The sequence below is a fragment of the Arachis hypogaea genome, chromosome 6, assembly GCF_003086295.3.
Source record: "Arachis hypogaea cultivar Tifrunner chromosome 6, arahy.Tifrunner.gnm2.J5K5, whole genome shotgun sequence".
In the NCBI taxonomy this organism is placed as follows: domain Eukaryota; kingdom Viridiplantae; phylum Streptophyta; class Magnoliopsida; order Fabales; family Fabaceae; genus Arachis; species Arachis hypogaea.
Window position 1 is genome coordinate 13022315 of NC_092041.1, and position 142307 is coordinate 13164621.

The 142307-nt window shown below is 31.9% G+C and overlaps 17 protein-coding genes, 1 long non-coding RNA gene, 2 other non-coding genes and 1 pseudogene across 26 annotated transcripts; 13 read left to right on the plus strand and 8 right to left on the minus strand.

The window, feature by feature from the left end:
* Positions 1 to 4136: 4136 nt before the first annotated feature.
* On the plus strand, positions 4137 to 9861 carry LOC112696114 (omega-6 fatty acid desaturase, endoplasmic reticulum isozyme 2). The gene is made up of 2 exons (XM_025748718.3): positions 4137 to 4396; positions 8224 to 9861. The coding sequence occupies exon 2, from the start codon at positions 8235 to 8237 to the stop codon at positions 9384 to 9386; it is 1152 nt and encodes a 383-aa protein (XP_025604503.1). The 5' UTR covers positions 4137 to 4396; positions 8224 to 8234; the 3' UTR covers positions 9387 to 9861.
* A 10886-nt stretch (positions 9862 to 20747) lies between these two features.
* On the minus strand, positions 20748 to 22126 carry LOC140173608 (uncharacterized). The gene is made up of 2 exons (XM_072198094.1): positions 21920 to 22126; positions 20748 to 21170 (listed from the first exon to the last, which is right to left on the minus strand). Exons 1-2 carry the CDS (start codon positions 22124 to 22126, stop codon positions 20748 to 20750), a joined length of 630 nt encoding a protein of 209 aa, XP_072054195.1.
* Positions 22127 to 24876: 2750 nt separating this feature from the next.
* Positions 24877 to 25580, plus strand: LOC112698095 (uncharacterized). The gene is made up of 2 exons (XR_003151374.3): positions 24877 to 25061; positions 25166 to 25580. It is a non-coding gene; the product is annotated as an uncharacterized lncRNA (long non-coding RNA).
* Positions 25581 to 27563: 1983 nt separating this feature from the next.
* Positions 27564 to 27636, minus strand: TRNAA-UGC (transfer RNA alanine (anticodon UGC)). The gene has a single exon. It is a non-coding gene; the product is annotated as a tRNA-Ala (tRNA).
* Positions 27637 to 27692: 56 nt separating this feature from the next.
* On the plus strand, positions 27693 to 32302 carry LOC112696115 (DNA polymerase delta small subunit). Of its 2 annotated transcripts, none has more exons than XM_025748719.3 (15): positions 27693 to 27847; positions 27937 to 28066; positions 28167 to 28273; positions 28409 to 28535; positions 28774 to 28881; positions 29465 to 29580; positions 29665 to 29748; positions 30139 to 30207; positions 30295 to 30366; positions 30457 to 30548; positions 30640 to 30767; positions 30922 to 31023; positions 31125 to 31195; positions 31563 to 31643; positions 32046 to 32302. In XM_025748719.3, the coding sequence occupies exons 1-14, from the start codon at positions 27788 to 27790 to the stop codon at positions 31620 to 31622; spliced, it is 1326 nt and encodes a 441-aa protein (XP_025604504.1). In that variant the 5' UTR covers positions 27693 to 27787; the 3' UTR covers positions 31623 to 31643; positions 32046 to 32302. The 2 variants fall into 2 exon arrangements, with proteins under 2 accessions (XP_025604504.1, XP_025604505.1); XM_025748720.3 differs by having other exon boundaries at positions 31128 to 31195.
* Positions 32303 to 32425: 123 nt separating this feature from the next.
* On the plus strand, positions 32426 to 33609 carry LOC112696117 (uncharacterized). The gene is made up of 2 exons (XM_025748721.3): positions 32426 to 33310; positions 33391 to 33609. Exons 1-2 carry the CDS (start codon positions 32993 to 32995, stop codon positions 33478 to 33480), a joined length of 408 nt encoding a protein of 135 aa, XP_025604506.1. The 5' UTR covers positions 32426 to 32992; the 3' UTR covers positions 33481 to 33609.
* A 1600-nt stretch (positions 33610 to 35209) lies between these two features.
* LOC112696118 (actin-3) lies at positions 35210 to 37975 on the minus strand. Its single transcript, XM_025748722.3, has 5 exons — positions 37666 to 37975; positions 37388 to 37463; positions 36752 to 37145; positions 35796 to 36409; positions 35210 to 35579 (listed from the first exon to the last, which is right to left on the minus strand). The coding sequence occupies exons 2-5, from the start codon at positions 37445 to 37447 to the stop codon at positions 35514 to 35516; spliced, it is 1134 nt and encodes a 377-aa protein (XP_025604507.1). The 5' UTR covers positions 37448 to 37463; positions 37666 to 37975; the 3' UTR covers positions 35210 to 35513.
* Positions 37976 to 39251: 1276 nt separating this feature from the next.
* On the plus strand, positions 39252 to 41675 carry LOC112696119 (uncharacterized). Its single transcript, XM_072198095.1, has 5 exons — positions 39252 to 39441; positions 39821 to 40008; positions 40093 to 40205; positions 40326 to 40813; positions 41605 to 41675. Exons 1-5 carry the CDS (start codon positions 39252 to 39254, stop codon positions 41673 to 41675), a joined length of 1050 nt encoding a protein of 349 aa, XP_072054196.1.
* Positions 41676 to 41819: 144 nt separating this feature from the next.
* Positions 41820 to 44145, minus strand: LOC112805334 (protein MAIN-LIKE 1-like). Its single transcript, XM_029287454.2, has 4 exons — positions 43428 to 44145; positions 43263 to 43353; positions 42139 to 43141; positions 41820 to 41977 (listed from the first exon to the last, which is right to left on the minus strand). Exons 1-4 carry the CDS (start codon positions 44135 to 44137, stop codon positions 41820 to 41822), a joined length of 1962 nt encoding a protein of 653 aa, XP_029143287.2. The 5' UTR covers positions 44138 to 44145.
* Positions 44146 to 48472: 4327 nt separating this feature from the next.
* On the plus strand, positions 48473 to 49231 carry LOC112698096 (cytochrome P450 77A3-like; annotated as a pseudogene).
* Positions 49232 to 52642: 3411 nt separating this feature from the next.
* Positions 52643 to 55742, plus strand: LOC112696123 (uncharacterized). Of its 2 annotated transcripts, none has more exons than XM_025748727.2 (7): positions 52643 to 52917; positions 53234 to 53326; positions 54204 to 54336; positions 54664 to 54952; positions 55086 to 55140; positions 55254 to 55341; positions 55441 to 55742. In XM_025748727.2, the coding sequence occupies exons 1-6, from the start codon at positions 52789 to 52791 to the stop codon at positions 55326 to 55328; spliced, it is 774 nt and encodes a 257-aa protein (XP_025604512.1). In that variant the 5' UTR covers positions 52643 to 52788; the 3' UTR covers positions 55329 to 55341; positions 55441 to 55742. The 2 variants fall into 2 exon arrangements, with proteins under 2 accessions (XP_025604512.1, XP_072052845.1); XM_072196744.1 differs by having other exon boundaries at positions 55446 to 55742.
* Positions 55743 to 56020: 278 nt separating this feature from the next.
* On the plus strand, positions 56021 to 59150 carry LOC112696122 (nudix hydrolase 23, chloroplastic). 2 transcript variants are annotated; one of them, XM_025748726.3, is made up of 8 exons: positions 56021 to 56572; positions 56826 to 56954; positions 57223 to 57299; positions 57481 to 57616; positions 57713 to 57853; positions 57966 to 58024; positions 58424 to 58488; positions 58689 to 59150. In XM_025748726.3, the coding sequence occupies exons 1-7, from the start codon at positions 56342 to 56344 to the stop codon at positions 58482 to 58484; spliced, it is 834 nt and encodes a 277-aa protein (XP_025604511.1). In that variant the 5' UTR covers positions 56021 to 56341; the 3' UTR covers positions 58485 to 58488; positions 58689 to 59150. The 2 variants fall into 2 exon arrangements, 1 of the variants encoding a protein (XP_025604511.1); XR_003150663.3 differs by having other exon boundaries at positions 56129 to 56572; positions 58339 to 58488.
* Positions 59151 to 59315: 165 nt separating this feature from the next.
* Positions 59316 to 59405, minus strand: LOC112700628 (small nucleolar RNA Z161/Z228). The gene has a single exon (XR_003153534.1). It is a non-coding gene; the product is annotated as a small nucleolar RNA Z161/Z228 (small nucleolar RNA).
* Positions 59406 to 59514: 109 nt separating this feature from the next.
* On the plus strand, positions 59515 to 63072 carry LOC112696121 (metal tolerance protein C2). Its single transcript, XM_025748725.2, has 10 exons — positions 59515 to 60273; positions 60378 to 60486; positions 61100 to 61139; positions 61372 to 61448; positions 61548 to 61636; positions 61764 to 61833; positions 61938 to 61976; positions 62109 to 62259; positions 62518 to 62607; positions 62696 to 63072. The coding sequence occupies exons 1-10, from the start codon at positions 59898 to 59900 to the stop codon at positions 62795 to 62797; spliced, it is 1143 nt and encodes a 380-aa protein (XP_025604510.1). The 5' UTR covers positions 59515 to 59897; the 3' UTR covers positions 62798 to 63072.
* A 49-nt stretch (positions 63073 to 63121) lies between these two features.
* On the minus strand, positions 63122 to 65006 carry LOC112696120 (uncharacterized). The gene is made up of 2 exons (XM_072196743.1): positions 64841 to 65006; positions 63122 to 64708 (listed from the first exon to the last, which is right to left on the minus strand). Exons 1-2 carry the CDS (start codon positions 64959 to 64961, stop codon positions 63228 to 63230), a joined length of 1602 nt encoding a protein of 533 aa, XP_072052844.1. The 5' UTR covers positions 64962 to 65006; the 3' UTR covers positions 63122 to 63227.
* Positions 65007 to 65839: 833 nt separating this feature from the next.
* On the plus strand, positions 65840 to 67304 carry LOC112696124 (uncharacterized). Its single transcript, XM_025748729.3, has 2 exons — positions 65840 to 67075; positions 67159 to 67304. The coding sequence occupies exons 1-2, from the start codon at positions 66059 to 66061 to the stop codon at positions 67210 to 67212; spliced, it is 1071 nt and encodes a 356-aa protein (XP_025604514.1). The 5' UTR covers positions 65840 to 66058; the 3' UTR covers positions 67213 to 67304.
* An 8353-nt stretch (positions 67305 to 75657) lies between these two features.
* Positions 75658 to 77702, minus strand: LOC112696125 (uncharacterized). 3 transcript variants are annotated; one of them, XM_072196745.1, is made up of 5 exons: positions 77547 to 77702; positions 77030 to 77386; positions 76694 to 76776; positions 76455 to 76516; positions 75658 to 76377 (listed from the first exon to the last, which is right to left on the minus strand). In XM_072196745.1, exons 2-5 carry the CDS (start codon positions 77267 to 77269, stop codon positions 75803 to 75805), a joined length of 960 nt encoding a protein of 319 aa, XP_072052846.1. In that variant the 5' UTR covers positions 77270 to 77386; positions 77547 to 77702; the 3' UTR covers positions 75658 to 75802. The 3 variants fall into 3 exon arrangements, with proteins under 3 accessions (XP_072052846.1, XP_025604515.1, XP_029143289.1); XM_025748730.3 differs by having other exon boundaries at positions 75658 to 76389; XM_029287456.2 differs by lacking the exon at positions 77547 to 77702 and having other exon boundaries at positions 75658 to 76389; positions 77030 to 77448.
* Positions 77703 to 101417: 23715 nt separating this feature from the next.
* LOC112696127 (peroxidase 15) lies at positions 101418 to 103111 on the plus strand. Its single transcript, XM_025748732.3, has 4 exons — positions 101418 to 101678; positions 101760 to 101954; positions 102032 to 102197; positions 102539 to 103111. Exons 1-4 carry the CDS (start codon positions 101478 to 101480, stop codon positions 102952 to 102954), a joined length of 978 nt encoding a protein of 325 aa, XP_025604517.1. The 5' UTR covers positions 101418 to 101477; the 3' UTR covers positions 102955 to 103111.
* A 737-nt stretch (positions 103112 to 103848) lies between these two features.
* Positions 103849 to 107145, plus strand: LOC112696128 (uncharacterized). 2 transcript variants are annotated; one of them, XR_011862180.1, is made up of 3 exons: positions 103867 to 104165; positions 104685 to 106098; positions 106793 to 107145. XR_011862180.1 is itself a non-coding variant. In XM_025748733.3 (2 exons), exon 2 carries the CDS (start codon positions 104696 to 104698, stop codon positions 106025 to 106027), a length of 1332 nt encoding a protein of 443 aa, XP_025604518.1. In that variant the 5' UTR covers positions 103849 to 104165; positions 104685 to 104695; the 3' UTR covers positions 106028 to 106155. The 2 variants fall into 2 exon arrangements, 1 of the variants encoding a protein (XP_025604518.1); XM_025748733.3 differs by lacking the exon at positions 106793 to 107145 and having other exon boundaries at positions 103849 to 104165; positions 104685 to 106155.
* A 17873-nt stretch (positions 107146 to 125018) lies between these two features.
* LOC112696129 (homeobox-leucine zipper protein HAT14) lies at positions 125019 to 126980 on the plus strand. Its single transcript, XM_025748735.3, has 4 exons — positions 125019 to 125691; positions 125784 to 126142; positions 126230 to 126309; positions 126390 to 126980. The coding sequence occupies exons 1-4, from the start codon at positions 125430 to 125432 to the stop codon at positions 126706 to 126708; spliced, it is 1020 nt and encodes a 339-aa protein (XP_025604520.1). The 5' UTR covers positions 125019 to 125429; the 3' UTR covers positions 126709 to 126980.
* Positions 126981 to 132800: 5820 nt separating this feature from the next.
* Positions 132801 to 136018, minus strand: LOC112696130 (protein trichome birefringence). Its single transcript, XM_025748736.3, has 5 exons — positions 134631 to 136018; positions 134221 to 134413; positions 133926 to 134119; positions 133657 to 133815; positions 132801 to 133554 (listed from the first exon to the last, which is right to left on the minus strand). Exons 1-5 carry the CDS (start codon positions 135602 to 135604, stop codon positions 133200 to 133202), a joined length of 1875 nt encoding a protein of 624 aa, XP_025604521.1. The 5' UTR covers positions 135605 to 136018; the 3' UTR covers positions 132801 to 133199.
* Between the last annotated feature and the right edge of the window lie 6289 nt (positions 136019 to 142307).

Sequence of the window (142307 nt, forward strand, 5' to 3'; positions counted from 1 at the left end):
TGTTATTATATCATTCTAAACAAAATAAGAACATGAACACATGATTAAATAATGATTAATAAATAAAATACTAATTTATATTTAACTAAATCAATAACTAACTAAAAAAATTACTATCTTAAACTTAAATAAATAAACAGACACACAAAAACAAATACTAATCGAGTATATTTTAACACTTCACTTAACTATTAGGTCCATCGATCGAGATAAATTATTACAAAATTGTAATCCTTTTTATAAATATGGAGAATTACGTACCTGCACTCATATATTCCGAAAACTCCGGAACATGCATGGCTTCCAAATCCAAAACTCGCATGAATGATGGCTCCTCAAATGGCACTTCGTTTGCGAGTGCATTTGCCACGTTTGTCATATCTGGAGTCATAGTTCCGTCACCTTGATCTTCATCTCCATCTGGACCAACAACTTCGTAGTTGCTTTCGAATTCTTCTTCACTGTCACTATTGTAATCTTCCCGTACAATATTCCGGTCGGTCTCAGATTGTTCGAACTCAACGTACAACTGATGAACGAGATTTGAGCCCGGTTTTCAATATACATTGAAAACATCTCTTGCATGTTCGCTTTGTCTGTTACATATTTAGTTTGATACTGGACGAATCTACCAAACACCGGTATGAGATATCTATATAGAATACATGATATTTTTCTTGACCTCTCATAATCAATCTTCTCACAGATTACATCTTTGAGCTCTTCAAATGAGATTGTGAAATGAATAACAACATCTAACGGATTTTTACAAACAAATTTTACTCCTTCATATGTTTGTAATAAAATCTGACCAAAATAATACACTTTTAAAAGAACTCAATCACTCATTTCTCTCAATCACTTAAACAAGAACATAAACTTGACTAGTAGATTTTTTGGTTTCATACCAAGTAAGAGAGAAACACAAAAAGAAGAAACTAGAAGAAGAAGCCGTTGAAAAAAGAGACGAAGACGCAAATTGATCTCTTCCACCAATTACACACTTTTATATATGCCTCTACAAGCTAATCAAACCCTTCGATTAGGTTAACTTGATTAAAAAATAATAATAACCAAATCGTACCGTGCAATTTGATTTTTTCTTTCATAAAAAAATTACCACTTGCAAAGAACACGGAGGGTCCGATTTTCACTTTCCAAAATTCAAATTTTTCCAGCTCTAAATTGGACCATTCGATTTATTCAACAAAATTTTTAAATCAAAGAACTCGCATGGTTCGAATTTTTTTATCTGACACTTACAAAAAATTGTCCCACAAATTTATCTTGTACTTTATAAATCTATATCCGAGCATATGACACACAAGACTTTCATAACCATAAAATTGAGCCTATATTTGAGATATGCAATGATACTATAAAAATGTAAATAGATTTAGTAATATGTATATTAATAAAATAAAATAATTTTATTTATAAATAAAAAATATCTCGTGGAAAAAAGACCGTTCATTTATTCACAACTCACACGTAATTGCGCTCGCAATAACTTGTAAATTTTAGGTAGCCATACGGCCATACCTAATCTACTTAGCAATTATTAGATTTTGAAAGGAGTCTTTCGTATAAATTATATATCCCCCAAAACAAAATGATAACTAAAAGAGTAAAACTATACTGAAATTGAAATTCTTATCCAATTTATCGGCGTCGCAATTGGTATTCCCGAAAGTTAGCATTATTTTCTCTTACCTTTTCCTTTTTTGTTCCAAAGAGGAGTGTCTTGGGCTTCGCTGTGGGCCAAGTTAATGTATAAAAACTAGTAAAAAAAAACATATTAGCTATTTTTTTAACAAAAATATGAGATTCCAACTCCCAATCATGGAGAAAATATGCCATTTAAGCTATTATTTATTGGCAAAACATATATAGTTATTACTAACGTAAAAGAAAACAAATACACAATATAATATTATTACATAATTAAATACACATATAAAATTATTTTATATTTATACCGTATCAATTTTTATTAAATTCATAATTTAATTTTAATTTTTTCACGATAAGGTCTAAAAGTTTGTCCACGAATAATTTATACACCTATATATTAGAGTGAAAATTAAACCAACTTGAGTTGGTTGAGTGGTCAGCTTACTTGTTCGCTTAAGCAAGTGTCGGGAGTTCGAACCTCGCTTTGTGCATACAGCAAATATTAGAGTGAAAATTATAATATTTAAAACAAGAGTATAGCTAAATCTGGCCCATTTAAAATTCTTATACATTTTCTAATCACTAATTATATTTGTGTTTATTGTGTGATGGAAATGCAATCGATAAAAATGCGATTGGCAAAGCCCTTAATGGAAAAACGTATACGTTGCTAATCTCGCGTTAGTTTGGATAGTTTTTTTTAATGATTTAAATACTCATTTTATTTATGTATCTCTTAAAAAAATTCTAATTAATTATTATATTTTCCTTAATTATTATCACTGATTAAGTAATAATAATAATACAAATTTCCAAAAAGTATTTTGGCAAATGACAATTTCCTTTCAGAAATACATACTATAAATAAACATGCATGTTTGAAATTTATTCTTAAAAGTTTTTAAAGATAATTTGCAATAATTTATTATATAAACAAATAAATTTTATAAAAATATTCAAATATAATATTATCTATGAAAACATAATTCTTGAGAACCAATGTTTTTTTTTTTAATTTTAAAGTTTTCACTCATCCAAAGCGTCTCAATCTTAGAAAGATTAATTATTAATTATGGAAACTTGATCGGTGACACCCAATAAATAAATTGTTGAAAATTTTAGAACGAAACATTGTTCACGACATGGGTAGGTGGCAAGTACCTTAGCACTCTGACACCGAAATATTGAGTAAAATAAAAAATGAAAAGAGAGGCAAATAATAATAAATAAATGGGTAGTGTTAGAAAGTTCTAATAATATGTCATAATACTACTCATTTCAAAAGTTTTAACTGATAAAAAACAGTCACATTAATAATTATATCTCTAATATTTTTTAAATTTTTATTGTACACATTGTACAAATATTTTATTGACTTCTTATACTTTCTTTAAATAATACAAACACTAGTTAATGAACTTAGTAGGTAGAATAATAGTTGTTTCCAATTAAAAAAAAGGGAAAATAATGGGATCCGAATGCAGGGGAAAGAGGAGGAGGAGTGGTCACGTGATGGAGAGAAGCAGATATTTTGGGTTGAGTGACCAAGTCGCAATAATAAAATACTTGCGTATATATTAAAATCAGCTATAAATATAAAATATATATTAAAATATAAATATATATACAAAAATAAATTAAATATATATATTTATATATAAATATATTAATAATTAATTTTAATTTATTAATTTTAATATACCAATAACATTTTCAAGAAACCAAGAGAGGGGTGGCTAATATACATGATTCATAATTCATCACAACACACCTTATTCTCCTCTCTTCTCTGTTCTCTCAAACTGGGAAAAACCCTCACACAGGATACACACCCACAATTTTCAGGGTACTCTTTCATTTTAAGGTTTTAAATTATTCTCCAAAATAATTACTCATAAATATTATATTTACATGTTGGTCTTATATTTTAAAAGAAAATCTCCAAACTTCAGTATTTTCAGTAATTTTATTATATTTTATTCTCATCCGTAAATAACATATTGTCTCCTGACAATCATATCAAGAACATAAATACGCTTCTCAATAATTAATGTATTTTATTCACTTTATAATTAATAATAGTTAAATGTATTATTATTATTTAAAGATGATTCGAATCTCATTTTTAATAAATATTTTTATTTTAAAAGAGTCAAAATTTATAAGCTTAGTTTTAATTGGTGAAAACATAAATTTTAATTATAAAAAATATTATTTATACACTAAATTTAATTATTATATATTTATGTATAAATATCTATAAAATTTAATTTATTTTAACATATATTCTATTTTAAGAGTTGCTTTTAGTGCACACCTTGTTTAATTATTCATCTTATTATACAATTTAAAATTTGCACTTTCTTACAAATAATTGCTTATTTTTTAAACAAAATGGAAAACATAATACAATGTATTTTTCAGCAGTCAAAACAAGACATATTTAATATTACCATGATTAATTTTAAGAAGAATATTATAACTTATTAATAATAAAAAAATGTATAGTAGTAGTACATTAGTTAGTAATATATGGTGCGGTGGGGCCCATATAACAGTGGATGGACGGAAAGTGCAAATGGAGGAGTATCACAACTTTACGCTTAAATACTCCTTCTTTGCGCCCCATACCCCTCTGCCCCCTTCTCTCATTTCCTCACACCTTCTTCATTTGCCGCCACACACATTCCTCCTCCTCCGTCACACCTTCTCCTCCATCCAGGTACACCTCCTTCTCCCTCTTTCTCCTCAATTCAATTCAATGCCATGCTACCTGCTTATTAATCAATCGCACTTCACGCTTTTTCTTCCGCACTCGCCTAGATCTAACTAACCTTTTCACTGGATGCCATAGATCTCTTCGTTCATTAATTCATTATATGTGGTGGTAATTTCTGATTCAGTAGGGTCCATTGTGTTACATAATTGAAGCATTCATAATCCCCCTTACCTCCCTCCTTGCTTTCCTCATGTCTTATTTTTTATTTCCGTATCAAGAATGTGTTATCTCTGAGATGTTTTTGCATTATTTGCATCTCTTTCCTCTTTCCCTTTCATCATAGCATCACAAAATTATTTAACCAATTATGTCTCCACTTGTTTGTCTCTTTCCAAGCAACGATTCTTTCCGTCGTATTTTACTATTATTTTCTAACTTCTAAGGATAAATAAATTATTAAATAAAATATGTTTGTATGTGCATTTTTTTTTCTTTTTTAACGTGCGGCTAATGGCTATGAGCATATTTAGGTAAGGTTCTCTCGGATCTAAGCAACAACCTCACATTTCCGGATTTTTTGTACGGTTTCTCGCTCCGTTCTCCAACAAAATAGCCCAGACCCTTTTCTTATTCATTTCCAATATTATTTTATCGTAATTATTTTATCATTCCGCTACTTACCAACAGCATTTTTATCAATTTCTATCAATTTTATTTATAAGTTTATTTAATAAAAATATTTTTATAAATGTATCTGATAAGAATATTTTTTTTATGACTATATTTAATAAAAATACTTTTTAAATATATTTTTTTATATATATTTAAAATATAATAATTAATTATTATTAGTAGATAATGTGTTGATATTCTATACTTTTACTTATTCTAATTTAGGGACTAATCTTTTGGCAAGCAAATTAAAAAATAAGGTGGCACGCAGATCTCGTGGAAAATATTATATCAATTGATTGATTCGTCTTTGATGTGCACTCGTGATTTTCATTTTATGTATTATTTTTTTTTTTCTCTAGGTGGAGATATTTTTTTATATTACTGTAGTATTCTATGTGTAATTTGGACTAATTGATTGGTAAGATGTGTGTGTTTTGATTCTATGATCCTAGTTGGGTTTACAACTCACAAATAGCCAATGCTAGGAAAGCCTCAATTAACGAAATTACCCTTGTTGGTTTAGAAAGATCATTTCCAACCGACGTCAACTTGCGCACTTCTATTATAGGCTAAAATCGTCACTTGACTTAAAAAGAAAAGTTGAGAGTAGACAGAATTAAAGGTCAAAAAAGGACGCGTTACAAGTTTTCATCGTGTTATGCACAAGTTGGAACAAATTAAAAATGCAAAACAGGGACTAAATCTTTAAAATGAGTAAAATGAGACTCCTGTTTATACTATATGATATTATTATATATTTGCCAACATATAGTTAAGAATTTACATCTAATGTTTCTTCTTATTTTTGTTACTTTTACGGTCACCCCATAATGTTTCTAATTTTAATGTTTGATTGATTCTTTGAAAATCTTAAAATCGATTTGGTTAAAAGTGTTACAAGTATATTAATTAAATGAGTTTAAAGTTTTTTTTAATATTTTAATGAATAGTCCAACTCAACATTTATTAGCTAGTGCCTAGTAGTACCTTTTTAAAAATTAATTTCACCAACAAAAGCTCCAACCTTTATAGTGGTATTTAGTAGTTAGTGTGTTTATGAGGTTACAAGAGAGGGCCACTCCAATGCTCCTTTTGGGTAGGAAGAGATAAGAAAATTGAAGAGAATGGAAAAAGAGAAAATAACTACTATATAAAATGACAGATTCATGTTTAGTAGTTTGTTGGTGTCATGGTAAAAATCTATGGCAATTTGTTATAATTGAGGGACGGCATTTCCGAGAGAGGTAATAACATATACAGTGAGGTCACTCTGAGCGAGTACTTTATTAGGGTCGGCTGATTCCCCAAAACTGCAAAAGAACACATTTCAGAGCTAGCTCCTTTTTTTACCCATTTCATGTGCCACTCATACCAGTCAACTACAGTAAGCGTTAAGGAACTTTTATATGAGATAATTTTTATAGCCTTTTTAAAGAAATTCTTAATTTTGTTGAAATACTAGAAAGAGTAACATGAATAACTTCTATAACAATTTTTTTTTTGTTAAAATGTTTATTGTATTCTCAAATAAACTGAAACAAATGTATCCTGTTTTCTTTTCTGGTTGGTACCGTCTGTGGCTATGATATGATATGGACCAATTATGTGGAGGAGTAGCATTTAGATTGCATAATTAGGGCATACTTGAAATGTTGAATAAATTGAAAGATGAGTCTGCAAGACTGCAACTTGCATAGCATGCAAAGCCATAATTATTTAATTGAAGAACCATGTCAGATATAGGACACAATGTAGCTATAGTCATGTGCATTAGTTGATGTTGAAATCCCGTGTGCTCCACTATTGGTTTTGGACACACACTAGGCAAGTCCCTATCTACTTTGGACGGGACCGGAGACCCCATTGGCTCTGATCCACAAAAATATTCACCAAATTTATTGCACATGCAGTGGTCCATTGTAGAGAATTGCTAATATATAATGTTGCCTAACATGTAGTCTTTTGGAAGGTTTATTTTGTATTTGTGGCTCTTATGACATTATTCAGTTTAACTGCATGCATGCCTGATTTTTCGGTTAAAAAATATTCTTAATAATCCTAATTATTATAACCTAAAAAGACTTGTCAATCTGATGTGTAGTTTAGTTGTTGACATTAATGATGTATTCTTGTGTATGTCTAGTTTTTTTAAACCTTAACCATAATAATTTGTGTGACATATGCCTGCTTTGAAAGGCCATGACTCATGCAGGCAAAGTTATGGCAGCCTCGTAATATCAAAGAGAAATTCTTTGATGCCTATGAAATTTTTGTCTAAATTGCTTAAAAGTAAAGATAGAGTAGGTGGGATCTACCCTTTTATTTTTGAATTTTGTAGCCAATCATCTAATAAGAAAAATAAAAAAGCTTAACACAAAAGCAGAGCGTATCCATGGCTTCTTGTACCAATTTCTCCTGGCACATTACTAATTCGCTTGGCGTAGATCTACTTGTTGTTAATAGATCGATAAGAGTATTGTTCCGATAGATAACTCTTCGATAAAGTTCATTAATATCTGAGCTCATTAGTTTTCCCCCATCGATTTGAATAATGGGTCTCAATTCGGGGGGAAGAACTGGTAAGACCTTTTCTCGTTCGCGCTACCAGCGGAGCACGAGACCATTATCAAAATACTCTGACTAGTGCAAGCTCATATCCATGTTTTTTATTCTATAATTTTCTTTTCTATATTTTCAACTGATGACTTTGTATCAAGTTAATTAACTTGACCAAAAATCATAAAATTTCCTGCAATCTTGCGCCTTTCCATATAATTCTGTGTTCATGATGAAAGTCTATATAATTTTTGTATTTGTAAATGCTGGAAAGGTGTTTTGCTTTTATTTGAGGAGTTTTAGTTTTTCACCATTTTTTTACTTACTGATTGGGAAAGGAAATGAAAATTAACGAACCTGTAAACAGTGACGACTATAATATCCCGTTAATAATGTTCTTGTGTAGTGTTTAATTAATTATCTGTTTCTGCTTTAAAGACCACACAGGCACACACATTGTCCATTCTCATTCTTTCTGCACAAATCAAGTAAAAGTATTAGCTCACATGTTTCTTCAGATAGTGCTAAATTTTATTCGGGTACAATTAAATTGTGATTAATGCTAATAAGAAACAAATGCGCTGTTATGTTATGTACAGGTTGCGGGAAGATGGGAGCTGGCGGCCGAACCTCTGTTCCTCCTTCAAACAGGACGGTCGAGGCTGACTATGCGAAGCGAGTTCCGCATGAAAAACCTCCCTTCAGTCTCAGCCAAGTCAAGAAGGCCATCCCACCTCACTGTTTTCAGCGTTCTGTTATCCGCTCATTCTCCTATGTTGTCTATGATCTCACCATAGCCTTTTGCCTCTACTATGCCGCCACCAATTACTTCCACAAACTCTCTTCCCCTTTATTTTACTTGGCCTGGCTTCTCTATGGGGCTGTCCAAGGTTGCATCCTTACCGGTGTTTGGGTCATCGCGCACGAATGTGGCCACCATGCATTCAGTGATTATCAATGGCTTGATGATACAGTTGGCCTTGTTCTCCACTCTGGCCTCTTGGTCCCTTACTTTTCATGGAAATACAGCCACCGTCGCCACCACTCCAACACCGGTTCCCTTGACAGGGATGAAGTCTTTGTGCCAAAGAAGAAGTCTAGTATTGCATGGTGGTCTAAGTACCTTAATAACCCACTAGGAAGAGTCCTCACACTCACTATTACCCTCACCCTTGGTTGGCCACTTTACTTGGCTTTTAATGTCTCGGGAAGGCCTTACGATAGGTTTGCTTGCCACTATGACCCATATGGTCCAATCTACTCCGATCGCGAACGACTTCAAATATACATATCAGATGCTGGAGTGCTTGCAGTTTCCTATGGTCTTATCCGTCTTGTCATGGCAAAAGGCCTTGCCTGGGTTGTGGCTGTTTATGGTGTTCCATTGCTAGTGGTCAATGGATTCTTGGTGTTGATCACATATTTGCAGCACACTCACCCTGCATTGCCACATTACGATTCATCCGAGTGGGACTGGTTGAGGGGAGCATTGGCGACCGTGGACAGAGACTATGGAATCCTGAACAAGGTCTTCCATAACATCACTGACACACATGTGGCACATCACTTGTTCTCCACAATGCCGCATTACCATGCAATGGAGGCTACAAATGCAATAAAACCAATTTTGGGAGAGTATTATCGGTTCGATGGGACTCCTTTTTACAAGGCAATGTGGAGAGAGGCGAAAGAGTGTCTCTATGTTGAGTCGGACCAGGGTGCTCAGAATAAAGGTGTATTCTGGTACAACAATAAGTTGTGATGACTAGAGCTGCTGTCCAAGTTGTGGTGTGTTTGGTCGGAAAAGTTGTTTAGTTTAAAGTTTCCATTCTGCCAATTAGGATGGTTGATTATTGGGAATAATTCTATTGAACCCCTGATATTGGTAGTTAAAAGTAGTTTTATAGTTTGCTTGATTGCAGAATAAGACATGGCATGTGTTAAACAGTTAGATTATTGCACAGTGGTTTGAAATTGGTGCATGTCAACTGTGTGTTAGTTCTTATTCTGGTTGAAGCTTGTTCTTATTTTGTCACTCATGGCTTTTGATTCCAAGTCATTAGTAGTATATATTCTGTGAATGGTGCAAAATTATGGACCACTGTCTGTAACAATTTGTATTGGTATTCTACTGCTAGTTAAAATTCTTAGGAGAGTAGTGTAGACGTGGATGGGTATGTTGAAGAATCGTAATATGGTAATAAAATAATATAATGTGCCTTTCACTTTATCATTAATGATATTTGGTGCTGAAATTTGTTAGGAATGAGATCAATCACCTCCAAGAGCAATGCATCTTTTTCTACCTACGAAAGTGGCTTTTTTCTGGTTCTCCTGTTTCTTTTCGGAAGTTACTTCTGTCCCACTTCCTAATATGAGTTCCCTTTACATTTTAAATGTTCTTTTAATAATACTTTTCCCCCTTTTTCGCTCACATAACATACGAGATAAAACATGAGGATTTAACCATCGTCTAATTATTGCATAGTTAATGGTTGAAGAGGGCATAGGCCGTAGGCATTGCAGCTTGTAAGAATTTTATGCCAAAAAAAACATACATAGAGGATGGAATAGTAGTAGACCAAAAAGTACGATGAGACAGATGGAATAGAATATCATGCCCAAGACAAATTTATGGCTACACACCTGTGAAGCACGGATTCTCTCATGGTGCTGGTATATTCGTGTCGGACACGAATCCTACGCCAACACTCGGTGGATACTTCAAACGAGCGTATCGGCGGCGTGTCTTCTTGCGGTGCAGAATTTTGGTAGAGCGGTCACAAATCCGAACGAGTCCGACCCAAATCTTTGTAGAGCGGTCACGAATCCGAACGAGTCTAACCTGATTCAGATGTTCATGAGACGGATCTTTCTGTTGGACTGTAAATCTTCAATTGATTTTGTGATTTTATGGACCGATTAACCAATTTTTTCTTTATAATTGCTTCATGATGGACTTGAAGGAGAAGAAATTGATACATTTTCTATTAGCGAGATGGCAAGAGTAGATTAAATTTTTTTATTTTTTTTAATAATTGCATAATTTTAAGATTTTTTTATGCAATTATATTTACTCTTATATTTACAATATGATATTTTATTAATTTAATATATTATTTAAATTTTAATTCACAACGTATCCTAAACGCGTCGTATCCAATTTTTTATAAAAAGAACGTGTCTCGTGTTGTGTCGTGTCCATATCGCGTGTCGTATCGGTGCTTCTTAGCTACACACACTCATCCATTATTAGGGGTGTAATCGGCTCGGTTCGGTTCGGTTTTGGACCGAAAACCAACCGAACCGACCTGATCGGTTCTTTAAAGAGACCAACCGTTCGGTTGGCTGCAGTTTGAGCAACCGAACCGAACCGAACCGAACCAACAGCGGTTTGGTTCGGTCGGTTTTTTCGGTTTTTTTACACCTTAAAATGCCATAAAATAAAATTTAAAACCTTCAATAAACTAGAAAAACAAGAATTTATCACATCCAAATCCAATACAAATTCAACTTAATTAAACATAAAACAAAGACAATTAAAAATGTCTAGCAAAACAACAAGGTTAAAGGGTAAATGTGTAAAAAACAAGGTTTCTTAACCAATATTTCGGTTCGGTTCGGTTCGGTTCGGTTTTTACTGAGCCAACCGAAAACCGAACCGAACCGATCGGTTTAATTCAAAAAAAACCAAAAAAAACCGATTTTTTCGATTTTCCTTTCGGTTGTTGTAAATTTCGGTTCGGTTTTGCGGTAAAATTCGGTCCGGTTCGGTAACTTACACCCCTATCCATTATCCATCTGCTTCGCACATGCGCTGCCCCTTTCTATTTTTTTTTAATAACCAAATGTTTAAGAAAATGAAAAAAGGAGACACGGCAATTTCAAATTGCAATGCCTAGATATTATAGAAAACGAAAAACATAGGTAAATAATATAATAATTATACAAAAGCAAGGCAAATATGTACATATGAACCTACATAATAGGTTCAAAAAATATATACATTATCTTTAGTATAACTGTCAACTATAGTTGTCAATATCGATTAAATAACTAAAGTCGTATCTTTAATAAAAATATAATTTTATATTCTAAAATATTAAAAATAGATCAATCAAACATATTTTTATTATTTCTAAAATTTAAAAATAATTTTTTTTTCATAAACCAATTGTATTTTTAAAATGTAAAAAATTAAAAAATATATAAAAAAATAAAAAATATTTTCACAAATCAACCTATTTTTTAATTTTTTTTTATTTTATATGTTGATTTTTTGTTTGGATTTTGAAAAAAAAAACGTTTTCTTTTTTACATCTACTTAATATACTAAAACTGGGTTTTTCCCTAATCAATGAAAGTGAGGTGTCACTTTCTCGTGAACCCATTTTCCCTCCAAAATGAATGCATTTAATGAATAATACATAATTATACTAATTTAGAAAAATATCTTTATTTTAATTATATAAAATCAATATTTAATGCATCATTAAACTACTTATCAATTATTAATCAAAAATATTTTAAATTATTTTAATGAATAATGCATAATTATACTAATTTAGAAAAATATCTTTATTATAATTATATAAAATCAATATTTAATGCATCATTAAACTAATTATCAATCAAAAATATTTTTAAATATTTTAATTATATTCATTTTAATTATATTCATATCCTTCTAATTCTTATTCATTATCCAATAATTTTATTAGTGGCAAGTTGTTAACCCATTAATATTGATAATAATAATAATTTTATTAGGATAAATATCAAATTTTATTCCTAATATAAAAATATAAAATTTAATTCCTTCCATTTTTATTTTACCACTATAAAAAATCATGTATGCTAGAAGAAAAGATCATTCGTTTACCAATTACTCTTTCATTTGATAGCTTTTACGACAATTCTTTTTCTTCCTATGAGGCGTCGTTGCAAGAAGACAACTATCGTGGACACAAACTACCACACTCTCCAACTTTTGTGCTCATCATTCGGAGCTATATAAGATATGTTATCCATAAAGTATTTATAGACTATGCTGTTATCATGTATGCATAAATAAAAAATATTTCGTATTTAAATTTAAGTCATTTATCTGTTTGTGGTATATTGTAATGTGAAATTACTTTCAATATGTATTGTGTAATGATATTATGTTCTAATTTAAGCTTTTACTTTAGAACTGTATTATGATTTTATCTCATCTTTTTTTCTTAGATGTCAAGTTGACGTATTTTTATTTATTATTATTATTATTGAAACGGATTGATATGAAATGTACCAAAAAAAACTCTTACATTCAATTTATTTTATTGTAGTCTTCTATCTATTCTATTTATTTTTATTTTCTTCTTATTCATTTTATTTTCTTTTTAAATGTTATATAATTTATTATAATTTATATACCAATCTATTTCTATTTTTTAATATACTAAAATTAGGTTTTCCCCCAACTAATGAAAGTGGGGTGTCACTTTCTCGTGAACCCATTTTCCTTCCAAAATGATTGCACTATTTCACTCTTTTAAATTTATTTTTAAAAATTATCTTTAATTGATATAATTATATTATAATTAGTATATAATGAATGATACATAATTATATTCATTTAAGATAATCTCTTTATTATAATTATACTAATCTCTTTTAAATTTATTTCAAAAAATTATCTTAATTATAATTATATAACAATATTATACTTAGCATTTAATGAATAATTCATAATTATACTAATTTAGAACAATATCTCTATTATAATTATATAAAATTAATAATTAATACATTATTAATCTAATTATCAATCAAAAATATTTTTAACTATTTTAATTATATTGATATAATTTTATTTTTTATTCATTATCCTAAAATTTTATTAGTGACAAATTATTATCTTAATGGTGAGCTATAATATAATAATAATAATAATAATAAAATAATAATAACAAAAAGATAGAAAATTATATTTTAGAGAAATATAAATTGATTATTAATAATTGGTTATTAATAATGATAATTATATGATTAATTTTTAGTAATCATTAAATATATTTAATATAAATAACCAAGTTTAATTAGTTAACAAATGAAAGAAAATATTATTGCACGATTGTAGAAGCAACAAAATATATATTGTAGAAGCCAATTTAATATAATAACAATAATTATCGTTATTATTCAATAATAATAATAATTATAATCTTTCTTTTTATTAAAACACTCATCTAATTGAATTAATATAAATATATAATGAAAATAAAAGATGGATTTTTTGACTTGAAAGATAATACAATCGAATATTCTTGAAGATTTTAGAGCTGTAAATATATATTCTTCCTGTATAAATATACGCATGCATGTTACCTCATTTTTTTTATAAATAAAAAATAACATTTACCCGTTAAATTTGTTAGTTGCTCAACCGATTCATCTTATTTATTGTGATTGAGATTGATATATAATTATAAAGATTTTTTTCCTCCATTAATTTTAGTAAAAAAAATCCATGACGTAAAATAAAATGAAATAAAGTCAGTATCTACTTTTTTCTCAATATTTTTTATATTTACGGTAAATATTAAATGTAAAAAAGAAAAAAATAATATTAATTATTATCACTTTTATTTATTTACATTCATAATTAAATTTAATATAATTATAGTAAGTCTCTATAATTATAATAATTTATATCTGTTATATATATAGCAATTATATTATATATAATTATATATCTCCTCTTTTATATATACTTAACAAGTATTTATATTTATATAATCTACTTAATATATTAAAATTGGATTTTTTTTTCTCAACTAATGAGAGTGAGGTGTGAATTCCTCATGAATTTATTTTCCCTCCAAAATGAATGCATTTAATAAATAATGCATAATTATACTAATTTAGAAAAATATCTTTATTATAATTATATAAAATTTATATTTAATATATTATTAAACTACTTATCAATTATCAATCGAAAATATAATAATAATAATAATAATAATAATAATAATAATAATAATAATAATAATAATAATAATAATATACTTATACTTAATATACTAAAATTGTATTTTTTCCTAACTAATTGAAGTGAGATGTCAATTTTTCATAAATTCATTTTTCTTCTAAAATTAAAGCACTATTATCTCTTCTAAATTTATTTTAGAAAAATATCTTTATTATATTTATATTACAATTAACATTTAATGAATAATGTATGATTATAGTAATTTAGGAAAATATATTTATTATAATTATATAAAATTAATATTTAATGCATTATCAACTAATGAAAGCGAGGTGTCAATTTTTCATGAATTTATTTTTTTTCCAAAATGAAAGTACTATTCTCTCTTCTAAATTTATTTTAGAAAAATTAAGATTTCATGCTGAATATAGGTGGCAAGTTAAAAAAAATAAGCAAGTTCATGGAATCAAATTATATTTCTATAACATATATAAGAATATATATTTTATTATATAAAAATTGAATTTCTGCACTTTATGATGGGCGTGACATACTGACATACTTTTTAGTGTGTTTCTTAATTTATTTTTTATCTCATTGAATACAATTTATTACAGTAAATTAATTATATCAACTAATTGATTTGATTAGGTATATTTATTATAATTTATATCAATCAAATAATTATAATTTATTATATCAATTATTTTAATTCATTAATTTATAAGTTACATAATAACATAGATGATTTGTTACTTATACTGATTAAATACAATAAATACATATTAATTTAGTTAAAAAAATTATTATCTCCTATGTTTTCCTATTTATTTTTTTAATTCATTAAATCGAATCAATTATAATAAATTAATTATATAAACTAATTGATTCAATCAATTATTTTCTAATTTATTTTTTGAATTCAATAAATCAAATAAAATTAATTATACTAATTATTTGTATTGACTAATTGATTTGATTAATTCTTAAAATATTTTTATTTGATTTATTTTATTTATTTAAATATAACTAATTAGTTATTTAATTTTATTAGGATAAATATCAAATTCTATTTCTAATATAAAAATACAAAATTTTATTCATTCCATTTTTATTTTACCATATATGCTAGAAGAAAATATCATTCATTTACCAATTACTCTTTCATTAGGTAACTTTTACAACAATTCTTTTTCTTTCTATGAGGCGTCGTCATAAGAAGGCAACTATCATGGTCACAAATTAGCACATACTCTTAAACTCCCGTGTTCATCATTCAGAGCAATATATGATATTCATTAAGCATTTATAGACCATGGTGTTATCATGTTTGCATAAATAAAAAAAATTCGTAATTAAACTTAAGTCATTTACCTGTTTGTGTTGTATATTGTAGTGTGAAATTACTTTTAATTTGTGTTGTACAATGATATTATATTTTAATTTAAGCTTTTATTTTAGAATTGTGTTGTGATTTTATCTCATCATTTTTTCTTAGATAATAAGTTGATGTATTTTTATTTATTATTATTGAAGCAGATGTGATATAAAATTTGTAAAAAGAAAAAAAAAACTTATATTCAATTTATTTTATTGTATTCTTCTATTCTTCTATTTTTTATTTTTTTATTCATTTTATTTTCTTTTTAAATATCATATAATTTATTATAATTTATATCAATTAATTAATTATAATTCATTATATCAGTTAGTTTAATTCATTAATTTATAATATACATGATAAAATAGATCATTTGTTACTTATACGTTTATTTTTCTAAAATCTAAATCTGAATAATTATATTTTCGATTTTTGTTATGAACAAAATATTATTAATAATGAATAATAATTAACCACTCATACTTTTAATCAAAGTGTTTGGATGATTTTTATATTTATTAATATTAATTATTGATTATTTTTTCATAAATAAATTATATTATAATTTTGTGTTAATTCATAATTGATTAATGATTAATGTTCATGAAGCTATGTTACTCTAAATTTTTTATTTTATAAATATTTTATTTAAATATAATTTTTTTAACATAAAAAATATATTATTTTTAATAATATCATAATTTTATATTTTTTAATTATTCTAAATGAATATTTTATCAAATACTAATTAAAGTCATTCTTCCATTTGCTTTTACTAATCTATTTTTTAACTATTATATAAAATTAAAATCGTATTAATAAATTTAATATTAAAGTTAATTTGGCTTTTTATTATCTAGAGTGTTTTTCAATCAATAATTTTATACTCTTTATTTTTTTCCAGTTTTATTTTGAATTTTAATTTAGTACTCAAAGGTAGTGAAATTTCGTTGATACTGAAATAAAGTTACAAAAAGGTCCATAGGGTAGAATAAGTAAAATAATGTGATACTCACATTGCAACATCCAAATGAAACAACTTAGGATCAAAAATGTTTATCTTTCTCTTTCTCGCCGTCTATTATATTATCTATTCTATCTATTCTATTATATAAACATTGAATTTTCACCTTTAATAATAGAATCAACGTAGTATACTTCTGCTTTATTTTATTTAACTCATTAAAGTCAATTCATTATGATGAATTAATTATATCAACTAATTTATTTGAATATATATTTAAGTATCACATAATTTAAAATTATGTATATTAATTATTTGATTTAATTTTTATGATATATAAATTTAAGTAATAAATTAAAATAAGATAATTTATTACTTATTTAAATTGAATACAACAAATATAAATTAATTTAGTTAAAAATTTACAATTTTCTAATCTTCTATACGTAAAAATGACAAAACAAAATTATAAAAATAATCTTTTTATCACTTTTGCTAATTTAATTTTATTTTCTTTGCTTTTTTTATGTATAATTTTATTTTATATTAACTCTGTTTATTTAATAACAAAATATACTCATATTAATTCTATCATATAATAATATATTTTTTTTCCAATATTAACCAAAGAATTAATAGTTATTAACTACATCTAATAGAATGACTGAGAAGTGAGAACTACGAAAAGTTAACCCATGTTCAAAATGCTAAAACAAAGGAAAGAAAACAGTGGATATATGATTAGAGAAAAAAGTATAATAATAACAAAATATACTAAAACTGAATTTTTTTCTCCGACTAATAAAAGTGAGGTGTTAATTCCTCATGAATTCATTTTTTCTCCAAAATGAAATCACTATTTTCTTCTCTAAATTTATTTTAGAAAAATATATTTATTATAATTATATTACAATTAACATTTAACGAATAATACATAATTATACTAATTTAAAAAAATATTTTTATTATAATTATATAAAATCAATATTTAATACATTATCAACTAATAAAAGTGAGGTATCAATTCCTTATGAATTCATTTTCCCTCCAAAATGAAAGTACTATTCTCTCTTCTAAATTTATTTTAGAAAATATCTTTATTATAATTATATTACAATATTACAATTAGCATTTAATGAATAATGCATAATTATAATAATTTAGAAAAATAAAATAAAGTCCAGTAATTTATCTTCTGACTACACACGTGTATAGAATAACTTTTAAGAAAGAGTCATGTATAATAAATACGGTCGATTATTATAAAACTGTATACTAATATTGATATAATATTATTTCAGATATATATTTTACAGGTATCAAAGAAAAGTGTTGAGTTATTTTTTAGTAGATTTAAATTATTTATTGTTTATTAGAGAATTTTGTGCATTAAAATTCTCTAATAATTTATTATTTATTTTGAGCTAATTTTGATATGTTCTTATTTGACAGTAAAACAACATATAAAATTTATTGGTGGATCTAAGTATTATTAAGTTATTTATGGTCACATTGAGTATATATGTTTGATTTATTGAAGAAAGTAGATTACTAAAACCAATTAATAACTATTTTCGAGTTAATATATTTAACACTAGCTTAAGAAAAAATAAATAATACATAACATATTTTATTTTTATTAATCAAATTATTATAATTTAAATTAATCTTAATAAAATAATTTAAAATTATAATTTCAATCTTATCACGTGCATAGCACGGGTTAATACACTTGTTGTCCATTAAAGTCCAAATTATCCAACTAAAGCCAGGCCAATCTAAATTTTTTAATTCATTCAATTTTAAAGTATATAGATATTCTTTCTATCTTTTCCATGCTTTGTGCTCCAATTTATCACCGCATGTATACTCTTCCATTTAGGCAATTAGTATGTTGAAGTCGTTGCACCGCTGTTGTTCTCTCCGGAACCTATATTGATATATAATTGTGACTGAGACTTTTGATTGGGTCTCCTCTGCTCTCTGCGCTCTGAATGAAGCTCCGACTCCAAAGGGACACAAACATGAAAGCTTCCGCTTCCTCTCTTCTGAATTTGCAATTTTGATGATGACGTATTTTCTGATTCGCAGCCTATTTGCTTTGAAATTTGTTCCTTGCACCGAGTCCGCTCCCTTTTCTCTTGTAATCGACCTGCATTTTATACTTCTTCAAAATAAGGTTTGTTATATCAATTTGATTGCATGCCTTATCTCAATTCAAATTGTTGCTGCAGTTGAAATTTCACTCCCACCGTTTTTGAATTATTGTGTTCCTAACTTTATTATTGATTTTCCTTTTTCAAGAGTTGTTGTCAACGTTGAGCTTCCATGTTGATAATACGCCGCATCTCCAGTGGGGTTGCATACTCCAGTTCTGACGAAGGCAATCTGATGCTGCCATTTTAGTAACTGTGTGAGCAAGCTGGTTTTCTTCTCTGGGGTCCAAGTTAGACCACAATTTGGTAATCTTTTTATTAGCTATCTAATATCCTGTAATATTGCTTCAGTTTTTCCAATGGAAGTATTTGATTTTATGGTTTGGATTAGTTTTAAATTGTCTAATTCAATTAATGTTTTTTCCAAATCCAAATTATCAATAATAATAAGGGCTTGCCTAATAGCTATAGCTTCAACTGTTATACTTGAATATGTGCTAATTTTTCCAGAGAAGTCTAACACAATTTTTTCATTATTATTCCTAACAACCACAGATATTGCTCCTTTTCTATCCTCCTTCCTAAAAGCAGCATCCACATTAGCCTTTAACCAGTCTTTCAGTGGAGTACCCCATCTGATCAGGTGTGCTGTTCTATTTTTCTCGCTCTTCTTTTCTACAAATTGTTGGTCTATTGTGTTTTAAAATAGATTCTCTATCAGTTTCGCTCTTTTAATTGTCCATTCTGGTTGAATATTCTATTGCTGAAATATTTTCTGATTTTTTGTCTTCCACACCTCCCAAGCTAGAAATTCTATTCTACTTATTCTCATCTCTTGATGATCTCCTCCCTGTTTTTTTTATTTTCTCTATATATTCCATTAATTAGTCTTCGAACGATTTTACTGAGTTTGCTGTGGGTGTGCATTGACATTCAACCCCAAACCAGGTGCCTCGTGTCCATTTGCAGAGAAGTAAAGCATGCTCTGTAATTTCAGTTTTCGTGTTACACACTTGGCAAATAGGATTAGCTATCAATTTCTTCTTATATAAGTTAGTATTTACGGACAATATATCTTGGGCTGCCTTCCATAAGAACGTTCTGATTTTTGGGAGAACTTTTATATTTCAGATCTCATTCCATAGTCCCCTTCTATCAGTGCTTGTTAAAGGACCATTTTTAGTTTTTTCCTGTGCCTCTAATCTTGCTACTTGATAATCAGTTTTGATTGTATACGTACCATCTTCTTTCCAAGGCCAATATAGAGTGTCATGCCTTTTTATTGTACTTATTGGTGTTCTCATTATGCTATCTGCTATCTCTTGTAAAAACATTGAGTAAATTTTGGTTTTATCCCACTCGCCACTTTCATTGAGTAGCTCCTTTACTTTCCTGTCGTCTGCTATCCCCAAATTAAGTTCTTTCTTCCTCCCCGCTATCCAATTGTCCTTCCTTATGCTAACATGAGTACCATCTTCTATACACCACTTTTCTTGTTTTCGGAGCATCTCCCTACCTTGTAAAATACTCTTCCATACCCACGAAGCATTTCTTGAAGCCTTCGCATCCCAAAAGTTTTCTCTCGGAAAATAGACAACCTTTAGGATTTGCACCCATGTTGCATTCAGATCTTTTATAATTCTCTAAGCTTGCTTAGCCAAATAAGCTAGGTTTTGAATTTCAACATCTTTAAATTCCATCAACCCGCCTCTTTTACTTGCTGTTATAGATTTCCAGCTCTTCCAGTATATGCCTCGTTCTTTTCCTGATGAAACCCACCAAAATCTCGCCACTCTTGAGCTCAGCCTTCTACAAAAGCCTTTCGAAAATCTAATCACATTCATCGCATAAGACGGTATTGCTTGCACAACTATTTTTATTAAAGTTTCATTCCCTGCTTGACCTAATAGATTTTCTTTCCAACCTTTAAGATTATTTATGACCTTCTCCTCGATCCATGCTAAAGCTCTATTTTGGGACCTTCTCCAGTTGGCTGGCAGCCCCAAATATTTTCCTGGAGTATCCCATGACGCCATACCGAGAATCTCCTCGATGTTCACTCTAGTCTGTAAAGGCATTTGATATCCAAAAGTGATTTCTGATTTGTCTAGATTGATTTTCTGACTCGAACCTTCAGTATATTCATTCAAAAATATAATGATCTGAAAAATCTCCTCCTCATTTGCTTCTGTCAAAATGATGCAATCATCCGCAAAAAGTAGATGAGAGATAGTGGGTGCTGTTGGTGCTATTTTGAATCATGAGATCCTATCTTCTCTTTATGCCTCACTCATTAGGACTGTTAACACCTCTGCTGCCATTATAAACAAATACGGTGATAAGGGGATCGCCCTGTCGAAGTCTCCTATATGGCTTGATTTTTCTTGATAGCTCTCCATTAATTTTGAATCTATAGGTAATACTTATAACATATGCCATCATCAACTTCACCCACCTGGCTTGAAACCCGAAGGCTATGAGGAACTTTTTCAGGAAGTCTCATTCAAGTCTATTGTAAGCCTTATTCATGTCTAACTTAATTGCTAAATTTTTGAAACTGTTTCTCCCTGTTCTGTTAAGGCTATGATAAGCCTCTTGTACTATAATGATATTGTCTCGTATGAATCTACCCCCCCCCCCCCACAAACGCACTTTGAGTTGGTGATACAATTTTTTCCATCATCTTCTTCATTCTCTATACTAGAACTTTTGCTAAGATTTTATAGACCAAATTGCAACAGCTAATGGGTCATAGCTGGTTGAGGTTCTCTATGTTCTTGGTCTTAGGAATTAAGACTACTGTTGTCTCGCTCACCTCTTCAGGTATATACCCACTATTGAAAAATTCCTTCATTATCGCACACATGTCGTTCTTAATGATCTCCCAGTATTTCTGATAAAATAATCCGTTCAACCCATCAGGCCCGGGTGCCTTAAGACCTCCCATGCTAAAGACAACCTTTCTTATCTCTTCCTCTATAACTTCTTTTAATAGTTTATCATTCATTTCTTTAGTTACCATTTTTGGAATTTTATTGATGGTTTTTTTCAAAATCTTGTCTTTTTGTTGAATTGAAAAGGTTCTGAAAATGGCTCTTAATGTGTTCCATTATTTTTCATTTTTCTTTCGGCCATTGTCCCGTATTATTTTTTAATTTCTCTATATAGTTCCTGTCTCTTTTCTGAATAGCAGTCGCATGGAAGAATACCGTATTTTTGTTGCCCCATCTTAACTACTTTATTCTAGCTCGTTGTCCCAGTATTTTTCCTCTCGCTTTTATAGTTTTGCTATTTCTTCTTTTAGTTCTAGGATTCTTTTCTATTGCTCTTCTAAAATTTCTTATGCTTACAGTCTTTTAAATTTCTCTTTCATTCTTTGAATTTTTTTATCTGTCTTTTTGAAAGTTATCCTGCTTCATATATTGAGTTTCTCTCTGCAGTTTTTAATTTTTTTCATCATTTTACTCCAATTATCTTCATTTAATTTCTCCTTGCTCTAATCTTTGGTAACTATTTTCTCACGATCTTCGTGATTGACTCAATACGATTCAAACTTAAAGCTCTTTCCTGATTTGTTAACTAACACTAGTATTGGATCTGACTAATGTTATCCATTACAGGTCACAAGCCCAATAATTTATACACACAACATAGCTGCCGCCTCATTCTTCCCACCCGCCAATTGGGCATTGGCCAACTTGGATAAATTCCTACTCACCATTCTTATGTCACCATATCATTCTTAATCTTAAATTTTTAGACTTAAAAACTAAAATTGATAGAAACCTATTATAGTATTCTGTTTCTTTTAACTCTATATTTTTTAGTTTTCTGTTGAAAAAATTCTATTCTTGCATGTTATGCTGATCACTAGCATGGTTCATCTTATAATTCACTTCTTGATGAAATTATTATAATTAGTTATTACCCGTTATTTATTAACTTGCATTCAAGATTTATATAATAAAAGAGTAGTGCTAGGGAGTTAATAGTCTAAACGTACAATGTGTACAATAAGCTAAATCTTTGGTTTATGAATAAAGTGCTAGGGAGTCAATGGCCTAAACGTACGATGTGTACAATGAGTTAAATCTTTGGTTTATGAATAAAATGAACATCACCTATACTATTCAAAATAGTTTATGAATAAAATGAACATCAGCTAATTTTGGGTTCACCAAGGATCGAACTCTTGATCTTCCGAATATGAAACTCTAATACCATGTTCTGAAACCACTCATTCCAAAAACGTAATCTGATAGGACAATGTAACACTAATAATCATATCTCTAATACTTTCTAAACCTTTATTGTACACATTATACGCTTAGATCATTGACTCCCTATACTTTCTCATAATAAAAAGTTGCGTACATCTTTTGTTGGAAAACCTATTACCAATAAGAAATAAAATATATCTATCATTACCATGCTGAAATTAAATATTAATTCATTTTTATTTTGGCCTACGAAATACCTACATCGTTTACCTAACAGAATTCTTTGTGATAATCTACAAAATTGCGAAACAATTGATTGTTTCCATTCTTTTCCCCCAATCCTTCAATCCTGCAATACTAATAATTAATAGTTTTGATTTGTAATTAAATACAATGTTACTTATATTATATTATATATATATATATTAGTCAACTATTCATTAGAATAATATAATTTATATAATATGAAGTACTATATATTTATGCTTTTTAATTTCATTCTGACTTGTAAATAAATTTTTAATAAAATTAAATTATTAAAAATTTAATTACTTTGTTGATTCTTATAATTTCATAAAATTTTTAGTTAGGTCTTTGTACTTTTTTTTAATTGAATTATTACACCAATTTTTTTAGTTAGGTTCCTACACTTTTTTTTCTTTTATTTGAGTCTCTGCACCAATTTTTTTTAATTGAGTCTCTATAAAATTAAGTTAATTACTACTAAGAGGGACCTAATTAAAAAAAATTAGTATAAAGACCCAATTAAAAAAATATATAAAAATTTAATTGAAAATTTCGTAAAACTATAAGAACTAATAAAATAATTAAACCTTTATTAAACTGCTAATACGTATGAAAAGCAATATGCCAATTGAAAACAAAACTTCTGGCTTTTCTACATGTTTAAAGGCTAGATGATTAATTAGCATTTACTATTTAGTGGTTAAATCGTTTACGATTTTGTTTTTTGGACGCAAAAGCTGTGTGTTTGAATTGGTAGCAAGATATATCTACATATATAAGCGATCGATTGGGAAAACATATACTAATTGTTAATTAACAATAAATCAAATTCTTATGTTTTAATTACATATACAAGAGTATTGCTCATAAGCTAATTATATTAAAGAATATACAATAACCAAATAAAGCACTTTCAAATGAGATTTAATTTTTTCAAAAATGTTATAGACAAATACTAAGAGACAATTAGAATTTATAAATAAAAATATTTTTATTATTTATAGATAACAATATTTATTTATAAATTAATTTTTTATTCTAATAATTTAATAACATACTTTATCTCATATTTTTAAGTATTAATAGTTAATTAATAATAAAAATAATAAATTTTAATAATTTTTTAATATTATTTTTTAATATTATATATACACACAAATTAAAAATTAACTATTAAATTAATTATTATATATAATAAACTCATTTTTAATGTAAATTTTATATTTTAACACTCATTCTATACTAATAACTAACTTAATAATTCATTTTTTTTGTGTATATCTAACCTTTGTTATAATTGTTTCCTGTTTTTATATCTTTTCTCACAAGTAATAAAATAAATGATGACCAAAAGCAGAAGCCAAGTGCAGGTATAAGAGTATTCTCTCTCTCTCTCTCTCTCTCTCTCTCTCTCTCTCTCTCTCTCTCATATTTCTAAGATGGAAAGCAAGCTTCGAAAGGTTGATAGTAATGAGAATGAGATATGCACAGGTGATTATTCTTGTTCCCTAGCTATGCATAAGGATTCCAAAACAATATCGAAAACAAGGAACAAGAACCCTAAGATACGCATAATTCACATGTTTCCTCCGCAGATAATCAAGACAGAAGCTCAGAACTTCCGGGAACTGGTGCAGAGGATAACCGGGAAACCACCAACAACCACTCATGAAAACTGTTGCAACATTCAGAAGAAGCCACCAACTATATCCTCATCAGAAGTAGTTTTTTGTGGCGGTGGTTACTTGGGAGGCTTCTCTGATTTGGAACAAAGCTTTATTTCTGAGCTTCCAATGTTTCCCTTTGATATATAGGGTTAATTAATTACCTTCATGCATCTTCAACTTCTCATATGTTTTTCTTTTTCTTTGTTGCAAACATTTCAGTTAGCAATGTCGTCATGTTTATGTGTGAGATTGACAAAATTATATCATGTAAAAATAGAGATATGTATAAGATAAGCAAAATTATTTGATGAATGATGACCCAATTCTTATTGTGGTTTCACTATTTGTAAACTTGCATTTGGTTTGTCTAGTTTCTGGCAGACGAACCAAAAACGTGGAAACACCAACATTAGATAAATAATATATGAATCTCGGAGTCAATAGAGTATTTGTACAAGGTGTATAGTGGATTATTTATTTAGCCTAATATGAATTAAAAAATAAATATTTAAGATAAAATACTATTAATTTCTCAAACACAATATATCTATATTATTTATAAATTTATAATAACCATCCAAGTACTATAGATAATAAACATCTGATATCTTATAAAATCGAACATCTCTAAACTCTCATTAATACATATTATAAAAATACTACATTGGCTCCTTCATTATATAAATGCTAATTTAATTACTTACCTTGCAAGACTTATTTATATTGACTTTATTACATATCTATCGACAAACAAGTATTCCTATTGGTTCATTAGTTTTTAGACGTGACACTTGACCACATAGACGTGGAATCAAATGGTTAATTAAGTCAAGCTAAAGATAATTAACTTAGACATACATTTGTTATTCTCCTAAAAAATGTAATGCAAAAAAGCTAATCTGTGTATACAATATATAATAAAGATACGAAAATGTATAATTTTTGTGAAATATTTTTTATTGTTAGAGCTAAATAATGCTAATTATTGATCCTAATTATACTCCAACATTTATCATATATGGGATAAGAAAATTTGTTATCTTAATTACTTTTATATTATGTAATATTACATATATTTTATAGATTAATAGTATACATAACCAGCTTTTGGGTATTTAATTAGAATGGCAAGTTGTCTACAAAATTCATGAATATTGTCTCTGTTTGTTGGCTAGCAATGTATAGAGTCCTAATTTGACAATTATCAGACTATAGTAATTTAGATATTTCTTCCATTGTTGTAGTAACACATATAATAATATATTAAAACTAACGTGTTAAATTAAATAAAGCACACATGATTGAGGGGCGGCTATGAGAAACCTATCCATTTGGCTGTGTGGGAAGTAATAAGTATGTTGACTTGAAGAAGTTACCCTCATTCATTCACATACTTTATTAGCAAATTGAAGTACTAATTTAATTATTTGAGTCTACATCTTAAAGAATTTAATAACATAACTAACGATCTAGTAATTAGCTCATTAATTCGTCTAAATAAGTATAAAAGGATACCATAAAAAAAAATAGTAATAATATTAAAATATCGTTTTTGTCTCTAACATTTGAGATAAGTCTCAAAGTTGTCCCTAATATTTTAATCATCCTATTTAAGTCCCAAACATTTCAAAATTGACTTAATGTCGTTAGGAATTCATTAACAGAATTGACGATAAGACAAAATTAAAACGATTTTGAAACGTTTGAGACTTAAATAGGACGAAACGTTAGGGACAAAAACGATATATAAAAATAAATTTTAATTTAATTTTATCTTTTAATAATATTAATTTTTTACTATAATAGTATTCAATTATTTTTTAATTACATCTAAATAAATTACACTTAATCACATTACTTTCATTTTAAATAAATTTATTTTTTTATAATTTTAAAGAATTTTGATACATTAAAAACAAAAGATATAATTTATATTTTATTGTATATATATATATATATATATATATATATATATATATTTTCTACAAGTTTATATACTAGTTATTTTACAAATATTGATAACTAAAAATTTTTAAGAGTAAAATTATAAAAAAATTAATTTATTTAAAATGAAAGTAATATGATTAAGTGTAATTTATTTAGATGTGATTAAAAGATAATTGAATACTATATATAGTAAAAAATTAATATTATTGAAGGATAAAATTAAAATTTATCTCTATGTATTATTTTTGTCCCCAATATTTTTGTCCTATTTAAATTTCTAACGTTTTAAAATCATCTAAAAAAGTGTAGGGACTAAGAAGATACCATGAAAAAAAAAATAACAATAATAATTACTACCATAATGATGATAACATCAAATTGGAGATGCGGGGGATCGAACCCCGTGCCTCTCGCATGCAAAGCGAGCGCTCTACCATTTGAGCTACATCCCCTTTGAAAGTCCAACCAGAATCAATAATAAATAACGAATGTAGCGATCGGTGTTTATATTAAGTTCCACTTCTCCCTGGTTCCTTCAGAGTAGTGCCGGCAGCTGAGTCGATTCGAATTTGAGAGTGCGCGAACTCTTTTCCCGCCATTGCCATGGGAATGGACTCTGAGAAGAACAGCCTCTGCAGATTGCAATGCTCCTATGCCTCCTTGGTTCACTTCTCTTCTCTCTTCTCTTTGTTCTCTTTTCTTCAGTACTCGAGTTTCTCTGAGCTTAATTTGAATTTGGATTTGGGTTTAAGGATGAAGCGTTCGAAATTGGGAAGGAGACTTACAGGGGGCAGCAATACAGCCAGATATACTTCGCTCGGCTTCACTTGATGCGCACTCTCTTGTATTCCCTCGTCTCCCAATGGAAACCCCAAACCCCTGGTTCGTAACCCTTGCTTCCAATTTAGGGTTTTTGTTTGTTTGTTTGTTTTTTTTTTTTTTTGGTTTAGGTCTCATTTAGTTCATGCTTTGTTTGGTGCAGTGTGCACTGTGTTGGGATTGGAACAGGGAAAAGAGTGTGTCATTGTTGGAACCCTCTATAAACACATGAAGCTCAAACCTTGCATACTTGATGAGTATTCTAAGGAGGTAGGGGGATTTTTATTTTTCACTTCTTGTCTTAGGGGGAAAAAATTGTATTTTTTATTTGATTTTTGTGTGAATTTTATACTTTCTGTGTATGCAAATTTACAATGATGTGCTTCAATGGCAATTTATATACAGAGATCTGCGGTTCCACTTGTTAGGCCTCATAACTTCATGCACGACGATGATTATCTAGTGTTGGAGGATGAAAGCGGGAGAGTTAAGCTTGGCGGGGATATCATATCGCCTTCTGTGTTTGTAACAGGTATGTAATTATAAACAGATTATCTTAATCGGGTATGGTAGGATGGTGATTCAACTTCTGAAACACTAGCACATTCGTTGTTATGCTATTGGCTTTGTTTCATTTTTTCTATGCTTTGAGATCCAAGCTAAATTTTTGGCTACTTATGATATCTGTTTTTTTAGTAATGTGACTTGCCTGCCATACAAATTATTCTTTTTGGCAGATGATGATATTGTACTGACATCATCTGTTACAGGAATTGTGGTTGCCTTACATGGAAAGGAAACGGGGGCAGGTGATTTTTCGGTTTTGGAAGTCCTAGAAGCTGGCCTACCACCACAGATAGAATTCCCTCTTAAATCAAGTATTACTTCTCTATCTTTTACATGTACGGTGGTGCTAATCTAGTGAAGCACATGCCTAGAATATGTGTCTCTGTTTATGTGCATGTGTTTTCTTTTTCAATTATTATTATTCTGGATCTTACCCTCATATGGTAGGCTTTAATTTTGCATTAAGATTGATGAATTGGAGCTACATGGACTAGCATCCCATTCCTGTGAGAATTGCTGTTTGAGTTGCCTTTTTGTTTGTTTTTCCAGCATAGATGCTTTACACTTATCAATCATAGTCACAATCATAGATGCCTTTCTACTTCAATTCTCTTAACATGGTCTGCTTTCTTTTGGTGCAAGATTTAACATTTGCTGCAAGTTTAAGAAACTGACTTCTCAACTTGCCTATTGCATTATTAAACCTTAACAAGTCATCTGTTGTCATAATGATAATTTGCTGCTTGCTTATGCTTCACATTCTTACTTTTGTTAAGATGCTGATGATCAATAACAGCCTTGCCATTCTTTACACTTACTGTGCATCTTTAGTGCTCATTTCTTCAATTCTGATTATTAACAATTTGAAATTTCATTCTATTTTGGATTCAACAGGGGAAGACAAATACATTGTTCTTGTGTCTGGATTAAATGTGGGGAGCAGTGATTCTAATCCTCTTCAGCTTCAGCTTTTCATTGATCATATTACAGGGCATTTAGGAGATGAAAAGGTTTACCTGATTCTTCTCCCAGAACTCATGCTGATAATCATGCAACATTCAAAGTTTTAACTTGTCAAAATGACAATTGAACAGGAGCAAAGTATTGCATCTCAAATTGTTCATGTTGTCATTGCTGGAAATTCTATTGGCATACCACGTGGACTTGTTAATGGACAGGTATTGTTGTTATAACAGAATCGTTCCCTACTTCTGTGCATTTACTACTAGGGAAAAGAATATTACAGTTACAAACATTTGTAGTACAATTGTATAATGTTTGCTGTTTAACACTTTAATGGTTATAAAATTTATAATAATAAAGACTCATAACTCTGATATCTCAACTGTTGTTAACATTTTCATGAATCCGTTTGTTTTCTACTTTTGGTTTCCTGTGATGGTGTCTTCGTCCTTTCCAAGTTCAAATATTATACACAATATAAGTTAAAACATCTCATGCTTTATTTTCCCCCTTTATTTTTTTTTTCCCTGTTGGTGTTGACATATGGGTGCTGTAGACTGCTCCAATTGCTGAATTTGTTGAGGTATTTTCTTTCATATTTGCAGAATTTGGCTTCAAAGGATCTCTCAAGGATTGCTGAACCAATAAAGGAACTGGATATTTTATTGAATCAGGTTTCATTTTTTATTATTTTGATTCTTATATCGTAGTCATTGTTATCCCAAATGAAAATTGCTTAATTTTTACTTATGTTTGTTTAGATTGCAGCTGGTTTGCCTTTGGATATCATGCCAGGACCCAACGACCCTGCTAATTTCTCATTACCACAGCAGGTTTTCATGTTCTCTTTCAAGATAAATATGCTTTATGTTTATATAATGTTAGGTGTTGTTTGGCTGTATTACTAAGAGTTTTACTTTCAGCCATTGCATAGATGCCTTTTTCCTGGTTCGGCAGCTTATAATACCTTTAGATCTTGTACAAATCCTCATTCTTTTGAGATTGATAATATTAGGTGAGTAGGCTATAAAATCACAAACCTATTACTGTCTTTGACTCTGAATCTACTATCTAATACAGTTAACATGATGTGCCATTTCTTTTAGGTTTCTTGGCACGTCAGGTCAGAATGTAGATGATCTTGAGAAATATTCTGATGCAAAAGATAAACTTGAATTCATGGAAAGGACGCTAAGGTGGAGGCATTTAGCACCTACAGCACCTAATACTCTTGGTATGCATAATGTGTACTTCAATGCAACTGTAATATAAACATTTCTGGAAGGGTGAACCTTTGGCAATCATATTTCACATGCTATTTCTGAAGAAAACTAGAGTTAAAAATTCCAAATGAAGTTAACATTTTGATGTTTATTGTTGTCTTCCAGGATGCTATCCTTATACTGATAGTGATCCCTTCTTCATTGAGAGTTGTCCTCATGTGTACTTTGTTGGCAATCAGGATAAATATGAATCTCGTGTCATAAAGGGTATTTTTATTCTAGATCTATGGTGCAGAAATAAATGTTGTATGATTTGCTTTTGCTATATCTTGCCCCTTTCTGACACTCATTAGCTTTCATGATGATAGCAGGATCTGAAGGGCAGTTTGTGAGACTCATAAGCGTCCCGAAATTCAGTGAATCTGGCGTTGCAGTTGTGGTGAGCTCAGTTTTTACACTACTCTTAAAGATGGCTTTTTCATACTTATGTTGCTTCCATAAGCACATTAATAACTTGTCTTTTGTGCTTGAGAAGACATTTGCTGTCTTGACAATGTAATAGTTAAAGTAACCTTTGACATTATGTCAAATTGATAATGAACTGGAAATGTGGTTCTTAGAAATAACATATGTTATCTTTCCACATGCTTTTCTCCCTTTTATTATTTAATGAAGCAATTTTAAAGTTCCATCATAAAAGAAGCACATGAAATGAATTTTATTTTGTTCCTCTAATATATATACGTAAAGGTTTTATGTAAAGAATATAAAAAAAAGTTATGTTGAAATCTTCCTCATTTTTGCAGGTAAATTTGAGGGATCTTGAATGCCATGCTCTCAGTTTTGGAACTCAATTCAGCTCATAAAGAATGTAGACTGAAGTTGTGGTAAGTAAATATACCTAAATTTTACAGAGTGAATTATGATTTCTCTCTTTAAAACAGGCAACTGTTCTGTAGTTGACATCTGTTTTTTGGGGATACTCTTGTCTGCATTTGAGCTGAATTGTAAATCCAGTAATCATTATTGTCGAAGTATTCTGTTCCGGCTCAAACTTGATATCCTCGAGACAAAATAGCATTGTGTCATGACCAGAAGCTGAGCTTTACTTAAAATTTGTAGTGTATTGCCAAATTCATCCTTATTCACTTCTATGCATAAGTTTTCCTGCCACTAGTATTAGTTAATAGTCTTACTTTCTAAGAGCTTCTTTGTGTTTTAAGGTTCCTAGAAATATGCGTTTACATCTTAGGAATGATAATAAAAGTTTCTTGTCTTGTATAATTCAGGTTATGGGAAATTTGTTGAATGCCTGCCATCTGTCTGTATCTTCAAGATGGATCGAAGACCTGAAAATTAAGGCTTAAAGTTGATGAGGGCTTTCTTCCTCCATTTCTTGGGTGTATCATAATTTTTGTATATCCTAGTATAATATATTGACCTGTTTGTGTAATTTTTTTTTCTAATTATCTAATTTTCTCGTTGTAACATGTTCGGGCATTTTGTTTTGACAAAAAAATTCTTGAAATATTTAAATTTTGCTCTAGTCCCTAGGTTTTTTCCCAGACCATGACATATTTAAGTCCTGCCACTTGATGAATCGTTTTGCAGTAGTAGATTAGCAATAAAAGGGGGAGGTACACGACTCAAACATCTTTCACCATGCAGAACTAGCGAAAATATTTATTATTATTGGTTTATGCTGAATTGTATAAAATATCTTGGTGGATATTTCATATTTGGAGAAACCGTTGATGCAAGCTTGTGTAATCATGCAACTTTAACTTACCAACCTTGGTTGGAAGTATAAATGTAAAAAGTTTTGTGATTGACACACCCGAAAAGGAAGGAATAAAATAAGAATCTGAAACATGTTTTCCTAGAATGAGTCCCGTGACACATGGGAGAATGAGAGCACTGAAATCGTAGAGGCGCGCAATTGCAAGTAGGGGTTTTTGTATTGTTCCGTCTCACATGGCAAGCACAGAGAAACAGCAGCAACTGTAAAATGAAGCCCTTTATTAGAATTTAGATTTGGATCTCAGCCTAAACCCCCAACGGCTAGTTTTCACTTGCCCTCTCCTCTCTTCCATTATTCATTCACTTAATATTAATCATTGCGTTACCTGTCTTCCCTTTTTCCATTCCCACAACGGTCCATAATCCCTTCCACATAAAACCATCAACTTTTTCTTTTGATTCTACACAACACACTCCATTTTCAATTCTAATTCTGATGGACACTGCTACTGCTGATGCTGATGCTAAGGTTCAACGCGTCACCAAGAAATCTTCCGATGAGCTTCTTAGGAAGTTTGCTGAGCTGGGTTCAGAGGAAACAACCCGCAAGAAACACTTGAGTCTCACCATTAGCCTCAAGAAGCCCAGGGGATTCCGGAGGGATGATCACTGTGACAGCCCTTCCGGCAGTGCTGCCGCTTTGGTCGAGAGGAGATCACTTCTGCCTCCCGGTGTCAACCGCAGGACGGCGTTGCTCCGCCCACTCCGGGCTAGAGATATCAGGAACAGGTCACTCTTGGGAACCATTCAAAAGGTTAGTCACTCTTTGTCCTAAAATTGAAGCTTCAACAATCAACACTAACAAATTAGACTACTAACCATTCAATGTTGCAGACATGGCGCACAACTGTGCAAGGAGCTTCCAGAGTTTTCATCGAGAAGCACTATCATCGCCATAAGCGTTTGATCAATGACATTGTTTAGGCCCATCCTATGTTATATATGTATATTGATTGCACTGTTAGTTTAATTCACTTTATTCATGTTGTTTTCTTGTTACTTGTTCTGTTCTATTCTTTCATCTTAGCTTAATAAAGTTTATTCTTTCATCCATTCCATTCCCTTCTCTGCTCCAGTTTCTTGTCTTGCCATAGAAAAAATAGAGCATGTTTTGTGCCTTATCAAGTTCAAGGTTAAAACATGATTAGATTTTCTAGTGTGGAATTGAAAGTGAACTTGCATGCAATGTGGTAGAAACCTCAAATCTCTAGTGTCATCATGATGCATACAAGTCCTAAACCTCCTAATAGCTCAGAACAAATGAAATTATTGAGATCAAAATGAATTATTACAACCTTTTTCATTTTCTCTAAAAGAAGAAAAGCAATGATAAACTGAATAATGGAATGCAATAATTCAGAAAAGGCCATTTCAGAAGCCAAGTGCCAACATGTGTTTAAGACTTTATGTGACTTTCCCTTCCATACACAATTATATTGAACGTGTCTCCTTGCCGTCTCTCTTTTTTTTCAACAAAAAATATAAATAATTTTAGGTTGAGACAAGAGGCTAAAATTTAAGAAAATAATTCTTATAAGAAGACAAGGGCATCAAAACAGATTAAATTTGTGAAGTATCTAGTTGTCTTTAAAAAGTAACTATTCACTACTCTTAGTTGTAGAATTGTGCACAGCAAATTAGGTTTGTTCTGCTGCCTATTGGACTGTTATATTTTGCTTTGTCTTGAATTGTATAACTCTTTTTCACTCCAAAAAATAAAGTTCTTTTTCTTTGGTTCAAGGTTCAACCAGAAGAAGAAATTTAAAATAAAAATAGTCACAGTAATACATACACCAACCACTCAATTCTCAAGTTTCAAGTGCATAGATTTGGACTAAAAGGTTAAAAATAACATGCTGTAAAGTAAAAGGCATGTTAAAGCATCATAGGCCCCAATGAAGAATCCAAAATAAAGTGAGCATTGATTACCTAGGTTTGGTGTCCACTTTGAAATACTCAACAAACACACTCATTCAAAAGATCTTGTGGAAATGCAACAAACAAGGTGCCAACAAACAGTATATATAGTATCTTCTTAAATGGTACAAGTACTACAATAATTGCTCTGTACACAGTTCCTATTTCCTAGTACTCTTTTGTTCATGGTCCATGGATTTAGTGTAAAGTAAAAGATAAAGTCACGTCTCAGTCACTCTTTCTAGTGCAGGGGTTTGGAAGAATCATTTTCTTCTAAAACATATTATAACTAGAACCAGTGATTGCATCATGTGTGAGTTAAGCAGTACATCTTATGATCTCTTCCTCCCTCTTTACCAGTTCCCACTTTGCAACAAGATTTTCATTTAAGATGTTTTTTTCCCCGACATTGATTGAAAAGGATAGACATTAATTGAGAAGAGATAAGCATTGATTGAAAAGGATGGACCCTCTGAATGCAAAAATATTTGGTCGTTGCTGCTGTTGATTAGAGAAACAGCATAGTTTATGGAGGCTTAATTATTGCAGGCACTGCCATATACATTGTACACCAGCATAATTTTAAAACTCTGGTGGAAGTGGAACACACAAGTAATAATTTTGATGTGAAATTGGCATGTTATGTTGGTAGGATATGATAGAGCTAAAAAGATTGGACAAGAATTAACAATGGGCTTCTTTCCTTGCAGAGAATAATAAATCAAGCACATCACACTAGGTTAATCAGAATACCTTATATAAAGAATTGTTGATTCAACCAAACCAAACAAGTAACAATACACAGCTCTTCTACACAAAATGGAGAGGGAAAATATTGAATGTTACATGTCTTACTAGCCATCATGCTCTTTATCCCAACATATAAAGAAAAGGAAACTCAAAAGAAAGAAGATGATAAAAAGAAAATGGTAGAGAATAGAAAATAAAAAAGTTCCTCAACCACTTGATGATATTTCTTTAGTACAAAGTATATATATTGCAGTTCGACTGGTCCACCTCCACCTCTTGCTCTCCATGATTTAGAAACATTTTCTGTGAACGATTGATGGCCCGGATTCATCGTATTCTGCCTTTGCAATCCACATCTGCAAATGAAAAAGGAAAATTGAAATATAAAAAATATTCAGAAAGGATGACATGGAATTATGCCCCAAAAGCACAAGGAAAATATAAAACATAAAACATTCTTTATAACTCTGATTCTCTTGATGTCTAAGTATTCTGTTAGTTGTATGGTTTTCTTGAAACAAAGTCTATTGAATGATTTGCTCTATGTAACTATGGTGATGCATTATTTTTACCTGTTGGAATGTGCTAAGGGATGCCAAAATGGAGCCCCCAATCCAAACACTGTACTTCCTCTCTGGTGGTGCTACAACCTTAATTTTCATGCTACTCGGTGCCAATGCTGTAATCTCCTTGCTCATCCTGTCAGCAATGCCTGGGAACATAGTGGAACCACCACTCAAGACAATGTTACCATAGAGATCCTTCCTAATATCAACATCACACTTCATGATCGAATTATATGTGGTTTCATGGATTCCAGGAGATTCCATCCCAATCATGGATGGCTGGAAGAGAACTTCAGGGCATCGGAATCTTTCAGCTCCTATTGTGATAACCTGTCCATCTGGTAGCTCATAGCTCTTCTCAACAGCTGAGCTAGTCTTCGCAGTTTCTAGCTCTTGCTCATAATCAAGAGCAATATAAGCTAGCTTCTCCTTCATGTCTCTCACAATTTCACGCTCAGCTGATGTTGTGAAAGAGTATCCACGCTCAGTCAAGATCTTCATCAAGGCATCGGTGAGATCACGCCCTGCAAGATCCAAACGCAAGATTGCATGTGGAAGAGCATAACCTTCGTAGATAGGAACTGTGTGACTGACACCATCTCCAGAGTCCAAGACAATACCTGCATAAAACAGAACAAAACAACATCAAATCCATTTCAATGCCAACACATACCTTATTACCATTAAAGAGAAAGCTAATCCTTCAAATCACATACATCATTCAAGAAACAATCCCTTCACTCATTATAAAATAAACATAAAGTTTGAACTGACATCTTCAAACATACCTCCCTATAAGGCTATAACAAAAACTAAGACCACAACAATATACATACTCATGTTCATGTCCCATAAATTCTGTGCGGAAGTATCAAAATAACAGATTTTAAGAAGATCTAAACATGCATCATCATCATATACTGATACTAAACAGAGGAAATTCGACACTGAAGATTGATTACCGGTTGTACGGCCACTGGCATAAAGGGAGAGAACGGCCTGGATGGCAACATACATAGCAGGAGTGTTGAAGGTCTCAAACATGATTTGTGTCATCTTCTCACGATTGGCCTTTGGGTTGAGGGGTGCTTCAGTGAGCAGCACAGGGTGCTCTTCAGGAGCCACACGAAGCTCGTTGTAGAAAGTGTGATGCCAGATCTTCTCCATGTCATCCCAGTTGCTCACAATTCCGTGCTCAATTGGGTATTTGAGAGTCAAGATACCTCTCTTGGATTGAGCCTCATCACCAACATATGCATCCTTTTGTCCCATCCCAACCATCACACCCGTGTGGCGCGGACGACCAACAATGCTAGGGAACACAGCTCTTGGAGCATCATCACCAGCAAAACCAGCCTACCAACACAAATCTCAGACATCTCAAGACTACATACCAGTCACCAGATTATGCTATATACCCTTAATTGCATGTTTTGAGTAATCTTGGTAACACTATCATCTTAAGTTATACTAAATATATGAAATATTACAACAACAATAACAATAAAGCCTTTTCCCAATACATGATAATCCAGATTAACAAGACAAAATGGTAAAATTTATGATTTGAAAAAGGCTCAAGCTTGATCCATACATACCTTGACCATGCCAGTTCCATTATCACAAACAAGGGGTTGAATATCCTCAGCATCTGCCATTTTTGCTTATTGATTGCTGCAAAAAGACACCAAATTTGCAGAAAATAAGACACTATGAAAAAGATTAACCAAATTATGTCCCTGATCATGAAAACTACTATGACACTAAGTAACCAACCAGTGCATGGATTAATAATACATCAGAACAAGCGAACAAGAAAAATAAAATGAAATTATGTTTGTAATTGAAAGGGGAAAAAAGTACTAAATGAACTCACCTAGGAAGAATAAAACACAAGAATTAAAGTTAAATGGGGAATGTATGTGTTTGTGTTTGGATTGAAAACGATGAAACAAGTGTGAGAGAGAGAGAAAATAAAAAAGGCTTATGCGTGATTCTCTCACAAAGTTAAAGGGTAGTACCCGCCCTTATATATGGTTTTCAAAAAGAGGAAACGAGTCTCTGGCAAATGAAATTCGTTTGAAATGAACATCAAATTCCATGTCGCGTAATCTTGGCCGTCTGTTTCGAATATCTCATCCACGGGCCACATTTATTGTTGGAAATAGCTGGCACTTATATCCTTTTCTTAGAATGTATGTGTTTGCATGAAGTATTTAAGAGTGAATCTTATTTTTTTATAACAGTTCAAATTTTTAAATATAAAATATTGCATTTAGATATTTAATTCAAATATTCCAGCATTTTTCTCTAAATTTAAATATGAATCGTTTTATTTAAAGACTTTGCAGTCTAAATAATTTGGTCATTTTCATTTTCATTTTAATAAAAGTAAAAATAAACATAAAAAATTATCTGGTTGAATATTGTATAAGTATTTTTAATGAAAATATCTCTAAAAATTGCAAAATTAGAAATTGATATTCTCTTATGAATTTAATTTTGATGCACTGTCAGTATAATTTATACGCGTATCTAATTTCATAATGTCACATTTGTAAAAATAATTGTCTTTCGCATTGACTATATGAATAATCATCTAAAAAAAGTAAAAAACAGATGAAATTATACAAATGTATAAAATACTTTACGCATATGTGGGATAGCTTTCTGACACTGTGAGGGTGGAGAAATCTCACCGTGAGATTTGTATGAGAAGGAGAAATGAAAATTTATGCTACATGAAATCGCACATTGCGATTTGTATGATAAGGAGAAATGAGATTTTCTGCAACTGAAATCGCACCCTCCGTTTAAAGTTGGGTGTGCTACAACGGTGCAACAAATCGCATGGTGCGAGTTGTAGGGGGTGGATGTTGGTAGGAACTCGCACCCTCCGTTTTGAGTGGGGATGAAGTTTATTCCAGGAAATTGAATAGGAAATCGCATGGTGCGATTTGAGTTGTAAATATTTAGCTGTGTCATGTTAACCTAGTCGATGGGTGCGAGTTCCTTAAAATGGTCCATATAAAAGCACGCAGTAAGGAAGTAGGTCACTCGCGTCTTCTTCTTCCCCAACTTGAACGGCCGCATACTCTTCTGTTTCTTCTTTCTTATTTCCTTATTATTATCTGGTGATTCAAAATTGAACTCTACTTGCCAAATCTATGTTCTTTTCTTTTTATATGTTTGAGAGAGATGAGTGACCGAGTATTATTAAAGGTGTATTATTTTGGTCAGATTTTACTACAAACTTCGGAAGGAGTAAAATTTATATGTGAAAAACCCTTAGATGTTGTTATTCCCTTTATCATCTCATTTGAAGAGCTGAAAGGGGTGATTTCTGAAGCCATTGATTCTGAGAGAGCAAGAAAGATATCATGTATTCTATACAGATATCCCATACAGGTATTTGGTGGATTCGTCCAGTTTCAAAGCAGATATGTGACGGACGAAGCGAGCATGCAAGAGATGTTTTCAATGTATATTGAAAACCGGGCTCAGATCTCCTTCATCGAGTTGTATATTGAGTTTGAACAATCTGAGGCCGACCGAAATATTCTACGAGAAGATTATAATACTGACAGCGAAGAAGAGTTCGAAAGTAACTACCAGTTTGTTGGTCCAGATGGAGATGGAGGTGAAGATCAAGGTGAAGGAGCTACGGCGCCAGATGTAACAGAGGTGGCAAATGCACTCGCAAACGATGAGCCGTTTGAGGAGCCATCATTCATGCGAGTTTTGGATTTGGAAGCCATGCATGTTCCGGAGTTTCCGGGATATATGACTGCAGGTAGGTAAAATTTACATGAGTTTGTAAATATCATTCGCAGTTAACGGTTAAAATCCAGTGAACCGGACCGGTTAGGTTCCGGTTCATGTCGTGCGACGGTCGAACCGGCCTTTATGGTCTAATTTTTACATGACTTGCTGGTGTTTTTGTTTTAATTAGAGTGACATAATAAGGTGTTGTCAGATTTGTAATATATGTCTCTTTATTTGATTTTTCCTATGCTGGTTGTCAAATGCAGAGATTCCTATTGTCGCAGATGGTGAGTTTGCCGTTGGTATGGAGTTCGGTTCGAGGGAAGCTGTTATTAAGGCGATAAAAGAGTATACCATACGACGAAGTGTAGACTACCGGGTGTATGAGTCTGAGCCGTTGACATTTTATGCCAAGTGTACGCAGTACGGATCAGGGTGTGATTGGCTTATCAGGGTTAGCATGATCAGCAGGAAGTACTGTTGGGTTATAAGGAGGTATAATGGTAGTCACACATGTACCCGAGCCATGATTTCACAGGACCATTCGAAGCTGGATTCTCTCACAATTGCAGAAGCGATAAAGCCATTGGTTGAGGCGGACCCGTCCTTAAAGGTAAAGTCGGTTATAGCAGAAGTGCAATCGAAGTTTAAGTACACCATTAGTTATCGGAAAGCATGGCTGGCTAAGCAAAGGGCAGTAGAAAAAATATTTGGAGGTTGGGAAGCATCGTATGAAGCGTTGCCTATATGGTTTGAGGCCATGTGTCATAGGGAGCCGTCAGCTGTTGTCCATTTTGAGACTATGCCTGCTTATCAAGGGGATGAATTGGTGGGTGATATTCGAGTACTGCACCGAGTATTCTGGAGTTATTACCCCTGTATTAGGGCATTCAGACACTGTAAACCAGTTGTCCAGGTGGATGGGACTCACTTGTATGGAAAGTATAAGGGTTGTCTGCTAGTGGTAGTTTCACAAGATGGGAACAACAATATTGTCCCAATTGCGTTTGCTGTTGTGGAGGGAGAGACTTCTGATGCATGGCACTTTTTCCTAAGTAACCTTCGTCAACATGTTGTCACTCGGGATGGTATTGGTCTAATATCCGACCGACACGAATCCATCAATGCAGCTGTGGAGCGCAGTAATGGAGCTTGGTCACCTCCTAGAGCTTTTCATATGTTTTGCATCAGGCATATTGAGTCAAACTTTCTGCGGAAATTCAAGGCACCGTACCTCCAAAAATTGGTCGTCAACATTGGTAACCATTTACTAAATTTAGTTATGTTATTAATAGATTCCACCATCACGCGATTTCTTTCGACAGCTAATTTTTTTTTTGCATGACGTTTTTATTTTGCTTTTATGTTAAATTAGTAACTATTTTTAACTTATAATAATTTGGTAAGTAATTAATATGTATTATATTAATATCTACTACAAGTATTTATTAATATGTATTATTTATTAATATCGACTACTTAACAACACCAAATATTATATATGCTCGAAAAATAAAGTTGCTATTTTTATTCATCTCTTTAATGGAGAACCATCAACCATGTGTTAAAGTATTAATGGAATCTAATTGAATAAGTAGAAAACCTAGTTGGAATCTCAGTAGCAGTTTGGATCAGAGAATGTGTATGTTCTATTTCACTTAAAGCTTTTAAAGATTGTTATGTTTATTTCTTATATGTATTTTTTAATTACTATATCCACGTATGTGTTGTGCATTCCATGAACCGACTTTAAACAAAAATTCCACTTAACTAATAAAAAATAAAAAATCGGATAAAAAAATTATTGAAGAAGGTAAGCTCGTCAACAAAACAAAATTATTATTAGCAAGATTAATTATGGTAGCATTATTAAAATTTAATTTACTTACTGAATTCAATAACTATATATACATATTCTTTCTAGATAGAGCCTATATAATAAATTATATTTTCCATATAAAAAAGAAGTGACTCCAGTAATTCTATTTAACACCTGTAGCATGTAGACACATGAAATATATTTCATAATAAATTCATGGATACTCTAAAGGTACAATAGATATCTTAGCAGCCTCCAAGTCAGTAGTACCTAATGTCCAAAACAAGTTCAAATCTGGCTAAACAAAATCGAAATGCTTAAAACTTAAATAAATAAATTAGTACCTAATGTCCAAAACATATAAATTATTCTAAACATAGTCGACATGCTTAAAACTTAAATAAATACATTAGTACCTAATGTCCAAAACATACAATACACCACAACTACTTTCTAATTGACCACTTTACATCGTTCACCAATTTCTTGCATTTCTTGGCCGCCTTTTTGAAAACAGATGGAGTGTATCGATTAGCGCTACGACGTGGGGGATCAATCCTAAGGTTGTAACCTTTGGCTTGGTCATCCGGAGTGCGGGCCTGACCTGTTCACAATAATATATAAACAATTAAATATAGTACAGTAGGTTCTCAAGTCAACAAAGATACCACATATTATCCAAGAATACACAAACAAATATACCATTTATGACCACACAATAAATAACTACCCTATCATGTAAAGCAAAATACAAAATATGAATACCATCATTACGGGACTCTTCGTCCTCATCGAACTCCTCTATTTCATCGTCCTCATCATCATCTTCGGCATCCGGGTTGTCCGCTATATACGCATCGGTCTCCTGCTGGAGTGTGTTATCATTTTCCTCAATGAGTCCCATGGAAACAACGTACGGATTTTGGCTATTAAAAACTCCGCGTCCACCGTCACTCCTACTAGAGTCAACAGATACAAATCCTCCAGATGCAACCGATGAAGTATGGCCTGGATACCTCGCATCCAACGAATGCCTCCCTGGCATTAACTCATTTTGATGGCCAAATTGAGACTGTCCTCCTTCTCCAGCCATAAGCCCAAGCAACTGGCTAAAAGAACCGCCTTCGCCTGGATCAAACTGTGACATACCCCAATGTTGTTGATGATGCGTAAATGATGGGTTGAAGTGTGACTGCGGTACATACTGGCCTGAGAACTGAGGTTGTTCTTGTGGAAGCGGATTCGTAGGTGGTACCTCAGGCGAATGTGGCTCCTGTTCATCATTGTCATCATCCATATCCTGACTACCCTCATCCATATCATGATTACCACCATCCAAATCCTGATTACCTTCATCATCCTCTTCACCCACAAGATTTGACAAACACAAGCGGTTCCCATATTCTCCTCGGTACCAATGCATATAAGTTTCCAACTGAGGCTGTGAAGGAATGGGAAGCTCGGAAAGAACGTGATGATACCTGTTGGTCCAATGCATCACCCACATGTAATGAGTAGGTGCCGTGGCCCAGTTAAAATTCTTAGGACCAGTGAGGACTTCTCCATGCGCCTTATCTAGATTCCGCACCTCCTCAGGCACTCCCTGAACGAGTCTGAATTGTCGCCTATACCTATCGGTAGCATGCCACTCAATACATTCAAATGATACCAAAGGCACTGTAGCGCTCCACACAACCGAGTGCATATAGATTTCAGCAGGAATTATGTTAGGATCCACGCGATCCACAGCATACGCAACCCAGACAAACTGAAAAAAAAATAAAGGAAATTCATGACTACGCCCGACATAACAGTCATCATCATCTTTGGTTCATAAGATTTACACAGGCCCTAAATAGGAAAGTAATACTACTTTAATAAATACTCACCTCGCCTTCCTGAAGTTCATCAAAGGCCTTCCTAAAGTCAGCTAGCTTCATATATCTATATCGTCGGTCACCCCGCTCCCAGTTCCGCCACCTTATACGATACATTTAATGTTGATAATTGAGTTATAAATATAAATAAAGTGGTACATTTAAAAATTATATTACCTGTTTGCTAGCGGGAAACTGCGGGGCTCCCTAGGAACCGGCGATAGATATGGGAGCCGCATCCAAGCCCAACCGAGAAGAAGTGTTAGTGGGCCATCTATGCCTTTACAGTCAACTCGAGATGCCCGGCATAATGCCCTATAGAGGTGTGCTAGGCATGCAGATCCCCAACTGTATTGTATAATACTACCAAATTCACGTAGCAATGGAAGAAACTTCCAGTGCACACCTGCTGCACCTGATTTATCCCCAAACAAGATCGTCCCGATAAGCAACATAATGTGGCATTTGACATACCTCTGTATACCAACTTCATCAGTCAAGGGTAAATTTTCTTTAAGGTCCCGAAGCCAACTCAATTTAATGCAACTGCCTCTACACTCCGACTTACGCGGTGCAACTCCGAATTGATGCAAACACTCAGCCTCCAACGCTTCGAAACTACTCAATGTCATCCCTGTAACTGGAAGTCCGTCCGTTGGAAGACCAAGTATTAGAGCAACGTCTTCAAGAGTGACGGCACATTCACCAATGGGAAGGTGAAACGTATGTGTGTCGGGGTGCCACCTCTCGATTAAAGCATTCACCAATGCCTTTTGACATTGGACTACCCCAATCTGTGATGCATGGTAAAAGCCAGTAAGTCGTAGCTGCTCCTCTACCCTATCATTGTACCGATCCGGAGGAACAGGATGCTCACATGTCAACATTCTTAACTTCTGCAAAGTTCATAACAAAGTATTACTCAACTTCTTAACACTTACTAGGTTACTACTAAAATAAAAATATTTTATACCACAACAACTATTGATAATAATGATAACTAATACATAAATACCTAATCAAATCTCTCCACAGTAACACATTTATCTTGAATAATATGTAATAATACCCACTAACCACCTACTACTGCATATACCATTAGTTAACTAAAGATATTTCACTGAATTATAAAAAACATTTATAACAATTACTTTATGCCTAAATTCTTTTTGGAACATCATTCATACTAATTAATTAATAGTTTCCCAAACTAAGACTAACTCACAACAACAAGAACATTTACCTTCATTCATTACAATATACCTACTTAATAATTTAAATAGAATTATAAAAATTAAATTAAACCTATTTTCAAAATTAAATTAAACCGTTGGGGCTCCAATTTTTTTTTTAATTTCCTTATATTTATATTTAAACATAAACATAACTATAAAAATTAAATTAAACCTATTCTCAATATTAGTTACAATTATAACCGTTGGGGGTCCAATTTTTTTAATTTCCTTATATTTATATTTAAACATAAACATAACTATAATAATAATACAAAACATTCAAAATTCACATTCTAAAATTTCCGTGCTCTCTATAAAAAACGTCCCAAACTTACTAAATAATAACAATAATTTCACTAACAATAATACTTATATTCTAAAAATTAATTCCAAAAATTCTATAAATCTTAAAAAATACATATAAATCCTAAAAAATAGTAATAATCATTCTATCCTATGGATATTTCTAATTTGCACTTCTAATAACAACAATCATAACAAATAAATATTTTACATTAATACTTTTAAATAAAAAAATTTAAAAACCTTAAAAAAAAACTTACATAATCAGAGTGACTGAGATAATGCATGATATGAAGCTCAGGTCGATCAACATCTCTAGTTTTATTTTTTTTGGGCATTCTTTCATGTATTGAAACATGCAGAAATGAGAGGAGGAAGATGAATAACAATGGGGGCTTCAGGTTTGAAAACGAAAGCTGGGAGAGTGATGTCTCGGAGGGTGAGAGAAGTTAATGCATGAGTGAGGGAGCTGTTATAAGGGCACCGAATTGGGGTGGCTCCTGCTACGCGACACGTGTCTTCGGTGGTGGCAATCGCACGGTCAGATTTGCTGGACGGAACTCGCACGGTGAGATTTGCTTAGTGGAACTCGCACGGTGCGAGTTGGGTGGTCACTGACACCACACTCTCGTCATTCCCCTCCCTCCCCCATAACGGCGTCTGTTAGAAGTTCCGGTACCATATTGAAATTAAAAAGCCTTAAAATTGTTCCAAAGGAAAACAAGGTATTTTCATTTTCGTTTATGTCATGAACAGTGTGTTGATTCTCTCATGGAATTCGTAACTATTATTGGGTTAATATTTCTCACATATTTACAACTGCATTTATTTTATGTCTGATATTTATTAAATTAATACATTTCATAAAATATATTTTATTCTTTTAAATTAACACTAAAACTACATTTTAGAAATAGACTAATTAAATATATTTTTATTTTTTTTACGCTTAAAATTTTTTTTAACAAATTAATCATATTTCTTAAAATATAAAAATAACTGTTTTAAGAAAAGACAAAAGATAAAAATATTTTCACAAATTAATCGGTTCTAGTTTGCCTATATGGCTGTATATTCCATATTCCATAATTTCTTTCTTTGCTTTTTTGGTACATTGAATGTATATGAATTTAAAGCAAGTTTTCATTATTTAACATATGAGGAAACGAAAACGAATCCATGAATAACTAATTTCTTATTACATTATTGGAAGGATGAAGACAATGTCTTTAATTAGGAGTGTCTCTATATGGTCTATAGTTTTATTAAATTGAATACATATAAAAGGCATTGATATTCTCAACATTTCAAGAGATAGCACCAAACACTTTTACTAAGAAATTCAGTATAATCCAAATCAGATTATACAAATTCTTACATTAGAAAAAATTAAATGTTCATTCCTTTCTTTTCTTTTTTACATATATACCATCCTGTCACAATTTATTCATTACATTCAAGTAACACAAATATATATGGGAAAAAGAAAAAGAAAAAAGGAAAAGAAAAAGCAAAAGCCCCAGTACCAGCCCACAAATATAAACATAAAACATTATAGTATTATACAGTAAAGTGAGCTGGACATAATGATCATATGATGAAAAAGTTACAAATGGGCTCAAGTTTTTTTCGGAATTTATATATAAAAATAATAATTAAAAATTATTAAATGGTCTATTATATTTAATAGAATTATTTAATATAGCATACGTCTATATTGTATTTATTATTTTTATATAAAAATAATTTTACGTGACTAGTAATTTAAATAATTTTTTCATGTAATTTTTGAAATGAACTTTACAGCGGTGAATGGTGATGAACGGAGTGGGAGTAATGATACATGGGACGGTGCAAAAAGCGATAGAAGTGGGCCCAACAACTCTGTTTGCAACTGTCCATAGATCACGTCGGGTGTGTTTGCTTGTGTGATATCGCATCCACTCAACGCTTTGGTGTACCCCGTCGCTACGATTGGATCCTTCCATTGACTGATTGAATCTGATGGTTGTTACAAGTTCCCGCGGCGATAAGTGAAGACGTGCAGTGTATAACGCCAACTAGACAGACAACGTGGTATCCCGTTTCGGACAATCCTCGATCACCGTTGACAACTTTTTCTGATTTTACTTTCTACCTTTTTATTTTATTTTCGAAGGTATTTCTATTTGAGTAATAATTTAGAGAAACTGCGTTTGGGAGGGAGAGGAAAGCTGAGAGACTCAGTTCGGGAGACGGAAATTGAGAGGCAGAATTAAATTAAATTTTTATATTATATTTAGTATGAATATATTAGATTAAGTTATGTTTTAGTATTATGTTTAAAAATTTAATTTTTATATACTGATAATTATATAATTATATTTATTTTTTTAATGATTATTTATGCAATAAATTATTTTTTACTGACACTGCATTAATTTAATTAATTCGAAACCTCAAGACTACGGCGACCATCCAACTCATGAAAGGGTAGTCAGCGTGGTCCAAAACCACACAACACGAAGCCAACCAAAGCGATACTCACGGGGAAACAATTGTCGATCTAATGAAAGTAGGCCATTCGTCGGCTTAGGCAAAGACACAAACCGAATAATCTAAGAGTTGCGGGTGTAGTTCTTAGAATATAGAGTCGCCATCAACGAACGTTACCAGCTATAACACACCAACAAAGTGATTTTTCAAACTACCTCCCGTAGAGAATAAAGATCAAGAACCCCAGACTACGATCACAGAAGAAATAAGAACCGTAACAGATCTTGAGAACTCGACCCCGTCGAGATAACCGCGGCCAGAAAAATTCCATACGGCCCACCAAAAAGACCCAAACCATTTTTACATGATAATTAATTAATAACTATTAGATGGTAATTTAATCAGATTTGTTAGATCATTTAATAATTTTTTACTATCAAATTCACATAAAAACAATTATATATAAATTTTTACTTATATTCAAAATATAAACTTAACAAAAGTTTATTTTTAGTGACTTTGTACTAAAATTGTTTGGTAGACTAGTATAATATTTATTCAAATTAATTGTTGTAATGATAATTTCTTTGCATTACTTTATTATTTATACCATATATTAAAATTAAACTCTTTATATATTTAAAATAAGTTGATTTTACTATTATCCAAAATGATTATATAAAAATTATTTTTTGCTAATCTAAACCAAATGCATATCACTCTTCAAAGGCAATACATTGAAGTTTTGCTGGTTAATATCCTAAAAACGAGTTAAATCTCAAAGTATTGAACTTGCACTCGAATCTCAAAGTAATCCTTGAACTTAATAATTACTCAAATTCGTCCTTAAAATTATCCTCCAGCATTCATGTTAGTCTCTAAAGTAATTTTCGTACATCATTGCCATTAAAAAAGACTGAAACGACGTCGTTTTGTATTTATTAAAAAAAGAATAAACTACCATTTGTACCCACGAAAGTTGAAAACGCTGACATATCTACCCATAGAAAAAAGAAATTACCATTTATACCCATAAAAAATTATTTTTACAGGCAAAATTATCCAAACACTAAAAAATTACCTAAAATCCCTAAATTACCCTCATCTTCACCACCACACCACCTCCTTTACCCAATCACCTTTCTAACCCTAACCCTCTTCACCCAGCCACCACCCCTCTTTCTCTTTCTAATCTCCAATCCCACATTGATGAGATATCCTACTAGGACTATCTTCAGCTCTAACAAGTTCACCGTTAACGCCGCCGTTTACAGACTGGTTTGGAAGTCTTTGCAGCGGAACGTGATTCAGAACATGCTGAGCTCCACCAGGCTGAGGGAGTTCCGTACTGGGAGGGACAAGGCCATGGAGAAGCTCATCAATCGCCTCAGAACTGAAGCAGAGAACAACAATGGCGTTGTCTTCGTCCATAAAGACGCGAGGTTCGCGACGTTCTGTATCCTCGTTGCAATGTGTTTTGGCCTCAACATGGAAGAACACAAGGTGGAGAAAATAGATCAAGTGATGAAGAACGTTCTCATAACTCTAAATCCAAGACTCGATGATTAACTTCCGATCCTGAGTCATTTCTTCTCGAAACAGAGGAAAAGAGTGTTACAAGTTCGAAAGGAACAGGTGGATTTCATTGTACCGTTGATTGAACAGAGAAGAAAAGCTATAGAGAATTCAGGCTCCGACGAAATCGCAACAACGTTCTCATACCTTGACACACTGTTCGATATGAAGGTTGAAGGGAGAAAATCTGGTCCTTTAAATGATGAATTGGTTTTCCTCTGCTCAAAGTTCCTGAACGGGGAAACGGACACGACGGCGATGGCGGTGGAATGGGGGATAGCGCAGCTGATTGTGAATCCGGAAGTCCAAGAAAAGCTTTAAAGAGAGATAAAGGAACGTGTTGGGTGGTGGGATTTGAGATTAGAAAGAGAAAAATGGGTGGTGGATGGGTGAAGAGGGTTAGGGTTAGAAAAGAGGGGTGGTGGCTGGGTGAAGAGGGTTAGGGTTAGAAAGGTGATTGGGTGAAGGAGGTGGTGTGGTGGTGAAGATGAGGGTAATTTAGGGATTTTAGGTAATTTTTTAGTGTTTGGATAATTTTGCCCGTAAAAATAATTTTTTATGGATATAAATGGTAATTTCTTTTTTATATGGGTAGATATGTCAGCGTTTTCAACTTTCGTGGATACAGATGGTAGTTTACTAAGAAAAGAAAAACACGCTCTTGACCTATCCCCTCTCCTCTATCATCTCTACTGCTATTGATTTTGCTCTCTTTACTCCCACCCGTCTCAACTTCGGACTCACTGCTCTTACGGCGGCCGCCACCACCACCACCACAATCATCTTTTCCATTGCCTCCATCGACGGCGAGCTCAACTTGGTCACATCCAAGGCACCGCGCGAGCCTACAAGAGAAGAGGAGCTCGACAATGGCGTCATGGCGAAGCTTGAATTTCTTGGGGCAATCGGAAGCGGCCACCATGATGGCGTTGTCAATGATGCTAAATATATATGTCGGAATTCGCCTTCCTAAAGTAACTCCTCCAGTGATCATGTGACGCTGTTGAGTTCATCATCGTCACGAAGATCGATATTGGATCCAAGGATTTAAAAATACCTCAATCAACAAACCACTAAATAGAGTCTTAAAATTGAGATTGTGATGATGCCATTAATATGCAGGATCGGAAGAATTAGAAGGTATTAGATGGATTTTGAATTGAGGTCGTCGAATTATTATTATTATTAATGTTTTTTTTTAAATGAATCTTCTCAAAGTGATGACTCCAGCCAATTCTCCTTGCTTATTTACTGCATAAATCTTGTGAATAGACTGAAAAGAAAGTGTATGGATTACATTGCATGTTATAGGCCGTGCAATTTTTCCAGTTTTTTGGGTTGCTACAGCAGTTTTGTTCCTGAAATCATTCATAGTAAGCTTTCTTAAAGTCAAAATAAAGGAATGATGAAGACCACTAATCAATTAGTTTTCAACGAGCTTTTATGATTGCCATAAGGAAGAAAGAAAAGGAAAAAGGGAACTGGAGAAGGAAAAAGGGAGCATGGAAGGGAAAGAGAAGAGGAATTGGAGAAGGAAAAAGGGAGCATGGAAGGGAAAGAGAAGAGGAATTGGAGAAGGAAAAAGGGAGCATGGAAGGGAAAGAGAAGAGGAATTGGGGAAGGAAAAAAGGAGCGTGGAAGGGAAAGAGTGTGTTTTTCTTTTTTTTTTTGGGTAATAAATACAAAACGACGTCGTTTTAGTCTTTTTTAATGGTAAGGATGAACGAAAATTACTTTAGAGACTACTATAAGTTTCGGAGGACAATTTCGAAGATAAATTTGAGTAATTATTAACTTTAAGGATCACTATGAGGCTCAAATACAAATTCAAAAACTACTTTGATATTTAAATTCCTAAAAACATTAGTTAATGATACTGAATAAATAAACTTTTATTAAAAGTATAAAATCAATGTTGGTTTTCAAAATTTTTATGCATTCAACACATTGAAAAATCAAAAATTTGTATTTTATTGAGTATAATCTTAATTACTTAATCAATTTTATATTGGTCAGATTGTATATAAAAAAAATTAAATAAAAAAAGTAGATTTTACTTTTAAAATATTACACATATTAGTATTTAATAAGATAAAACTATAACTTAATTATTTTCTAAAATACCATTTTACATTTTAAAATTTAAAAAATTGATTTGTCTTTCTGATTTTATTAAAAATTAATTCTTATGTAATATTTTAGTTGAATCAGCTAACAAATAAGGAGCAGTTATACAAATTAAAAAGAGTAATTTTGATGTTTTTAACATATTTTAATACATTAAAAACATATTAGAAATATAAAAATTTAAAGTCTTATATATTTGATTTGTGTTTTATTTTATGTCTTTTTTTATTTTTAAAATTTTATGAGAATATAAGTAGCTTTACATTTATGTCAATTGAATTTAATTTTGATGTACTATTAGTGTAAGATAATTATATACATGTATCTAATTACGTAATGTCATATAAGTAAAAATAATTATCTTTCACATTGACTACGTAAATGATCATTCAAAAAAAAACAAATGTAATTATATCACCGTATAAAATACTTTACATTATTAGTGTATCAAAATTAAAGTCTGTATTTATTATGGTCTTTTTTAATTTTAAAAACTATTTTATTAAATATAATTATAGTGTTATGAAAATCATTTTTAGTTTGCATGCTACAACTTTTTAAACTATTTTCAAACTCTAAAATTTTAGAGTAAATCTCTAATCCGTTCCTAACAATTTCACAAATTCTTATCCTATTTCTCATCGATTGAAAAATGATATTACAGCTTCTTATGATTAATTTCGTCAGGTATTATGCTCCTTCTGTTAATGTCTTCGTCTAAAGTTAACGGATCTTATTTACATATATCGTTAACTCAATATGTGTCAAGCTACCATTTAAAAAGATAAATTGCGTCTTTAATTCCTTTTTCTTCCATTATTATCTAACATCAGCCATTGCATCTCACTAATATCTTTTAATGTCACCACAAATTTATCCTCCTTCTCCATCATCTACATTATTTTCTTTTATCATACCTCTCTCACTCTACCTTCGCTATGTCTAAATGTCTAATCCTATCTTTCACCCCTTATTCTCGTCGACGATATCACCATTTCTCAATTCTAACAACAACAAAATTATATGCTACAACATTTATTTTTTTAAACAAACTAAAATATAGATCTAAAATTAATAAAATTTAAAAAATTATCATAGACAAGAGAGACAAATGGGAAAGAAAAAAGAAAGAGAGAAGATCGCAAACACTAAACGGAGTGAGATATGAATCTAAGAGTAGATTGTATTGTTGTAAGAATGAGTGAAATTATAAAAAATGTATCAAGAACAAAATTGAGGATTAAAGACAGAAGTGAATATGGTAAAAATGAGGTAAATGATGCCAGTAAAGTGAGAGGATATGATTTAAAAGAGACGAAGATAATAGAGTCACGTTGACAATGATGGCAATGTTTGAGATAGTAATAAAGTAAAATGATAAAAAAAAAAAACAAAACAACAACATTCTGAATTAACAATATACATAAACAATATATTAATTTTAAAAAATATTGATAGAAGAGTATAATATTTGATAGAATTAATAGTAAAAAATCACAATACCATTTTTTAATCACTGAAAAACAGAATAAAAATTTGTAAAATAATTAGGAGCGGATTAAGATTTTACTCAAAATTTTAGGAACCAAATATTAGTTAAATCCTTTAAATAATTATGCTTGCATTGCAGCTTAATTATTTTGTTTAAAAAAAGAATGCAAAATTTAAACCTAACACGTTTTAAAACTATTGAGTGTTAATTAGACATCCCCGAACCCCTTCTTTTGCTTAAGGGTTACTGGGTTCGTTTGCCCCTTTGAAAGCATCATCGTTCATTGCTTTCAAGATCGATTTGCACCATCCCTATCACCACCACGAAAACAATGAACATCGGTGCCATGAAAGCCTCACTCTTGAGCTCTAACACCAACAATCTCCATTTCTCTCTTCGGGCTGCACTCTTTCATTCCACTCCCTTCTTGGAACGCAAACGGCGTAATTCCTGGGATTCTGTTAGTTTCCCTTTTTCTTCGCTTAATCATACTCTTTCATTCGCCATTAGATTCCAATTTACTCTCTTTTAATTTTCGCTTGTTTCTGATTCTCTATCAACTTTTGTCTACAATTTATGGAATCGTTACAAAGCAAAATGTTTTTTTATGATAATGATCCTGGAGTATTAAGATTTTGCAATCTACACGGTTGATTTAAAAATGTTAAAGTGTTTGTTTGTGTTTTAAGATTAAGAAATTTGTGCGGTGTTGAATTTTGCTGTTTAGGCCTTTTCTATTTAGGGGGTGAAAGCATTGCTTAATTGTTATATTGCAGAAATGCAACCATTACTCGAGAAGGTTTAGGAAGATGCATGGAAAGCAAAGAATAATTCGCAGTATGAATGATTATGCAGAGTTCCTATTTCAGGTTCGTGATGCTTGCACAATTTTTCAATGCACGGATAACAAACTTATCTTGATATTCCCTTATTCATCTCTTGTGTCCATTTGTATGTGCTTTTCTCATTCTTCACAACAAATTGAGACAGATGGTCAAATTTGGAACCGGATAACTCGATCATATGGTTGTCAATAAGACTCTTGATCATTTTTCATTTTAATCTTGCTGCAGTTATTCATTTCTATTTGCATTTCTTTGGACTTTGATTTTATTGTGTTTTATGTTTGTTATTTTGACTGAATTTAATTATCCAAGGGTGCTACGACCCCTACTTTCTCACTTTACCAACTTGTGTACTTTAGAGGAGCTTCCATCCTATAGAAATAATACTTATGAAGGGTAACTGGAACAATTTATACAATACCCATCGTTTCCCTTCACATTTGTTCCATTCTAGGTTATATTTCATTATTTCTGCAATGAAATTTCTATCAGAATGAACATGATTTCTGACATTCTTAAGTTCTGGCAATACGATTAGTGACTTAAGTTTTTATGTATATATCCTTTTATCTCCTATAACTGTTATAATGTTCAAAATGCTATGAAATGATGAGATGGCCTCTGTTTATACACATTAATTATGGAACTCTTTACTAAAGTTGGCACTTCAGATTTTAGGGTTATTGGGATGACCTTTCATGCTCTCAGCTCTCCTCCCCATCTTATCTTTACTAGTACCTTTTATCATTCATCTACTTAGGTCTTCTCTGTATGAACTGTGTTGGTCATAGATACTGTCTAGGAGGTTCCTTTGCTTCTAATCTTCCATGATTATCATTAGTATCTCTTACAATGTTGCATCTAAAGTGGTTATGGTTACTTTCTTTTCTGTATGGTTTAGAGATGGAAGCAAGATATTGATGATGAGGATGATCCATCTTCAAGTGGGGGGCCGTCATGGTTTAGAAAGCAATATACCGCTGGAGCCTCTGGAAAGCACAGGAATAACGGTCAAGGAAGTCATCGATACAGAAGTAAGGGTGTCTGAAATACTTATGGTGTCATAGAATATTTCATATGTATCATATAGTTGTACGCTGATTTCTTCTGTGGAAATTTTCTAATCGAATCTGGTCCGGGAAACTTACTGTCTGCACAAGTAGAATTTTGAGAGTTTAAAGAACCAGAGACCATGAATTAATTTGATTTGATGATTTGATCTATCATCATAAGCTTTCTTAAATGAGGACCGAATTTCAGCATTTCTGTTTTTACTTTTAATATAAAATATAACATTCCAGATGGGATATAAAGCATATTGTGGAGTCATTACTAAATGCAGTCAAATTTGATTTCTTTAGGAGATCCATTCTTTTGTGAAGATGATTTCGATATTGAAACCATTTTCCGCTCTACCTTTGGTGGGAATAGATACCACTACTGGTCCTTCATCAATGAGGAAAATCCTCAGTGGAGGAGGTCTGCACGCTTTTCTAATTATGAGAAATCTTGGAGCTGGAGACATCGGAGTGAAAGCGATTATGACTCTGCATCCGAGTCTGATAGTTTACATTCAGATTTAACTACAGATAGATTAGCCCTTGGATTGAGTCCTTCTGGTCCTCTGAAACTTGAAGAAGTGAAAAATGCGTAGGTTCTTAATTCTTCTTCTGTCCCTTTCCCTTCACCAAAATGCTAGGTGGCCAAAGTTACTGTTTTTTTTTTTTTTTTTTTTTTTTTTTTTTTTTTTTTTTACTTATGATATTACCATTTTGGTCGTCAGGTATCGCGTCTGTGCTCTAAAGTGGCATCCAGATCGTCATCAAGGCTCTTCCAAGGTGTTGCCAAGCTCTAACAACTGATTATATTCCCCACTCCTTCGTTGTTCTTTTCCTTACTCCAGATTTTCTATCAAATTTTATGATCTATTTTACATTCTGTATATTGGTAGGGTATAGCAGAGGAGAAATTCAAGCTCTGCAGTGCAGCTTATCAGTCTTTATGTGATAAGCTGGCCTTGGATTAAGGATGCTCCTCATGTATGTATTTCCTTTTTCTAGAATTTTCCATTCTCTCTGTTCACCTCATGTAACATTTGTTTTCTCTTGATAAATTTCTTGTTTTCAAATGTTTGGCAGAGAAGCTTAAATCCCTAGGACTTGAGTGGTCAACAGTGAGGCCTTTCTCCAAGAGAGCTGGTGTATGTTTGACCATGCTAATTTAACACAAGGAGCTTCCTTTCACTGTATTTCTAGTTTGTTGATTAATTTTATTAGATAATAGTGGAAATAATGTGTATACTATTTCACAATTACAAATGTATCATTAATAATATTAACATTTTTTTTTCTCGGATGTATTTAAGTTATATTTGTTGTACTGCATTAAGCAGCATATTATTCTCAAAATCTCCTAATGGTTACATCCCTTTGTTGATCGATATGCTTTCTTCGTTTAAGAAGGGGACATCCAATTGTAGCTTGGAGCAAAAGCGAATATTCTTATATTAACAATTTAATGTGTTCTCCTCTGTCTTTCGCTTATTAGCAGGGAATATTTTTGTGGGGAGAAAGAAAAAATAATTTAAAGAAAGTCAAATCCTACAAAATGAGGGAGGGATTATGGTTGAAAGAGAAACTTCTAATTTTTTTTTTTGTTTAATTGATAACCACATTTGAATATTCAGGCTTATCTTTTTACTTTGATTGATCCGACATTAACAAATTCATTGATAGGGACTAACTTGAGTTGGTCGAGTAATTGGTCAATTAGTTGTTAGAATTCAAATCTTGTTTTATGTATGTAATGACTCGATAGCGTGCAACTAACTATTCCTTCAACCAACCGTTGGTTAGGGGGATATGGTTATATTGTTAACCCTTCATTAAAATTAAATAATTAGAAAATTTATCCGAAATTTGGGATTGGCGTGAGTGTAGCAGATGAGAAATGAAGCATGAAGTAGTAGCAGGAGAAGAGGAACATTGAATGGTGTGGGTTCCAAAATAGAACCTTTGATCCTTTGAGAGAAGCAGAAGAATGCTGAAAGCTATTCAGATACGTGGGTGTGTTACCCTCCGTTGTTGGAGCCTCAAACAACCCCTTTCCTTCATTTCTATTTCATCTTCTTTCAATTCCAAACCCTTTTCCTCATTCTCCCCAATCCCATACCCTTCCATCGATTCTTCCACGCCCCGACCTCGCAGGCTTCGATTCACTCCCTTTCACGCTTCATCATCACCACCACCCCCACCACTACTTCATTCTGCTGTGAGTTTTCTCTCTCGCTTTTTTACCCTTTCCTAATGCTAAAGATTCTGTCAATTTAAATTTCAAAGATTGGATCTTTTGAGAGAATTGGGATGAGGGGTTGATAGGTGCAGAGCTGATTTTATAATATTCCATATTCGCAATTGTACAAGATATGTTGTTGTTGCAACTAGTCACAAGTATTAAGATCTTATGCGAGAGCATGTATCTACATAGTTCATAATTGATTTAGCTTTGTTGCATAACAACTTAGGGTGTTCGAAACATCAAGTTCTGCCAGTGGTGTGGTGGTCCAACAAAGCATGATATACCTGATGGAGAAGAAAAATTGAGAGCCATTTGTACACTTTGTGGGAAGATTGCTTATCAGAATCCAAAAATGGTACCTACCTGAATTAGCTTATCAGCTTCCTTTTGATGTCACTTACTATAAGCTTTAGGATTTATTTTGGAGGTGATGTGATGTGTTGATGGAGGTTAAGATATATACATATAGCATGCCTTATTGCTTTAATGAATTCTCTGACTTATGTCCAGAAAAGAATTATTTAATACACACAGGCACGTATTCCATTCATTGTGTTCATAAAAAAAGCAAAACACTAATTACTTGCTTATAAATGTGACATAATTTTTGGCTGGCGAAGTAGGTAGTCGGTTGCCTCATCGATCATGATAACAAGGTCCTTCTTTGCAAGAGGAATATTCAACCATCTCATGGCCTTTGGTAGGAATGGAATTTTTGAACAGTCTATTTACATTGATTCTGATCTCATTCATGTTACACGATTTTCCCCAGAACCATGTATGTATGTTAAAGATGCTAATGCATTCACTGTAAGCATGAAGCTTTTTCCTTATCTCATAGGAGCTATGTTAATTCAATTCCATATTTTGGTGTCAATAAGGACGCTTCCTGCTGGTTATTTGGAAATTGGAGAATCAGCTGTGGAAGGTGCTATAAGGGAAACGAGGGAAGAAGCAAATGCTGATGTGGAAGTTATTTCTCCGTTTGCTCAATTGGATATTCCTTTAATCGGACAAGTGAGACAGAAGCTTTGATTTATCTCCTTATTTATTTATGGATATTCACTTTTCTAGTTTAAGAATTTGATAATGATTATGGCATGTTTGAGGCAGACTTATATGATATTCTTAGCAAAACTGAAGACACCCCACTTTTCACCGGGTCCAGAATCATCAGAATGCCAACTATTTCCGGTTGATGAAATACCTATCGATTCTCTATCCTTTTCATCAATGGTGGTTACCTTAAGTTTGGTATGATTCACATATTTCTAGACTTGGCCTGCTTTTACTTCCATTTTTTATTCCTTTGGTCTTTGCACACTCATACTGTGCATCTCATGTTGTTTGTGGGTCGTGGCTGCAGTATGTTGAGGATGTTAAGGCTGGAAAACCTAAATTCCATTATGGCATCATCAACAAAAGGTATTTTCTTCATAAATACACTATGTTTCCTCAGAATCTTATGCATCATTTATTTGAGAGAAGAAAGAATATTATTTTAGAAAGCAATGATTCATTTGGACAAAGTTATGTTGGCCTTCTTAAGTACATGGATCTCAACTTGTTGCGTGGATTGGGTTGTCTCATGATTAGCAAAATTGCACAAAATGAACTAGAGTTTGCACTTTGCATAGTCATATTTTTTGCAGACACGTGAAATCAGTGAGTTTTCTTTTGAAGATGATCTTGTATACTTAATTGTAGTATGTAACTACTGCTCTTTACTTGTTTGGTAGTACAAGGCTTGTGTAAACTGTTTGATGGAATATTTCTGAAATTCTTGATCATGCTGCTTGATTTCAATCCGATGGTTGTTATTAGGCCCGGTACGAGTCCTTCAGATATTCATGCCTATACATTGGACTATCATATGCACTTGTGAGAAGGTAAATTCCCTATGACATTTCATGTAAACCCTGATACCATCATATGCATTTTCAGACATTTCGTTACGTATTTTAATTGTTGTCAATAATTAACTCCTAAACACCCAACTAGCATTACATCATTCTTACAAATCTTTCATCATGACTCAGTGATGATACATCCACAATCTTGCTTTAATCAATCATTTTGTTTGTTGCAGTACATTCTGGATATCTGAAGATTGCAAGTTGAAAAATCTGTCTTGAGTTCAGTACGCCTGCAGTGTTCTTTGTCTCTTGCAGTGGCCCAATACTTTTGTTTTTGTTATGTCAGATAGCACAGAATTTACCCAAATTACTCTCTTAACCCCAACATTGTTATGATGAGCAGCTGTTTCAACGTAAGGAAGAAATGTTGCAGTTCATGATCACTCTTAACTTCCTCAAGGGATGTTCTCAAAATGTGTAGTTGCAATCATGCTCACCCTTAACTAGTACTTTAGAACAAAGATTGACAACTATTGTATCTCTATTGGAATTGTAAACACACATGTTCATTTAGATAAATCAAATTCTTTTCGAAGAATTTCTCTGTACAAAGAAGCCAATTCTTGAAACTGCATTCTTTAGTCTGCATGATGCAATAAGCAAATAATATAATTATGGCTTAATCTTTTGCTAAAGAGAATCTCTTTATAGGCTTAGTGAGTTAGATATGAGAGGCTGGTATGAGAGGCTGGTATGGTAAGTTGACCTTAAACTGAAATAAACTTCCTACATCAATTGGCATCTTCAAAGGCCAAGAATGAACTCTTAAAGCATACATCATAATAACTAATAAGATTGAAAACCATCAGAACCATTGGATTATATACATCAAAGTGAAACCTCAGACGACCGTCGTGAGATAATATAAATCCAAATTCATCATTTGGTTTTCAACCAAATTAGAAACAGAAGTAACAAAACCAGAAAAGGAAAATTTAGGAGATTGACAAGGCCAATCAGATGCCAGATTAAGAAACCACAGCATAGGGAAAAAGCTACACAAGCCAACTTTTATATTAAGAGTAGAATAAACTTGCAACTGCATCCCACCGGTGTGGGGCTTTTGCGCACCTCATCGAAAATCTGAAAAATAAATAAAACATAAATAGAAAAAAGAAAATTTCTTTAGTTTACTTTGACTTGTGCTTCAATTCATCTATGATGTTCAGTTCCAGCAAAAACGAAAAAAGAAAAACAATGAACTATCCCTAATCCCAATCACAAAGAAACCTGTTTTTCCAAACACGCCTCCCCCCAAAAATCGAAAGCCTCTACCTTTGTTCGTTACCAGATGAAACAACCCAGCTGATTCAGAATCAGTATCTTTTCCTCCAAACTCCGAAGTTCGGATCTTTATCCGGTTTCGTTTCTGGGACCCGAAGATGGAAGCTCGAGACTCACCACGGAGCTCCATGAACGGCGATTTCGGGTTCGGTACCGGCAGCGATCGAAGGTTCGCGTTTTCGCGGCAAACTTCGTTCCAACAGCAGCAGCAGCCTCATACGCCGATTGCTGTCGATTCGGGGAGACCTTTTTTGTCCCGAACTGATTCCAGCATAGACATTCCCAACCCGGTGCACCGTTACGACAAGCTCACTGGGTCCACGGAAAGATCGTCTTTTCCTTCCTTCGTTTTTGGTGTGTTTAGGAACATTAGGTCTGGTCATAGGTACATGAAGAGACTCTTTTTGATGATCTCTTTGAATGTGGCCTACTCTACTGTTGAGTTGCTCTTTGGCCTCTTCACCGGCCGTGTTGGTAAGATTCTGTGTGAGTCTTTGTGAGATTTTGTGATATATGATTTTATGCAGAGCTCAATTTTGTTAATGTTGAACCCTCGGTTCCTTTTTTTTTTTTTTCAGGTTTGGTGTCTGATGCGTTTCATTTGACTTTTGGATGTGGTCTTTTGACATTTTCTCTATTTGTTATGGCTGCATCAAGGAACAAACCTGATCGAGAATATACTTATGGGTAAATACATCCTTCATTATGTAGAGTGTGAGTATTTTCGTGTGTAAACTGTGAAGTATGTTCTTCACATTGGTAAAGTTCAAAAGGAAAAATAGAAAAACTCTTGGTAGTATCAAACATTCACTTTGTAGAATTAGTAAGGTATGTTTGAATTTGTATGACAAAGTTGTGCATTGTGAAACATTTGTGTGATGTGTTTATCTTTTCATGAACATAGTTATTCTTAATTTTATACCATGAGCTAGTTCTCATATAATGTTAGAGTTGGAGTTCTAAACTATTTTTGGACAACAAAGAGATGGATTTGTTGAAGATGGCTGTGGTTATGCTGACATCTGTTGGACTTTGAAGTTTTTCATGGCCATGTGTCTAGGTGTGCCTTTAATGCATCTCATGCACTATTAAAAATTTATCCCATGTGTCTTCTTGTCTGTGCTTGCATCATGCAAGATTATGTATTTGTCCAACAGTTAATTAATGGTGGATTCACTCATAACTGGAACTTTGTCTGTGTGTTACACATTATTTGAACTCTTATTTACTTTCTTGGTTAATAATTTCAAATTTCAAATACCTAATTATGAGCTTAACTAATGTGGTGCATTCATTTCAGATATAAAAGGCTAGAAGTTTTGTCTGCATTCACCAATGCCGTAAGTATTCCCCATTTCCATTACTACTGTCTTATGCAGTTGTTTCCTTTGCATTATAGTTAATTGGTTGCCTGATGCTATTATTAATTTACAGAATGATGCTCATGTAACAAAAGTGATGACCATTAACCCTCACTAATATAAGATGCTAGATAGTTTTGCATGGTAAAAGGAAATATTGTCATATGCACTAACATATTCAATTTTCATTTTCTGCTGCTTGTGTAGACAGCTGTTTCTTTTGTTTATGTCATTCTCCCTAGCAGTTGAAGCCCTCCATGCATTCATACAAGATGAATCAGAGCACAAGTAAGTCACACTGCTTGCCTGTTTCTCTGTATCTGGGGACGCTTTTTTTTTATTTTTTTTCTCCCTGACGATTTTATGCTGACCATGTTTTGTTTGCAGGCATTACTTAATTGTTTCTGCAGTTACCAATTTAATTGTGAATCTTATCGGTGTGTGGTTCTTTCGGAACTATGCTCGGATTAATCTTGGTTAGTATTTCCTTGAATGTTTAACATTTTCTTGATGTAACCTTTCATCATTTTGTATGGATGTTCATGCATGGATTCCTTTTGAACCTTGAATCTTTATCTGATTCTTCTCGAATCCGTCTTCCAGCTTACAGAAATGCTGAAGATATGAATAACCATTCAGTTTGCCTACATGTTCTTGCAGATTCCATTCGCAGGTAGATATTCTTGCATGTGAAATATAGCAACACAAAATTGTTAATGCTTTTCCTTTCCTCTTTATAAATTCAAATCAAGCTTATATACTTCAATGGTTTCTCAGTGCAGGTCTGATATTGGCATCATGGTTATTGTCAATTGGGTAAGTACTGTTTCGTTTTATGTTACTACAATCTTGAGAGGATGGAATGAAAATAAGCATTACGAGCTTGAGATTTTCCTAATCATAGTACTTGAGATCCTGTAATTTTACTTGTTTTTGTCTCCTTCACAGGGTTCAGAATGCAGAAGTCTTGTGTTTGGGACTTGTTGCTGCTGCTGTATTTACGATTGTTCTTCCACTCTTTAGGGCAACTGGCGGTGTCTTGCTACAAATGGCATCTCCCAGCATTCCGAAAACTGCTTTGAGCAAATGCTTGAGACAGGTTATTACTTTACTTGCGATAAATGTGCTTTGCGCAATGCTCCCATCTGACTCGGGCATATGCATATCCCACATGTTTGTACTTAAAACTTCGCAAAGTTATTGTTCTAATCAGCTATTGTTCTAATCAGCTATAAGGATGTTTGTGTTTTGGTGTTTGGTTGAAATTTGCTCGCTTCAGTCTTGTGTTAGCTTCTCCTTTCGACATGTTGCCTCACGAGTCAATGTTTCGCTTCTAAGAATACTTTATTTTGGTTAGATTACTGCTCAGGAAGATGTTCTGGAAGTCTCCCAGGCGCGTTTTTGGGAATTGGTGCCAGGTCATGTTGTTGGTTCATTGTCAATTCAGGTAACTCATTCGTTGTTCTCTAATGTGTTTTCTTGACAGGATAACTAACTAAATATAGATGCTGAGTTTTAGTGGATGATGGTGACAGGTGAAGAAAGGGATTGATGATCGGCCAATCCTCGAATTTGTGCATGGTCTATACCATGATTTGGGTGTGCAAGACCTCACCGTGCAGACTGATCATACTTGACACTTCTTGTTTTCTTGTCTTCAAGTTTTACTTTGCTAATGGTTTATTGCTGAGGATACAACACATCAAAGTTCATTGTTTGTTTACTGGGGAAGGGATGCAAGTATGATTTTATTAGGGAATAGTTTATAGTTGATAGTTGATTTTTAGCAGTATTTTATTCCCTACCAAAGCTAAACAGAAATATATGGATGCAAATTGCAAAATTTTTAGTAATGGTTAACAATGGAAAAAGTAATTGGCGGAACTCATTTAATAACACTCATTTCTAACAATGTGTACATGAACAAATATTAATGCATAAAGAGTTGCACGAACAAGGTATTTATCATCATAAATAAAGAATTTATGTATATAGTTTAATCACACATTATACACAGAATACTATAGGATAGGAATAAAAGCTAAATCATTTGAAATTATTAGGCTCTCATTTATCAGTTACATTGGGAGTGGCAGCCAACACATTTGCTGCAAATTTATGCCTCATCGTTCTAGACAGTGTCAAGTACTGTGAACTCTTCTTAAGCTGCTCCCAGAAACATTGCCCCTCTCTGTGGAAGTAGCATTTGCATTGCTCACATTCAAGTGTCCAACCTTTGCAGCCTTCACCGCAAGCTTCACATGGAGGAGGAGGGTGCTTCCCAGTTTCTTCAACCAATGCAAGAGGGTGAGTGTGTGCATCATATTGGAAAGTGCCTCCAAATTTGACACTACTACAAGACTTGTCAACTACACAAGAAGGATGAGCACCAAAATCACATTCTTCACAATAGTACAACCATTTCTTTGCAGATATTTCCTCTCTGCAAATGCCACAGTTATTGCATTCCATCAATTTACCTTGACCATTGTAGATTAGACTCAGAACATGTTTGTCACACTTGTTCCAAATCTTAGAGGGTAGATTAGCACACCCACAATCAATGGCAAAATCATCACAAACATCACATACAAGCACATATTTTGATGGAGAGTGACAACATTTGCATTCCCTTGCAATGTTTATCTTCTCTACGGAGAGAGGATGCTTGTGGCTTTCATGCTTAACTTTGTCCTCAAGGGTGCCACAACGAACATCAAGGTCGAACTGACATTCGTCGCAGCGATACACAAAGCCATTGCTCAATGATTTGCAGCTATCACACCTATAAATGCCATCATAAGAAGTTGCCTTAGAATGAAGAGTCAAAGGATGAGGATGAAACCGGTGCTGCTTCGTTTTAGGCAAATCAGCACAGCTCTTATGAAGAAGGAAACCACAATTCTCTGAACAAGAATACAATGGTGGTGCAGTGATGGCTTGTACACACCCATCACAGAGTTTATCAGCAAATTCCAAACTCACCTCCTCTATCAATGTTAACAAATGGTTATGTCCGAAATCAACATTGGATTCTTTGTCCTTATCAAGAGCAAGCGTTTCATCTTCATGATCCTTTTCTTCTTCAGTATCAGACTCAAAATCCTCTTCTTGTTTTGCTGGACACTTCAAATGCATTGGAAATCTGCAATCTGAACAATAATAACCTGCAAATCCTGAACTCATTGTTCCATGACATACACCACAAGTTATGTCATCCCTGAATCCGTAAACACGATTAAGCGAATAGGTGAGCTGCAAAGGATGATGATGGAAGTGTTTTATGATGGTATGAGGCAATTCAGCACAGCTGCAATGAACCCAAATCTGGCAAGCAGTGCAAAAGGAGGCCGAGCCCTCGCCAGCTTCGCCTCCACAAGCATAACAAACAAATGGCTGCAAACTATTCAAGGAAATGAAGGCATGAACATGGCCATCATCAGGGTGCCATGTAGAAGCACATGATATGTCAAGATCATAGGTGCAAAGAGAGCAATGGTAGACAAATCCATTGTTGAAGGTTCCTCTGCATGCATCACAAAAGTACCCTGCATCATAAGGTGGAGTTGAAAGGAGTGTGAGAGGGTGTTGAGGGTGCAAGGGATGCTTCAATTTGAGTGGAAGTTCTATGCATGATTTGTGAAGAATGTAGTTGCATTCTTTACAAGAATAGGAAGGACCTGAAATCTGTTCCTCACAGGCTGAGCAAGAAACTAGTTTCACCCCATCATCTTCATTCTTGTGATCCTCTTTCAATAGCAATGGGTGCACATGGCTGAAATGCTCAATCTTTTGGTCCATGTTTGTTTGATAGTTTCAATAGCAAAATGCACAAGTTTGGAATTCTTTGAACTGAGGGAGACAAGGGATATAAATAAGAGTAGTGTTTTTATTTTTGGTCATTTTCCAAATTCGATTCTTGAGTATTTGGTTACTGTTAATTAGGCATCAAGTTTACTTCACGTGAAGAAAGACATCAAAGAAGGAATTGATGTGGTATGCTTATTATTCTTTGTTTATCCAATGCAGAATAGGATTTACTTTTCTACAAAAGGAAGGGAAAGTTCTTCTCTTTTGGCAACCTTTTAAGATACTCAATTAAATAGAATATGGATTAGATATAATATCTCACATTATATATATTTTATAACTTAAGTCTTTTCCTAAAAATACGGTTATGACCAGAACTTGCACCCAATGCTAAGCACCCATTTAATTTCTCTACTCTCTGGTCATATAAAAAAACCCGTTATTATTATTCTTCAGAATATTAATTATATATGTGATTATTTATGCAGAAAACAATCAAAACATCCATAAAATTTTCGTTTACCATCTTATTCTTCATATTAATAGTCTTTTGTGTAGCATGTTGAAATTAGTAAGCAATATGTTGTTTTCTAATGTTTAAAAAAGAAGGCCAGGTCAAATGCAAAATTCCATTGCCGTTTGGTGAATAGCAGCAAAAGATGCATGCATCGCATTTTGCCGGCTAAAATATATGTGTGGATATTTAATTTGTTTGTATAGAACTAAACTAAACACAACCCTACCTGCTTTGTTCATCACGCAAATATTCATAATTCCTTCCCTTCCAATGTTTTCTTCAGAATCTCCGAATATATACCAAGTATCAACCACGTGCCCCCCAACAAATTAAACACCAAGAATAATTTTAGGTATATATATTACCTCCATTTTATAATAATGATACTAAACATATACAAGTTGTTGTGTTTGACATATCCAAAGAGCATCATGTGATGCATGATGATGAAGAGATGAGACAAATGAAAGGGTAACAGCTAGCTTCCAATTTGAACTATGAATCATTCCACCAAAGAAAATTATAACATATAAACACACATACAATACAATTTGAATTAAGTGAGCAAGAAATGGGATCAATAATGCGCAAAGACCCAAGCGTTGTCCACTTTAGTCATCCACATCCATTGGAATTCACCACAGAATTAAACAATAATAACAACGTAACATGCTTTGGGTGCAAGCTAAGTTTTATGAATGGTGAATCCTACTACCATTGCAAACCCTGCAACTTCTCACTCCACTATGCATGCTTCAAGATGCCACTCATAACAAACCATCCATCCCATTCCAAACACGACCTAGTCCTCATCGTCATACCATCCTCACCGGCCACCAGAGCAACCCTAAGATGCGCCGCGTGCGGCCACCACGTCACCGGATTCACCTACCACTGCGCCGAATGCAGCAGCGTATTCTTCCACGCCTTCTGCCTGGCGCTGCCGCTGTCCGTGGCCATCTCGCCGCACCCTCACAGAATGGAGCTCGAATTCATGCCTCCCTATGACTTCTTCTGTGACTTGTGCACCAAATCAACCTACAACATTGGTTGGCTCTACAGATGCAGGATGTGCGAGTTCGACTCCCACATCGCCTGCGCTGTTCAGAACATCGAACCGCAGTCGGTTGAGCATCCTTCTTTCACTCAGGCCAACGCTTTGATGACGCAGTTCACCGCCCACCACGGCGGCGGCATGGTGTATGAGATCATGCGTTTGGTTGCCACGCAGATCCAACAAGGAAAAGTTATTGGCAGTCCAAGTCCATCACGAGGTCGTGATTTCAGAGCGTATTTGGAAGAAAGAACACCGTTGAGAGATAAATCCACGCCGAGTCGCCAATTCAGCGAGGCATATTTTTCGATAGATTTGAACGCGAAGAAAGACGGTGATGATCAGAAAAGTAATAAGAATAATCTAAGCGTTGTTGCAGAGAGGAGCGAAGGGGATAAGAGTGTTAAGTTGAACTCAGCAGTTTTTGAAGAACTCGGTGAAGCAAATCATAAAGTGGTGATGGTAACGAATCAAAACTCTAAGCAAAGATTATTATTGCCCACTCCTAAAACCAATAATAAATCTTCACACTCGGTATGTATATTTTAAGAACTCTTTAATTAATAATTAAACATGATATACATATAATTAATGGTGTGTGTTTAAACTCTTTGCAGGGAAGAGATAGAGGCTCATCTGGTTGGAAGAAGTTCCTGTCATGTTGCCTTTAATAATTATTAATTAGCACAGCCATGTGGATATGTATACATATATACAGTAAGGTTTTTGAAGCACATAGATATAAAATGAAAATAATTGCACACTTCACTATGTTCATAATATATCAAGGTTATTATTATTATTATTATTAATATAGCTGCTGTAAACCCTTATTGTATATCAGTAGCAATATAGTGAATTTAATTACGGCTATTAATTCTAGTGTGAACTCAAATTTAATGAACGCAAGTTTGAAAACTCTGGCTACAGAAACAAAGGACATTAAATTCTAGCGGTGATGATAAGGTTAGGTTAATGGGATTCTAATTTTGTACGAGACATTAATCCCTTTTATTTGGTCTGATAGTACTTGAAGGAGGTAGTAGTGTAGTGCCCTACCCCCCTATAAATAGGGGCCAAGACAAAAGACTTTATTTTGTGAAATTGGAAGCAAGTTTTAGGGCAGGTGAAAATGGATTCACATATACAATAGTCCAAATTCGGTTGGATTGATCTGATAAAAACAGTAGTGGGTGTAATAACTAATAAGAGAGAATAGTACTACTTCTACTAGTGGAGGTTGAAACGGAGAATGAATGAATCAAACAAAGTGCAAAATGACAGTGCCCACCCCACCACACTCCATTGCCTTTTCTATTGTCCACTAATTACAACACATTACTCTTCCTTTGTTTTTCTCAGAACAAAACAGACAAGCACAAATTCCACTAACAAAATTACATTTTTCCTTTTAATTCCTCCAGAAATTAAAACTACTATCCTTTTATGAATTCATGTCCTATGTTAACTACTGGGTTGCCAATCTTTCATACTCTTGTTTTTGTATGATTTCTTACGGAATTATGTATAGTACAAGGGTAATGTACAACAATCATCACAGAAAAAAAAAAAGTCATAAAGAGGAGTGGAATAAAGTGTATACATAATATATAAAGAATAAAAATTAATACCAATAAAATTATATCATTCAATAAAACATTAAAATGTGTGTCAAAAATTTTATAGAGGAAGTAGACGAAATAGTACACAGGAATAGATTCTTTTAAATATTCATAATCATCAATAATAAATTTGTGTCAAATGTATAGGATTTTATTTTGCACCTTATTTGTTAGGCTTTTAACTTGCTAATCACGAACATAAAAGTTTTAACTCATTATAATATAAATGATTAAACTAATTTAATATTAGTGGGAGTTTGTAGATTTTTTTTGGGCCTTTTAAATATTTAAAATATAAAATTTATTCTCATAAGACAAATATTTTTTTTTCAAAGTTAAATTATTAAAAAAAATCCATAAATAGTTGTGCATTATACATTTAATTAGATTTAATTCAATTTCTTGATTAGAAGCTTACGCGTTTCAAAATACTTTGAAGCTAAGTGATGACAATATAGTTCTTTGTTTTATGATGTTGAAGAATGACCTTGTAGCTAGTCATCATATAAGGTAAAAACACGTCAAGAGCAGATATGATGAATTTTTTTTTTTACGAGGAGTTGTTAGAATTTATAAATAATACCCAATAAAAATATAAAAATAATAATTATAAAAATTTAAAAATAAAAAAATAAGTATAAAAACATAAAAAATTGAAAATTATAAGATTTATATTAAAATGTGTAAAAATTGATAATTGCTTAAAAAAATGACAGAATTTAAATAACAGAAAAAAAACATAATTAAAATTAATGAAAGGAAAATGAAATCTCTCCATATTTATATGGACTCTTAATTTATATTTATATTTCTGTAAGTTAATGTGATCAGGAATTAATGAATTATTATTAGAGTGAGTAAGGATAAAGTTAGACTAAATTTTAAGGAGGGGTCAAAATTTAATTTATAATATAAATGAGAGTAAAATAAATATTTTAGAGGTTAATGAACTATAACTTAAATAGCATAGTCTTTTTATATTTATCAGAAGTCGCGTGTTTAAGTCTCTGTAATAAAAAAAATAAACAAATATTTTAAAAAAGTTAAATTAAAATTTATATATAATTTATAAAAGAAATTTGAAAGTTGGAAGAGCCATTGCGCCAGTTTCTTTCTTTGTGAGAGGCTCCGTGCCTCCCATACTGAGAGTGAGTGAGTATTTTTTTTGTGATCGAAATAAATTAAACAAAAAAAATAAAACAAACAAAATAAGGAATTGCTTAAATAGAGGAACAGTCTTGTTTAAGACTACTCTTAAACTCCTTCCAATGTGAAAGAAGTTCTACATGCGAAAGTTGTAACTTCATCGTCATCTTTGCCATAGTATCTGCCACTGTGTTTGCATCTCTCATAATCAAATGAAAGTCAACACGCCAATTTCAATGCATGATATCTCTTATTTTGAGTACCAATGGATCAATAAATCCAAAACCATCTTGAGTAACAAGATTAAATGCTTCCACACAATCCGTCTCACAAATAACATCTCGTTGACCCACATCACAAGCTAAGAGATATCCTTTCCAAATAGCAAACAATTCTCCTTGAAGAATACTATTACTCTCAATCATTTCCAAACACCCCCTTTTCCAGCTCCCATTACAATCTCTAATAATACAAGCAAAACCAACACTATCACCCGAACCAAAATAATTAGCATCACAATTAATCTTAAAAGTACCAATGGATGGAGGATTCCAAAAACCATTTAGAGTAGAGGGAAGGGACATACGTTGTAATTCAAAAATATTCCTAACCTCTTTTTCTGAGGTTAATGCCAGACAAATCACTTTTTTCGGAGGCCAAGTTTCATGGGGATTAAATATGTCATTATTCCTTGCTCGCCATATCCACCAAAGTCCCGAAAAGAACTTGAACGGATGCTCTCTACTATGATACAAGAACCAGTTCTTTAAATCCAAAGGATGACAAGAAATATCCAACCTATGCCAGACAAGCTGAGCTTTTGGACAATCCCAAATACAATGTAAAACCGATTCCTGGCTAGAAAGACATCTTGGACACCTATCCGATGACGACATCCCTCTTCTAAAACGAAAACTTGCAGTAGGAAGAGCCTCCTTAAAACACAACCAAGCCAAAAACTTATGCTTTTCCGGAACAAGCTGACGCCAAAGCCAAAACCAATTCTCACGCTCCTCCCAACCAAACAGTTGCTTACACAACCACAAGTAACCATTGCGTGAATTATAGACTTTGGCAGCAAACCCACTCTAATACCAACCCACTTCCGGACCTGCTTGTTTATCTAGATTGTAAGAGAGAATATTACCTTTCAGATTTTGAGATAAAGGAGAATAAAGAGTATCCAAATGCCACCTACCAACCGACCAAATATCCTGTATCCGGAGATTCGAATAAAAAATGTGAACATAATCCATCTCATTAGATAACCGTCATTTTCTCCTCCAGCTAGAAAACCAAAAATTCTGGTTCAAATCTCCAATACACCAAGCAAACTCATCCTTCAACACTTCCCAAGTCTTGCAAAGACACCTCCAAATGGGAGAGTCCTTGTTCTTAGGATAACTAAAACAGTCATATAGAGATGATCGGTACTTGGTATCCAACAATTGGACCCATAGCTTGTTTGGCTGCTGGAAAAAAATCCAAACTAGCTTCCCAAAAAGAGCAATATTTACACAATAAGGATCTCTAATCCCCAAACCTCCATATTTTTTTGGAGTAACCAGTACCTTCCAACTAACAAGATTCAATCCTCTTCCATCAACTTGTCCTTTCCAAAGAAAATTTCTCATCATAGACTCCAATTTACTAATGATTCCTCTAGGAAAAATAAAGACCTGCATCTGGTACGTGGAAATAGCGGCAGCAACAGAATTAACCAAGCAGAATCTACCAGCCCGATTGAGTAAACTCCCTTTCTAGCTTGCTAGCCTACTCCGAATCTTATCCATGACACCATTGAAAGCTAAACGAGTCACCCTAGAATGGCTAAGGGTAACTCCAAGATACTTGCCCAAGTCCTGGACAAATCTGATAGAGGATACCCCAGTGAAAACCTCTTTCTTTGTTGCAGAGACATTCTTAGAGCAAAGCGCTTTAGACTTATCCACATTAATTTTCATCCCAGATGCTTTGTAAAAAGTCTCTAAAACCAACATCACATTTTGCACTTGTCTCTTTGTAACTTTACAGAATAGAAGCAAGTCATCCGCAAACATTAAGTGGGATATTTTTGGTCCCCCTCTAGAAATAGCAACGGGCTCCCACAAGCCCAAATCAACCTGATGACTAATAAATGTATGAAAGTTCTTTTAATTTATTAAAATTAATTTTATTTATAGAAAAAAAATTTAAACTAATTTATATAAATTTGGACTAAATAAATTTATGCTTTAAATAATCTTAAATCTCAAATAAATTTAAATTTTAAATAGTCTATAAATAATCTTAAATCTAAAATAAACTTAAATACTAAATATAAAATAACTTGACCAATAAATCTAACTCATGTTTATTATCTCAAACTCATAATCTTTAACTTTGAATGTTAAATTTTGTTGGACATCGACCATTTTGAGTCAAATACAAGCACATAACAAAAGATCTCTTATTATTACAGCTGTACCAAAGAACTTGTGTATGAACTATGAAGCTGCTACCATGAGTACGGCCTTACTGTCAAGTATGGCCACCTTAGCTAAGAGGTCAAGCACAATCGACATCATGCATTTTACAACAATGGCAATAGGTGCCATCGCGAGTGATTTTTAATTACAATTAACTAATCCAGTTTCAACTACAATCCAAGAGTCATTAATTTATATTCTGCCTTTACCATCTAGTTCAGTAAGCTACACACTCTAGCTAATTAATATTAATAGGTCCCATCTTCTATTCTTTGGTGAACATTATTTGCTATTGACACGTACAATTCAAATGTGCTAATATGGCACTCTTAGCTGTTATATATAATTGCACTTAGTTACCAATTACATATGCATCCCTGGCTAGCTTCACATGCTTTCTTAATTTCTTATTATTATTGTTAGTATTCACAATTTGTTGCGTTGTATATTGATTATAAACAATAGTAATCAATTATACTGTACTTTCTGCGCGCTCCCTCATGAACCTGATGATGATGATCATCATCACAAATACAAGATATAGAGAATAGAATAGGGATGATTGCAGATTCAGAGATAAGAACATAATTGCACAGCTATAGGTAGAATAGGTAGAGGGAGATTGGAATAGTAGTTTTATATCCTATAGGTTATTCCAATAATCAATATGCCCTATTGGAACCACAGATTGATGCTACTGTTTGAATAAACATGGAAATCATAATGGGGATCCATCAATTAATTCTTTTGCTTAAGGGACAGGGTCCATCCCTCCCATGGCCCATGGTCTACCTCTATTTCCATCAATTATCAAATGATTACTTATTTCCATCATTAACTTGCTACAAATTCAATTAATTAAAATTTAACACCCCATATTATTGTATATAAGGTTGAGGAAATTGAGATACCTCTAATTATACATCTGATTTCAAATTTTACAAACACTCAATTGATAAATTGAATTAACTTAAAACTTAATTTTTTTTTAGTTTTTCACGATATTTCTTAGTCCGACAGGATAAAAACTAATCCGTCGGGATACTGAGCTCTATTAAAGAATTTGTTGCTAGTCAATAGATTACTGCATACACAAAACAAGATTCAAATCTCCAACACTTACTTATATAGACTAATAAACTAACCACTAAACCAACACAACTTAATTAATTTAAAACTTAATTTAGTTAGACTCATTTCGGGTCATTAGTACTACTAGGAAGAAGCAGCATATAAAATGGATGAGTTTGGTTTGGTATGGTGTGATTGGTGGGGCGGTGTGGGCACGTGGCATTGAATACATTATCTGGCCATTGCTTTGCTGTTTGATTGGGTCCCTGGGCCCCACATTTCTCAACTGACAAGTGGCCTTCCATAACAAACTTGTTTCCTCATTGCATGTGAATCTCCATTCATCAATAAAGCTACACGCAATATGCATGACCCTCCTCTCCCGTTTTTTTATCAATTTGGATCTCTACCAATTTCTTTTCTTCCTCTTTCTCCCCATTCCCTCTTCGTCTCAAATATGCCTCTCAACGCCAGCTCTTCCAATTTTCTTTCCAATAATGACAAAAATTACTTTTATTGGCTACTTAAGTCCTTGCTATTGTAACATTACATTTATAAACTTTTTACTAATAACTGTTGTACATTATTATTAATGCGGGTCAAGAATTTTATGAACTTTAATTTTAGCTTTGGAATATTAAGGTGACTAAAATTGACTTGTATGCATATATAGCTACTAATATATTGATATATTGATGGCTGGCTACATTACCGTACCCCAATTTTCTGGTATTCACTTATTTGTGTTTACTTAATCTACAAAGGTTGAGGCCTCTCAGAGGATATGATTCCTGTGGCTTTGTGTGGAGAATTCTTGGTATGGGGTCTCCATCTCCAACCGTCTCCATCCAAAAGAATCTCTGTCACATTTAATGCCTTCACCACCAAAAAATATAAAGTAAATTTTATAATGTTTATAATTTGGTGTTTAATTTTTATTTAATTTATTTTTATGATAAATTTTATATATTTAATTTAATAATTATTTATTTTTATATTTTTAAAATTAAATATTAATTTTTAATTTTTTATAATAAATTAGACAAATACTTTTAGACACATTATGGATCACCATTGTAACCCAGTATTGTGGCCTTTTTACCAGCCTCTTCCTAAAAGATATATTATTACTCCACATTTGAGTTGTAATTCTTCTAAGGGTTCTAGTAGCAAAATGAAAGAATATATATAGTTTCAACTTTATGACTTATTGGACGCACTTTATTATCATAGAATAAAACCAACTATCTTATCATTTTTCAATAATAATATTATTGACTTTTCGATGTAATTTTAGCCCATGGAAATATCATATGATATGTTTATTATTACCATGAAACAGGAATATATGTATATCATACACTCCGCGTTAATAAAGAGGTGTGTATAAAAAAATATATTACTTCAAGTCTTCAACAAAACAATAATATATTTACATACATATAGATACACATCAAATTAAGTGTAATGTATGTTTATACCAACAGTTTCCATGCCTGCTTCTTCTTATATTATATGGTCCTCCAAACCATGCATGCACAAGACAATAATATGCATATGCTTGGTTTAGCCCTAGAAGATTAATACTCATTTATACCTAGATTTTTTTTCCCCCACACTTCCTTAGTTTGTTCCAGACTACTGTAACAGATCACATGGTGTATATATATAGTTTCATGCAATTTTCTATAATAATAAAATAAATGTATATATCTAGTGTTAAAAAAGAAAAAGGTTCAAATAATACACCTTACACAAATTTTTTGGATAGAAAATTTTGTAGGCTCTGCAATGACAAGGAAATTGCTACGATATTAGCGGGCATTGCCAGAGTACAAGGAGTCTATCTCAATTATTCAAGAATTGACCTGCCAAGAGATCACATCCTCAACTTTTTGGCACTGACAAGATATATTGATAATTAAAGCACGGATAATAATACTAGGTAATTAAAAGTATACTTATATTATGCATGGGGTCTACATTCCCATACTTTTCAATAATAAGTTAAGCAAGGGAATTGAACCTTTACCTTTATTGGATCCTTATATATTGTATCATGTCAATAATTATCGTTTATATGTTATGAATAAATAACAATACATATCGACGGAATCGATTGTTTTCTTTGACAAATCCAACATTCTGAGTTATCAATTTTGTCCAGAAGTACTTGCATGAAGAAAATAATATAAAGTATATGCACGCAGCGTCAACAAATAAGAAAAGTATGTATATTTATAATAACAATATGGTACACTTTTGAGTCAATATGATGGCTTGTTCTTTTCGTGTTGACTATAACAGTTGCATTACTTTTATGTTCAAAAACAGGACTAGCTAGTAGTGGTATCTGAGAAATTGCCCACTCATAAACCATAATCATAAAGCTAACAATTTTTCCTAAGTTTCATACATTTATATCAAAGTAAAGCTGCTCTTCTATTTCTCAAAATGCAAATGCAAGGTTCTCTATGATATGTTCAAGTAGAAATAATATCATGTACATATTTTTAGGTGGATACTACAATAAAGATGGCATAATTGTCTTCATATGAGTATATTTCTTTTTGACCTTTGGATGATGGATTGTATGGTTAGATTTTGATATTTATAAAAGTGTTGTTTTTGTTTAAAGTGTGGCTAAATAAATAAACCACACTTTTAACCAAAGCATCTTCATGAGAAGATATTTTTGCCATCTTCATTGTAGTATCCACCATATTTTTATTATTGCATCAAATGTATGTAAAAATTAACGTAAAATACGTTTTATAATTCATTTAATAATAGAATAGATACATGAATGTAAAGACGATCCACAATCGAAACGGTGCAATTAATTCATGGGAATCACGTCAAAATTATTCATGAATTCATCAGCAACGAAGAACTTTTGAGTTGCACCAAGTATATGTAATAACATAATGGTTCGACATGAAATAACAATGAAGCTAAGTGTGCGCAATGGGTGTGTTAGTTGTTTGGCCCAGTAAGCTGTTTATGGATCGAGCTTTCACCATTCCAAGCTGCTTCATCTTCCTCTTGTTGCTACTACTACCACCCATTATCGTCTTCACGCTGAGCTTATCAGAAGAAGAAGAAGATGAAGGATTATTATTATTATTACCATGATCATGAGGATGTTGTTGTTGTTGTTGTTGTTGTTGTTGCACCACCACCTTTGTTGTTGTAGAACGGTTTCGAACACTTGTCATGCTTCTGAGTCTTCCTTTGCCCAAGTGATGCTCACAGAGGGAGTAACCAACAAGAGTTTGTTGGCAACACCTCCAACCTCTTCCATTCACACGACTGCACCGTGATCCTTCCATTACTGCACTGCCCCTCCCCTTCTTCTTCTTCTTCCCTTTCACCTTCTCCTCTTCACTCTTGCTATTACTGCACTTGTTGTTCATCTTCGTCTTCATCCTCGCTTTCGTCTTCTTACCATCACTTATTCCCATGTTGTCAAAGCTCCCTCTTCGTTTCTTGAAAGGAATCGCTTTCTCTTCCTCACACCATCTCTCATCTGCATACAATACTAGGAAGAATCGGAGTCCAACCAAGTCAAAGGTATTATAATAGCACCATGGTTTTGTTTGTTACCTTGAAGGTTTAACGGTGGTGCTGGTGGCAGTGTTTGGGAAGAACCAAAGATGTTTCCTTTCCTACAATTACATCAAACTTGCTGAGACAAAAAAACAAAACCAACGTGCAATTTAATTATATTGCTCTACATATATGCTAAAAATCACTCTTTTTTTTTTCGGTGATGGTTAAAAATCAAAGATATGGGTCTCCATGTTTTCACCTACAAGATAGAGATTTTAATTTCTGTTTCTTACCTGGAATGATTACTTTTCTTGTCCTCCGAGTCTTCACCACTGTCTTCTCTTCTTCCATCATCATAATCATAATCATCCTCCACCTGCAGGATCAATTGATGATTGATGATAGGATCCACTCACATACATAAGGATATCTATGCCTTTTAAATTCCTCTTTTTTAAAAAAAAAAAATCTTTTTTCCAAAAGGGGATTAAAGAGAAAAATAACAATTCGAATTTGACACCAACCACTTGCCAGTGCACTTGTAAAAGCCCACATCATGAAATTTTCGGAAAAATAAATAAATAATAAATAATAAGAGGGGAAAAATAAATAAATTAGTTTTAACTAACCGAAGGGTCTTGCTTGATGTGCTGTCTGTGTGCCCCACTCTCACCGGAGGAATCATCCCAGCCGTTGATAGGCGCGACAGGTTGATCAGACGGTTGAGCACCATGATCGGAGCCACGTTGTCGGTGGTGGAGATTTGCGGTGGTGAGTTGCACCAGCCCTGGTGAGCGGTGGGGATCTGACGGAGGAGTGGGCGGAAAGTGGGAGGAAGATAAAAGCGCATGCCTTTTGCGGATCCTCATGAGGGTGCAAAAGAGCAGATAAAAGAGAGAGAAGGAAATGAAAACGCACACAAGCTTCACAAGATTCACCGCTATATCTTCCCCAAAAAGAGGCCTAAATACCCGATCTTTCAGCTTCTGTTTTCATACAAAACATAAAAATAATAAAAGCGTGAAGTAGAAGAAGAGGAAAAGCAGGACGCGGAGGAAGAACATCCCATCTACACAAATATACAAAACACGAAGAAAAATGAAGTTTTTTTTTTTTTAAAATGAAAGGACACAGCCACACTCTCACTCTTATACTGCAGAAATAAAGGCACTGTGACTGTGCATCATGTGGCACCCTCCTCCATATATTTTGTGTTGTTCTTCCATTCCATGGCTTTGGATTTGGGGTTGGCTTATTCTTTCTCTCTCTCTCTAACTTTTATTTGTTGCACCATGGAAATAGAATTAGAAAGGAGGGGAGGGGGTTTGTATGGGTGAAAGACGGCACGTGTGGAAGAGGTGTGTCAAGCATGTGAGACTGCCATTCACTGGACCAGCCGGTACCCGGTTGTAGACAGAGAATGTAGAAAGGGACATTGTATTATATTGCTATTCTACTACACACTACCTCTCTAACTTTCTTCTTAATTCACTTTTATTTATTAAGGAAAAATCTAGGGCAGCAGTTTTATTGAATTTTGGCCAGCATGTAACCAGCAGAGGAAGGTGAGCAGAGGAAGGTGAGCCATTGGATGAAATTTCACACTAATCTCATACCATCAAATTATCATTAATGGCTAGTTGATGGCTAACAATCACAAAAATTACTGGTCCCCTAGCATTGCTCATTTATTAAATATCTATTATAATAGTTATTATTTCTTCAAAAGAATAATGATTAGTCGTCATTAAAAATATAAGTGTTCCTTCCCACTAATTGGACCTGTACTCAGTTGCAATGTAGCATTTCTTAGAAAAAACTCAAAAGTAAAAATATTTAAAACATCTTTTTTTAGATATTTTTTAATAATTAAAATTTAATATATATAATTAATTAAATTATATTAATTTTGTTAAAATTAAATTAAATAAATAAATTTAACTAAAAAATTAATAAAATATATCTTAAAACAGTCTAAATTAATATTTATTATATAAAAAATAATTATAATATTTTTATTATAAAAAATGATAAAAATATTATTATTATTAATTATTATATTATTATTATAAATTTTGATAATTCTAAATTTTAATTTTTTTTATCGATATAGAGTAAGGATTTAGTGTTTTTAAAATTAATATATATATATATATATATTTATATAATAGAAATATTTTAATTATTTTTTATTATAATAGTCATTTTTTATAAAAAAATATTAATTTAGATTGGTTCAATATTTGGTTTACTAATTTTTTGGTTAAATTAATTTGTCTGATCTAATTTTGACAAAAATAGCACAGTTTAATCGATTATATATATTAAATTTTAATTACTAAAAAACATCTTTAAAAAAAAGACGTTTTAATCATCTTTATTAGAATAACTTCGATAAATATAATAAGGTAGAAGTTCAAATACAATCCAGATAATTTATATGAAGTTAATAGTTAAAAATTATTAAATGATAATTTAATTAAATTAGTCAAATTATTTAATAGTTTTCAGCTATTACCTTTACAAAAAATTTACTCCACTGAATTTTTATCGTATAATAACGATCGCTTAGTTACAATTTCTTTGTCATGCCATATAGTTGTAACTTAGCATATCTTATTACAAATTTACAACATCTAATCTTTATAAACTCTAGCTGAATTATATTATACAAGTTCTTTATTATAGCATTACTCAGAAGCAATATATAACCGAAAAGAGAAAGACTGCAAGAGTACTGAAGGTGCATGCATGGTAACTGGAAATGTGGGAAAAGTTATTGTTATTATGGCTGGAGCTGAAAAATTAAATATATATAAACTCAATCTGATTCGGTTTTTTTTATCATGCTAATTAGAATAAACGAGTCAATTTGTAATTAGTCATCTAGTAAGGTTAATAATTCAGCTTTTCTTTTTCATAAAATTCAACTCATATGATTACGATATGTCAATTAAGAATTTTATTTTGTAGACCAGTAATGTCCACAAAAAAAGTAGTTTAAATTCACATTAAATCTTAAATTGTGTTTTTTACTCTTTGATTTATAATTAAAAACAAATTTAATAAATTTGTCTCATACAATGAGAAAATTGAAAATTTTAACTTTCTAAATTAAATTCTTAAACCAGAGAAATAATGTGTAAATTATATATATAATTATTTGGCCAATAAAAACTAACAACATGATATAGATAGTTGCTGGAAAGTTTTTATTCTTTATTTTTTTTTAATATGAAAAGAAGGAAAATCAATTATAAATTTATTTTTTATCTTGTATAATTAATATTTAGTTTTTTTTATTAGTAAAATTTTGGGTCTATTTAACATCATTTTAGATCAATATATTCAATTTTAAATTTCACATTATATTTATTTATCATTTTTTCTCCGATGTCTAAATTTTCTACATCTATCTGTCACTGTAAATTTTTGGATGACTATAATTTTTTAGAATTCTAAAGAAAAATAAAAAGAAATAAACTAGGCAACAATATACAAGGTAGTAAAATCGTAGTTTTTACTTCGACTCGAAAAGCTAATGCAAAATCGTAATTCGTAAAATCGTTAGACGAAACGTAAATCTAACTCGTAAATCATAAAATCTGAAAAATATAAGAAATATAATAAAATTACATATAATTGAATATAACATTAATTAAAGAAACTTCATTAAATAATTAAAAAAATATTTATTTAACAATTTAAAAATATTATCAGATTGAAAATACTACAATAGAGTATATATTTATAAAAAAAAAAAAGAGTTGCACATTCAAACCACACATTAACAAATTTACTAATTTAAATGTTTCTGAACAAACAAATTCACTAGGATTCCTTTTTTTTTCTTTTTTGGACATAGGTCCAGGTCCACAAGTGAACCCGATCCAACATAAGCTACCAATTTCATCACCGCCAGACACCCTTTCCCAACCTGGTTTCCCCCAACCCAGATCCCCAACACTCACTAATACTCCATGACTACGATTACAAAGCTCCTTCCAATGGCAAATCCCTCTCCTTTGGCATGTTGAGCATATTATCTATAAAATTCCTTTGAAATATCTTCTCCGCACTTCTCTCCTAGGTTTTGGATCACTCAGTTTTCATGAAGAGACACCACGAAACTACCGGCATGAAAGAGATATTGGTGTTATATTTTCTTTCGTCTTCCTCTCTTTTCTATTCAAACTCCTGAGGAAGACAACGCTAGTCTCCCTGTATGTGATGCCTCTGCTTCTCTCTGATTTTGGTTTGAAGAACGTCCCTGTTGCAATTTTTCTCCATCGTAGGGTTCTTTTTTAACTTTTTTCTGTATGCGTTGGACCTAGATTTGGACGAATTTTAAATTGGGTTAGGGAACAATGAAACACCGTAGTCACCGCTTATGGATCAGTCTTCTTCTCTCACACGGGATCGCCAACAAAATCATGATTCTAGCGATTTTGCGATTTTCCTCGGCGATTCTATGCAAACAGCACTTCTCTCACTCGAACAATAAAATCGGAACGGAGAGGGGGTGCAAAATCGCAAAAGCGTGCGATTTCGCGAGTTAAGTCGCGATTTTGACTACTTTGACAATATAGTTTGATTATGGGTAAGTTGTAATGGCTGCTGAGATATGAACATTTAATCGCATGGCTCCAGCCCTGGAAATTCGAGCATACGTCCAATTCTAACACGTCAACTTTATATGTTTGATATGCCAATTAAATAAAAATGGACCCACACTAACCAATATGCTGCGTAAACTATTCTGTCTACCTTGTTATATTAAAAATAAAATTTTATGAATTTAATTCAATTTTAAAAATAGTAGCTTTTTATATTTATAAAAATTACAGAAATTATTTTTAATTAATGGAAGATTTGTAATACACATTTTTTATAGCCCGGATTATATTAAGATATTTGGAGCATATAATTTTTATGATCAAATCTTCAAATATCGATATATGTAACACTTTATTTAAATAGAATAATTTTGAAAAAAAATAAGTCAAGAAATATTAAAAGAAGAGATTAAGGGTGTTTTGTCGATTTTTTGCAAATCGATAGTGGTTCGAGATCTAATAGTTTGGGAGCAAAACCTATTCTTCTTTGTAGGTAACAATTTTTTATAAGTGCATCAAAGCGTGTCAAATTAGGACAGGCATCAAAATAAAGAGTAAATAAAAATTTGTAAAAGGATAAAAGAAGTTAAAAACAATAAATTCGAAAAGAAAATTAGTTGAAATCGAAAAAGTTGCATTGAAATTTAAAGAAAACGGTAAAGGTGCCTTCGATTGGGTCAAAGGGCTTTTGGCATGAAAATTAAAAGTATTGGAATATAAATTGCATTCAAAAATTAAATCATTACTTGAAATATAAATTTGTTTGAAAAGTAAAGTTTACAGAAAATTAAATTGAAAAGATAATGACATGGAAGGAACCCTACAGATAATTAACTCGAAGCAGACTCAGAAAGTCTCTGGAGATGTGAGTGTGCGTGAGTAATTTCTAAATCAAAGTTTCAACTCTTATTCCCTAAAATTTTCTAATATTTATAACATACTACTGTAATCGATCATTAATGGCATGGTAATGTCTTGTATGCGCAGTCTCAGGTAACCGTTCCTGCTCTTTTGCTAATAAACGTTACTCATAAATTCATCACATGGTGAAAACCTTCAACTTCTCGCCACAACATAACCCTCCGATTCTCCTTTCGAACTCCTATTCGATTCCTCAACTGAATACTTATTCGATTTGCAAAATGACTAAATCGAACCCATGTAGAATAATTTCCAACAAATGCCTGCACACGTGTCATTTTGACCTTTATTCCCATCCTAACAACCTTTCGAAACTTCGAATCGGTATCTCTTAGTCGCTCCATTGGATTAATGTGTTTGTCTTCGAAATCGTTTCTTGGAAGATGAAACACTTAATCCAAATTCAAATTTTAATCTCCTGAATCAGTAATAATTACCATTTAACTTTTCCATTACTACTGACCCATTCGACACGTTTCCCGTGACTTGCACTTTCTCTCTCCACCACTTCGCATTCTTCGCAAAGTTACCTTATTTCTCTTTGAACCCTCTCTGCGATAACGGCTACAGTAAAACTCCCTTTAAATTCGACACTTTCACCTTTGTCAAACTTTCTCGAACCTTTATCCTCTCGATTTCTCTTGCATCCATTTTTCTTACACAACCTCTATTCTCCAATCTTCATTCCTCTTTGCTCTGCAATGGCCGCTTCTTCATCTCATGCTGCTGCCCAAGACAAGGGTAAAGGCCCCATGGTGGCACCACCAGCTCCACCAGCCCTCCATGTGTTGAATCAAGTCAATGATGAAGTCATTGATGACCCACAACTTCAAATCAATGATACCAGAATCCTAATCCCTTTCACGGTAGGTGGAGATACTCATTGTTTCATTGGGCCTATTAAATCTCTGGAAAGGGCAAACAAGAAACTACCCTTCTTCCCTAGTGCTCAAGAGAAAGATTTGTTGATCAACCAAGCCATCGATATCTCTTTCTTCATCAATCAAAAACTTTTCAAAAATAACCCAATGATTAACACACGAGGGACTAACTTCAAAGCCTAGCATCAACGCCTTGCTCCCACAAAGAGCGTTGCTTGGGGGCTCTGGGAATTCAGGACCTTCTAAGACTTTCACATTTCTCACCCTCAACTCTCCCTTGGATGATTGGGGCCGTAACCTGCTTCTGGAATAGGACTACCAACAATTTCTACCTTCTTTGTAGAATGTTTGGTATGCCTCTTTTGGACTTAGTTGCTATTACAGGGCTCCTGTTAAGTCTTCCAGACTTCACTTCTGACATGCAACCCAACCGCCAATACAACATTGCCTCACCACTTCCTATAGTGACTTTATTGCTCATCACATGGGTGCAGAGGGCACTGCTATTACGGATGATGAGCATGTAGCTTTTCTGTTCTATTGGCTAAATGCAATCGTCTTCTGTTCCCGAAGTGTCCAGATGTCAAAGTTTTTCCTTCCTCTGGTTGCTCAGCTTCATGAAGAAAATAATCTTAATTTGGCCAAGCTTCTTCTAGGGCATGTTTTCGAAAAACTTGGTCAATTTGTAAATTGTCTCTAAAACAATTATTTAATCAATACAGGTGGCCCTCTTTGGCTTCTCCAGCTATGGCTTAATACCATTTTTGAAAAATATATGATAAAGCTTGGAGGTGGTGCTACTGATAAACAGCACATCAAAGGCTTCCGATTGGCTGATTTTAAGCCAGATTTCCCAAAAACACGATTAGACAAAGACCGATTTTGGGCTGTTTTTTCTCTCTTCCACTCCTTTCATGCGTCGAAATTGTGGTCCTGCATGGCTTGAGCGTTTAATCTTTCCAAATGACACTGAAGAAAATGAATTTGCTAATCGAAGTTGGGTGAATTTGCTGATTGTTCAAATAATTCCTACAGAACTGCCCCAACACAAAAAAGAAAAGTTCAAAGTGACCCTGTACGCCCCTCATTTTGCAGCCAGGCAACTTGGCTTCTCACAAGCCATCTCAACTCCACTTCCTCGAAAAAATAAGCCATTTTGCCAAATCACTCTGACTTCACAACAAGAACTCGATGCTTGCCTCTTGAAGAATCAACAACAGAGAGAAAGGTTAATTACCTCATTTATGATCGAATCTCATATATCACCAAGTCTTGTTTCGAATGGTGGACTGCTTACTACTCTAGGTACAGTCGTACCTTAGAGGAAATCAAGCGTTCTGCTATTCGAACGGCCCCTGCTACTAAAGGTTCTCCCAGAAAATATCAAAAAAGAAAAGCTGACACCACAGCCTCCTCACGACAATCGCAACGAAAAAGTAGAAGTACTCCCACAAGAACTTCCAGAAGGGTAACTATTTCTACCTATACCCATGCACCTTGAACTGAAATATTTCAAAAATCACATTTACTTAATAACTCTTGATTTCAATCTTTTCATCAGTTACGGTTGCAACCGTCGAGTGAGAGCTTTGATGAAAGTGAGCAATCTATTTGGAACATCCTTGCTACATTGTCACAATCAGAGGATACAATCGATTCAAATCCAGGTCCTCAGCTAATTCGAAGGCCAAGACTCATTCTGGTAACATTATCATTTCTACATATATTTCATTTAAGTTAGAATAAATCTTAACTTATCACTGTGTACCTTATATATCAACCCACTACTGCTGCTCAATCAATCACTTTACCTCCAGCACCTGATCAGCCACTTCTACAATAACAACATGACCAGGGACAAACCACATCTCATTCATCAATCCAGGTTACAGGATCTGTTGAGCCTCTCCAAGTCGCTTTTCCACCTTCCACTAGGACACAGGTGGTTGATTTAACAAAGGAACCTACTCAACACTTTTCAACATAGACTCTGATCCTTGGACTTGTCTCTCCAAACAACCAGGCTGCACTTTCTACTGAATACCAAGTGGCCCCAGATTCTGACTCTGTCTCTCGAGTTGCTGAAACTACTACTTTAGATTTTCCTCCATCCAGAGTCTTAAAAACCTTTCCTTCTCCCCAGAGGCCCTCCAGTTCTCCCCAACAGGCTGAATTTTAAACTCCCCTTAGTCAAGGATCTGAAAATTTGGGTGTTTTTACTGAACCTACAAGTGCTACTCTTAAATCAAGTCATCCAAGAATATGAAGTACCTATTTCTGTTCCTGTACTTCCTGGTCCTTCTACATCTGGTCCTTCGTTTGAGTTAAATGTCAATGCTCGAGAAAAACTTCTGTCACTTCTCAAACTCTTGGATCATTCACCAATTGACTGGATTAATGATGCAGCCTCAACAACCTTTTGTCTGATCTTTCGAACTCTGCTTTTGAACTTCCAGCTCCTACTCCACATTCTTCCCTAGTCTATCAATTCAAACAAATTGCCAACAACAGCATAGCTTTCCAAAACAAACTTCAAGAAATCGAAAACGAGGAAACTAAGATCAAAACTAAGGCAGAAGGTTATACTGCAGCCCTTCAACCAATCAAAACTTTCCGTGAAGCATTCGATTTGAGAATCTCTCAAGCTATTTCTGTTCAAGCTTATTATGACAAGGAAGAGATAAAACTTGAAGCAGAATTGGCCCAGATCAATGAAAAACTTGTCAAAATACGCAAGAGAAGAGCTGATATAGCCATACCTCTGACCACTGCCCAGCAAGAACAACAACAACTTATCTAAGAAATCATTTCTATTAAAGGATAAAGCTATGCTCAGACTTGGCAAAACTCATGGTGCCTCATATTTCTTCTCCTTAAATTCCAGTATTTGTAATATTTTCCCTTTCTCTTAGACTTATGCATTTTAATTTTGATTAACCAAACAATGATATTTCCCGATTCAATATCTTTAATTTGGTATGTATTTTTCGAATATAATCCTATCACTTGGAAAGGACCTTCCCAATTATGGGACCATTTGCCAAGAAATCTCGATTTTTTTTTCATTGGCAAAATAACTTTCAAAACCAACTCACCTATACTGAAGCACTTTTCTCTTATTCGACGATTATAATTTTAAGCAACACTTTCTTTTTGCCGAATCATATTCTACAGTGCCGATATTCGCTCTGAGTCTAATTCATTTAACTCATTGAACATAGCATTCCAATAATCATTGACTGGCAAGTCGTTCTGTTTTGATACCCTCAAAGTATTCAAATTAATTTCCAATGGAAGCACAACATCATAGCCATAAACTAACTTATAAGGCGATGTACCTGTCGACCCTCTTGGTGAATTTCGATAAGCCCATAGTACTTGACTCAACGTTTCATGCCAAGCTCAAGGTCTATTTCCGATTTATTTTTTAATCAAACTTATCAGAATTTTATTTGCTGCCTCAATTTGCCCATTAGTTTGTGCATAATAAGGGGTTGAGGTAACCATATTAATATTTTCTGAGGCTGCAAAATTTTTAATTCTCTGACCAGTAAATATAGTCTCTTCATCAGTGCTCAATATTTTAGGAATTCCGAATCGATAGATTATATGTCCCTCAATTAAGTTTATTATTTCATTTTGACCAACTTCTATTAGGGGAACTACTTCAACCTACTTAGTGAAGTAATCGATTGCTACCAAGATAAATTTATGCTATTTCAATGAAGGAGGGTGAATCAATCCAATCAAATTTAAAACCCAACCTCTAAATGGCCATGGCTTTATTATTGAATGCAACTTAGATGTTAGAATCTGCTGTATCGAACCATGTTTTTGACATTTCTGACATGCCTTTGCATAATCGATTTAGTCTTTTATCATGGATGGCCAATACACGTGGTTGCGATATAACACCCATTTCATCTTCTTTCCAGCTTGATGGGCACCACATATCCCTTTATGGACTTCACCTAAAGTAATATCTTTATCATTTTGCCTTAGACACCTCGACAAACTTCCATCGATCTCTTTCTTATAAAACTCATAAGCCATTATGACAAAATTCATCGCCTGCAATTTTATCTTTCTTTTAACTGGGATGCTGGGATTCTTCAAATACTCAACAATAGGCTTTCTCCAATCATTATCTTCTCATTCATCTATACACAAAGCCTCCCTTTCATCCGCGTGTACTAAAATTTGATGGATACTAGCCAATTTTCTCAAAGTTTCTGGGCCGACTTTATAACTCGAAGCAATTTGGGTCAACTCATTAGCAATCTCATTATGAATCCTTGGAATATGAACCAAAGAAACCTTTCGAAAGGAGGTTAACAACTCCCAAGCCGTTGTTAAATATTTTTGTAACTTCTCATTATTGCATTTAAACTCCTTCGATAACTGCTTTAAAACTAACTGAGAATCCCCTAGTATTTGGACTTCCAAAGCCCTTCTACTGATTAATATTTCGAGACCCAGAATTAAAACTTCATACTCTGCTACATTATTCGAGCAAGGATATTTTAACTCAAATAAGAATTCTGATGGAATCCCCTTTGGCGAGATAATAAGAACTCCAACCCCTGCACCATCCTTATGCTTCGACCCATCAAAATATAACTTCCAATAATCAACTTCAATGTCGATTACATTTGCCCTCTGGTCATTCAGATTATTTGAATTATCAACAAGAAAATCTGCAATGACCTGACCTTTTACAACTTTGGCCGGGACATACTGTAAATCAAATTCTGCCAAGGCTAGCATCCATTTTCCTAAATGTCCCTGTAACATTGGGAAACTTAACATATATTTGATGAGATCAGTTTGTGCTACAACTTTTACCGACTTAGCAATCATATAGCATTTTAACTTCATACAAGCATAGTACAAAGATAAACACAATTTTTTCTATTGGAGAATACATTGTCTCGATATCAGTTAGTACTCGACTAAGGTAATAAACTACCCGTTCATGCCCATTCTCATCATCTTGGGCTAACATACACCCAATTGTGTTTATAGATGCTGCAATATATAATTTCAATGGCTCATGTGGATGAACGTTTGTCATAATCGGAGTCTTAGATAAATAAGCCTTAATCGAATAGAATGCTAGTTGATGCTCATTTGTCCATTCGAACGGTGAGTCATTCTTTAGTTTCACTAAAGGTGCAAACACTCGAGTTCGGTCAGAAAGATTCAAAATGAACCTTCATAGGTAATTCACCTTTCCTAGGAAGAATTGCACTTCTTTTTTCGATTTGGGCGTAGACAATGCTAATATTGCATCGGCTTTATTTTTATCGATTGCAATTCCTTTTTTATGAACAACAAAACCTAGGAAGTTTCTAGCCGACACACCAAAAGCACATTTTAAAGGATTCATCTTTAATCCCTTCTTCCTCATGGTGACAAATGCTTTTCTTAAGTGATCAATGTGTTGATTCACCGAAATCGATTTGACCATAACGTCATCGATATATACCTCCATAAATTTCCCAATAAACTCATGGAATATAGCATTCATAACTCGCTAATAAGTTGCACCAACATTTTTCAAGCCAAAGGGCATAACCACCCATTCATAAGTGTCAAACACCCCAGGACAACGAAAGGCAATTTTGGACACATCATCTTCTGTAACGAAGATTTGGTTATATCCTGAATAACCATCCATAAAACTTAAAATTTTGTTTCCTGCTGCAGAATCGATCAATATATTTGCAATTGGCATAAAATACTCATCCTTTGGAGTAGCATTATTCAAATCTCGAAAATCGATGCATACTCTTAGCTTTCCATTTTTCTTCATTACAGGCACAATATTCGAAACCCATTCAACATACTGTGCAGTTCGAATGAACTTTGCTTTAATTAACCGTTCTATTTCTTCCTTAATATTTTGATTGATTTCTAGAGCAAAACAACGAGGGGTTTGCTTTACAGGTCGAGCATTTGGTTTCAATGCTAATCGATACTCTACAAGAGAACGATCGAGACCAGGAATCTCATGATAATCCCAAGCAAAACAATCTTTAAATTCATGTAAAAGATGGAAAAGTTCAGTTAAAAAAGGATCAACAAGATCTTTACAAATATGTAATTCGAACATCATCAAGAGTCCCTAAATTAATTTCTTCTAAGGATCTTAAGATTCAAACCCTTTGAAACGATCATCATCTTTTACTGAATATTTCTCGAAATTCAGAGGTTCTAAATCATAGATGCAATCGAAAGAGAAATCAACAGATTCATTAGAAATAGAATTTACTTGGTCATTTATTGGATTAATATCAACTTGACTTTCAACACAATGTGCTTCTGCTATTAAATCAGCAGTTCATCTTGAAACATCACTTGTCTTTTATAAAGAAGAAAAACTAAAGCATGACTAAACTCGATTGAAGACATTGAGTTGTTACAACTACTTAAAGAACTTGCATTCCTAAATGATTCCACTTCATCAGAGGAGCCACTTTTATTTCCTACAGAAAGAGAATTACTTAAATAATTATGTAAAGTTACCAGATGCAATCCTGAACCTAGTCCATGATGCAATCCTTCATCAAACCTTTAAGATAAATAGTCCCATCCAGTCAGGCTCACATTCAACTGTGAATAGCGTAGCTTCATTGTTAATCCTTCCGAAGACAAGTAACAACCTTCGCAATTGTAAGAATTTAATGCCCTATTAACATTCAAAGGCTTCAGTTTTGGATTATACATCCTAAAATCGACATGCAGTTGTTCAACATAAAAATTCGAATCTGCCTTAACAATCTCAAGTTTGTCATCCTCTGTCAAAAGAATGACGCTTTGATGCACAGTAGAAGGTATAGCTCCAACACCGTGGATCCAATCTCGCCACAATAAAGCATTATAACTTGCTTTTGATGGAACCACCATGAACACAGTATTTCGTTTGAATGATCCAACCTTCACTCCCAAAGTAACAAGCTCTTTTGCTGGCATCGAAGAACCACTAAAGTCTATCACAGCAATGTTAGTAGGGACCAGATCATCAGGATGCTTTCCCACCTTCATCAGCATCCTTTCTGGTGGGAGACTTATTGCTGCTCCACCATCAATCAAACATTTATTTACTTTAATCCCACTCAAAGTAGTGGTGATATGGAGTGGGCGAAGATGGAATTTCTGCCTTTCAGAAGGTCTTAGAAAATAACCCGGTTCATCCTCATATTGGATGAAGGAAAAAGCTTCTTCGGCTTCCATGTCATAGTCTTCCTCTGGGTCACCTTCATATTCCCCCAGATACTCAGTTGGAATAATCGAAATCATTCCAAACATTTCATCATCCCCTTCCTCGAAGTACTCTTTATCCAAATCAACTTCCTTGCCTTTATCAACCCCCAAAGAATGAGCTATTGCCTTACCTTTCTCCATCTTTGCAGGAGATGGAATCCCCTTCGAGCATGTCTCTCCATCAGAAGGAAAGACGATTCGGGAATGAACAGAAGGCGTTGCCCCCTTGCTTATGTTTGCTTGAGGCTTTTTATTTTGATTGAGATTTCTTCTACCCCTACCATTTGGGTATCCTCTGGTTCGACCACGGTGATAGGGATACTGGTTTCGAGGAGGTCCTCGATGTCCCTACTATGGGTTCCGTCGAAGAAAGCATTTCGATTTTGGAATTCCTGACAATTCTGAATCCGTTGTACACCTATAGCCTGAGACCGGCTCAATGGTGCAGTCACATTTTGTTGAGGGATCTTAGAACTTTGACCCTTTATACATCAAATTGGCTGCCTCTGATGCGCTTGCTCCTCTCTATAAGCCAGTTCCTTCTTCATCCTTTCTTTTTTGAAAATTGTTGCAGCTTCAGCATCAAATACAGTATTACATCGTGGACATAAAGACACATCACGATCTTTAATCTTTTGCTGTACCAAGAAATCGAGCAAGCCATCTCCTGCTCAAGGATATACAGATCAAATTTGTGACTCGAAATCATCCAGAGCCACATCGAAGTCATAAGACATACCAACCATATTCACTCCGAAATATGGCTCAACAAAACTAGCATCTGCATCGAAGGGATCTACATCAATCTTCATTTCCTTCCTACCATCATCGAACTTTAGACGTCCCTCCATTATAGCTTCCTGAATTCAGTCCCTGAAACGAACACAACTGTTAGTCGAATGACTGGTTGCTTGGTAAAATTTACAATAAGGTTTTCCTTTCAAATCTTTCACCAAAAGTAAGGTTCTACCCTCAGGCAGAATTAATTGTTTATCTTTAAGCAACACATCAAAAATCTGATCAGATTTCGAAATATCAAAACAATATTCTTTCCACTTTTCAGTTTTGAATCATTTGACTTTTCATTACTAGGAAGCTTTTTAAGGAAATAACAAACATATGGAAGGCCCTTTTTAAGTTCGGCCAAATCAATCTCTGTTTTTAAATCAAGTTCCTCCTCTGAAGACTCCATAGTCACATAAGCAACTTTCTCTTTTCGAGTAAAAGGTTTACTCTTTAGTTTTTGCTCATTCCTATGTTTCTCCTTTTCTTTTTTCATGAGTTCGACCTGACGAACCTTTTCAGCCAGATGGGCTAAGTCGGGGATATGCACATTAAGCAACTTTCAACGCATAGCATCTACTTATAGCATTTTTGAAATGTATCATATAATCATCAATGGTTTCACCATCTTTACGCTTCAAAGCAACTAGATAAGTAACTGCCACGTTCAACTCCCCTCGATATGAGCGTGAAAAGAAGTTTTCAAATGATTCCATGTCATTATCGAATTCGGTCTGAGATTCAAAAACCAAGTAAACGCATTCTTTGTTAACGAAGAAGGAAAAAACTTCATTTGCAAATTATCCTTATTGGCTAGATTTTCAATCTCAACCAAATATCGAGCGACATGTTCAGTGGTTGACTCTCTAACTTTCCCTACAAATTTTGTGATTATCTTTGGATTTTTCACCCTTTTTGGCACTTCAGCCATTTGAATAACTTGAGGGAAAGTAGACACAAAATGAGCTCGATTTATAAAACCAACATTTAGACCAACCCAATTGAGTACTTCTTCCACAATTCTCGTGACTTGATAACGTTCACCACCATGATTAGCACGTAATTTGGCCAGAACCTCATCAGCATCTTGACCACGGGGAACTATATGAGGATTTTCTCTATTTAAAATATTATTTTCATTTTGAAACATATTTTCGAATCCTTCATGATTTTCCTTGGCATCATGCCTTTCACCTTTCTCATAATCCACGATTCGAACAATTCGTTCGACTTATCTAGCAAGGTGTTCAAATTTTGATTCATGATCAACCATCATCGGATTTAGAATTATGGTCATTTGTTAAGTCAACAAGTTGATTAAGTCATGATGACTTTCCTCTACATGTTGTCGGTATACTGCCATAGAATTAGCAGCATTCGATGTAGAGTCCACATGATAATCACGAGAATACTCGGAATACTGTTGTGAATTTTAAGAACTATTCACTCCACTCATACTCTCGAAATGAACAGAAGGAGCAAAACCACTCACTGGTAAAGTATAACTAGGAGAGAGACCATAAGGAGGCCATCCAGTGGTTATTGGAGGTGGTGGCAAATTACCACGTGGATAAATGTTACGTCCAACATTCCCAATTTGCACAGTAGTAACCACTATGCTTTCACTTCCAATTAGGAATGGCAACGGGTCCCCATGGGGGCGGGGACATGCCCCCCGCCCCCAATATCTGTCCCCGTTCCCGCCACGTCCCCATGACGGGTAACGGGGATTCCGTATCCGTCGGGTACCTGGGTCTCTACGAATTTTTGTAAAAATTAATAAAAATTGAAAAAAAATTAGAGAAAATCAAAGATAAGCCTCAATTGTCATTACAAACATAATATCCATAGTCTTTAAAGACTTAAATAGCAATAACAACAAATATAAACATCCAAATATATCCATAAACAACCAAATATTACATAAAACATCAACCATATTCATAAACAACCAAATAAAGTTCATGACATCATAAAAACATAATTCCACCATCTCAATCTTCCTTTCATCCTGTAATGGTAGTGATGGTAGATTCCGACTTACTTGAATCCTACAACGACAAGAAAACAATTTAAAGTTAAAATAATATAATAACTCAATAAGTCAATAATATAAAAACATAGTGTGTTATATGTAATTTAATAGTTTACTTACGTCAACATCTCCTTCAATGTTATGAATTATGTAGCACTCAAATCCTATGTTAATTGTGGTGCCAAGTTCATTCCAAAGCCAATCTTGATTACACATTAGAGCCTCTAATGTGTCTGGACGCAACCTACTACGATGTGGTGTAACAAATCGACCACCCGTACTAAATGAAGATTCAGAGGCAACGATAGAGATAGGAATCGCCAAAAAATTCCTAGCACTAGCTTGCAAAGTAGAAAACTTCGCTCCATTTAACTTCCACCAATTTAAGATATCAAAATCATGTTCAGTTTGTGGTACCGGTCTCTCTTCAAGATAATAATCCAACTTACTCTTTATATCGATAAATGCGGATTCCTCACTTACATGTGCAACAAAATCAGCTTGCCAATCTTCATGACTGAACTTCCTCCCATTTGAACTTGAAGGAATTGATGGTGGTGGCGGCATATCTAATTGAGTAGCTTGGTCTCTCTCTCTTCCTTTTGCTGCATATTCTAAAACTAAATCTTGCACTACCCTTTTTACTTTACCAATTACAACACATGCCTCCGTCTCACCATATATTTTATGAAAAAAGAAATTCAATAATACATCTTGTACCTAGGATCCAAAAGAGTCCTAATAGCCATAACTGTATTAATCACACCCCAATACTTTTCAAACTTAGTTATCATACTAGTAGCCATCATTTCAATTATCTCATTTTCACAATTTTTTCACTCCATCAAAGCCAACTTAATCACACAAACCTTAGAAAAATAAAGATTTGATGTAGGATAAGTTGTTCCATAAAATAATTCAGTCACATAAAAAAATACCCTCAATCTTTGAAAAATCTCATCCGCCATATCTCAATCCTTCTCACTAGGTAAAGATTTATATTGACTCTCACGCAATGACAATCTTTCAAATACATCTCTACATAATTGCAACATCAAGCATAAAAAATGTTGAATTCTATCTAGTTTTACAATCAAGACAAAGATTTTTTGTGTAGGGTGTTTTAAGTTACGCACATATTTTCTTAAATTTTTCTTCTCTTTTAGGTGTTTCAGTCTAATAATGAACATTATCCCTCACCCTTTCAATAGCATGTGAAATAAGTTGTAACACATCCTTAACAATCAAATTTAATATATGCGCACAACATCGCATGTGAAATAATTTACCACCCAAGATAAAGTTTTTATGTGACATTTTAGTCAAAATATTCTCAATCATAACATCATTAGTACTGCAATTATCAACTGTTAAAGTGGATACCTTCCTATCAAGATTCCAATTCATCGAACAATCCACAAGAACCTCTGAAAGTACCTCAGCCGTGTAGGGAGCCGGCACATATATAAACCTGTAATAATAATTTAGTACAATTATAAACAAGACAGCTTTGCAATTGTACACAAGAACATATCGCAATTATATAAACAAGACAACTTTGCATTTATATAAATATTCGGAAGAACCTATAATGGTAATATTATTATCTCACAATATGGCTTTGGAATTTTCAAGAATCATCAATGTAATGAGCCGTGATAGCCATATAACCTTTGTTTTGGTTGCTTGCGGTCCACATATCAGTCGTAATTGCAACTCGACTTTTATTACGCTCAAGGACATTCATTTTCTTCGATCTCTCATCATTGTAGAGCTTTAAGATGCCACTCTTTAAAGTGTTACGAGTAATCACCTTGAAGAGAGGTTGCAAAGCATTGCAAAATCGTCAAAACCCAATGTAATCCACAATAGATAGCGGATACTCGTGAAGACAAACCATAACTGATAACTCTTTTCTTGCATTTTCTTGGTCGAAGGTATATGCACCAACCACAACTGTTTTCCCACTAGTTGTTGGAGTTGTCTTCATCATACGTTGTTTTATATCTCTTGTGGTGCGGAGCTTGCAGCTTTTGAAGTGATCACGTAAGTGCGAAGTGCCTTGTTTTGAGTTACCAAATAGCTTCGATTTGCAATAATTGCATTCAGCCTTTAATTTTCCTTTGATTTCTACAATCTTGAAGTCATTCCACACTTCGGACGTTAACTTCCTCTTTTGAATACCACACGTAGAGTTTGTCGTTCCTTCATTAGTAGTTGTGGTATCTGTTGGGGGTTCTTGAGGTTGAGATTGAGGAGTCTCTTGTATAATTTGAATATTAGTGCCTATAAGTTCTTCCTATGGAGTACACTTTTCAAGAGTATTACTCAATGCATCCGAAGAAGACATTCTATAAATCATGAAATATAAATCATGAATCAAAATCACATTAATCCAACTCAGAAATATAAATCACCTCATAAATCACAATCATGGAGTCATGTCATTTTCATCATCAAAAGTTTGAGGTAAATCTTACTTTCACTATAGTATGGGCCAACTGAAGAAAAAATGCCTCTACTTAAAATGAAACTCGTAGCATATCATATTACCATGTATTTGCAGCTAAAGTTTATGATAAAGATTTCTTTTATACACAATTACTCACTAACTTAAGAGTCTTATATACACAATTAAATACCAATACATTATCAGTAAATAACAATTAAACTGTTATGATAAACCTATTTTAGCAGCCACACATTGGCAAGGAACCTAATTAGTACAACATTGATAGATGAATTAATGTGGTTTAGGGGGTGATTATGAACAGAGGTAAATAGAACACACAGAAAAATTAATCAAACAAGGAAACAATGAGATCAGATAAATTAATCAAACTAGGAAACACTGAAAAAACATAGAGGGACCACTTCACAAACTACACCTAGCAATTTTGCAACAACTTCACAAACATAAACATACAATTCCAATGTCAAAATACTCAAATTTACACACAATATTATGCTTCTTTCACCTCCAGGGTTTAATCTGCTCAGATCTTGAATATTAACTCAGAAATGTTAATCAGAATCAGAAATCAAAATCATATCAACCTAACTCAGAAATATAATTACACAACCAGAAATTCATAGTCGAAAATTCATTAACCTAATCAGAAATTCAGAAGATCATTAACCTAATCAGAAATTCACAAATTCAAAACTCAGAAATCCAGAAATTTAAAATACAGAAATTCAGATTAATTGGAATTTCATTAATTCAGAACACAGAAATTCCTTACCTTAATTCAGAAATCTAAATTCAGAAAAAGGGATGGAAGACCAGCTAAGACTAGTGCTGACTTACCTGAACTTGACGGAGAAGATGACGACCCGCGATGCGAAGGAAGACCAGCGAAGACCGGCGATGCGAAGAGGAGAATATGACGACCAGGAGAAGACGACGATGTTGTCGAGTCTGCTGCGATTAGGAGAAGAAGACGACGTTGCCGGAGCCCACGACGATGAGCTCGACTGTCTCGACACCTTCAGTGAGCAACCGAGCCACTCAAGGGGTCTGGGGTGGGAGACGGCGCTGAGGGACCAGAGGGTGGAAGGCGGTGAGAGACGGTTGGCGGTCGGCAGTCAGCCAGAAAAGAGCTAGGAGGGGGTGAGGGTTTGAGGAGGAGTGGAGAGTCTCAGTTCAATTCTCACTCTCTGTCTCTCTGAAGCAGGGGAATGTGACTGCTAGGGTTAGGACGTTAGGTTATGTTCAACTGGCTAATGGTTCACATATTATATATATATATATATATATATATATATATATATATATCAGAGCATTTTTGTCTTTTCACACAAACGTGGATTTAACGGGTCTCCACGGGGCGGGGACCTCTACCCCCGTCCTCGCCCCGTTTATTATACAGGGCCGCGTCCCCCGTCCCCGCGGGTAAAAATTACCTTCCATACTTGCTCTCCGACGGGTAAATTTCCGTGGGTACCCGCCCCACCGGGGATTTTTGCCATGCCTACTTCCAATTACACCTTCCAAACGTAAAGTCACGTTTGCTTGTTGCACATTTACTGGTATGCTATCATTGGTAGACGAACTACTATTCACATTTGACAATTCATCAGCCATGTGAATGATCTTCCTACTTCTCAATCGCATACACTAATTGATACCAAAAACTATTTGACACACTTCAATTTAAAAAACTGTCCTACCGGGCGTGCCAATTTGTCTTGTCAATTTTTTGCAAATCGAAAGTTGTTCAATATCTAATAGTCTGGGAACGAAACCTACTCCTCTTTGCAGGTACCAGTTTTCTATAAGTGCATCAAAGCGTCTCGAATTAGATAGGCATCGAAATAAAAAGTAAATAAAAATTTGTAAAAGGGTAAAAGAAGTTAAAAACAACAAATTCGAAAAGGAAATTGGTTGAAATCGAAAATGTTGTGTTGAAATTTAAAAAAAGCAGTAAAGGTGCCTTCGACTGGGTCAAAGGGCTTTTGGCATGAAAATTAAAAGTACTGGAATATAAATTGTATTCGAAAATTAAATCATTACTTGAAACATAAATTTGCTTGAAAAGTAAAGTTTACAGAAAGTTAAATTGAAAAGATAATAACATGGAAGGAACCCTACAGATAATTAACTCGAAACAGATTCAGAAAGTCTCTGGTGATGTGAGTGTGCGTGAGTAATTTCTGAATCAAAGTTCCAACTCTTATTCCCTAAAACTTTCTAATATTTATAACATACTTCTATAACCGATCATTAATGGCATGGTGATGTCTCGTATGCGCAGTCTCAGGTAACTGTTTCCTCTCTTTTGCTAATAAACGTTACTCATAAATTCATCACATGGTGAAAACTTTCAACTTCTTGCCACAACATAACGATATGATTCTCCTTTCAAACTCCTATTCGATTCCTCAACGAATACTTATTTAATTTACAAATGACTAAATCGAACCTATGTAGAATAATTTTCAACAAATGCCTGCACACGTGTCATTTTGACCTTTATTCCCATCCAAATAACCTTTTGAAATTTTAAATCGGTATCTCTTAGTTGAAAATATTTTTCGATTAACAAAGGTAAATTTTTTTTTGAAAAAAACATTTTTATTAATAGTTTAATTAAACAATATAAGAATTAAAGATGTAATGTAAGATAATGACAAAAAAATAAATATTGAGACGTTTACTAATATCATATAAAGATGAATAGACTTTTTAAAATGGAAGAAATTTAGATAAACCGTGTTGCCAGTGTTACTAAATTTTTTAAAACTTTTGTTTTTGTTGATTAGAATGAGGAACTATAAGAGGACTAGAGGAGAATGCAGCAACTACAAAAATTTTCTCACAAGATCTAAGAACATAAGAAGAGAGCAGTTTTTTTATAGTCTCGTATTTTTCAACTTATTAATTAGTGACTCTATTTTGGAGAGACACAGTACACATCGTTGTTCTATGTTGATATAACATGTTCAGCTTTATGTTTCTCTTCCCTCAAAATTAGTCATTAAAGGGATAGTTGTTAAAAATTACTTTTTGAGTCTTTTTTATCTTATTTTAAATTGCTTTAGTCAAGATAGTAAAAGAAGATAAATTATTTTCCACAGGTTAAAGTAATAATTATAACATTATTCCGAGATTTTTTTTTCGATTATTGTCCATACAAAAAATGTTCATAATATATAATATTAGTGAAAGACATTTAATTTAGTTAATTTTTATCTATATGAATTTTTCTATAGCTCAAATCTAACTAATCGATTTCTATCAATTTAGTTTTATTTAGGTTTTGTTTGAATGGAAAATAGAAAGAAGGAGAAAAAATGAAAAAAAAATATTAATTATCTTTTGTTTGTTTGAATAGAAATTTTAAAACAAATTCTATAATAACCTAAAAGGTATAAGGCCCACTTAAAAAGTTTTCTCTCCACCATTGAAGAGAGAACCAATTGAAATTGAAAAGTGATAAGAAGAAAAATAAATAATAATAATTCTAATATTGTTTTAAGTGTTCTTTTTAATTGTTGTCTATAAAAAATAAATGTTCATAGCATGTAAGATTAGTAAAGAGATATTTAATTTAATTAATTTTTAACTATATAATTTTTTTTATAACTCAAATCCAATTAATCGATTTTATTGCTTTAGTGTTTATTTATATAAAAAAAGATGATTTTTTTTATTTTCCACGATATTTCCCAATTCGGCTGCTATATGCACAAAGTGGGATTCAAATCCCCGACACTTGTTTAAGCGGACTAGTGAGCTAACTACTAGACTAACCAAACTTGGTTAAAAAAAAAAGATGAATTTAACTATTTAAAATGTTCTTTTGAGTTTTATTCTTTTAGTCCAACAAACATATAAAGAATGTTATTTCTTTATTTTAGTCATACTTTGAGCCATCATAATCATTCATACAAAACCAAGTTATACTTTTAATGTATAATCAACCTCTAAGAAGATAATCCGCGACATAATGACCACTAATATCTCATTTTTTTTTTGGTTAAATTTTGGACTATCGGTTTTGTTGGACTTTAATGTTTTCTTTTTTCATTTGTAGAGTTCTCTTGTTGGTATAAATTGAATTGGGCTAATGCCCAAGAATATAATGGGCATTGGCCCATGTTGTTTTCACTTGTTAGGCTTACACAACTTGAGTCTGATTGAAGCAAAACAACTTTTGCACATAAAACTACACAAAATTGAAAAATAATAATAAAAAAGAACACTAATCTAATGAAACATGGGCCACTACAACTCTTCTATTAGCATCAAATTGGAGAGAAATAAAAGTTTTTTTGTTTGGTTTTTGCATATTTCACTACTTGTTAAGCTATACTCACATGAAAATATTTTAATGTGAAAATGATAGTAAAAAAGTTAAGGAAAAGTTAAAATGTAAATATGCGTATTAATTATATTAACACTCAAACATGTCAAATAATATTCTTATGTAGGTTTTCATGTGAGTAATTAAAAATATCAAATGACGTGCAAAAATCAAATATATGTATTAATCAATAATCAAATAAATTATTATGTGTTGTTCAATTCATTGTTAATATGTATTTTATATTTTAATAACTAATAGTTGAATTTTAGTCTACACATAATATAATTGTAAAAATAAATGAAATAGATAAACGGTAAGATTATGTAATATTCAAGTTATGAATTAATTTAATGTTTACAAGCATAAAAAGAGTTGAAAAATGAATACATGCATATATCTGGCCCCATGAATGGCACGTTCTCCATTGATTGCGGAGATGATTTTAAGAATTACACTAAAGTGACTTAGATGCGATACCTTAAAATCTATTCAATCTCACAGTGACTTAGATATACTACCTACAACAAACAAAGACACAAATATATACACGTTATTAGTGTGTAGGAGTAGGAGTGTTTCTTTTTTCTTAATATTGGTTGGATATCTAATTATAGAAAAAAGGGGAAATAATAAGACAATATAGAACGAACCCAAAATGGGTATGAAAGCATATAGTAGTGATTATATTGGTTAATGGTATATTTGCTGTGTGACTTAATTTCTAAGTATTTTCGTTGAGTGTCATTATGTTATTTGTAAGAAGTAAGAACAGATTTGTTACTTGCACCGACATATATGAAACTTCAATGGTTGGAGCCAGCAACTTTAATTTATATTCATTGGACATTATATTGATTCACAATTAAGGCTAGTTAAATTTTTATGACATTTTTCTATTCTTGTTTTCTAGTGCACATAACAAATGTTTTTATTTTTTTAGGGGGGCTTAGCTTCTTGGAAATTGTCTTCTAATTTACGCCTGTAATTAATTAAGTGGTGATTACGTATCATTCAGGTGATGATAAGTAAAACTTTAAAGTTTGAAAACATTTGGACATTGCAGCCTAAAGCTAAGGTACACGTTCTAACTGCTATAAAAGCAAAACAACCCTTCAATTCTATAAAGAAAATGAATTACCATATTGTTGTAAATAGTTAACAAATCTAGTGTATAACATAATACGGGTTGATAGTTAATGTCAAATTATATCAATACTCCTTAACAATATCCTCTGGGACAATCAATTAACTTGTTCTAGCAGAATGAAGCTATATTATTCCTTTTCAGTTCATTTAATCATACCATTTGAACTGAGTCCATTGAATCATTTTCCTGAGTTTGATGGCATTGAATTAATAAATTGTTCTATATATAAAAGGATCGGATAGGGGACCTAATATAAGATAAAGTTGCATTGCTAAATTCTTTTGAAGAGCAGGTATAGTTGACACTTGACAAGGTAGTTAAGTGGCAATCATTATGGTTTGAATTTTGCTTTCCATGTCCCGTTTTGTACCTAATGAGTACAACAATTTCAATATACTATGTATCTATATTGCTAGCTAGCGTGCACTTCTAAGTAAGAACCAGTTAAAACTTTAGCTTTAAGCAAATAAATTGTACATAACACACACAGTAATTAATTAATTAAGTGCATGTAAATTAAAGCTTCTTTTCTCTTAGTATATATATCATACCAATGAATGACGAATACAAAATGTGGAACGAATGAAAGAAGATAGAAAAAGAAGAAACCAGAGCCATGTTTTGTTCCATAATTTTGTCAGTGCTAATAACAACACTTGTTCATGAATCAAATGCTCAATTGAGTTCAAGCTTCTACAGCAGCACATGCCCCAACGTGTCTTCCATTGTGAGAAGTGTAGTTCAGCAAGCTTTGCAATCTGATCCTCGCATTGGCGCAAGCCTAACTCGCCTTCATTTCCATGATTGCTTTGTTAATGTAACATATCATACATATAATATATATAAGCTTATATTATAATATATAAATTAAAGTTATTAATGTTATTTGTGTTATTAGGGGTGTGATGCATCAGTTTTGTTGGACCAAGGTGGCAACATAACACTGAGCGAGAAGGGTGCAGTTCCAAACAATAATTCAGCTCGTGGGTTTGATGTAGTTGATAAAATTAAGAGTGCTGTTGAAAATTCATGCCCTGGTGTTGTGTCTTGTGCTGACATTCTTGCTCTTGCGGCTGAAGCTTCTGTCTCTCTGGTAATTATTTAGGTTAAATAATTTAATACATGTAATAATAATTAGTTGTTTAATAAAGAGTTGAATTGAATTTGCAGGGAGGAGGTCCTTCATGGAACGTTGTTCTTGGGAGAAGGGATGGTGTAATTGCAAACCAATCAGGAGCGAATAATTCGATTCCAACTCCATTTGAAAGCTTAGCGAACATCACAGCAAAATTTGCTGCTGTTGGACTCAATATAACTGATCTCGTTGCATTATCCGGTATGAACTCTTATTAGCATTGATAAATTATTGGAAAAGTATAGGTACTAACATATTATCCGCCAACTTCTGCCAACTCTTATTTATATTTGTGTTAGATGTGTCTAGTAATTAATATATTTTAAATACATATATAAAAAAACACATTTAGAAAATATATCTATAAAGACACTTCTATTAAACACAGTTATAAAAAAAATATTTTTATTAGATACATCCACGAACACACTTTCATAAAACACAATTATAAATAAGAGTTGGCAGAAGTTGGCGTTGGTAACATAGCAGAACCGTAAATTATTTATCCTCTAACAACTTTTAATTATCAATCGCTCGTACAGGTGCACACACATTCGGGCGAGCACAATGTAGATTTTTCAACCAGAGACTGTTCAACTGGAGCGGCACAGGGAGCCCTGATCCCACTCTGAGCCCGTCGTATGTGGCGAGCCTTCAGCAGAGGTGTCCGCAGAATGGAAGCAGTGGGACCACACTCAACAACCTGGACCCTTCATCTCCGGACACCTTCGACAACAACTACTTCTCGAACCTCATCAACAACCGTGGCCTCCTCCAGACGGATCAGGAGCTCTTCTCCTCCAACAACACCGTCACCATCTCCCTCGTAAACAGCTTCGCCGGCAACCAAACCGCCTTCTTCGAAGCCTTTGTTCAGTCCATGATCAACATGGCCAACATTAGCCCTTTGACTGCACCCCAGGGTCAAATCAGGTCCAATTGTAGGAAACTCAATTAGCAAACTACTCGTATATGTATGTAATGAGATGCTGTCGTTTTTCGTTATCTTGGATTTGTTTGGACATGCATGTAAGGAAGAAAACAAGGCTCACAAATTTGTGTAATCAATTATAATAATACTATTAACTTTGATTATTATTATTTAGCACTCATAATTTGTTATAACATATTTTCTCGCTCTTTCTGTCCATGTAAATGTGCCTATATAAGAGCACTTCATACAGTTCATACCCAAACCAAACAAAACCTAAAGTAATACAATTGGACCATGAATATATGCAAAATTTTTGACCGTCCAATGTCTAGTAGAGTTTCGTGAAATGCTCTGCAAGTTAATTAAGCACATTTTATAATGTACTTTTAAGGTAATTGCTGTATAGTCTTTCGTTTTAAACTTTTCAACAAATATTTTTTTAATTTTTTAATCTTTATTTATTCCTTTTTTAATTTCTCTAAAGGTGACAAAGAAATTGAGTACTCTATCAACCCAAATTAATTATTTATTGATTTGCTGTTAATTTCTTAATAAATTCATTATTTATATCTCTTATTATTAAAATTAACAGGGTATAAATTTTCTGTGGGTCAGAAGCAATGGTTTATTTAATTTGTTAATCCGAGGAACACAACATTATGCATGTATCATGGTTGACAAATGTTTAGCTTCGTGGGTTGTCTTGGCATGAGATAAGATGAGATTAAGGGCCGTGATTACATTAAGAGAGAAGGGGAGGTACTAAGTACTAACGTGGAATAATGAATATGCTGTAACACCAACCGATGCCGTTGGAATACAAGCCACTTGTGCCTAACATTTCATCACAGCCGTTCATCTCCATCACCCGCCACACAATCCATCTACACCTTCCAATTCATTGACTTTAGTAAAATTGTTTCCCCTTAATCCCTCGCTTTATCTCTCTCTCTCTCTCTCGCTTCCTCTCTCTCTTTCTCTTTCTCTTTCTTTTCCTTCTTTCTTTCTCTGCGTTTCATCGTCAAAACCCTCTCTCTCTCTCTGATTCTCTTCTCGTCTTGCTTTGTTCTTATTCTTCTTCTTCTCATTCAGATCGTACCTACGCCGAAGACAATGGTCGAACCCACTCGCACCTAAGTCCAGCTCAGACCGCACTTTGCTACCTTCAGGCGCCGCCCTCCCACGCGCCACTCCACCCACCCTCCCAAGCAACCTTAACCAACTTCAGCACCGAGGTGTTTCTTTCTCCCATCGTCTTATTCTCTCTATCTATATTTCTGTCTTTAACCATTGTAAATCCTTCGCTTTCCTTTGCTTTTTTATTCCGAGTTTTCCCCCTTTTATTTTGTGAGCCCTGTATAATATTGAAACCCTTATTGTTGTTGCTTCAACTTAGCTACCTTTCCCTTCCCTTCCCTTTCTCATGAATCGCTTCAATTTAAGTTCAATTTGGGTAATTCGCCATGATTTCTTCTTCCAATTGCGGTCAACCTAGTTCGTTGGATCTGGCCTCGTCCATATTTGCGATAAAGTTAGGGTTTTCTCCCCCAATTTTGTCCCAAATATTGACGGATTTTCGTTTCTGAATGTCCAATTTTGTCACCAGAAGTGTGTCTTGTTGAAATTACCTCCCTTTAAACCTGGGTTTCTTTGATTAAAACCCTTCAAAGGGGAGAAAACCCCTTTTTACTGGTTTCTCGTTTGCCCGTAGCCTTAGTTGTTTGGAATTTGTAATAAAGTAAGCTTCTTTCTAGCTTGCACTGTGATGGCGGAAGAGACTTCGGATGCTATGAACCTTGATTTGAATCTGGGTCCAGGCCCTGACCCAACCATATCAACTGATGGTCTGAACTTGGATGATTGGATTGAGGAGCCTCTTCAGAGAATCAGTGAAGCTGTGAGGCTCAGGGGGAGGCAACGGTGGAGGTGGCGGCATATCCCTATACCTCCTCCCGAAGTTCCGCTTCACCTTCCCCCGGAAGCCCCTAGGCAATTTCATATACCCCCTGAAGCAAGGAACATCTCAATGGAATTGAACCAGTTTTTGGTTAATTCTGGTCAAGGGGGTGCATTGCAGGCTGGTGAAGGCAGTGTGGCAGCTGAGGAAAGGACGGAGGTGGCACCAAAAGCTTGTGAGAACAACAATGGTGTTATGGATGATGCGGCTTTGGAGAAGAAGGATGATGATGAGAAAAGTGGTGGCACTGATGGGGACTTCTTTGATTGTAATATCTGTTTAGACCTGGCCAGGGATCCTGTTGTGACTTGCTGTGGTCATTTGTTCTGTTGGCCGTGCCTGTATCGATGGCTGCATCTGCACTCGGATGCCAAGGAGTGTCCGGTTTGTAAAGGAGAGGTGACTTTCAAGAATGTTACACCAATATATGGTCGTGGAAATAGTGTCCGCACTGCTGAGGACGATCCCACCCTGAAAGTCCCTCTGAGGCCCCCAGCCAGGCGTGTCGAGAGTCTGAGACAAACCATTCAGAGAACTGCATTTGCACTCCCTGTGGAAGAGATGATTCGTCGTCTTGGAAGCAGGATTGATCTCACTAGGGATTTACTTCACCCGCATGAACCAGACAATGCCCGTGAAACAGCAGAAAGAACTAGTTCATTGCTAAGTAGGTTTTTGACATCTCGAGGTATAAGGAGAGAGCAAAACATTGGGGCTCCTGCAGATGACGTAGTGGGTTTGTCGCATAATAATGTTAATGTTAATGTTAATGTTAATAATCATGAGGCTGGGGATAATCGCAGGGCCCAATCCCTTCTACTTAGAAGAACACAGTCACATAGGGCAACACTTTCTACCCTTTCATCAGCACTGAATTCTGCTGAAAGGCTAGTTGAGGCATATTTCCGTAGCCATCCATTAGGTAGAAACCAAGAGCAGCCTCCTCCAGTTGATGATAGAGATTCCTTTTCAAGCATCGGTGCCGTCATCAATTCAGAGAGTCAGGTGGACACTGCTGTAGAAATTGATTCCATGGTATCCTTGTCAACATCCTCTTCTAGGAGGAGAAATGATGCTTCAAGAGTGTCTGATGTGGATAGTGGAGACTCTCGCGCTCCAAGGCGCAGACGTTTGAACTGATAGAAGTTTTAGAGCAAGTTATTACTTTTTTTATCATGTAACACATATGATAATAATTTTCCAACACCTATGTAAGTGCTCCTTGCTTTGGTATGGCCATACATTTATGAAGTATTCACCTTTTACAAGTCGTGTGGCAGATGTAGAAATGATTTTCAAAGCTTTGGCCCTGTCACTTGCTATGTTTGAATGTCCTTAATCAATCTAGCCATAGTAGATTCTTGTCACTTAGAAATTAAATTTTGCCATAGAATAATCATGCTCCCGTAGCCTTTGTAAGTTATAACCCTTCAATCATGCCCTATAATGATGGGAGCTTATGTTTTTTTTTTTTTTTTTTCTAAGTGTACTTGATCAGATAAAAGATTTTTCTTAGTTATACGACATTGATTTCCAAGTATCAGGCTTTGCTGCTATGTTTATTCAGAATCTACGTTTAGCTTCACCAGTGATGAATTTTGTGTGGGTAAATCATAGATATAATGCTTACTTTTATTCAAAGTGGATTTAGAAGTTCAAACCTTGTTTCGAGGTGTCTAAGCGCCATGCTATATTCTTATTGCTCTTGACATTCTTTTTCTTTGTGGCACTAAAAATTCAACTTACTTGCATTTAACTTTGAAAAACTTTGATTCCCTTTATTTTCAGAGTACTGTCTATCTAAAAATCTTAGTAGTGTAGCTTTTCTTGTACAGTGTGTTAGTCGAGTTGTTCACTGTTTTTGTATGACATGTGGGTTTATTTACTTGTGTTCATCTTATACAGAACTATCTCATGGGGAATGGTCAACGGCAATTTAAAGCTTCTGTCCTTGTTGCCTTGTCAATAATGCAGGTTGTGCTAAAAGCAAAGTTGTTGTAGACAATTAATTTATACAGTGAAAAATTGTGGATATACTAGACCAGGCTAGTAGCTATTATTGTATGGTAGAATGTTAACGCTTTGTTTCATAATTATTATCCCTTGAAACCCATGGTAGATTTTCTTGTCTCGAATTACATTTGTTAGATGGGGTTGTAGCCATGGTTTTGTTTAGTCTCAGTGAGGGTTCTCTGATTTTATGTATGAAGCGCAGTATGCATATTCCTTCTAATAAGATATTCCTAGGTTCATATGAATTCCAGTTTAATGGTTCTGATTAGTGAGGACAAGGTACAACTCAGTAGTCACGAGTTTAATCGAAGTTTGTCACCATATGATCTGGAGTGTTTGACTTTTTGTTTTTTTAATTAATTGTTGAAACAAAGTGGTTTCAAATGTCTATTATTTAGATAGACACCACCGATTGCAGCCACAATCTATCGGTATGTTAAGACAGGCCTTATCTCCACACTATATTTTATGTCCAGAAACCTTTTCTTTTCTTTTTTTCCTTTTTTCCCTTCTTTACTTTTAGTTGGATAAATTTGTCCTTTTAGTCGTCTTTTCTTATAATTGTTTTTATTCTTTTAAAAATAATTGAGAGTCTATGTCAATATAATTTCAATGTTTCTCTTCTCACATCCAACATCACTTTCTCAATATATATATATATATATATATAGTAAGTATCAAATGATATAGTCTCTCTATTTTCATCTAGAAATGTTGAGTTCGAGTTTCACTCCTAATTTTGAAAAAAAAAATCACTTTCTCAATATTATCAAGGAGTAGAACTCATAAGGAAATGGGAATTGGATCTAGTTGACATCCTAAACCCCGTGAACCACAGTCCAGAGTCCGTCCCCCTATATGGGCCTGGGCCTGTGGCCGTTAACACCCATATAGTCTTGGATATCCATATGTGGGTAGGATTGGATCAATTGCATGGAAGCCCATTTTCACTTACTTTGCCCATATATGTGTTTGATGATTCCTGAACTTTTTCAAGCATAGGCGCACAATTTGGCTAACATAATTACCAAGGCCTACAAAAATTTAAAAGCCCGGGTTTTGTAGGAAAAACAAAATGACTGTATAAAATGCTAGTGAATGAAATTATGCAGTGATTAATATAAATTGCATCCCTAGATTAACTGAATGATGATAACGAGTCTCTAGGGTCCAACATTTTATTTTAAACTTTTCAACTACTATATAATTAGGATAAAGTATATAATTTTTTTCTAAATCTTTGCAATTTTTTAAAAATAACTTTAATTTTGTTCAATTTTGTTAAATTTCATTCAATTTTGTTCTTAACGTTTTCATTTTATTCAATTTTGTCTCAAATATTTTATATAAAATTAACGTCTAGGATTAGTTTTGATACAAATAAAAAATATTAAGAATAAAATTGAATGCAACTAAACATTAAAAACATTTTTAAAAAATTTACAATCGTTGAAAACAAAAAAAATATACATTATCCATATACTTATTTATTAATTGAAACAAAACTCATTGAAGTATGTGATGTGACAAAAGAAAGAGTTACATACTTTTAGAGTATTACACAAGAACATTCACTAATTACTCATTGTATTTATCATGTATTTACATAATGTATGGTTGTGGGAATGTTGATTTTGTGGGACTTAGTTGAATTGGGAAAGAGAGGCAAGTGGCAATGGGTCCTTTACTCTACTCATGAGAAGAAACCTTAGAGTTGAGGGTAGGGTACATGTATCTATTTACATTAATTACAACACTCTAGCTTCCCATTTTTAACTGTGTAAACCTCATCATCTAGACCAGTCAAAAAGATTTGTAAATTAAAAAAATATGGAGCCCACTCTATGAGGCATACATTGCTATTGCTTTTCCTGTTACTATACAAATTTGCTTCTCTCATTTAATTAAATCACTATTTTCTTCTGATTGTTATAATTTGACTGTGACAATTCCCACATAACACTTCCAAAAAAATGTAGAACACCTAGGTCTCGCTTTGTTTGACCCACTAGCCCAATATTTGCATTATGCTATGCAGGACCATTCAAGTCATCATCATCTTTTCAAATTAATTACAATAATATAGTTCTTATTTAATGATAATCTCATAATTCACACGTCACATCCTTAATGGTTAAGGACTTTAATTTAGGTTATATCAATAGGAATTTAAACTTGCATGGATTTATTTATAAGGTGAAAATATATATATTGTGATGCAAAGAAGTATGGAAGTGTGAGTGAAGAAGAAGGGAAGAGTGGAAACAAAATGATTGAACACACGGGTGAGTGTGTCCGAAGACATCTCATTTGGTTTTCTAATTGTCTCTGGTCAACAACTCATCCCTCATCACTCTCATCATTAACATCATCCTTCTTTTTATGCCTTCTTCTATCATCAAATAAAGTCAATTTATTCCCCCCCTCTCCCATCATTTATTTCTTGGATACACTTTCACATTATTGTCTATCATTATTATCTTATAATAATCATCATTGCTATTATTATAATTATACAATAATCATCATCATGCCCCAACTTAATTCCCCATATTGATAACGACTATATATACTATATTATTTTATTTTATTTCATTTTACATATATATGAATTCCGTTAATCGTTACCCTTTTAAAAAGTTTATATATATTCACTTTTTAAAAATATAATAAAAATATATTTTTTTTATGATACTCAATATATTGATTTAAAAAAAAAAAACTCCTTAGTCATCATTGTTGGATCAAAACCTATTATAAGTAGATAGACCGAAAGCTATAATTATTAGTAACTAAGGAGTGGTTTTGTTTTTTAGTTAATATTCAGAACTATATCTATAACATAAGGAACTATCAATGATCTCCAACGTAACATTAGAATTCTAAGATTAACACTAATCAAGTCCCTTAAATTGATGAATTGATGGTGAGTAAAATTGAGAAATTATGAATAAACTGATGAAATAAAGATCATAAATGTGGATTGGTAGAAGAGAATTAGGAATAAATATCAATATGTTATTGAGTATCAAAATTGTGAAACAAGCTAAAAGAGAGAAAATCAAACTTTGATATTCATTTCACTTATTAATTACTTGTTATAATTAATCCTATATTTATACTAGTTCTCTAGTAAAACTTAATTTGATATACTAATTTTACTACACCAAGATTTTTCACTTATTACTCATTAATTATATCTAGTTATCTAGGCACACATACACAGAGAGTTATTAGGTTTCAAAACAGTAGTGACACCCTTGGTAAGTTTGAAGAGTTGATAGATTGAAACTTGAATAACATAACCTACTACATATACTATATGCAATTTAAAGGGTGGCACCACATTATTGAAAGATGCTAAATTTTTGGAATAGTACTGGCCACACCAATAATATTTGTTTGGGAAATTTCAACAAAGGGACACAAGAACAATCGATTAATATCAACCACCCCTTTGTCCTTATACTCAACGATGCAATCATTATTAGCTATCAACTACAGTTAATTTCCTTTAGAAGATTCCAATGTACTGTTCGCAAAACTTATGAAGATATTATGCAAGCTGTACTATATATATATATATATATATATATATATATATATATATATATATATATATATATATATCCTTTTAACCATGTATTATTGAGCAGGATTTAGTACAAATTTGTCATTATTAAGAATTTTATTATTAACCAATGCTGCAAAAGGCTTCATTCGAATTTCATGCTCTAGTGAAAAGTTTCAGATTTCAAATTTTGGGATATATATATATATATATATATATATATATATATATATATATATATATATATAATTTTTTAAATATTATTCTATATATGTTCCTCTATTTATCAACTTGAATTTTTTGAATAAGTAATTTCAAAACTGTTACGATGGGTAACCGGAGATTAATAGGCTGGACTCGTTAGGCTGGCCTAATCGTCTGAAAGAAGAAGCCATGTTTGCGTCAGGAGCCTCCGTCTAACTTATATGGTACCTGCAAAGACACTCTGATACTTAAGTTAGTAAGAGTTTAAGCAAGTTTAGAAAGTATTGGAACTTTAAGATATCTGAGGGGTGTCAATGTATTTATAGTGGTGAACCAATAACCACGTATTTATAGTGGTGAACCAATAACCACCGTTCGAATAGTTCCACCTTTTAAGGAGGATAACCGTCTCTTTATCTTAGAGAAGTTAAGATATGACTTCTGAAAGTGGGTTGAGATATGGCTCTTGTAAGTTGAGATAATTTAAATTTTAAGTTAAAAAATTTTGTATGAAAAAACATGTATGAGATATATATTTGTTCATGCATCTCTATTGATCAACTTAAATTTTTGAGATACATGATTTTATGACACATGTTAAAATCACCACCGCATGCTTATGCAAAATTCTTTTTTTTCTTTTAAAATACTATATTAGGATTAAAATATCTTTTGAAAAATACTAAAAAATCTTAAATTTTAAATATGGTCTGAATAGGAATAGGGTCAAATATCATTTAAGTGAAGCATAGAGTTTTTTTTAATATTTTTTTTTAACGAATGATAACATTTAACATTAACCCTCATGCTTAGATGAGAGTGGGAAAACAATCATTTTAGTAACAGTCAAACAACAAAGAATATGATGAATTTGACTATATTATTCTATCCCATTTTCTCTTTTTAATCACGACTTATTATTATTACTTCAAAATCTCAATCACAATGTTGAAGTGCCTTATAATTTGTCTGTGATTGAAGGAGTGTGTAATAATGGGCCACCAATAACTAATTATATATCGTAATGCAATAATAATACTTTTATAATAAGCTCTAAGAATCCAAAAACCAAAACTAAAGATTTCAAAAAGGGATTAAAGTGGAATAATCTCCATGATTATCATCAAAATAAAAATTGTGATTCCAAGTGCAAATATTTTAGGGTGAGTTGTCCCATACTTTGCCAGCATCGCACAGCATCCCAGGTTGACGAAGATGAAGATGAAGATGAAGATTATGATTGTGATTGTGATGATTATATCATTGTGATGATTAATAATGAAATAGTACTATAGTATAAAAAAGGAGCATGAGAAATGTCCCATAATGATGTCTGACGAGGGGAACAAAGACCCTTCTATGTGCAAGATTGCATGCCGACTTGTCCCTTGTAAATTATTATAATATTTCATTTCTTGGTAATCACACATTTCTTTAATTAACGTAATCTAATTAAACTAATAAGCATGTGTTTAGGTAGCATGAAATCATGCAAGTAAGGCCGAACCATGCCCTCATCATTATCTATCAATATTCTTTTTCTTACTTAGTTTTCGACAAATATCTGTCTTAGCGGCTTCTTCAGATTGATTTGGCAAGTTAGATTTTTCTAACGATCTTGTTAATGGTAATTGTTAAAAGACTCAAAAGTTATAAATTTCAAAATTTTTAATATATTCAATAACTCAATGACTTATGTACGTATATTAGAGACATAATTATTTATGTTATTTCATTTTGTAAGCTTAAATTTTTGAGAAAAATAATATCACAGTATAGTATTAAAATTGTATGTTCTAAATATCTAAAATTTGATTTTTGATAAACTAAAAAAAAGATAGCATAAGACTAATAAAAAAATTTATGTAAAAAATCAAACAAATTCAAAAAAATTTCTTACTTGAGAGAATATATTAGAGATATATCAATATTTAAAAAATTGAAAAATAAAAGTTGTATCGTGAAATAATTAGGCTGTAGTTAAATTATATTTAAAAAAATAGAATAAGAAATAAAAAGACAGAGATGCATATATTTTGTTTTTAATTAAGAAGTACAAAAAATAAATAAATATGAAAAAAATTAAAGAATATATTTTTATTCTATTTTTATAACTAAACAAATTTGTTCTTTTTATTTATATATTGAGTTTAATTTTGATATACTAATATTACAAAATATTTTATACAATTATCTAATAATTGTATTTGTTTTTTCAGATAATCATTCATTCTACCAATTAAAAAAATAAATATCTTTATTAATAAGATATTATATAATTAAATACACGTAAAAAATTATTTATACGATAATAATATATATCAAAATTAAATTCTTATATATTTTTTCCTTATAAATAATACCCATGAGTTCTCGTTCTCTAAGTCGCTGGTATTAGAACGAGGAAAGCTAGCTAATATCATTATTTTTGAAATAAATATCCAAATTAATTTTTAAAAAATTTTAAATTTGATATATATTATGATTCCTAGTAAATTTTTATTCTCAATATGTTCTTGAGAATTAGTTCCATTGAACAAAATAACTAATTTGATGTATCTATCATTATTATATTAATAAAAATAACTAACTTTTAAACTTAATATTTTAAAAAATATAACAGTTGTATATATTAATTGTTCATATAGTATTTGCGATTAAAAAATAGGATAATATTATGGTGTATTATAATTTTAATAAAAAATAAAAATAATTTTTTTATACCATAAAAAAAACCGAAGAAATTAAAGTAGGAGGAGTCCCAGTCTTACAAGAAATGTGGCATAAAAATATTCCCCTATATCCCTAACAAAAAAGAATATGTTGGGTTTGCAATCAATCTTTCTGCAGCAGTTGTTTTGATCATCTACATGATTGTCATTCTATCATACATGATTACCACTTGTCCCCCCCATCACCCTCTCTGCCACTTTTGGAAAAATATTTCTATGCTTTACCAAACGTATTTAATACCTATCCTAAAATTATTTATAAACACATTTTCATCTCTAAAATTTGGAAAAATTGCAGAATAAGAACTACTCTCGACAAATAAATTGTTTTTTTAGTCACATTTTTAATATACATCTAATAAATAAATAAATGTGTAATACATTTTATTATAAAAGAATTAGATCTTCAAAAAATTATGATAAAACAAATTATTTCTTCTTCAAAAACTTATCAACAATAAAAATTTATTATAAAATAAAATGTTCAGTGAGAAGAACATTTTTGAAAATAATTTTATTTTTTACTCAAAATGATAGAAGACAGGAGAGAATATTGGGTTACGTACAAACAAAGTGATAATAGAAAACTTGGCAAATGGCAAATATAGAATAAACTCTTTGAAGTTGTATTGCTAGTTTCAAAATTCTTATGATTAATTAAAGAGGTGAAATTTCTGTTAATTATAAGAAAAAAAAAAGAAAAGAAAAGAAATGAGTGATCACATGGTAGTAATGGTAGTAGTACATTAGAAATAAATCAAATAATAATAATAATAATAATAATAATAATGAGAAGGTAGATAGATAGATAGATAGATATAGATCCAAAGACAATATACGATCCAACGTACAAATGATTGCTGTTGTGTAGATTGTCTCCTTTGGACTCTGCACTCCGTCCCTATCATCACTGCCCCTCACACCTCACCTTATAGTATATTTTTCAATTAAATGTATATATATGGTACGGTACTACATTTATACATATTTCCTATTGTAAATAATAATAATGATAATAATGGAGTAGTGATGTATAATCAAAACATTCATGAATGCAACATGATCGATCTGCTTCTCATCATCGTATGAATTCACACACACACTGCAGGTGCAGATGTAATGAGTAATGATGGTAAGCTGTGCTGTGCTGTGCGGTGCAGTGGAGTGCAGTGCAGTACAGTGCAGTGAAGTGTGCTCTTCCATAAGCAGCACAAGCAGACAGCACAAGCACCTTCCTTCCTTACTTGGGTAACTCTTCTCAATTCAACAATTAAATTAAAAAAAGAAAAAGGGTTGCATTGAATTGAATACAAGAGTGGAAAGGGGCAACACCATATTCCTCACTCTGAACCAACCTCATCATTACTCACTCACGTGATTTCCCTATCCCTACCTATCCTATGCTCTTCTATTAAATTACCACTGCTAACCAATAAATGCCTCTTTTTTATTTCTATTTCATTCCTTTCCCCCCCACTTCCCTATTTACCATCATATACCATACCTATTCACTAGTGGATGCTACTATCAAGATTTTTTAATTTTTTTTTATTAAAAATAAATAGAAAAATTATAATATTTAAATTATAATTTATTAATATGAAGATTTTTTAATTAATTTTATGTGTAAATACTTTTTTTATTATTAGATAATAAATTATAAAGTTTGATTTTAATATTATAAAAATATTATTTTTTTTAAATATGACTAAATAAATATATACACTTTTAACATAAAAATTTTTATAAAAATATTTTTAGTATCTTTATTTGAGTAGGTGTTTATACATATATTTTCATAATGTGTTTAGTTTAGTTTTTATAAATTGAAGTTGAATTTAATTTGATTATATTAAAATTTAGTTTGTTTTAATGTAATTTATGTTTGCATATTTTAATTTAAAATTAATCGTAATTAATAAAATATTATTTGAATAATAATTACCAAAATCAATTTTAGGTATAAAATGACCAAAAAATAAAAATTAGATTAAATTTTAATATTATTTTTTAAAAATTCAGTTTACATTTGATTTTTATACATTGGTCAGAATAAAAAAGGTTACATAAATAACTAATTTGTATTGTCGCATAAAAAAACTAATTTTTAAATTTATTATTAAAAAATAATGTAAATACATAAATCTATTATATAATTATATATTTTATATTATTGGTATATTAAAATTAAATTAAAAATTAACATAAATTTTTGAAATAACTTATATCATAACAAACATATTTTAACTATAAAAACTGAAAAGATAGGATTGGCATTTAAAAGGTTCCGATTTACAGAAAACCTTGAGTTAAATCGTACAGTTTTTTTAACCATAAATTTTTTAATGATGAAGCATATCTGCTGTACTATTTTTGTTGCCAGTATTAGTATTAATATTACATTGACATTTAAATTTGAAGTGAGAATTATAATTATAATGGGCACAAGTACAAGACTGGAAAAAGCGTCAACGTTAATAGCCTGTAAGAAAGCAAAGTTCTTCATGTATATACAAGGAGATGGAGCTAAAATTGGTTGGACCATCAATGAACAGTGACAAATCCGCATGCATCTTTATCCTCAAAAAAATAAGACAAACAAATTTGTCAAAACACCTTCCATCATCCAGGTTCCTATTTATTATTTTTTATCTGCTTTCTCTTCTGAAAAAAAATACAAATTTCCTATTTGTTTATTCAATGATCCATTAAGTAACTGATAAAATTATGAAAGAATAAGAAAAAAAATAAATTTTTATTGATTGTTGATTAATTAAATTATATTATAAATTATGAAAGTAAAACTAAATATATATAAAGTATTAGTTTAAAAATAAATAAAGATAAGATAAGAATAATCAAAGATAAGATAAAATAATAAAAATTAAAATTGTAATTGAATTTATATATTCTGTTGAAGTGAATTTATTGATTATGACATTTTTTATTGTTGTCATGGACTAAGATAAAAGAGTAGTTTAATAATAATAATAACTATGATTTGGTCATGAATTATCTTATTGAAAAGTGAAAACATTTTAAATATTTCACTATATTAGATATTTTAGTAATTTTAACTATTAGTCTCAATCATTTATAATTTTTGTAATTAAAATTAATGACTAAATAATTAGAAGAGACCACAATTTGGGGTTAGGATTTTATTTGTAGGAAAGAGGGCACATAATAAGTTGTTTTTGTGCTTGGATTATTGAAATGGTATGCTTTGTTAATTATTTAATTTTCAGTTCAAATACAACATGGTAAAACTTCACCTCTTTTAAAATAATTTTTTTTAGTTGTGTATAATTATTAAATTTTATTGAAAATATAAAGAATCTATTAAAAAACCAAACGTATCCATAAAATACTTTTTGGCTTTGATTTTGGTGCATGAGTTACTTTTTGTCTTTCAAATGACATAACTAGTTTTTTATTTTCCAAATGAAATTCAAAAGCATAGAAATTAATTGTTAATTAGTCAACTTTATACTTTTTATTCTAAAGTTATTTTATAATTTTTAATTTTGGAGAATTTAATATTTAAGATTAAAATTTAGAATTTAATATTTAAAATAAAAAAATAGTTGATGTTCGAAAAAATTTACTCCTTAGTCGAAGTCTTTGAAATTATATTTTCGAAAAAATAGTTACTTTATCATCTCTATCCAGATGTGATTCAATATACTGATAAAACTATAAAAGAATTAGCTAATATTAGGGCTTTTGAATTTTGAATATTCTTTTATTGAAAAAGAAGCAAATATCAAATTTAACAAATGAAAACATTACTGTTGCATCAGCTGGATTCTGGAAAGCGAAATACCTAAAAGTTTCGCTGTGTTAAAAAAAATAAATAAATAAATTCAAAGAAAGAAAATCAAATGCGTCCACACGTGTAATATTTGTCAACTACTCTTTCTTCCTTACTTGCAGGGTTTTTCACCCCCACAAGTGTAATCAAATATATAATTCTAAATTTCTAATTTCTAATGTCACTACTTTCATGATTTCTTCCTACACAATAACTCACAAATAAATTTAAATATAATTTTGGATCGTTAGATATAAATCACGCGATTTGATCTTAAATAAATAATTATAACCAAATCAAGTAAAATTGATCTAGTAGTTAGGCTCCGTTTAAAAAATTTTAAAAGTTATTTTTTTGAATTTTAAAAAAATAATAATATTAATATTTAGTATAATTTTTAAAATTAAATTATAATTTTTTAAAAAATTACTTAAATATTTATAAAGAAATCAACAAAAATGATTTTTTTTATCATAAAATTTTTTTTATTTCATTTCTTTTAAAATAAATACTTTTAAAAACTAAAAACTAAATACAAAATAACTTATTTATAAGTTACTTTTAATAAAAATATTTATTATTTAACTTATTTTTTCAAAAAAAATTAATTAAACTGTTTATCCAAATTAAATCTTAATTTACCAGTTTATTTGAGTAAATGATGTCAAAATTCAAATTCTACTTTGTGTGTATAATAATTAGTTAATCAATAACAAATTGTTAAATTGAGTTTATATTTACAATAAATTGATGATTGATCTACTAAATAAGAAAATACAACAGAAAAGAAAAAATAAATAATTATAGTGATAGTCCGCATAGGAAGCAGCATTGTTTGTTAATTATCCAGTTGCTATAGATGCTGAAACCGCTATGAATACTCCTCATAACCCCACCCCACCTGATCAGGAAAGAACGTGACCACTGATTATCACTTGATTGTTAATCAAATTAAATTATTACTTCAATATGGTATATATTAATTGTTATTCGATATGACAGCATAATAATCATCGGCATGCATGCACATAAACATTATTTTCAACAGGAAAAAAAAATCATATATATAGTTGTTAAACTTTTATGTGAATTACTTATTGAATGGGTTAATTCAACTTCAAAAATTAATTCATGGATAATGATGCTTCATATTTATAAATTATCTAGAGATATTATATGTTTAATTAATTTGAGTTAGTTTAGTCATTTATTATTACATGCATTAATCTTGTATATTGTGAAGGTAAATATTTAATAATACGAAGAAGATAAAGTCTTTCCCCAATTCAAAGTAAGAATTCCTCAGCACGACTACTTCCTATTCAAAATTGGGAAAGAAGAAGAATTCTAATATACTTAGAAAATGAGAATGAAAAAAAATATATGTTCACACTCCAAGTAGCTAGCGTATTAGTATTTTTTACAACACATGTTGCGTATTTATATATGACTGACTACAAAAATATCCATTAAGAGGTTATTAATCAAATTATCAAACCATTCTCTTCATGAACCGTGATATATATAGATATTGAAAGCAATTAAATTACGCACGAAGACTGAGTTACTAAGAATAAAGAATTTACATAGTGGGAATTCGTTTTTTTAAATTTTTTTCATTTAAACCATTTATTATTTACAACTAGTGATGAGGTAGTTGAGTTACACTTTCATTGTATGTAAATTATTAACGCAAGTCACATCATTGTATGTATGTAAATTATTGACGCAAGTGAAAACACAATAATTCTCGAATCTAGTAAGAGTTTTCTTTTCCCTTGATATAATCAAATAAGATTAAGTTCACATTCGTCGGATAAACACTAACTGAATTCTTTGGTAGTTTACTTTGATAAATAGTACATATCTTTTATTTTTTATTTAAAATTCTCAAAATAATTTGAATTAATCTTCTTCGTTACAACTTTTGCTCAAATGATTATTAAAGATCCTCCAACAATGAAGTAAACATGCCGCAAATCACTTCAGTACAATCAACAATATAACCACTTGATTCATTTAAATAGATCTTCTACTCTTAATTAATGTGATGAAGTGAATTAGTTAGATATTCTTTATATCTAAATATAATTTTGATTGGATGAAAATGAAATACAATAATGAGGGGAGTATTTTTGGAATCTAAATAAAAAAGTCCGTCATTCTCTTATATATTTGGGATTTAAAGTTAGCTGTGATCTATTTAAAAGAAGTATAATATATATTTTTTTGGGGGGTGGGGGGAGGGAGATTTTTGGCCCCAAAATTTTAACTTTTATATTACAAAAGTACAATTTATTAAAAATGATCTTTTTTTAGAAAAAAATTATAACAATAAAATACATGTGCATAAGATAAATTTAGACGGAAAAAAAAGATAGTTGAAAGTCTTTATGAAGGAGATAAATTGCATTTACTTTTTCATTATAATTGGTGTTTTCTGATGTGGGAAATTATTTCCAAAAAGTGAAATGCAGAGAGTGTACCGCAAGCATTATTGGGATGGAAATAAAGTTGTTCATAGTTCATGTGATGATCATTCTTGACTGGGCGAATCCCATGCATGATTGTCAAGAAAAAATAAAATAAAAAATGTTATTCTTATATTAAAATCAGTAATTAATATATTTATTTTTAATATATATTTTATATTAATAAATAGTGATTAATTTTTTTCGATTTTTTGTAATATTTTCGATTCGACAAGTCAAAGACTAATTCATCGTGATACTAAACTTCTTTTAAGAGTTTGTATAAGACAAATTCAAACTTCCTAATATTTATTTAAATAAATTAATAAACTAACTACTAATTTAATTAAATAATAACTAATTTTAATAACTAATTTTAGTATATACTTATCATAATTAAGAAAATTAAAGTGCCACCAAGGAATGTATGTATGTGGGAACTGGGAAGAGAGAGAGAAAGAGAGTGTGTTTTGAATTGAATTCATGGGTTGGGTTCACGGTTGGGGGTGTGTGGCTTTTCCTACATTCCATTAACAATTATTACATGATGGTCACTTTATGGCATGGTTCGTTTTCTGCATTAGCGGGTCCCACCCAATAATTCACGCATCCCCCCTCTCTCTCTTCTCTCTCTGCAGCTTATCATTAAAGCCTGCATGACTTCAATTATTGCAATGATCCCAAAAGCATGACATATCTGACCTCTTTCACTTCCTCTCTGTCCCTTATTTTCTTTTTTCTTCTTCTTATTTTTCTAAAGCTATATCCTCCATGCCACGCGACTGGGACCACATTCCCATCACCCGACCCGACCCGAACCACATTCCTATTATGTGGGCTCCTACTCATTGGATACCCCATACCCATTATTTAGCTATTCATCCATGTTATGTATATCCATCTATCTTAGCTTCATTATGTTTTTTTTTTTTTATGGGAGCTCCTAATTAATGCCTCAAAAGAACCTTTGTTTCTTTGTTTGCATCTTATATCATTTATTTTGCACCCCTTAAAAACCTTCTCAAAGCAGCCCTCAAAGTAGTAGTAATAATAGAAGCTTTCCTGGGAATAGTAAAAGTTGGTCGCTTTGTCCCCCTAATACAACATTTTAATATGCTCAAATTTAAATCTCGTGCTAATCATCATCCCACCCATCTTTATTCCCCCATTATTTTTCTTTGTTCACATCACGCTTGCTCCAAAAAGATATTGTACTAACATAAGATCAAGAGTATAACACTTCATCTTTTATCGTATTCATGACTTATGTTATATATTATTTTAAAAATATATATGCACATACACTAAAATTTAATCAGAATATATTTTATATATATCACTAATTTAGTAATTATTTTTAGTATATATAAATATATATAACGATTAATATTATTTATTTCCAAATTAAAACTTAATAAGATTTATAGTATATATTTGAATTAGCATTTATAAACAAATGTTGGTAAGACTACATTTTTGTAAAATTAATTTTGAATAAAATTGAATGTAGTTTGTGTTGAATATTTTTTGTCAAACACGATTGTGAAAAAATAAATATTATTTAGATAATGTTATTTAAAATTATATTAAAATAAAAAGTATTAAAAAAGTAAAATTAAAAACTAAGTATTATCTAGATGTTATTATCTAAAATTACCTTAAAATAAAAAAATTACTAAAAAGAAAGTGATCGAAAATTCAATACTAACATATCACTTCTCAATATAAAAAATAATAATAATAATAAATTATTAACATCTTATCATTGTTTGATTGTAGTTTTTAAAAATAACAAATTAAAAATTATTATTTCTACAAAAAAATACGTTCGAAACAAAATTCAATCCACAATTAATTTTTTTAAATAGGTTTTATTTATCATATGCTTTAAAGATACATATTAAAATTACAAAATAAAACAGTTTTTATTAAAAATATAAAAAATTTAAATTTTTAATATATTTATTTTATATTTATTAAATAAAAATATTTAAAATTTTATTAATGATAAACTTATTATATACTCTTTGAACACATCTTAACTAAACCCTTTCAGTTTTTAGATAACCTTAACTTGCTTAAGAAACTGATTCATAACAAATCAAAGAAAGATACTTTGTTTAAAAGAATAGATTATAGAAGATAAAGTATGGATATAGGTTTGAAGAATAGGTAGGTGGTGTGGGAACAAGAAAGGGTGGAACCACACACTAAACTGAATCTGATTGGCAATGTAAGCAAGCAAGTAGTAAAAGTATAGGTAGTGGTCATGGTGGAAGCTACGAGCAGAGTCATGTGTCATTTCATTTCAATTAGCCTCTCGCTTTTAATCAATCCACCTTTTTAGCTTGGAAACTGCGACACCTTTTCGGCTTAATTCAATTCAATTGGAAGAGCCAAATCAACATTCAGAACCAAAGTTGCAAACAAAAACAAAAAGCTAAACTGTAAACGGAACCCTCATTCATCCTCTGTCTTTCAAAATATCAGAAAAATGCAACCAGGTGCAGTTCAGAGTTCACATTAATTAAAGCTTTCAAAACTCTAACAAGCTCTCGTGGATCAACTAAAAATAATCATAAAATAGTACTAAAAATATTATTTGTACATTAAAATTAACTATTAAAGTTAGTTCTTATATATTTATATACAATATACGAGAGCAAGTAGAGTTAGTAGGTTAATTATATTAGTTGATTGTAATAAGAGAATGTAAGTTTCATGTTGTTTTGAATAATGAACTTTGTATTATATATTAGTCCCATATCGTCCAAATTATGAAGAATTTTTTTTCTTCTATTAATATAAATAATCTATATATTTTTTATTTATGAAATAGAGTTGAAGTTGATTTAAATATAAAATAAGCTATGTATTTATTTATTTTTAGACTTGTTACTAATTTCGCTAAGATTGGTGAATCTAAACTATGTTACTATAAACAACGTCCCAGTATCAAAATACATATATTATTTAGTTCATTTTTAATACTATTTTGTATTTAATATACATTTTATAGAATTTAATTTTGATATACTATTAATATAAAATAATTTTACACGTGCATTCAATTAAGTAATATCTCATCAATAAAATTAATTATCTTTTATATTAACTGCATAAAATAAATATAATTACATGACGGTATAAAATATTTTATATTATAAATACATAAAAAATAAATTTATATTTTATATTAGTGACTGATTTTAATGTATATATAATATAATTGAATAATATCAATATATATATATATATATATATATATATAATTAATGCTTCTTATGTGTAATTTATATATGATGATATATTTTGAATAAGTAATAAGGGAATTAGGGGGAGGGAACAAGAGGAAAGGAGAGGAAAGGGAATAGTGGGAATAGTGAATAAGACAAGGGAAGCAGGTTATAATCTCAGCCATGTCTCTCGGATGACATTTCGTTTTCCTCATTAGTCATCATGACGCTATTTGGACTTTGTTTGGTGGAAACTCTTCAATTAATAATAAAATCAATTCCAATTTTCTTCTCTTCTCTTCTCCTCAGTAACCACGCAAACGCATTCATTACTTTTCAACTTTTAGGGTTCAGCCTTCCTTTAATTTCCTGCATTAAACTCGCTTTCAAAACACCGCCCCCCTTATATTTCCTTTTCTTTTTTCGTTTATTATATAAGATTTCATCAATACGTATCTTAAAAATAAATAATAAAATCATTACTAGTAAAAAAATTTTTAATTTTTTTCTCAATAAATATAAAATAAATATACTAAAAATTTAAATATTTTATATTTTTAATAATATTTTTAATTTATAATCTTAATATATATTTTTAAAGCACAAAATATCAAAATTCTTTATTATATACACTTATTCATCAACATGATTAGTGTATGCTAATCGATCCATATGTTTATTTTATGATTGTATGTAAAATTAGACACATACTATATTGAATGCATATTTGCTTAAAGTTTATGTATACACTATGATACAGACACGACATGATATAAAATATGTTGATATATAAATTTTAAATTTTATAAAATAAGGATATATATATATATATATATATATATATATATATATATATATAATATGATGTATTTTTAAAAAAATAGTAATAATATTTTAATATTTTATTGATATTAAAATAAAAATTAATTTTTTAATTATTTTTAATATTTTATTTTAATTATATTAAATATTAAAAATATTTTTTATTTTAATAAATAATAATATGTACTTTTTTAAAATTTATTTTAAGAATACATATTAAGAATAAAGTTAGATACGCTGATACATAATAGTATTTAGGTGTGTCTAAAGACGTATCAAAAAAATAATTTATTTTCTGTTAAGATACAGTTGGACACGACAGATACGCGTATTGAACGAATGTCAATAAATATGTGTCTAAAATATATCTGACATACAAACATAGCAACTCATTAAAATGTCTGTACTTTATAACATATATATAACCATGTAATGCGTAAACTAAAAATCAGTTATTGAATTAGTCATATATATAAAAAATATATTGTAATATATAAAATATATATTTAAAATAAATTAAATAATATATATCTATATATACATTTATTATAATTAATTTGGTGATAATTTTAATATACAAATAGTATTATATATATATTGAATTAGAAATATAAACTGTTTATAGATTTATTTAACTTTTAGTTCTTACATATTAAGATTGAATTTTAAATTTTTACATTATATTATGAATCATATCCCTTAAAGCTTACAAAAGGACATAAATAATTATATTTAATATATTATATCAAAAATTTGATTGTTGAACTAGTTAATAAATACTCATATATACTTACAAACTTAAATCTAAATACACATTTTTTATCTCGCACTATTTTAAATAATATTTATAGAAAAATATAATGACCTAATTTTCTTAGCTAATACTCAATTTATATTTATTTTTTCATTTTATTTTCTTTTCAACAACAAAAAATAATAATTTAAATTTATTTTCAATCATCACTATTTCTCAATTTTATTAGATAATTATTAATTTAAAGACAATTGATTTTCTAACGAAATCAAATATAAAACAAAAAGAAAAAAAAAGAGTTAAGGTGAAAATAGTATTATGATTTATGCGGCAAGCAAAAACATGATGAGGATCACATGACAGCAGGTGAGGAATATGGAATGGGAATGTATGTATGTTATATGTATGTATAAGAGAAGAGAATGATTAAATAAATAAATAGTAAGTAAAGCATGGTATGAGGGCCTTACTTTATTTCGTATTGACAAGGGTTCCGTTGAGTAATATTTTAAATACATTCACGTGTGTTTGTCAACCTGGATTTGTCGGTCAATCTTTACTACTCCACGCAACGCCACACTAACTTAAAAAATATTATATATATAAATAAAAAGCCACCACCCTATACACTATACTACCCTTGCTCCGTTCATTCCATTTCATTTTTCCAGTGTGGAGAGGCTATGCCAAATTGCTTCATCACACCGCAATTTAATATACAAAAAATTTAATATATATATATATAATAGTAATAGCAGCAATAGCATTTGGCTCCTTCAAAGTCTATAAACTACTCTACTCTCTTTGCTCCATGCTCTTGAAATAACTGGCACCACCACGCTGATAGAAAAAGAAAGCCTTTTCTTTCTCTTTCAGCTCCATAAAACCTTGTCTTTCTCTACTCTCAACCTTTGAACAACAACACATGGAGCTTGCTTTGAGCTTAGGGGAAGCACCGAAGTCCTTCACTTTGCTTGACAACACTCCCAAACTACCTAATAACAAGGATCCAGTGGGTTTCTGCATAGCACTTGGTGCTGCTGCTTCCTCCGCCGGAAAATCCTCTGAGGAAGAGAGAAGAGGATCCTCAGATCCGCCAGTTCAGCTCGACCTTCTCCCTTCAACGCCGGTTCTTCGCTCCCAACACCCATCTTCACACCTTCGAATTCCATGGCTCAACGATGCACGTACGCAAAACTTTCCTTCCCTCTTTCTTTCAGTTTTCTAGTTTTGAGTACTGTTTTTTTTTTCTTTGCTAACGAGTTTGTTATTATTGCAGTTGGTTTGGAGAGGGTGACATCGGAGGCACCGGCGGCGAGGGCGTTGGACGTGAACTCTTTCCCGGTGGCTCCTGCGGCGGGAGAAGACGGGGACGACGGCGCTGCACTGTCTTCGCCTAACAGCGCCGTATCGTCCTTTCAGATGGATTTCTGTCTGAGAAACGGGAACGGTGGTAACGGCGGTGATGGTGCGGCGGCGATGATGAGGAACAGGAGAGACGTGGAAGGTGGTGAGGGCAACGACAGAGGCACCAGCGATGACGACGAGAACGGATCCACCAGGAAGAAGCTCAGGCTCTCTAAGGAACAATCTGCGTTTCTTGAAGAGAGCTTCAAAGAACACACCACCCTTAATCCTGTAATTAAAAAAATAATTAACCCTAATCTAATCAATATTTACCTACTGTTATCAACATTACTAATGATTATCCGTGTGATTTTGCAGAAGCAGAAACTGGCTCTTGCGAAACAGTTAAACCTTCGTCCCCGTCAAGTTGAAGTTTGGTTTCAGAACAGAAGAGCAAGGTATGTTATGTAATAAAAGTGTTATGATGATTCGAAAACATGTATGTATGTATGTGAAGTTGTATATTTGATTTGATTAGGACCAAGTTGAAGCAAACGGAGGTGGATTGCGAGTACTTGAAGAGGTGCTGTGACACCTTAACTGAAGAGAATCGGAGGTTGCAGAAGGAGCTTCAAGAGCTGAGGGCATTAAAGACTTCTCAACCCTTCTACATGCAGCTTCCGGCCACCACTCTCACAATGTGCCCTTCATGTGAAAGGGTCGCCACCAACACCGCCGCTAATAACAATGACGCTTCTCAGATTGCTTCCGCTTTGTCTCTTAGTAACAAGCCCAGAATCTTGCCATTTCCTAATACTCAGGCCCATCCTCCTCCGGCCCAAAAGGCCCATCAATGATCATCATCATCATCATCGTTCTCGACCCTTTTTCGTCTTTTCGCTTAGCTTCCTCCCCCTCATTTTCCATTTGTATATAGTTTTCCCTTTTTGTGTTGAATTTTAGACCTTATCTTTTATTATTCCATTCTTTTTTTTTTGTTTTTGTTTGATAGCTACTCTGGATTATATTAAAAGAACATGATGATCCTTTTTGTCGAGATCACTGAGGGATGGAGTAGCACAGATTTTGTAAGCCAAATGTGGAATGAAACCCTTGTTTTTCATCATCACTTCTTGTTTTGTGTTTTGTAGTAGTTTGTCCATACTTATTTAACTTTACTAAGGTCACTACTCACTAGTGCTATAGTTATTTAATTATATGCAACCTCGTTTTAAATTTATGTTCTTTCTAATTTCGCACGTAAATACCAAAATATGCGAGTTACTTGCAACCCCTCACTATTATTTTTCCAAGAAAATAAATTACCTTGTTATATAGCTTTTCTTTTAGTTGATCATTCTTGATTAATGCTTATGAATTATATGACGACACCAATAATCATTGGAAGAAAAACCATGTTTCGATTACAAAAGTGGTGGTATTTATTGTTAAGATGACTGAAAAACCGGAACACATCATAATTTTTCAATGCGCTATTATGCTTGGTTGACTTATTTGGTAAATGGTTGACTATCAAAAGACAAACGATAATGAGGATCAAATTTCACGCAAATTATGATCATGAATAGCGTGGTATGTAAAATGGTTGACAATGTATTACGGGTTTGCTGTGGCAGAATCTTCAGATGGAACTCATCAATAGACAACACTATAATCTTCTTGGTGATCGATAACGTCTTTTGTAGTTAGAAATGTTTGGTAATAAAAAAAAAAATTAGTCAAAATCAGATAGAATTTGTTTTATTTAATATTTATTAATTATTACAATAATTAATGAATATTAAATAAGACAAACTCTAACTTTTAGTTTGTCTCTTTTTAACATTACCGTTTGTGAATATTGTGTGTTGAGCAAGGGAATTGCATGCAAATTAACATTGTTTCTTTCTGCAGCCAAAACATGAGTCTGAGGTTTGGAACCTCATGGATTTATACTATGAATTCAAATAGGTCAGTTAATATTGGTTTTTTTTTATTTTAAATTCTAAATTTTAAAATTTAACCTTAAACTTTAAATCTTAAAAAAAATTTAAAAAAATTAGTAATACTTTTTACATATGCACATACCCACAAATTTTGAAAATGATGCTTGTCAAAGAATTTTATTACAAATTTTATATCTTTTAAAATTTATAACAAGGAAACATTTTTTACTTCCTAAACTAGTTTTTGAGGTAAATGAAATCTATATACACTTAATTTTCACAAGTTTAATTAAGACCCATTGAATTATATCTTCATGTATGTCAAGAAATGTATATATATATTTGATATATAGTTAAACAAAAATCATTGCATTCCGCTTATAAGAATTTAGAATTCGGTTTTGAATATATGTATGTTTTATATATATAGTTAAATAGAATAATGGAACGTTAAAAAAAAAAAAGAATGAACTGGATCGGAATAGAATTATTGTTCTATACTACTAGCTAGTCCTATTATTATTATATACACAGAACGTGTGAGAGAGAGAAGGCAATAATCCATTATTATTATTACGATCTCGCAAGAGGATCATGATGTTGACACAAAATCTCAAGTATATGGATACCACACAAAATGATCATGAATACTCAATAGATGGCCATTGATTGAGGAGACAAAGAGAGGGAATGAAGAATGATGAGCATGTAACTTTATGTTCCCATAAAATATGTAGTATCTGTAACATTATTATTCCTTTTATAAACAAATGAATGAATATAACAGCCTATAACTAAAGATGGGTTGTTTATATGTGATTAGTAGTTGTGAAAGTAGCAGCCAACTTATTCTGTAAACCATAGTAATGTGTGTGGAAGTGTGAAGTGACAACGCGGCGTTAAAAGTAGGGTTTGGCTTTTATATGTGTCTGAAACTGTGATGAAGGGTTATTCATTATTGTAGATTGAATCAAAGGGGATATCTATGTATCTGTTTGAAGAAGATCCTAACATGGAGGGTGGTGCTATTACAAAGGCCCCCCCCTCTATGTGTGCCTATACATCAGGCTATGTAGTTTAAGATGGATGTTACTACGAAGTGGGTAATATTAATATTTGTCAGATTATGATAAGATACACCATGATCTGTTTTTTCAAGCAAATATTTGGTTCCGAGTGAGACCTGTCTTTGTGTCCTCTCCTCTGACTGCTACTATTCTATACCTATATATATATATATATATATTTATATATGCATATATGAGTCGTATATGCCGAGGATAATGCCATATATGTCTGGTTTTTAGTTTTTTATGGTTACCACTTTGATTTGGTTAAGCTTCAACGGAAGAAAAGGTCATTTGTTTTTAATCTAAAGTAATTTAGTTTTATTGTCCAATTACTTAAACAATCATTTTAGTATTTTCAAAGCCTGAGCTATATGATAGATTAAAAGTTTTGATTTATTTTACACTTTACATAAGTCTTTATAGATATAGATAACTCCACGTAAATGAGAGATAAAAAAATATATTTGTCTTTTAGTCTTTTATAAAATATAATTTTACAATTTAGTTATCTTTTTTTAATGCAATTGAATAATGAATAATATATTACATTATTATCAGTAAATATTTTTATTTGTATTTATTTATCACAATTTTGTATACATAAATTAATATTTTTAAAATTTACACACATAAATTAATAAAATTTATTTATTAAATATAATTTAATATTTATATTGATAAAATAATAACAAAATAAATACTAAAATTTATTGGCCCAAAAATTTCTCTTGAATAATACCAAAAGCTAGACATAATCGGAGCATTTTAAATAGTTATTAATGAAACCCTAAAAATTCTGTATTGTTTTGTCAATCAAATAAATTATGTTGTTGACCCATATAGAAGCTAATGGCTATATATGCAGCATGCATGTAGGTAGGTTATATAGGTGTTGGATGGTAGCTAAAATAATTAATTAATTAAGAGCAATAAGTTATGGTGATCACCAATAACCATGCATATATAATAAGGTCAACTTTGCTCTACGGCTTGATTGTTGGCTTGTCATTCTTTAATGAAGCAGCCTCTTAACTGCGCCCTGTGACTCCCACTGCAAAAAAAAAAACACCCTATTTTCTTCTTAATTTCTCATTTATGCAAACACCTGCTTCCTTGTTTTCTTTTCCCATTTAGCAACATGCCCAAGCTTTGTCTAAGGAAAGCAACTTTATAATAAAATAAACTAAAAATTCTCTAACTTTCTCTCTTTTTCACTCCCTCTCTATGAGTATCACTTCTCATAATTGAATAAACTAAAATAAGATCATTTTTTAAAGAACAAAAACGATAAAGAATAAACACATTCACAAGCGAAAAAGAAAATCTCATTAAATCAAGGTGTCTTGAGGCTCACTCGTTCGAAATTCAAACAAACAAAGTCATAAATTAAAAAAAAAACAATTTATATTCAATGTATTAAAAGCTTTAAATTATTATTTTTCAATAAGCTCCGAAGCTTAAAATATGGTTTTGTTTTTTGTTTTGATACAGAAATATATTTTTCATCGTACTCGTTTCAAGATGTACACTGAAAATTAAAATCCTAATTTCTAAACACCAAACCCTAGTCCTAATGATATTTTTCTTTTTTAAGCACTGCCTAGGAACCCTTTTCACTTATATTTTTTAGTTTTTTAATATGGGCTTGGCCCATTCCAACACAAAAAGTGGACCGAAACTCAGCTCAACTTCCAGTTCCAAAATAAGAATAAAAGAAACTCAACGTATGTGCCTTTGGGTTTTACAGCCCATACTCTGACAAAAAGAAAAGAAACTCAAGTTCTAAAAAGTCTGTTTTAGCTGTTTTCTTCTAATTTTTGCTACATTATTGTTTGATATCCCAAGTTTGCAACAAGCATGTTGTTTCATTTGACACATGACGTGAGTTTATTAATTAGTTATGTTAGGTATTTGTTAATTTCACGTGTTGCACATACCTTGTTATGATCGTCATGCTAAATTTTACAACTATACGAGTGTCCAACTATATGCTTCCATCATTCAATGCTTTGTTAGTGGCATAAAAGTTCGTGGCAAACACTATTTTCTCACATCGTACACGTGCTTCGCTGGACCGTAAATCTGTAAATGTTAACTCATAGATGTCTAATTTATCGTTTAAGGTGAAGTTGTACACGATCTATTGGCCTAACTTGCTGATAATATGAAGAAACAGGCATTACCCAGCATAAGTATTAAGTAACTGAGATTATAGCTAATATTCACGGATCATAACCAATTCAACCAACGCGTCCTTTAATCTAATATGGTACAGATACTCGAAGGTTTACGACCTTTTTTGTTTTAGAAAAAAATGAAAAGAAAGAAAAGTATAAGCTACTATGCAATGCATTGACATGCAATTGCAATAGTCAAGGCTCCATGTGTTGATGAGGAAGATAAAGTTCCACTTTAGAATGTGGATTAAGGCACCCATTCAAATTCAATGTTTTTAACTGACCAACAAAGACCGCTTTTCACACAGGCCAACGATTTAAGATTAGTTTGTTTCGGTGTTTGTTTGGGCGCAATTAAGTTGATAAAAAAATTTTTTAATAAAAAATATATATATTTTTAATTTTTAGTGTATTTGATAAATTTTTAATAATAAAAATAAAAATATTAGAAAAAAAAATCTTTTTAAGAAATTACCATTTATCTCTTTTTTTAAAAGATCTTTTTTTCTAAAAAAAGAATATTTTTCATATAACAAAAAAGTACTTTTACTTTTATAAAAGATCTTTTAAAAAAATATTATTTAAAAAAAATATTTATTGAGAATGGCGCCCAAACAAATACATAATATAGAGTAAATGACAATTAAGTTCTTGAAAATTTTGATTTTGGACTAATTAATCTCTGAAAAAATATTAATTTGGTCTTTTATCAATTATGTCTTTCTATCAATTTGTCAATTAAAAATTAACGGTGATGTTTATATGTACCGTTAACTACTCTGATGTAGATAATTTTTGGAGCAAATTTTACCTATTTTAGTAAAATTTGTGATAAATAAAAAACCGTTGATTAAAAATACATATAAAGAACTAAATACATGGACAATTCTATTTCTGTTTTACACTATTCGTTAACAAAAAAACATGTATATTCATTATTTGCTATCATAAAAGACCTAATTGGTACTTTTTTTTCAAGAACTAATTAGTCCAAAGAACTAAATAGCCCAAAATCAAAATGTTCGTGAATCTAATTGTTGCTTTACTCTAATCTATATTATCAAATTATCGAACCCCGTAACAACGTTCCTAATAAAACCAATCTTATTCATGGCATCTAAAATTGATTGTGGATCAAATAAGACAATTGTATCTAGGGGTGTACGCGGATTAGATCGGATCGGATATGAACGAAAATTCTATCCGATCTGCATAATTTTCATTGGATCGAACATGATATCCGCGTTTTTTAGTGTCAGATCCGATCTGCACATTTACGGATCGGATATAGATTATATCCGCATAATTGAACATTCTCTTTTAATCATATTTCTATATAAAAAAAATTCAATAAAAATATTTCTTTCACACTTTTAAACCTATTTATTCCTAAAATATTTTTAATCAATTTTTTTTAAATAACAAAAATAAAATAAAACAATATATGAATAATACTACTAACTAAAACATACAAACAAGTAAATATAATACCAAATATATATATATATATATATATTTTAATTATTATTATGTAGATCTACAGATCTACGGATGCAGAACTGATATCCGCGATCCGATCAGACTGCAGATCGGATCGTATCCGCAATTTTCGGATTAAATGCAGATATTTACTGCAGATTTGCAGATACGATCCTATTCATAAACACCCGTAATTGTATCTTATAGTAAACCATATTGCATCTAATTAACATCATATTTCAAATCAACAAGCAGTCAGATAAATTAAGCAACTATATAGAACCTCCAAGAACATATTATATTTAAATAATTTGATTACATTAAAAATAAACAAAATCTAATTGATTTGAGATGTACAATAGGATCAACTTTTCAATGCAAGGAGATGATTTGCAATAAGAAACACCACCAGCCTTACAAACCTACGCTTCTCATATGGACAAATTTATTGCAGAGTTTCAAGGTAATATATATGTGTATATATCTTTGCACTTGACATTAACTATATGAACCTTGGAAAATGTAGATGTGGAAAAGGAATTCTCTATATGGAATCTTGCTTTCCCTATCCAAGAAAATGGATGGGACAAAAATGGTATATTGCATCTGTATAAAGCTTAAGCTTTCAGCTTAAACTCATCGTAGGAAAGAACATTGGTGATGAGTGGTTTAATACCTATGCTTTCTTCTGCTGTTGCTTTTTTTTGTACTGCCTCACCAGAAGTTCAGCATATAGGATCTCATTCCATGCATCCGGAACCCCCGGAAGGCACCAGTGACTGCAGTCTTGGAATCTCAATGGCGATTTCCTTTCCTCCGGTGATAAGTTTTGCTTTCTGTATATGGAGGGATGACCATCCTTCCGGAAATCCGTCATTCGAGTGATGTTAAGGTAAGAGACATGAGTTTTCATATTCTGCAGCACCTTCTCCAAAACTCTCATTTTAGGAGGGTATTCTGTTAGGTACTTCTCATTGTCTATAGGCACGGTTTCACTATCACATGCTCCACCCGAATTCCATTGTCCACCACTGCAGTAAGCATGATTCAAAATAGAAAAGTTTCTATGATCAGAGAAGTCTCTCAACTAAGTGCAAATCAAGTAATGTGAGAGATCACCATAATCAATTTACCTGAAATGGGAAGCAGAGTAGCCTCTGAAGAAGACCATAGACTTGGATGGGTTTACTTTGGCATCAACCCACCTGCTCCAAGTAGTTATCGCTCTTCGGAATGCCTCGAGGACGTTTAGCTCATTATAGACATGGCTACCTTCTTGGTAATAGTCCTTCCTGGAAATTTTCATGGACAAAAAAAGAGATCAAATTAGCATAGAACAAAGGCATATTATGAAAAACACAAAGCAAAGTTGGCCTAATTTCATAGAAATTGCAATACTTACCCTTTGGAAGTTTTATCATGAGTCCACCAATGACCAGTGTTGAAGACAATGATATCTGCATCTTTATATTGATCTGAAGATCTGCCAACTAAATCGAGACGAAGCGTTTCCTTCTTCGTTCCGTTCTTGTCTGGCACTTCCCACTCTTGAACCAAGAATGGTGATACAAAAAGCTCCACTGTGAAGTTATAATCCTACAAGGCCATCATACAAAAACCAACACTGAGTATAAGAATAACAAAAACCAGATTGGAAAAATAGTAAAAGATCAAGGCAGAAAGAATTGAATACTTACTTTGAATATGAATGAATAAGAGGCTTCCCCTCTGAAATGGACTCTTCCATTTACTTCATAAACCTTCTTCTTATCCTTGACAGCATTTCTCAGTATGCAAATCATAGACTCCCACATATTCCTATTGAGTGAATCACCAACAAAAACCAATCTTTTCCCTCTCAACAAATCCAGCATCCGATGTGCATCCATCCTATAAAAGCAAAATCAACAAATTCCATATCCACACAGATATCAGCTCATCAATTCAACTAAATTGGGACCCCAAAAGGGAAAAAAAAAATTCAAAAGCATCTAGAACAATTAAAAACAGAAACATTCATCAAATCATAAACTTTGAAATCTAATATATTAAATCATGAAACCACTAAATAGAACAACAGAACCCCAGATTCAAGAGGTTGGGATACCTTGGGAGGGTGCAATCCTTGGGCTTCCACTTATACTTCTGATAATCTTTGTCAGGCCTTCCATTCCCAATACAATTGAACTGTTCATCGATCAGAGGGCAAGAACCCGGTTTATATAGAGGGTAACTGTCATCCTTAACCCATTCTCCATGGAAAAAATCACACTTGGCAAGTGACTCCATCAATTCATCATAACTCTGCTTCTTCGCCAGGGAAGCCGTGTAATTCCCTGACACAACACCCTTCACGGAATAATTAGCCTTCACAGGAGCAGAACCAGAACTCAGATTCTGATGAGGTGTCCCCACCGGAACATGACTTGCAGCAGGTGCAGGTGCTGAAACAGCATTTGAAGTTAGATTCGCCGTGGTTTCAACCTTGGCTCCACCGGTTTTGCTTGTGTGATTTGCAGCATCTGATTCTTGCTTAAGGGGTGGTGGCTTTACCTTGAAGGTGTCAGCACGAGATTGAGAAGAATTGTTGGTGGTGGTGGAAGTTACAAGAGTGGTGTTGTGTAAAGTGGTTGTTGCAGGTTGAAGTGGCTCTGCTCTTGTTGTGTTATCATGAGTTTGAGAAGTGGCATTGGCAGATCTAGAAGTAGAAGTAAAAGAAGAAGTAGTGTTGGTGAATGGATCAGGAGGGTAAAAAGGATTGTTATTGTTATCATCACCATTAGAAGAAGTGGTGTTGAAGAAGTAAGAGAAAACGGAAGATAACTGTGATTTGTAGGAGGAAGGAGCGGTGGGAAGGGTGGAAGAGGAGAAGATGTTGGTGAACCAAGGAGAAGAAGCGTTTTGAGAAGGAGAGAAAGCAAGGAAGATGGTGACGGCAACAAAGAAGATGGTGAAAGCGTAGGCGAAAGTGACGGCTCTTCTGGTCTTGAGAACGGGGAAGAGAGTCTTGAGGTCGGTGCCGAGGTTGAGGTTGTTGTTGGAAGCAGCACCGATGGGCGAGTACTTGGTGGCTTCAGCCATGGAAGAAGAAAGAGTAGATTATGTTTGTAATTAGATTATGAAGAAGAAGAACTGAACATGTTAAAGTACAGAGTACAACACTCAACAAAAGAAAGAGAAAAAGTGAACACACTAGTGCCGACGATTTTCGTTCTCGTATTCATGCATTCTCAGTTTTACCCTACTTTACTATTCTTATTAGTCAATCAAATTTATGCTTTTAATTTTAAATCATTTTTTTATTAATTTCTCATATTTTCTTTTACCTTAAATTTAGAACTTCTTAGTAAGATAATAATAACTTAATAAGAGAAAAAAAAAAGCGTTTTTGTCGGTGAAGCCGCGTTTGGAGCTCAATTATTATGGACTTCAAAAGCCCATAACATACATAACCCTTTCCATATCCACCCACACCTTGAAAAATCTTCGATCATCAGAATTCAAAATACACAAACGGAGTATATTACTACTTTGATACTGATAAATAAAGTTATTAATTTTAGTGAATTTTATTTTTTTCATTAAATATATCACAAAAGCAAATGCTAACGAACTTTTATAAAAATTAAAATAATTTAATTTGAAAAAACATAAATGTTAAATGTCCTACCCATCAACAAGTTAGTGCGAATCATATTAAATGCGTTTAGAACCAAACCACAAAATTAAGAAAATTCTTCGGTCTGTGGTGTGTGGGACCATTGGCGTAGGGAGTAAATTGTTCTATAAAAATATTGTGTATAATCACTAATTATTTGTATATGAATACATAATATTTATTATTTTTAATTTATATTTTTATATTTTGTATAAGGAGTCGTTCGCAAGTGTTAATGAATTGGATCGGAATCTTGAAACAGCGATAATGGTACCTACAAAACACTTAACACTCTAATTAGAGAGTTAATGAAGTAGAATTTATGTGTTTAAGTAGAATGAAATCATATCTTGAAGAGAGGGGATACTCTTTTTTTAGAAGATTATGGGTTGTCTTATCTTGAAAGGAGATCCACCTCTTACAATTCAAAAAGTTGTTAAAATACAAAATTTTTCTGATAATTAAGATAGTAAGATCTCATATAGATTGGATCGTGTTCGGACTTGTTAAGGATCCAGACGTCAAGTTCGAAACATATTTTAATATATATTTTATAAAAATTACTAATTTCATAGGTAATTTTTACTGTAAAAATAACATGGTTAATTACCATATATCACTGTCACTCACACTCTTGTGTTGAATATTGTACCACCGTACCCCCAAGACTTCCGTACGTGTCAACGCGTACCTTGCATCCACCATTCATGCTTTTCAATCCAACGGCATCGATTTACCCATTTAAGTGACCACCCTCCTTTCTCTTTCACTGAACCTCACGCGCCTTTACCTGTCGGTCCTTTCTGTCATTTTTTTATTTATTTGCTTTATTATTTGAAAACTTTTTTGGTGAAGAGGGAACATTATATATAATTATATTTTGTGAGAGGGATATTGGAAAAAAAAGTCATTTATTTTTTAATTTAAAATAAATAAATTTTTAATTAATTAAAAATATAAAAAATCTCTTATTTTTAAAAATATAGTAAAGATAAATAATTTTTTCGTAAGGATTTAAATATTTTATATTTAAAAAAATAAAAAATATTTTTTTATTTTTAATTAATTAAAAATTATTTATCTTTCAATAAAAAATTCAAAAGAACATATTTTATGATATCTTTATTTTTTATTATAAAAAATATAATTTTTACTCTTCACTTAATTTTTTTATTCACCGTAATATTTTGTTATTTCTTTTTTGTTTCCATTTATTATTTAAATTTTGGATTTAAAATATTCTTTAAGAAAGGTTACTGCGGACATGTGTCTCCTTTTTGAAATGTGTGTGTGGTTTGTGAGGGCTTGCCAATTCATTCTGGGGCCACAACCCTAATGTCCATTCTCTCTAGTTTTGATTTTTAATTCATTTTCTAAGTGTCATGCATATACAATAGGAGGACAGGACTATATGAATATTTTTAAATATAGTTAATAGTCAAATTTAAGTTTAAAAATTTATTTTTTTGAATTGATTTTAAAAAAATTAAATTAGTTATATTAATTTTAAAAGATAAAATATAAATTAAATTGATCTTTTTGTTAATTAGATGATGATATATCATATTAAATATTATGTAATATGATGACCTAATATATTAATATTATATATAACTAGTGATAGATTGGACTAAATTTCGGGTGAAATTCAAAAATTAAAATTTTTAAATAACTATTATATTTATTTAATAAAATCAAAATTTTTAATAAATTATTAATAATAATTTAATAAAATTATTTATATAAAAAATTTTCTAAAAGAAATTAGAATTTAAAAATATAAAATCTAAAATACAAATAAAAAATAACTTTGTAATAATTTGATTATTTTTATTATTTAATCTAAAAAAATTTTGTTTATTAAAGTGTAAAAATAATGAGACTAAAAGCAGTAGGATTAAAAAATATAAAAAAATTAATATTATAAAAATTAAAAGAAATTTGTATAAGGATTAATTTAATTAATTTTTAAAAATTTGAGATAAAAATAATTTATGTATGTATATTTTAGGAATTAATTTAACTGTAAATAAATTTATAACATGTCAGATATACATGCGACGTATTAGGTAATCATCTTGTGACACGTAATATTAATCTACCATGTCATTGTGCCATGTGACGGTTAACCTGACGAATTTGGAGTTAATATCCAATTTGACGTCTGAAATTTGAGATCGAATTTAAATTGACCCATAAAATTACAATTGATTCAATTTGGCCCCAAAAATTTATAATAATAACTCACGTTAGCTCCTAGACTGAGTTCTGTAAATGGTGTGTTGATTTTGCACGTTAATTTGTTAAGATTTGGACTCCTCACCTAGATTTTATGTGACTAAGACCTACTAAACTTCTTAAAAACTTAATTGGCTCCCTAACATTCTCACGAAGACGATAATAATAAATTCAAATTGAAAATTTTACTGGGAACAACAATCAAATATCTAAAACTCTAATAAATCTTGATCATATGAAATTTGGGTGAAGAATCTAAATTATACGAAATTAATGTATTAAATCAACACATTGTAAATAAAAATTAGTTCAAAAGTTAATGTAAATTGCGATTATAAAAATTGAAATCTAATTTAAATCTATTAAAATTTTAAGAATCAAATTAAATCTGATTTTAAATTTCAAAAGTCAAATTGAATTAAAATATAAAGTATTTTTTAATTATTGGTTTAATTATGTATATAAAGTGACGATAGAAGTCTAAATGGTCACATACATCTATATTATATTTGTACGTACGTGGCAATGCATACATACAGTAGTTACAATCATCATTGTTTCTTTATACTTTTTTATATATAATTAAAAATAGTTGACGATAACCATCACTATAATACCAGTCATGATCGTATAATAACTTATAAAGCTCCAACAGACTCGATAGTATTTAATACTAAGAAATTGTTTGATTTGAGTTTGAGAAGGATATATACATATATAAAAACTATTTTCAATTGAAATTACAAAACCACCTAAAAATATTAGTATTTCAGTTATTAATTATTAAAATAATTATGTAATTTTATTGGATACTGGTGCCATAATTTGTGGTGCGCACAGAATGGTGCATTGAATTGGAGTCTGAATTATCAATCAACAAAGTCATGATCGTTCGCCACCGACAACTGAATATCTTAACAACTTACCGTTGTGTAACAGTGTAAATGTGTATGGATCACATTCACATCTATGTATATATTCGTGTGACAAATCAAATCGCTTCTTACATGCCTCTGTCAAAATATATCTCTATAATGTAGACATGTATCATGCATGATGTATATGTACTAGCTAGTATCGGTAGACTTTGATGATTATTCATCCCTTGCATTTTTATCTTCCTCTCCGATCCGTCGTGTCATGATAATATGATGGTAAAAACTCAGGTACAATTAATGTTATGTGAAGTTGATATTCGAGAATCGTAAATAATTTAATAGATTTAACTAAATTGTTATTTAACTATTTTTTTTATCAACTTCGTATAAAGTTAATTACATTTGAATTTTCATTTAATATGATTCTTTTCAAAAATTTAAGTTAATTTTAAAAAATATATAAATTAATTATTATATTTTTTATATAAATTATTTTTATATAATTTTTTATTTATTTGATATTAATTTTTTTAGATCACTAAAAATTAAATTTTAAATATTTTAATTATAGAAACTTTATTATTATTTTCACTTCTAACAATTTAAATTTAACAAAAATAAAAAATACACACTTCGTTGTTTTACTCATATAAGTAATAAAAACATAACATGTATAGCAAAGAAGCATTAAAAAACAAAAATCATGTCCCTCTTTTAAGAATTTTTTTTGTCATAATTCTAATATTATATTATAAAATTATTTATCTAAAAAGATTGAATTGATAAAAAGAGTATATTTATAATTATATATTAATATATTAAGTTAAAATATTTAAATATAATAATAGTCACATGATCAATAATTATTTGAAAAAATAATTATAAAAATATAATTATTAAATAAATTTAAATTTTAAGCATTCTAAAATACACCCTAAGTATGTCCAGTCTAGTCTAGGAGTTATTTCTAAAAAAGGAATCCGAATAATATTAGTATAAGAAGATGAAGGCATTTTTTCTTTCCCTCTACTTGTTTCTGTCCTTTTAAATTATGATTTAAGAAAGGAACTATATATCATTCATGTACCCAGTCAGTGGCCCTATGGTGCAGGCTCCTTTCTTCCTTTCACATAAACAATCAAATTAAATAAGGGGAGTCAAAGATATACATTTTTTTCATTGAATAATATAATTTGTTATCTCTTAGTCACATTTTTATATTAAATATTATATTTAATTTGTTCGAAGTATATATATTCCAAACTATGTTGACAAATTTGTTGGCATTTGTCAACATTCAACACACAACCCTGCAACATCTACGGCACTCTATATGTTCTTTTAGCGTTTTGGCAATCTACAATTGAACATATGGCAGGCGATCCATAATCCATATCTAAAAATTTAGGCAACAATTTAAGGATTTAACTGAAAAATGTTTTAAAGACAATAATTAAAATATTAAATATATAAATTTATGGGTTCAAATATTAAAAATTTGTAACTTTTAAAATGTGTAACATTAATTTTTTATAGGTAGTCTTAACTAGTGTGTATTAGTAAAACTCTATGTTTAATTAAAATGTTTAATTTTATATTAATAAATACGTAATAAATATATAAAAAATTTTAAATGTATATTCTTTTTATAAAATATTCCAGAATTAATAATTTCAAAATACATATAAATCTATAAAATAAGATAAAAATTCAGATATAATTAATTTTTACATAATAAAAAATTATTAGATATTAATTTAATTAAATTTATTAAATTATTTAATAACCATAAAATTAGGTGGGCACATATATTTTCACCTTCATATATAGAGATAGGTACATGCATTTAATATAAACGAAGGCTCGTGTTACAATGAATAAATGAAAAAAATAATATTAAGTAGAAAAAAAATAGTTAAAATTTATCTTATTAAATATTTATTAATTATTGTAACAATTAATAAATATTAAATAAAATAAATTATAACTGTTTTTGACTGATTTTTTTTGTTATCAAACATTTTCGAAATGAAAAAACATCTTAAGACAAATATGAAGGGATAGGCCAGGGTAACCACATGCATTCTCCATCCTCTATCCTCTATCCTCTATCCTGAAGCAAAGTGTTAATGTGTTATGAAAGCCAAGGTCTTAGTTTATGGGCACAAATTCCTTATGATCCCTATGCATGTCTCCATCTTCATTTCGTGACACGTATATTGAACACTTTTATTTTTATGATTTATCACCCTTTTCTGTGGTCCATTGTTACAAGTTACTTTTTAATTTTGAATAATAATGTAAAAGAGAATTTTATATATGCTATCGTTGAATCAAATGTTTGAATCGTAAGATTTTCAAAATAATAAATAACTAAGCCAAGCACTTGGTAACATATGATAATATATAATTAAATGTTTGTATAATTTTTTACAGTAACAATATCTAAAATTAATCAAAACTAAATCCTTTTAAAAAATATTCTTTATCTGTCAATTGCCATTACTTATTAGCAGTTAGCAAATATTATAGTTTTAAAGAAAATCCAATTGAGAAGTCTGAGCTAGGGGTGTCAAAATTTTTCGAAACCTGGAGATTCTTACGGAACTGCTTTGAATGAAAATTCGAAGACAGAAAATTTTTTTCGTAGAGATGAAGATGGGGACTAAAATCTTCCCAAGATAGGTACGAGACTCGAATGGGGATCTCCGCCCCATTTTCGAGAATTCTCCGAATTCTTGAATTTATTTAAATATTCTGAATTTATTTATAATATATGAACTTTTTAGTAATTTCACCTATTGAAATCCTAACCTTATTTTATTGAATGTCTTCTATTCTCTCCTACTACTTCACTTAGAGCCGTTTTGAATTTCAACTCTCTAAAAAAGTTCAAAACTCCAAATCTTTCATAGTTGTGTTCATAATCACAGCCATAATAGCATATTCCTTTGCTAGTCGCTATCGGCCATTTTTTCTGCTCAGTGCTTACTCTCTTATGGACTATAAT

Excerpts from the sequence above, each read along its gene's own strand:
- LOC112696114 (XM_025748718.3), top strand. The coding sequence starts at position 8,235 with ATGGGAGCTGGCGGCCGAACCTCTGTTCCTCCTTCAAACAGGACGGTC.
- LOC140173608 (XM_072198094.1), bottom strand. The coding sequence starts at position 22,126 with ATGGTAACTAAAGAAATGAATGATAAACTATTAAAAGAAGTTATAGAG. Across the intron at positions 21,171-21,919 it reads GTGGGTATATACCTGAAGAG|ACTAGAGTGAACATCGAGGA; the intron begins GTGAGCGAGACA and ends ATGCCTTTACAG.
- LOC112696115 (XM_025748719.3), top strand. The coding sequence starts at position 27,788 with ATGGGAATGGACTCTGAGAAGAACAGCCTCTGCAGATTGCAATGCTCC. Across the intron at positions 29,749-30,138 it reads GTGGACTTGTTAATGGACAG|AATTTGGCTTCAAAGGATCT; the intron begins GTATTGTTGTTA and ends TCATATTTGCAG. Across the intron at positions 31,196-31,562 it reads AATCTGGCGTTGCAGTTGTG|GTAAATTTGAGGGATCTTGA; the intron begins GTGAGCTCAGTT and ends TCATTTTTGCAG.
- LOC112696117 (XM_025748721.3), top strand. The coding sequence starts at position 32,993 with ATGGACACTGCTACTGCTGATGCTGATGCTAAGGTTCAACGCGTCACC. Across the intron at positions 33,311-33,390 it reads TCTTGGGAACCATTCAAAAG|ACATGGCGCACAACTGTGCA; the intron begins GTTAGTCACTCT and ends TCAATGTTGCAG.
- LOC112696118 (XM_025748722.3), bottom strand. The coding sequence starts at position 37,447 with ATGGCAGATGCTGAGGATATTCAACCCCTTGTTTGTGATAATGGAACT. Across the intron at positions 36,410-36,751 it reads TGCCAGTGGCCGTACAACCG|GTATTGTCTTGGACTCTGGA; the intron begins GTAATCAATCTT and ends TGTTTTATGCAG. Across the intron at positions 35,580-35,795 it reads CCCTTAGCACATTCCAACAG|ATGTGGATTGCAAAGGCAGA; the intron begins GTAAAAATAATG and ends TTTCATTTGCAG.
- LOC112696119 (XM_072198095.1), top strand. The coding sequence starts at position 39,252 with ATGCAAGAGATGTTTTCAATGTATATTGAAAACCGGGCTCAGATCTCC. Across the intron at positions 39,442-39,820 it reads AGATGGAGGTGAAGATCAAG|AGATTCCTATTGTCGCAGAT; the intron begins GTGAAGGAGCTA and ends TGTCAAATGCAG. Across the intron at positions 40,009-40,092 it reads GGTGTGATTGGCTTATCAGG|GACCATTCGAAGCTGGATTC; the intron begins GTTAGCATGATC and ends ATGATTTCACAG.
- LOC112805334 (XM_029287454.2), bottom strand. The coding sequence starts at position 44,137 with ATGTTGACATGTGAGCATCCTGTTCCTCCGGATCGGTACAATGATAGG. Across the intron at positions 43,354-43,427 it reads AGTTTCCCGCTAGCAAACAG|GTGGCGGAACTGGGAGCGGG; the intron begins GTAATATAATTT and ends GTATCGTATAAG. Across the intron at positions 41,978-42,138 it reads CGAAGAGTCCCGTAATGATG|GTCAGGCCCGCACTCCGGAT; the intron begins GTATTCATATTT and ends TATTGTGAACAG.
- LOC112696123 (XM_025748727.2), top strand. The coding sequence starts at position 52,789 with ATGAACATCGGTGCCATGAAAGCCTCACTCTTGAGCTCTAACACCAAC. Across the intron at positions 52,918-53,233 it reads GGCGTAATTCCTGGGATTCT|AAATGCAACCATTACTCGAG; the intron begins GTTAGTTTCCCT and ends GTTATATTGCAG. Across the intron at positions 53,327-54,203 it reads ATGCAGAGTTCCTATTTCAG|AGATGGAAGCAAGATATTGA; the intron begins GTTCGTGATGCT and ends TGTATGGTTTAG.
- LOC112696122 (XM_025748726.3), top strand. The coding sequence starts at position 56,342 with ATGCTGAAAGCTATTCAGATACGTGGGTGTGTTACCCTCCGTTGTTGG. Across the intron at positions 57,617-57,712 it reads ATATTCCTTTAATCGGACAA|ACTTATATGATATTCTTAGC; the intron begins GTGAGACAGAAG and ends TGTTTGAGGCAG. Across the intron at positions 57,854-57,965 it reads TGGTGGTTACCTTAAGTTTG|TATGTTGAGGATGTTAAGGC; the intron begins GTATGATTCACA and ends TCGTGGCTGCAG.
- LOC112696121 (XM_025748725.2), top strand. The coding sequence starts at position 59,898 with ATGGAAGCTCGAGACTCACCACGGAGCTCCATGAACGGCGATTTCGGG. Across the intron at positions 62,260-62,517 it reads TGAGCAAATGCTTGAGACAG|ATTACTGCTCAGGAAGATGT; the intron begins GTTATTACTTTA and ends TATTTTGGTTAG. Across the intron at positions 62,608-62,695 it reads TTGGTTCATTGTCAATTCAG|GTGAAGAAAGGGATTGATGA; the intron begins GTAACTCATTCG and ends TGATGGTGACAG.
- LOC112696120 (XM_072196743.1), bottom strand. The coding sequence starts at position 64,961 with ATGGACCAAAAGATTGAGCATTTCAGCCATGTGCACCCATTGCTATTG. Across the intron at positions 64,709-64,840 it reads CTGTGAGGAACAGATTTCAG|GGTACTTTTGTGATGCATGC; the intron begins GTCCTTCCTATT and ends CTTATGATGCAG.
- LOC112696124 (XM_025748729.3), top strand. The coding sequence starts at position 66,059 with ATGGGATCAATAATGCGCAAAGACCCAAGCGTTGTCCACTTTAGTCAT. Across the intron at positions 67,076-67,158 it reads ATAATAAATCTTCACACTCG|GGAAGAGATAGAGGCTCATC; the intron begins GTATGTATATTT and ends AACTCTTTGCAG.
- LOC112696125 (XM_025748730.3), bottom strand. The coding sequence starts at position 77,269 with ATGAGGATCCGCAAAAGGCATGCGCTTTTATCTTCCTCCCACTTTCCG. Across the intron at positions 76,777-77,029 it reads ACATCAAGCAAGACCCTTCG|GTGGAGGATGATTATGATTA; the intron begins GTTAGTTAAAAC and ends TTGATCCTGCAG. Across the intron at positions 76,517-76,693 it reads AAGAAAAGTAATCATTCCAG|GAAAGGAAACATCTTTGGTT; the intron begins GTAAGAAACAGA and ends ATGTAATTGTAG.
- LOC112696127 (XM_025748732.3), top strand. The coding sequence starts at position 101,478 with ATGTTTTGTTCCATAATTTTGTCAGTGCTAATAACAACACTTGTTCAT. Across the intron at positions 101,679-101,759 it reads TCCATGATTGCTTTGTTAAT|GGGTGTGATGCATCAGTTTT; the intron begins GTAACATATCAT and ends TTGTGTTATTAG. Across the intron at positions 101,955-102,031 it reads CTGAAGCTTCTGTCTCTCTG|GGAGGAGGTCCTTCATGGAA; the intron begins GTAATTATTTAG and ends TTGAATTTGCAG.
- LOC112696128 (XM_025748733.3), top strand. The coding sequence starts at position 104,696 with ATGGCGGAAGAGACTTCGGATGCTATGAACCTTGATTTGAATCTGGGT.
- LOC112696129 (XM_025748735.3), top strand. The coding sequence starts at position 125,430 with ATGGAGCTTGCTTTGAGCTTAGGGGAAGCACCGAAGTCCTTCACTTTG. Across the intron at positions 125,692-125,783 it reads TCCATGGCTCAACGATGCAC|TTGGTTTGGAGAGGGTGACA; the intron begins GTACGCAAAACT and ends TTATTATTGCAG. Across the intron at positions 126,310-126,389 it reads TTTCAGAACAGAAGAGCAAG|GACCAAGTTGAAGCAAACGG; the intron begins GTATGTTATGTA and ends TGATTTGATTAG.
- LOC112696130 (XM_025748736.3), bottom strand. The coding sequence starts at position 135,604 with ATGGCTGAAGCCACCAAGTACTCGCCCATCGGTGCTGCTTCCAACAAC. Across the intron at positions 134,414-134,630 it reads AAGGATTGCACCCTCCCAAG|GATGGATGCACATCGGATGC; the intron begins GTATCCCAACCT and ends TTGCTTTTATAG. Across the intron at positions 134,120-134,220 it reads CTTATTCATTCATATTCAAA|GATTATAACTTCACAGTGGA; the intron begins GTAAGTATTCAA and ends ATGGCCTTGTAG.